Raw genomic sequence first — 139,847 nt, forward strand, 5'->3', positions numbered from 1 at the left:
CGAAAATCATGTTCTATTAACATTTTAGTTGCCAACATGTTTTAAAGTGAACTAGCATCATGACGCGGCACTGATCAGTGTACAAACGGGAACAGAGCTGTAAATAGTCCGTGTGATCCATGCGGTGCAGGTAATGAGGGAGTGTTTACTGTTGCAGGCAAAAACAAGGATGTTACTTTATTGCTTTGTCATGAGCCATCCGGTGCTGCAGACACGAAGCGAGCACCGTCCAACAAAACGCAGCACAAGTACTACATCTGCCGCCCCAACCTCCCCCCATTCAGCTGCAGCAGAAACTTCACTCTTTAGCTTGAAAATGTGGAAACTTGTGGACAGGTCAGGCCTTTAGTAAGTGCAAATCCCTTTATAGCTTCTACAAAAATCAATTATTGGTCTGTTGGTGCTGTGGAGTCCCCACAGTTTCCAAAAGCAGCAGGGAGGAAACTGAGTTAATGAGCCAACATGGCTGACAAAAGGGTGGGAAGTGAATGTAACTTTGCAACAGTCAAGCAAGCAAACACCTTTGTAACCCAGCGGGATAACATTACAGTCAACACAGCCTCCGCTGACCCCCAGCTGACCCTAACCCTGTGAGTACAACGGACAAGTCTGTGCACACAAATTGTTTTTTAATATCTGAATCATGATTATTTACAGTGTTCAGATGACTGATTCTATATTAAAACACCAGAGACACAGGTCGAGTAGGTGCCACACTTTCACCCAGAAAAGGGCTCAGATTAGCGCTGCTCCACTTCCATTTCAATAAGCACATGCAGACACAAACAATCAAGCAACGAGTTTGCTGCACGCTCAGTTTATCCACAACAGCCACAGTCCGCACCATCAGGGAGAGCAAAGAGACATCCCTTCCACTCCACCGTCCTCATCCATCCCAATCCCCAACGCAAACTGCAGCGTTACGGTATTTGATTAAAGTTTAACGAAACGCTTTTAATTACGCTCTTGCATTGTAATCACAGCAAGTGTTGTCGGAGACGGCTTGAGGGAAATCAGAAGAAGAGAAAGCTATTATTAAAAACCCACAGATGAAGCCCCTGCACAGAGCTCGAACAGCCCAAAGGGCTTCCTCAACCACTTTAGGTCTTGATCAGCAGTTTAGCAAGGAAGGGGGCGGGGTGCTTTGTTTCACATTCAGCAGAAATGTGAGTGAGCTTTTGGGATGTTTGAATTTTAAAATGGCAGCTTATTGCAGTCACTTTAAGCGTATCGGTGTCGAGGAGAGTGCTGACACAGCTCCCGGGAGACGGAGGGCTGGGGAGGTTTAATCATCTTCCCACACACACGGCGGTGGCCACACGCGAGACCAGGAGTCGGGCAGAGTGGAAGCAGCGCAGCGACAGCACCTGGTCACCATGGTATTATACTTTAACTTGCTTTGCAACTCTCAAGTGAAACTCAACTAGAAACACAATCACTGTTTCAGTGCTGACTTTCTGAAGATATAAAAGCTGCCGGGTCCCATTCAAAAGAGCAAGGGTGATATCTCACCCGTGGACACAGGCAACTTATCTCAGTCAGCGTAACTCCGGATTATTCATAGCTTTGTGTAAAAGTTACAACCTGAAACAGTGATCACAAGTACGTGAATCTCAGTGGAAGTGAAAGAAAGGTAAATAGAGCAGGTATGAAAAGCAGGATTCCACCATCATTACGCTGTAAGTTCACGAGCGCTTCACCTGCAGGTTCAGTTTGAAAACTTCTCTCCTCAAAACTGTATTTCAAGTTTCATCCATGACTAAAATTGTATGTCCTGGGCACAGACTCTGACAATTTCATGAATAATTCAGAAGGAAAGTGATTTGTCGTATATCACAAGGGGCTTGCAGAAGGGTAGAAAAGATGGGAAGATAAGATGAGGAATTTTGGATGGATAGATGGATGGTGCGACTAGCTTCTTTAAAAAAACAAGAATTAATCATGAAAACATGAGGGGATGAGCGCTCCTCATTCGGCGTGAAAAAATCAAAACTTATAACCTTTGTTCTTGTGTGATCGTTTTGCAACCCTACCCTTGACATGCGTCAACTTCAGAGTGTTGAAAAGCCACAAACACACATGGTGTGACACCTGCAAAGACCCCTTAAATATAGACTTTAAAGCTTTAAAAATGATATGAAATAATACATTACAATCATCTTACTGTATATGCGGCATGATGAAGTGAATGTGCGATTTCTAAAAGAACGGTGGAATTTCAAGTAGACCCAATCTCAATGCATCTCAGATGCAGACGACACTAAAATATAAACCAAATCCAAATTGTGCTTCATCCAGAATCATGGAAAACAAATCAAAAATAGCATGTTTTGTTTCATTTACCCCCTTTCCCATGATGCAGCAGCAGCAAGGCAATGGGACCAGTTCCCCCCTGCAGTCATCATAAAGAAAAGCCGAAGCGATGAATGATTTAGACACACTATACACAACCACGAGCCACATTAAAAATGTAGAGGAAGAGCGTAAACTTGCTCTCAAAAACACCCTGTAATGGGATAAATGTATTTACACATGAGTGTGAAGGGCTGTCTGGAGATTAAACTTTCTGCAACATTGTAAAGAAAAAAAAAATGCATTAGGTCAAGTATGTGTCTCCGAATCAAATAATTCAGATCTTAAACTGATCATAGAATGTTTTATGCGGTCTGACCCGAAATCAACCATTAACTTCCATAACGTCAAGTCTTCTCAACCGGTTATTTATGAATCACAGCTGAACAGAAATGTCATCCTTTATCAGCACAAACCACTTCAAAAGATCCGTTCTGCTTTGTTCTTTTATGAGTGCATAAGAATAGATGAAAAGTGACACTGCGCTGACCTTTTGGTGCTGAACATCTTCTCAGTGTCTTCTTTTTCCTCTCGCGAAGAAGCCTTGGGAGGTCGAGGTTTGACGGCGGCTTTTCAAACCTGCAGGAAGCGCACAACACACACACAAACGCACAAAGACAGGGGCAGGGGACACAAGAAGAAAATGGTGAGGATTTCAGCATCACAGCAAGTTGTCTGAACGCTTCGACCGCGCTGACCTCGACAGTCTCGGTGAGCCGGCTCCAGCTGAGGGATTCAGACTGACTGGCAGGAGCTCGGCCCGACCCCCCCCCCCGACACCACAAACACGCCGCCCCGAGTCCAATGGCAGTTTTAATCATTATTTCACTGTCCCTGCTTCTCCAGAAAGGAATTAATAAGGGCTGGATCTCAACTCCATCAATGAGGAATAATTAAAATGTAATTTAGGGGAGGGGGAGTGATGGAGCTGCTTGTGCAGGCAAACATGTCACATTCAGACCATTAAGTAGCAGATTCTCTAAATGATTAAATCTCCAAACGTGGCGTCCGTCTTTCATCTCTGCTGCACCTACCGCATGGTATAATGGCTCGGGAGTTGGCCCCTGTTCTTTTATGTAAAGGTTATCAGGCACCGCGGAGGAGGAGCCGAGGTAAAAGAAGATGGTTCAATAAGAAGGTTCAATAATTAATGCAGAGGTCTGCACAGGCCTCACTTCTCACCCTCTCCAGTCTCTAATGAGATGAGTGGAGGGCCGGAGGGACGGGACGGGGGGGAGGGAGGGAGGGAAAAGTACGGAGAACGGCTTGATTAAAGCACCTGCCTCAACCTTATCTGCCATCACCCCCCCTCTCTCCCACCAGTGAGACACACCAGTAGGAATGGGCGATATTGTACTGTTCACGATATACTGTGAAAAAAAATTCTCCACGGTAAGAATTTGTCATCTCGCGGTAAAAACAATAAATTCCCGTTGATGATGTTTTTGTGTAAAGCTGATTTATGGTTCTGTGTTAAATCCACACACAACGTACGTGGATACGTGGAAGGAAGGAAGGAAGGAAGGAAGGAAGGAAGGAAGGAAGGAAGGAAGGAAGGAAGGAAGGAAGGAAGGAAGGAAGGAAGGAAGGAAGGAAGGAAGGAAGGAAGGAAGGAAGGAAGGGAGAGAAGAGGAAGGGAAGAAGGAAGGAAGGGAAAAAGGAAGGAAGGAAATGAGCCTGAAAGAAAGAAAGAAAGAAAGAAAGAAAGAAAGAAAGAAAGAAAGAAAGAAAGAAAGAAAGAAAGAAAGAAAGAAAGAAAGAAAGAAAGAAAGAAAGAAAGAAAGAAAGAAAGAAAGAAAGAAAGAAAGAAAGAAAGAAAGAAAGATAAATTCCCTTTGATGACGTTTTTGTGTAACAAACATGGCGGATCTGAGAGCGAGATAGATTTATAGTTACAAAGGTGGAGTTGAATTGGTATTTTTTTTATCGTCATTTTTATCGTTATCAGGATAAATGCCAGAAATTATCGTGATACATTTTTTAGTCCATACCGCCCATCCCTACACACCAGCATGCATGCACAACATCTCGTTAATAAACACCCATGAAGAGGATTTCCTCACCGCTGCACACTGACAGGGACCACAGGGAAGCCCCAAGTGAATAAATAAATAAAAAAAGGATGCAAAGGTTAAAATAGTGAGACACCAGGAGCAGATACCTCCAAGAATACACGCAGTTCTGCAAGCAGCTGAACACGCACCTGTCAAAGTACTGGCTTCCACAACACACGGGAGATAACCGACGCCCAGAGCAGATGCACAACACAGATTAGTCTTACTCATCATACTCATGGCGTTTTGCAGGCTGAGCTTGGAAGCAGCAACATGCCAGACTCCGGGCAGGTAATATTAATTGCTCCGAGTGAGCAGCACTTCCAGGAGTTACAGGAGTGAGGCATCTCGCAGGTGAAAGCTGAAACATTTGAAATGTAAAAGGTCCACTCGACTACCGTACGGTGTTCGCTGAATAAGAGAACATTTGCGTCATGGTTACGCTGAAGACGAGCTGTGGACCAGGGCTGGGGATCCATTCAAATGTCAAGAATCGATTCGATTCCGATTCTTAAGAGTCAGAATCGATTATCAAGATTTGGTTCAATCCGATTTGATTCGATTCCGATTTGGGTTAGTGTTATTAAAAATGTTTTTTCAGCTGTTGCATGAATGATATGACTGTGTAGTTATGCAACATATTAATACTGGTATTATATTGAGATTCAACAGCAAGTATTGCAGCTAATGATGCTGTAAGGACCAATCAGCTCCCAGAATGCTGATATACAGTGGGGAGAACAAGTATATGATACACTGCCGATTTTGCAGGTTTTCCCACTTGAAAAGCATGTAGAAGCAGAGGTGGCAAATCCGGCTTCAGAAAGTAAAAGTCCTGCCATGTATTTGTTCTGTCCATTCACTCAACCAGCTGATTCTAATCAGCACAGCTCTTCAGCCAGGTAGATGAGCTAATTAGTGAACTCACCTGGTTTTAGTGAATGGACAGAACAAATATATGGCAGGACTTTTACTTTCTGAAGCCGGATTTGCCACCTCTGTGTAGAAGTCTGTAATTTTTATCATAGGTACTCTTCAACTGTGAGTGATGGAATCTAAAAAAAAAATCCAGAAAATCACATTGTATGATTTTTAAGTAATTAATTTGCATTTTATTGCATGACATGAGTATTTGATACATCAGAAAAACAGAATTTAATATTTGGTACAGAAACCTTTGTTTGCAATTACAGAGATCAGACGTTTCCTGTAGTTCTTGACCAGGTTTGCACACACTGCAGCAGGGATTTTGGCCCACTCCTCCATACAGATCTTCTCCAGATCCTTCAGGTTTCGGGGCTGTCGCTGGGCAATACGGACTTTCAGCTCCCTCCAAAGATTTTCTATTGGGTTCAGGTCTGGAGACTGGCCAGGCCACTCCAGGACCTTGAAATGCTTCTTACGGAGCCACTCCTTAGTTGCCCTGGCTGTGTGTTTCGGGTCGTTGTCATGCTGGAAGACCCAGCCACGACCCATCTTCAATGCTCTTACTGAGGGAAGGAGGTTGTTGGCCAAGATCTCACGATACATGGCCCCATCCATCCTCCCCTCAATACGGTGCAGTCGTCCTGTCCCCTTTGCAGAAAAGCATCCCCAAAGAATGATGTTTCCACCTCCGTGCTTCACGGTTGGGATGGTGTTCTTGGGGTTGTACTCATCCTTCTTCTTCCTCCAAACACGACGAATGGAGTTTAGACCAAAAAGCTCTATTTTAGTCTCATCAGACCACATGACCTTCTCCCATTCCTCCTCTGGATCCTCCAGATGGTCATTGGCAAACTTCAGACGGGCCTGGACATGCACTGGCTTGAGCAGGGGGACCTTGCGTGCGCTGCAGGATTTTAATCCATGACGGCGTAGTGTGTTACTAATGCTTTTCTTTGAGACTGTGGTCCCAGCTCTCTTCAGGTCATTGACCAGGTCCTGCCGTGTAGTTCTGGGCTGATCCCTCACCTTCCTCATGATCATTGATGCCGCACCAGGTGAGATTTTGCATGGAGCCCCAGACCGAGGGAGATTGACCGTCATCTTGAACTTCTTCCATTTTCTAATAATTGCACCAACAGTTGTTGCCTTCTCACCAAGCTGCTTGCCTATTGTCCTGTAGCCCATCCCAGCCTTGTGCAGGTCTACAATTTTATCCCTGATGTCCTTACACAGCTCTCTGGTCTTGGCCATTGTGGAGAGGTTGGAGTTTGTTTGATTGAGTGGACAGGTGTCTTTTATACAGGTAACGAGTTCAAACAGGTGCAGTTAATACAGGTAATGAGTGGAGAACAGGAGGGCTTCTTAAAGAAGAACTAACAGGTCTGTGAGAGCCGGAAGTCTTACTGGTTGACAGGTGATCAAATACTTATGTCATGCAATAAAATGCTAATTAATTACTTAAAAATCATACAATGTGATTTTCTGGATTTTATTTTTAGATTCTGTCACTCACAGTTGAAGAGTACCTATGATAAAAAATTACTTCTACATGCTTTTCAAGTGGGAAAACCTGCAAAATCGGCAGTGTATCAAATACTTGTTCTCCCCACTGTGTATATATATATATATATATATACATATATAAATTAAAAATAAATCACTGTCAAGCATAAAGGAGTGAAACACACTGGACCACTAATTGACTAATTGGTTGTCGTGACAAAACACCTTATTTTTCACCACCACTTTTTTCCTACATTCTGTATTAGAATTTGAAGTGTAACTTATCTAACATCTACCCAAGAGGGAACAGCATCGTTTATTCCGTTTTCAGAGCCAGGAAGTAGCTCTGAGAGTTGGTTTTCCCTGTGCCTCCTTGAGACTTTTTCATAGTACTGTCACAGATCTCAGAGATTATGCTTTGTTTTATTGACCTAACAGAAAAGTGATTAATAGCATGACTAACATTTGCGTACAGCCGCCTGTGGTGCTTCTATAAACGTTAGGAGGGGTTCATGTTAGGGATGAACGATTTTAGCAAAACATCTAATTGCCATTTTTCCGGCAGATATTGCAAATTTAAATTTGATTCATGATTTTCTTCAAAACAAGCTTCAGTGCAATATTCACAATGTGAACAGTGACATTTACAAACAAGACACGATTTACTAACCCCTAACCCATACCATCAAAACATTAAAAGCTATTACTCTAATGGACAGATGAATGAAAACTACAGGTAAGCTTCCAAATGCAATTATCAACAAGAAACATGTCTGTTCTTTAAAGTCAGTTATTACAACTGAGGAAGTAAAAGAGCCATCTTTGACTGTCTTAACTTAAAAAAAATATAGTGCAACAAAATCCTTAATTCAGTGAAGTTAAGGGGAGGGAATCACGTATCTTCTGTCCAGCGTGTGGAGCAGGTTTTTAAATCTTCGTCTTTGGTGACGTGTTAACAGGCACCGTGTCCTTGGCAGTGTGGTGTGTTACAGTGTAGTGTGTTACAGTGTAGTGTGTTACGGCAGTCGTTATCTGCCAGTGTCTTCGGCTGCTCTTGTCATACGGAGTTACAGACACAAAGATGTCGTAAGTGTAGTTCGTTTGCTACAAGGGGCATGAGAATCAGTTGTACTAGACTTTTAGCTGGACTTTTTCCTCATGCAAATGCCTGTGGTTGGTTTTTCAAGTGCCGGTATAAGTTGGTTGTGTTTCCGCTGGATGTTGCAACTTTTGTGAGACAGGTTTTGCAAAGTACCTATGCCTGGTGCACGTCTGCAGCCTCAAACACAAAATACTCCCAAATGACTGCCGTGCCGTTTTTGCTGGGGGATTAAATCCCCTCCCAGCGTTTCTGGTTCCTCTGAAGCCATTTCAAAATACACTAACGTTACAAAGCAGGAGAAGCGGCTTGATACCAATTGGTTAGAATGACCAGTCCACGAGCAGCATGCCACCTCTGATCGGTGAGCTTGGCAGGATGGGAGGGAGACGGCATGTATGTGTAAAATAGTTGATGCGACAGATCCTGGATTGGTCAGGAGCGCTACAAAAAACTGCAGCTTTGGCGATCACATGATCACGTCTGAAATCGCAATTCAGATGACAAAATGATAAATCGTTCAGCCCTAGTTCATAGTGTTGCTTCTCGTTATGATAACTGTACATCTCCCTTATCAAATCCAAAATACTCAAAGTAAGTTGTTTATGAAGAGATGGGTGAGAAATTCTGTCACTCAGGAGAGGTTTCAATTCAGTGTGAGGACAGAATACCCAAAGATAGAAAGATGGAAATGTACAACATGCAAGGCAAAAATAAGCCCTGGAGAAAAAACAACCAAAATGTTTAAGGTAACAAACTTAATCCAACACTTGTAATTCAAGTGAACCTGCACAACGTCTTCATACTAACAAAGGCTAACAAATACAGCCAGTTATTGGTCATCTTCCACCAGGGGCATAGCAGCAAAACATAAAAAACATAAAATGACAAAGATGACCAAAAACCAATAAGGAGCTGTAATCTGGAAAAAAAAAGAAATATATTTTGATTTCCTTAAAGCAAGAATTTAACCAAATGCTTCTGTCTTGAGCACTTTATTTTATTCATATATTTATTGGGAAGGCTTGTATAATATTATAACTAATCATACATATCATAACTTGCTGCAGTTTTTGGAGAAATTGCAAAAAAGATTATGGGAAGTACCTATATAACAGATGGTCAAGCAAAAATGTTTTGTTGTAGTATAGTTCTCACAAAGAAAAGAGACAATTTAAATAACAAAAGCAGAATCAGCAGGTCATACTTTTAAAAACACCAGTCGTGGTCTTTTTCTGCTGATAGTATTAACCACATAACAAAACTTCACAAAGTTCAACTTCTAACATGACACAAAGAGCAAGAATAGTGTATATTTCTAATATTCTGTATATTCATAGTAATCAGTCCCCAATCATCATCTTCAGCTTAGAGGAAATTTCTTCTGACACACATTTTCAGTCAGACTTTAACATGACTCGTCACCCCACTACGTTACAGATCAATTTAGGTGATCAGAATATCCGCTGGAAACCATGAACCACGAATATCATGGCATCAGCTCGGGTAGCAACGCCAAAAGGAGGAAACAAACCAGATGCAGCACATAGTGTTTATTCTGAGCTGAGAGGAAAAAATAAAAAAAAAGGAGCAATTTGGAGGGACGGCACTTTAAAGATTAGCAGACACACGGGTGGATGCATCATCACCTAAATGTTTCACATCATTAAAGTAGCAGTGGGACATAAACTAGATGAGAAATTCGCAGCAATAATAGGTGACGCGAACATACACAGAGAAAGTCAATAAACGGAAAAGGCTTCATTTCATTAAAGCAAATCATTTACCCAGGCTCAGAGAAAATTAGGAGAGCAGGGAGTCGAACGATATCATTTCTGAGGCAAACAGCCTCCCATCACATTGCTGCCAAAATGTGACTCATCTTCTATTCGTCACAGTGTTCAAGGACTTTGAAATGAACCGCAACAACAAACCCTGCACTCCCCTCGTAAGAATAAGCCTTCAAGCTTTTACGGCTGTATACTGGAACACAAACAGGACATTACTGAGACTGAGGCCGGCCTCGGCTGTCAGTGAGCTTAACTTTGTACAAATCAACTTTACACACTGCCAACTGCATCTAGATTAAATCTGACTGGACTACAGACCAAAGTAATGCCTTATTCATTCATTAATACTTTGCAGTTGTAAACATACACAAGCAAACTCGTAGCAACCTGAAATCGCTAGTTATGTTAATTTGAGGAATTTATCAAAACCAGTTCAGAAGTCTGCTTTGTGGTATAGTGAGTTTTTATTCAGTAGCCGGCGGTGAGCACATCTACACAGACCAAAGTCTGGTTGAAATGCTGACCCAGAGTGGCTCGACGACAAGACTTTTATACCGTAAATTCAAGGCGCAAAAGGCAGGGAATACACAAGCCAAGTGACAGACGAAAAGTAATTTACAGTTGGATGTGATCTGTGGCCAAATGTCCCCACCGGGCATTTGGTATGACTGTCACTATGTTCCAAATCACCCCATGGGGTGCTCTAGTGTTCCAAGTCTGTTTGAGGCAAATTCCAACTTGTCGTCTTCTGCAGGGAGGTAGGAAGCTGATATTCAGGTCGACCACGGTGCTGTTACAATGCCTCATCAGTTACTACCAATTTATCTTCCTGACCGCCACCATAGACATGCCTTTCCCAATAACACGTGTAAACCTTGTCTGCTCCCATTCCTACGCCAAAGGAATCTTGTTTGAGGATGTTTCTCCTGCCGAGCTTCATTAAGCCAGCCTTGTGTTTCAGTTTAATTGTCTCTGGTCGTGCAGAGCGTTCTGACAAACACCATCAGCATCCAAGCATGTAATGATGGAGGCGAATCCCTGGAAGTGACAGAGAGACAGCAGGTGTCATCGCTGCTCGGTCTGCTCTCCTGCTCTGGGATGCTGATAGTGAACACAACAATGAGACGGGTTGTTGTGTAAAGCCAAATGCAGGCGGATCCTAGCGTAAGGCTGACAGAGCCCTTTCACAGGGAACCAGGGTGAGCTAACATGAACAGGACGCAGAGCTCTGACAACAGGGACAACGGTAAACACATCAGGCCGTGCGCTGTGCAAAAAACGGTGTCGCATCCAAATCCCCAAAATCCAAAGCTGCCAGGAGGCACAGTCCTGGCATCCAATCAAAAATGCCGTACTTGAGCATTATTTGTCTAATTCCACCTTAAAGGGGACATATTATGGCATATAATACCTATTTTAAACAGGCCTTGAATGTCTTAAAAACAAGCTTTTGATTGTTTTTGCTAAATAAATTAGAAATTCAGCCTATAAACCATGTGTTTATCTTCCCATTCTCTAACTTCATTATCTATGCGGGATTCTGAGTGGGCGTGGCTATGATAATGAGGTGCTGTGCTGATTGGCTGCCTGAATGATGCGATACACCGCTACGGAAAAATGGCGGAAGCTCCGGCTGGCGGAGTTACTAACTGCATGTGATGCGACAAAATCAATTCCATTGCTTTATTTTCTATTGGACTGTCCTAACTGGCCGCAGCGACGCGGGCGCCCTGCTTCTATTTTCTTCCTGTCGCTCGCGTTGAAAGCCGGTTGAAAGCGCTGTAGGAAACGGTCATGGATGAAGAACGGCTGATCCAGTTAGTTGAAATGAGAAGTTATCTCTATGATACCTCCTTATTTCACTACAAAAACCTCAATAAAGTGGCAGCTGCTGGAGGGAGATGGACAGAGAGCATCTGATGTCACGCAGTGCGACGCGATAGTCGGACGCTCGCATGCAGTAAGACACAGTGTTTAGTTGTGGGCGTGGATTGCATTTTGGTTACGTAACGACGGGAGCAGAATCTTATTGGCTCGTAGATCCACATCACACTGGACGGATCATCCAGGCGGCTGTACAGACACTGCAGAATTTGGTTGCTTTCCTCCTTCTCTGAGTTGGCAGGCTGAGGGGAGACCACTTTATATATGTTAAAGCAAGAAAAAACCTGTTTTTCATAATAGGTCCCCTTTAATAACCAATATTTAACATGCTAACTGAGCCCTGTAGAGTCTTTTGTGTAGCTCTTGGGTTTTTACAACTTCCTGGAGCACTGGGGTGATGGACTGGGACATTTACTCCTGAGAAGCTCTGCCACTGCCTGGAACTGTCCACACAGCAAGTAGAGCTGGACACTAGTGATGCACAGAAATGAAAATTTGTGGCCGAAACCGAAACCGAAAATAATAATAAACACTTGGCCGAATACTGAACAATACCGAACATGGTTCTTCAGCAGTTTTTCATTTATTTTGTTTATTTTTTCACCATTGCATAAATCAAATACATTTGATTTAGGCATGCTTTTCAAAGAAAAAAATCTTTTACAAAATTACAAGGTAGAAAATATTTATTGAACATAAAAAAATGAATTTTTTTTAATTTCCCAGCATTATGTTGTTTTGGTTCCACCTCCTGGTGAATGTTAGGTAAAATTCTTATGGGGTTAGTTTTTGGTTGGCCAATGATTTATTACGGGAGCGGCCAGTCTATTAGGTCAAATTCTTATGGGGTTAGTTTTTGGTTGGCCAACGATTTATGTAGTGCGCAACGTTACGGGACGGAGCAGCCAAGTATGTCTCAAATCACATTCAACTCATAACTGGGACGTGTATTACTGTACTCTTTTCATCATTTCCACCACAGGTGGAAAACCTAAAACAAGGGAACGTGTATTGTTGTTCAGTCGAAGGTATATAAGGACACATTCAACGGAAACCCCTGTCAAAAGTGAGATGGGCGAGTACTTGCTGGGCTAAAATTTCAATCCAGGCCGGTTAAAGTAGAGATTAAAGTCTAGTATCTATCAGGACCCAGCTTGCTGCAGTAATATGACTCATCTTCCCTTCTGTCTCCCAAACCTGTAACTCAGTTATCGCTCTGTCTGCACCCCTCCATTGTTTATCTTTCACCTCCTCCGATGCTTCACCCCTCCTTTCCATTTAATTCATGACCCTGGCTTTGTCTGGTGGAGCTCACAGACCCTGATTGCAGCCCGTTTCCTGAACTAATGGGGGTCACATTATCCTGGCAGAAAAACATGATGCCATTATGGAAATGCTCAGTCAATTACTGTGCAAGGAATAAACACCGTCCCTGTCATTTCTGATGCTCAAAATTGCGTTGGGATAATGGCGGTGACGCGTGGTTTTCTTCCAGGGGGCATCTGATCTGCATCTCCTCCAGGAACACAGCAGTGTGCACGAATTAATTTGAGTCGCTCCTCAAATAGCACGCATGAAAGCGTTGCTCCGGCAAATGAAAAAGCTTGATTTAAAATGTTGACTGCCGCCGAGTGAAGAGGGATAATGGACTCCTCATGTTTGATCTCAGGACCCAACATCTAACGGCCTCAGTGGCCACTCACGTGACAATAAGTTCAACAGTTCCATGCTCAACCTCTGTCTTTTAGCAGCAAGATCGGTTTCAAAAAGATGAAATTAAATAAATAAATGTTAAAGTGAGTGAATATTACATGACATTTCCAGGAAGTCCTTACAACTAACAAAGTTCCAATTACTTCTTTCCCTCCAACTGCAGACTTAATAGAGCCAAAGAGGTCAGCTACTTCTTTCATAAAAATGCAGGCTGTGGGTGATATTTAAGTCAAAATCTATGCGTATGAGACTGACGCGGCAGTAGGGTTAGAGAGGACATTAATTTGTATTTAAAATTACCATTTTACCATGAAACCATCTTAGTTCAGCTGTGAAATGTATTTATTAAGAAAAAAAAGTTTGGAGTGAGAATTCATTTGAAAATATGGGCATGATGTTCTAAACTGAGAAAAGATAATGGCTTTGAATATACAATTTAATCTGCCATATTTGAACCTATAAATAAATATCACAAACTGAGGGGGTGGGGGGGTTGAAATGAGGAGGCAATGTGAAGAACATATGAGTAATTTGGATAAAGCTGGCAGAGACAGCCTCGGCCAGGGTTCAACCCCTGGGACTTTAGGGTATGGATGAAGAAAAGTAAGAAGAAAAAAAATAAAGCTAAGAATGCCTTTTGTATTAACTGTTTTAATCCATTTTTTATATTGACAGGCAAGTTAAACTCGTCAGCTACTGACCTAAAAGGATTTTTGTTTCTAGGAATATGTATTTACTCAAATTTTAATCATGGGTTGTTGTTTTTTTCAAAATGTGTTCATTTATGCCAATCAACAGAGTGTAATGTGATGTAAAGGTGTATCCTCATCCTGCACATCGACCTGTGGACATGACATGTTAAAAAAAAGAACGATAGGAAGCAAAACTTGTTCTGTAACTGAGGCGGAGCTGCAGACAACGGTATTGAATCTGTAAGTGGACAGACGTGTACCTGGGACCACGAAAGCAGGGACAAATGCTCCACAGGAGTCGAAAGTAAACGGTAAAATAGTGACAGCAATAGACCATTTAATGCACCAATTCTGATATTGACAAGCAATATTTATGTGTACCCTTTATTTACACAAGTTCTTCACATGGTCAGAGGCAGGGGCAGATTTTGTTTGCTAGTTCTGAAAACTTTGGATCTATTAGCAGTAAAAGAAACTCGAAACACATACATTTCACTCTGCAGAAAGTTTGCGCTCAAGAGGGATCTGCTCACGTTTCATGAATGAGTTCCAGTCCGTCTTGTGCTTCAGGCAGCAACGGCACTTGTCCACAGGGGAGCGACTATAAAATTAAAAATCAGTGTCGTTTCTGGCTAAAAACTTTTAAGGGATTATTTGGGAATTTCTAACAACATTTGCTTTGTTGGCCCAAATAATTTCTCGTTTTCTTTTAAAAGGAGCATGAGGCAGGATTGAGGCAGGATTTATGAAAAAAATTCATATACGTTTTAAGTTTTCTAGTAATAATGTCAGATGAAGCGTTCCAAACCCAAAAGAATGAGCCCTCTAGTGTATCTCTCCGTTGCCTTGAACAGGCTGTGTGCTGCAAAATGTGGTGCAATTGTGGGGCTGAATTTCCCGCGCTGGGCTGCAGATGTGACGTCACATGACGCTGCATGCACGTTCTCCCCGTTCTCCCGTGCCGGCTTCGCTGTTGGCTGCAGTACCCCCAACGGCCATCATGGTGAAGGGTGGCGCTAATGAGTCTCATTTCTTAAAAGGAGCCTCATGCTCCTTTAAATGTTATCTAAAGTTTTATCTAGTTTACTGCTATTTCTTTCCCATTACAGTGGACCCCAGTGGACCCTATTCTTGAATTGGAATCATAATTCAAAAAGCTCCTTTGGAAAAGTTTGTGAGGAAATTTTAAAATAATGGAACATTTCACTTTTTTTCCTTCTTCTTTGTCTCTTTTTTATTAGATTTAATAAAAGCAACAAGTTTCAAAAACTAAATTTTTGTTTCCCTCACCTATAACTGAGCTCCCCTGGGATAAGCCAACGAGCCACTAATGAACTGGCCTTTCTAAAAATAAATGCATCATGAGCAAAGTAATCAAGAAGCACTAATGAGGATCCAGTAATGGAGGAGAGGCAGGATACAACCTGGACAGACTGTCACTAGCGCTGGACTGAACATTCTACCATCTACACATTCATTTGTTGTTAGCTAGACATCCAGCTTTTACTTTTAGTATCCAAATAATCCCTTTTCCATAAAACCAAACTGCAAAATCCATTCGTCAGCATGTAAGCCGGATTGTAAGACTTTAAGCAAAGACAGGGCAAAGACAGTCCACCAGACAAGCAGCTGAAATCTGTCTGATCCTGGTGCCGCAAAGAGCAGAAAAAATAAAAACCTGATCCTGAAATTCCATCTACAATTTCATAAATAGTCCACTGGACTGGACTGTGATGGTACAAGTGGCAATAGTTGATCTAGCCAACATGGCCGTAGTTGCCGTGATGAAGCTGTCTTGTGTAGAGTAAACACTCAGTAGGGCTGCACATGACACACACTTGACACTTGTTGGTCTAAGAAGGAAAATATACAGAGTAACAGCACGCTTCTCCAGCGCTCCGCGGTCACGGTCCGCCAGGAGAGAAGTGGTGTTTTCTAGTCTGTAGCGTTCGATCACAGGCTTTTATAACTGCTTGGCTGCTCACTTGTACAGAAAAAACACAGATCAAGCTACCATGCATCTTTCTAGACCTTGGGGCGTAAGGTTTCCTGTTGTCCATCTTTGATGGAGCACGGAGGCTCACCATGGCAACAACGGTGGACTAAACAAAGTGAAAACCTCAGCTCTCCAGCAGAGATGCTTGTGGCAAGGTTTGCACGCTAGGACGTTGTCAGTTTGAGTTAAAGCCATGCACACAGTTGGGTTGGGGACTGCTCTCTGCTGACTCACTTCACCATCCAATAGTGGCCTGAGAGAGAAAAATGCCCCGTGGAGCATCAGTCAAAAATGACCTCTTCCCCTTGCTGTGATTCAATTAGCTTCCAAGCAGTTTCCAAAAGTGAAACCAAAGGCAATATTTTCTAAACTTAACTGAATGGGCCAAACTAGGTTTTAGTTTTGCTGACGGTATGGCCTCCTTCCCATAAAGTTGCACGCTGCTGGCTTCCTGATGCATGGCATCCGACTGTCTCTTTGTCTCTCCATTCACAAGGGGAGCGATGAACTCGTAACGCAGCTTTAATTTAGCCTGACAGCTATGTGGATGAGAAGTTTTGCCACTAAATCATCATTTGGAGATTTATCAGAAAAGGTCAACGGGGTGGGGGGGTTAGCGGATGGCAGAGCAGGAGACTCACTGCTTTCAAACCAGTGGGAGGGAAACAGATTTAATCACTATACGAAACTTTCAGACAGTGACTCCGCCCTCCTTACGATATACTCGCTGATCCGGGTCACATGGGTGACCAACTGGTAGCAGAGGAATGAGGAGGTAGGTTCACTGCTCTGCTCAAGGGAAAGGGACACATAAGGGGGGGGGGGGTCAATGGGCTGTGTTCGTGTGGCTTAGCCTAGCAAATCCTCTAATCCTCCAGCCACTCCTGCGGCGCTGTTTATGTGACGGAACCCAAGCCCACGCCACTGCCATGTAAGCCACATCCTGCGCCGTTGGTCCGCGCTCATCATTTACCTGTTCTTTTGGGAGGACTGCTGAGGATGTTTATCCCTCTCACGTCTCTTTTGAGATTATTGTGATTAGACGGTGGGATAACAGCGGGGGAGCCTGACAAAAGCCATGAAATTCACAAACAGAGGCGAGAAAATAAAGTCAGCCCCCAGGGCATTAATACCCAAACGACGAAGGGCTCGGAGGAGGCGGATTTACACCCGCCAGTCTGCATGCTTCATCACTGTCCTTTCTAGACACCAACTAAACTCATAGCTAGAACTGTATCTAAATGTAAACAGTTGTCATTTCCAGCAAACTGCACTTCACAGGAAGCATTATCCACCTCCAGATTCTGTCGACCGTCTGGTAAACAGTGCTTTAGACCACGATAGATCTATAACGCAAGAATTAATCTCTTGAAAGCTTTAATATTAAGTTTCACAGAGAAAGTACACAAGAGAAAGAGACAAATGAGTCGGCAATTTACTAAATTGCCTTGTTGTGTATTTAAGAGTCTCCCCTGCATCACTGCGAAGGCCACACCAGACGTTTATTGTTTAAAAAGAAAAACAAACTGTATTTTTAAGAATTCAATTCAATTCAATTTTATTTATATAGCGTCTAATACAACAGAGTTGTCTCTAGACGCTTTCCAGAGACCCATACCCAGAACATGACCCCCGAGCAGTTATTACATAAACAATGGCAGGTAAAAACTCCCATAGGAACCGCAATGTACCCAATGAAAGACATAACCGAATGTGCATTCGTCTACAACAAAATTTGAATCAACTGCCAAAAAAAAGTCCACTAGTAGTCAAATGCACTTATACATTTATGATGCACATATGATGACTTCTGCTTAAACTGTGGGCAATGGGATTTTTTATTGGATATCTTAAAGAACAAAGAACTTATTCAATGCAATACCAGGCAAAATAAGCCATGTAGACCATTATCTCACACCACTGGTGAAAGGTGCAACAGTTACAGTAGCTGATAAACCGAATGAATCCCTGTTAAACATAATGCAGGCTGACACTATTTTGACATTGGTAATCTTTGAAATGCTTTTCTGAACATTAATCAATATGAATATTTGTAGTTCCGTTGTCTATTGATTGTTCTGATTATGATTAGTGAGTTAAACACGAAGGAATCACCACCCAACAACAGACCTTAGTCGATTGTGCTTTGTATTTTTTTCCTCCATGTTATGGCTTAAACCACAAGACTCAACATTTATCAAGACAATAACTTATTCAGGGCCAAAAACTGTTTATTCCAGCAGTTTTCTACACATAAGAATTAATAATAAAACTTCTTTCTACATACTTGAGATCAATATATCCTGCTCCCAACTCTTAAGCTGTCATCATAGAACATAACTTAGAGGCACTGGAAATATGCAAAAACCCTTATTAACTTGTTGGAACTACTCACTTCACCATCTTCCATAAACCACGCATGTTCATATGTTAAAATGTTTTTAGCTTTTCTGTCGTAAACCATATGAAAAGATTATTTAAGGAGAAATGAAACGATCCCAGTGAACGTTAATGGAGTGCTTAACAGTGTCAGCAGTTCAGCCTGGGATTGGAGGGTAAGGAAACTTCAGTCCCCGTCAATACATTTACCACCAGTTTCTTTTTCCCCCCCCCTTCAGATTATCACTCTCATGTGACCCCAGTCAGCCCCAAATTCTTATATTTGTCATAGTAACAACTTCAATGGTGCGACTTCAGTTGGCGGTTTGAGCATGGATTAGCACCAGCCACTTCCAGACAGATTTACGGCCATTGCTACTGCTCCCCTCAGAATATTTGATGTAAGAGCTCTTAAAGAACAACGGAGAACAATACATACAGTCACACTGACCGACAACGTGGCACTATTCAGGGATAAACGGCAATACAGCAAACAGGAGGACCCATTAAAAATGACTGGTAATCTCTCATTGAATTGCAGCTCTTGGAAAAAGACTGAATCCCGGTGGAATCAATTATTTCTGGATAAAGCCCACCAGAATCTTACACCTTTACCTCCACAATGCTCCATTAACAAACAGCAGCGGCTTAAATTATCTTTCACAAAGTGCGGACGGTTTCAGGAAACAGTCTGTCTGGCAACAAGTCAGATGTGCAGCTAGTAAATCAATGCTCGTATTCCTCAGAGTAGCGCGGAGCCTCTTACCCATGTGTGCATTAATGAGCTGGCTGAGATAGGGAAGGTAGTTGCAGCTGCTGTGAGACCACATGGTCCGATAAATATCAAGGCTCCCTCATTACTACCTCAGCTTGTCAGGGAAAGAAAAAAAAAAAGAAAAATAGAATGGAAATCTTGGTTTTATACGTGAAATGCATTTCAGGTCTTATTTTATAAACTAATTGAATTTGTTCATTTTTAAGCAGCATGTTTGAAATTATTTCTGCAAACTGAATATAGTTCGGTTTCATCAACATGAATGTCTATGAAGTATAGTAATCAATTTGCAATAGCAGGCAGTTACTTATGATGGCAGGGCGAGGGATTAATCAAAGCCAGCAGGACCATGTGTAATTTGATCAGGAGACTCATCACTTAAGGTGTGTGTGTGTGTGTGTGTGTGTGTGTGTGTGTGTGTGTGTGTGTGTGTGTGTGTGTGTGTGTGTGTGTGTGTGTGTGTGTCACCACCCTCCATTACAGCAGTGACATATCTTGCTGTCTCACACAGAGTAAGTTATTAATAAGTGAGTTTTCAGTTCATAGTGCTGAAAAAACTGGCTGAAAAAAAAAAAAATTGTGCATTAACCAGTTTTGCAAGTTTTTTTTTTTTTTTTTTTTAATATCTACTACAACTAACTTTAAACTCACGAAACATGTTGGGCAGATTGGAAGATGACATTCAGAGTTCAACCCCATGTTAAACTGTTATGCAAGGCCCCGTGACCTCTGAACCCCCATTGCACTGTTAAACACACCTGCACCTTAACCTGCACGTGAAGCTCAGCTTGATCTCAACTGCTGCTTCCTCTAAAACAAATAAATAAAAACTACATATCAAGTGACCGACCACTCGATGTCTCTTCCACAAGCTGTAGCTTGCAGTGATAAACTTCCTTTTGTTTATCTTTCCACACATGTCGGAGATGGAAACAGAGCAACCAGTACATTTTGTGCTAATAAATGTTAATCAAGCTACTTTTTCTGAAATTTCAGCAGACTAATTGGTGGAGAAGAAGTGGTAGTCAGAAATATACAGAAGGAAACAATGCTGCCAAGTGGACCAATTACATTGTTGAGGTCAACACTGATGTGACGCGTAGCTACATTCCTGCGGAGGTGTACATCAGGGTACGGCACAGGGCCCCCTGCTATGTCATAACCATAAAACTTTTATACAGAGTGAGCAGCTTTTTTAACACAAGCAGATACCATCCTACTGTACGCACCCATTTTGTTCACATTTAACCCTGTTTGCAGTCAAACTTGCATAGGCAGTGAAATAAAATGAATCAACCGTTTACTGTGAATTAGCTGAATCTACAAATCACATTCAACGGGAGCCAAGCTGTGAGTAACTAAATTAGTCATACACCTCCTAACAGTGCAAATGGCCCCATATTGTTCGGTAAAATGGTCAAAAATGTTATATTTAACATAAGACAAGCTTTAAAAAAATGTAATGGATAAATCTTTCATTTGTGGGCTTTGAATTTAGCATCTTCCTTGACTAATCCCCTGATGCACATCAGATCAGCAACCTTTTTTTTTTTAAAACATCCATGGTTTAAAGTATTTCTTGACTAATTGGGCAATGCAGGCAACGAACCACCCACTCTGTCTGGTCGAGAAAGATCAACACCCTATGCCAACCTGTTTTTGTTGGAGGGTTCTTTGTGTATTTACAGGGAGTCGTTCCTCTCCACCATCACCTCATCCTGATATAGTACATGGGATCGTACCAAAGTGAAGTTAACTGGGATATAACTACACTGAACTTGTTTACTTTTTGTGTAAAATCCTTTGAGGAGACGTTTGTTGTGAACTAGTACTATATTTAAAACTTCTCCATTTCCATTTTTATTTATTATAAATATCTCATAGCTATCATTTTTGTCCATCGTTCCTGTAGTTTCTTGTGCTGGCCCCCCTTTTTTCTCTTTTGTGCATTTTTGCAGGCCGGAGCTTCGGGAGCTGCATTCTGGCCTGTGTTTCCCGCCCCCCCCCCCCCATCCCCGGTCATCCTGTTGCTGCTTCCACCTGCCTATGTGGATGTCTGCTGTGTGCTGCTGACGTCCTACCCCCCCCTCTGGTCATCCTGTTGCTGCTTCCACCTGCCTGCGTGGATGTCTTCTGAGCTGCTGACGTCCCCTACTCCCCCAGTCTGGCCTTCGGCAGGAGGGTCCCCCCTTATGAGCCTGGTCCTGCTCAAGGTTTCTACCCCCTTATGATCCAGGTCCTGGTCCAGGTTTCTTCCCTCCTAAAGGAGAGTTTTCCTTGCCACTGTTTGGCTTAAGGTTTTTCTCCCACTATGGGAGTTTTTACCTGCCATTGTTTATGTAATAATTACTCGGGGGTTTATGTTTATGTTTATGTTCATGTTCTGGATCTCTGGAAAGCGTCTAGAGACAACATCTGTTGTATTAGACGCTATATAAATAAAATTGAATTGAATTGAAAATTAAAACAACTGAACTGAACATATGTTGTATTTTTCCCCCCAACAGCTTAGGGATGATAATGATTCAAGGAGAAGAGTCTTTTCACTTCCAGGTGGATTCATGAAAGCAGAATTAGAGGGAAGGGGAAAAAAATTGCAAAAGCATGGCACCTGAAAGTGTTTGTAATGACAATCGTTTTCACGACTACTTCCTTAGCTCCCTCTGCTTCGAGTCAACCTCTAACACCCCAGTGTCCTTGAGCAAACCACACGAGGGTGTGGACTGTAATCTGTGTCAGCTCTGAACAAACTGACCGCTGGCCTGGGACTGGGATCCTCTATTAGGATGTACAACAAGTAATTAAAAGAAGCTTTGACAATATACAGGCTTCCCCCCAGCAGACCCGGGGGGCAGCTCATGCTGCACCTTATGGGACTATACCTTATTGCATTTTGCGATGCTGTAATAGGCTTAGCAGTGTGTGTGTGTGTGTGGGGGGGGGGAGGTTTTGGCCTCACTCAGATGACTCACTTTATTAAGTCTGCCTTCCTCAGAGCTGTCTAGTTGCTGAGGAGTGAACTTTCCACACTGCTGCATAAGCACAGGCTTCTAACAAAAGCTCCTGTGGGGTTAAACGTGGTTTAAAAGATTCATTTAAAATAGTTAATATTAATAAGAGCTGTTTCTTTGTATATGCCAACTATACAGATCCGTAAGGCCCCTGCAGCCCCTGAGGAGATCACACATCTTCAAGGTTTATTTTAGTATAGAGTATTTGAAGAAAAAAAAAATCATGCATCTACATTTTAGCCATTTAAATTTAAAAACCTCACTGTGAAAAACTAACTTGATATGCACCAGCTGTGTTGTGAACTGAAAGGGAATTTCTTTATATGTGCAAGTCTATGAAATCACAATTTCTGCTTAAAAATGAATTCAGTGAATAAGAAATAAGAGAGCTTTCTGTCATCAACTTTCTCTTAAATGGTCCTAATATGCCAATACAATGGCACAGCTTCAGGACAATGTATGTCAGCAAGGTAGGTTTATTTTATTTCATTTCATAATATTGAATCAATCAATCTCCATTGATTAATTCAATTTATTCATTCTATTTATCCATATCATTTTTTGGGGGGGTATCTTAACTTGAATTAAGCTCAGATCTTATTGGAGGGCACCAGACTAGGGCACTGCTTATTCCCTGCTCCTGCCCTGAATGAGCGTGACCCGCCGGGATGATTCCACCTGCTCCTCCGTCACAACCATCAGCATCTCCGGCAACTATTTATAACTGTCCGGTCTCCGTCCCGCAGCCGCACGGAGACGCAACTGCTTCCGAGCATTAAAGCTTAATGAGGAAACGACTTATCCGGCCATGCTGACATGAACCGGATGAACCGTAACGGGGACAACAAACACTGCGTTACTTACAGCCCTCTCAGGGGGTCACAACGCGGCGAGGAGTCCCGGTGGAGGAGTCAGTCCCGGCTGGAAGAGAAGAGTCCCGGTGAGGGGTCTAGCTGGAGGAGTCAGTCCCGGCTCTGGCCGCTGGAGTCCCGGCTGTCCGCTGGTTCAGGTGCAGCGGTCTGACTCTGTACACACATCCACACACGCGGAGTCACTTGATCCTCTCCCCATAGAAACTACCATGAGTGAGCCGGAGCGGAGGGGAGGAGCGGACCGTACCAAGCAGCCGTCCCGGCGTTGTGCCGTATTCAGCACCCCTGCCGTGAAAAGCACCCCCTGTCTTCTAATAGGTTAGTGTAAGTTGTTCACATCAACTCTTCTTTTGGGATATGTGTATACAAACTCATTAATTGAGAGCATTTACAGATTTATTGTCATAAAACTAACATGTTGAAACACTCAACAACATCACACGAAACAAAAACATTTTTTAAATTGAGTCTTGCTAGAAAAAACATAAATAAAATAAATATATCAATAATAAAGTAAATATTCAAACAATAATATAGAAAATAACCAATAACATAAATAGAAGGAAATAATAAATAATAAGAAGAAAATAATAAATAATAATAAGAAAATAATAAATACTTTCAAAACCAGAAGGGTTTTGATACCTGCATATCTATCACAAAATGCAAAAAAAAAAAAATATTAAAAAAAAAAAAATGACAGAATGCACCCTTTGAACAGACAAACAAATCAACAGATCTGGGTGAAAACACAATCTCCTTGGCAGAGGTAACAAGGGACGAGGGGGTGCTTTTCACGGCAGGGGTGCTGAATACGGCACAACACCGGCAGGCCGGAGGGGGAGGAGGTGGGGGGGTGTGTCCTCCTGTCCTCCTGTCCTCCCAGGATGCTGCAGGGATGGGACTGAATCAGCCTGAGGAGAGGCCAGAGAGTACCAAGTGTGGAAACTGTATCAAAGGGCTGGATGAAGCTTGTGATGATTTGATTGAATGTGGTGTAAATGCATTCACTGCTGGAGATCCCATTGTCTCCTTCCGAGACACTGTAGGGACAGGAACCATACGTTAGGATTTTATGAAATTGTTAAGTATGAGGGTTTTTTTCTATAAGATTGTACACTGAGTTCTAGCTGAGTTCTTCTTTAGGTGAGGACAGTGAAGAGTGAAGATTGATGGTCCCCCTCCTGTTTTTCTCTGGGTTTTGGTTATCGTAGATCTTTGCTGGGTTGGCATGTCAGATTAGAGATAGACAACAGAAGATATATGGCTGAAAGTGTGACATGTTTAAGTTTCTTTCCCTGCAGTCGGCCTCCCAGATAAGGTTCAACATCGGCTCCTATAACGTACAAAACACCTCCCTTTTTCAGTATACAGTAAATAGGACTGGATTGATGACCACAGTGCGCATTTCTCTCCTACCTCCTTTGAGAAAAGTGGACCTCCGGCTGGAAAACATGCATGATACAGTATAATAAAAGCTTGTATTAACATTTGATTCTGTTCCCTGGTTTTCTTATGGTGCACCAGACAAACAAACACGAGGATTCTTTCACATACCTGTCAAGTGTTGGATTTAAAAATATGAGAAATTTTCCGCCGCTGTCCCACCAACCCAACCGAGGTCCAGTATCTTACATTTTAAGACAGGTTTACAAGAAATCTAAAATAACTACCTGTCAAACATTTCTAAACTACAATTATGTGCTCAGAATCTGATAGGCCGACGTTTGTTGACACTGAAATGCTGTGGACATTCCTATGTTTGTAATTCCTGTAATAGAGCCTCAATGAAAACACAAAGGGGAATTAAAGCACATTTATCTGTTTTAAAGATTTTATTATTTTAAATTATTTTAAATAGTTTGATATACACATTGATTGTCTTCAAGTGAAACATTTACATTTTATTTGTCATATTCACTCATGTGGCTCTGTGCTGCTGATGGACATCGGCCGTTCCCTTGTCAGAGACACTAACATCGTAGTTACACATCTTACAGAACACGTAACTGTAACATCCTGCTCCTCTTTAGGAAAGTATATTTAATATCCCATTTTTAGAGATATTTATACAAAGTTTTCTCTTTTTGGGCAGAAATGCCTTCACTCTCATTACATCCATCCATCTCTGATTTGTTGTTCCGAGTTTGCTGCCGATGTCGCCGCTAACCTAGCGAGAACACACCTGCTGTAGCCTGGGTGGCAGTTCTCGCGAGGCTAGTAACAATTCAGTTAGGAGAGGCGCGAATGAATGCTTTTTAAAAATTATATATAATAAAACAGGAAATTTAGGGGAAAATACTAATACGGGAGGATGGCGGGAAAGAGGGGTAAAATACGGTAGTTTTCCGGCCAAAACTGGAGACTTGGTATGCCCAGGATGCGCTGCAGGGATGGGACTGAATCCCCCTGAGCGGAGGCCAGAGAGTACTGGATGTGGAACCTGTACCAATTTAATGATTTCTTTGTTGATGTGGGCCCTAATCTAGCAAAGCAAATGCAAAATGTACATATTACAGATGAAAAACTTGGCATTGACAAGAATCCAAATTCCATGTATCTTGGACCAGTGTGTGAGAGTGATGTACTAGACGTTGTTAGAAAATGCAAGAGATAATTTTTATTGGTTTATGGAAAGGGTTTGATACCATCGATCATAATTTACTTTTGCAGTGTGATTGTTTTTTTTTTTTTTTTTTTTTTATATATTTTTATCCCCATTTTATCACCCAGTGCTCCTACCTAAGTAACAGTCCTGGGCATTGCTCCCTCTACCAACCCCGGGAGGGCCCTGCACTGAGCTCAGGTCTTCTCCTTAACCTGAGGAGTGAGCAGCAGCTTCTTTTCACCAGACAGGGTGGGGCTTCTCCGGCCGGACGTAGCGCGTGGAAGGATCACGTTATTCTGGCCGGATCCTCCCCACCCCATCTGTCCCCGGCTGGCCAGAGGGGGCATGTATAGCCCAGGACTGCTGCATGTTTTTGTGAGGGTAGGTCACGTTAGCTACCCAAGGGAGCAGTGTGATTGTTATGGGATCAGAGGAGTTGTTAATAGCTGGTTAAAAGCTACCTAAATAATAGACTTCAATATGTAGAAATTAATAGTATCACAACAGGAAACTTTGACATGGGCAATTCCCCAAGGCTCTGTTCTGGGGTCAAGTTATTCATTCTTTATTTAAATGACATTTGGAAATCACTGATTTAATTATATAAATATTGTTGAAATGTAAAAAATGTTTGAGTTGTCATGATAATCAGGTTGGGCCTCTATAAGCAAGTTGCTTCAGCCCAATCCTTTTATGGTTGCAATCGAAACAATTATAATATGTATTATTTCAGAATGTGAATAACCAAAATAAACTTAATCCATTCAAATGTTCACACTGTAAATGGAAAATTATAGTTGTTTCAATTCAAAATGTTTATTGAACCTTTAATCAAAATTAAAGATTTCTTTAAGCATTTCTTTTTGGTATTTGTTTGCTTTAGAAATTTGTGGCTAAGCACATCAATGTTTATATAAACAGCAATATTTCCAGAAATGCTTTGATTATGTGAAAGGGGCAGAAGTTTCCCAAACCCATGCTTGAAATATGATGCATTCAGCTTGAGTTAAGGTGCCATTGGGTAAAGGAAATCCAATAACATAACACAAGAAACAACAAGGATTCCTAAATTAAAACAAATTAAGTGAAAGTGGAGCATCCTTAAGGACATAATTCCACCCTTGTAGCTGCTACTTGTTGTAATATCTTTACAATGAAGTTATATCATGTTAGAGAAATATGACTACAACTAAATAATTTCCCTAAATTCAAATGTTTTACATTTTATAATTAAATAACAGTTTTCTTGAAAAAGAAAAGATAAAAGATTATTTGTCCTGAACAGGTTTTGGAATTAAACAAAAGAGCAAAAGTAGAATTCCCAAAAGCCAAACAGATTCAGAGACAATATGAACATGCAGGTAGCAGGAACTACAGCAGGGAAGCACAACAAATGGACAAACAGGGGAAGGGCATTTTCAGAAACCACATAATACTGCATACTGATTTTGCCAAAATGTAGTATATAATGTGCAGCGTACAAAAAGTTGTACAATCTGTAATAGTATGTTGTTGGTTTGTTACTTCTGGTATGTAACCTACAAGTCTTCCTTCCCAGTATGCTGAAAAACTGTAGACCACATAGTAGGTGGCCATTTCCAAAGCTTCATACTACAGTGCTAAAATGGACAGATTTGTTTAATGACGGTACAACATGTGCATGTAAACCATTGGGCAGTTGTCAGAATGTGAAAAAAAAACGTGATGCTGTGTTGCTTTTGAGAACATTTTGCCTTTCACACTGTATCCCTGATGCCGAAGGCCGTGACAGTGGTCACGTGACCAGCTTCCAGTTATGTTGTCACATAATCACTTTTTACAAGTCAATAATTGGTAGACTTAAAAGGAGGAGAGTTCCGGGTTTTTGCTGTTACAGAACCGGATCGGTACTTATCAGTACTTAAATATTTATGACAAAATAGCAAAGCGGTAAAAGCAGAGGCCTCGAACTCTCTTGTCTTTGCTTCTGTCTGCAGCACTTTGAGCAATATTGCTTTGGTGCATGAGTTAGCCGAGTGGTGTAAAGAGGAGGCTTGATCCAACTCTTCACCTGCTGCTGGATTTTATTTTGGCCACTATTTTTGTTTTGATATTTTTATTAGGGGGTAAGGCACAGTTGAACAGGAATAAACAAAAAAAAGATATACAGTCTACCTCCTTTTTTTTTTTTTGGGGATTAAGAACAGAACAAAAAATCCACACAAAACAATGACAAATACATGGAAATTATTATATTCTTATATATAAGTAATATTTAAGTATTTAAGCTAAACAGTATGAATTAAAAAAATAGATGAGTAAAAAGGGGGGAAAAAAAACAAAAAAAAAAACCCAAAAACAAAAGAAAAGTAAATAAAAAGATAAATAAAAAGGAGGAAGGAAGAGAGGGAGGGGGGGGGATCCGTCAATCAGGAGGCAGGGACTGGAGAGAGTGGAAGAATGTAAGAAAGGGAAGCCACTTATTATAAAATTTGTTGCAACTACCCTTCAGTGAATATTTAATCTTTTCCAGCTTCAGAAAAAACCTGGTGTCGTTGAGCCACTGGGTACTAGAAGGAGCCTTAGTCGACTTCCAGTGGAGAAGAAGGTGGCGTCTTGCCAGTAAGGAAGTAAAAGCCAAAATGTCTATTTGGTTTGAAGTAAACCGGCCATGGTCCTCTGGGAGCCCGAATATGGCAACATGGGGGGAGACTTTTATATTCACCGAGAGTATTTTTGACATGGTGTCAAAATAATTCGACCAAAAGCGAGAAAGTAGTGGGCAAGAGTAAAACATATGGGTTAAATTGCAGGACGAGGCATGACATTTGTCGCATTCGTCAGTGACACTGGGATAGATCTGTGAGAGTCGAGCTTTAGAAAAGTGGACTCTAAACAGTACTTTAAACTGTATAAGTGTAAGACGAGCGCAGGATGAACTTGTGTAAATTTTTTTAAGAGCAGCGTCCCACCAGTCATCCTCCAAATTTAGATCCAGTTCATCTTCCCAGACAGCCCTAACTTTAATAACTGGAGAGAGATCGAAAGACAGAAGGTCATCGTAAACCTTAGAGATCAGTGATTTTTTAAGTGGATCATGGTTTAAAAGCACCTCCCACTGTAGAGTCGGCGGAGAGGATGGAAAAACTGGAAACAAAGCTTTAGCGCAGTGTCTAATCTGAAAGTATCGAAAGAGATGAGAAGGCGGGAGATTAAATTCACCTGAGAGATCTGCAAAGCTGCGAAAGATACCATCCTTGTAAAGATCTCCAAAACTTTTCAGGCCCTTATTATGCCATATGAGAAAGGTTGAATCTGTAAGCGGAGGTCGAAATAAATGATTGTTCAGTAATGGAGCTAAAGTAGATGCTGACTTAAATTTGAAGTGTTTCCTAAATTGATACCAAATTTTAAGTGTGGAGTGAACCACTTGATTATTTGTAAAGACAGAGAGGTTGGATGGAATAGATGAGGTAAGTAGAGCAGGTAAAGAGGATGAAATGCATGACTGTGCCTCCAATTTACACCATGGCATATTCACCGATTTGAACCAAAATGAAATTTTTTGAATATGTGCTGCCCAATAATACAGTTGGAAATTGGGAAGTGCCAGTCCGCCATTGAATTTACATCTCTGAAGTGTGGATTTGCGGATTCTAGGAGCCTTCCCACACCATAAGAAGTCAGAAATAGTTTGATCAATTATTTTAAAAAAGTGTTTTGGTAAGAAAAGTGGAAGACAATGGAACAGAAATAGAAATTTGGGCAAAATATTCATTTTAACTGCGTTAATTCTTCCAATTAATGAAAGAGGTAAGCTTTTCCATCTATGGAGGTCAGATTTAATTGTAGACATTAAAGGTGAGAGATTAGCAGAAAAAAGAGAGCTTAACGTTCTGGTTACGTTGATCCCAAGATACCTAAAGCCGGAAGGACTAATCTTAAAAGGGATATCTGACTGTACGAGCTGTGTTGCTGAGTCATTAATGGGATAGCATTCACTTTTAGATACGTTCACTTTATAGCCTGAGAAAGACCCGAATCTCTGGAAAGCAGATAAAATTGAAGGAATGGAGAGGACAGGATCCGAGACATATAACAGTAAGTCATCAGCGTAAAGTGACAGCTTATATTCTGTTCCCAATCGGGAGATCCCAGTAAAAGTGGGGGAGGACCTCAGAAAGATTGACAGGGGCTCTATAGCTAGTGCGAATAATAGGGGAGAGAGGGGACACCCCTGTCTGGTGCCACGGGCTAGAGTAAAAAAAATTGGACTGAATGCCATTAGTGGAAACGCTTGCTTGTGGAGACGTGTAAAGGAGACGAATCAAAGAAATGAACCCATTCCCCAGCCCAAACTTCTTCAGTACAGTAAATAAATAGTCCCATTCAATCCTATCAAATGCCTTTTCAGCATCGACCGAGATTACGACTTCAGGTGTTGTGGTGACAGTTTTAGAGTGAATAATATTTAAAAGTGTCCGCACATTAAAGAATAACTGTCGCCCCTTAACAAATCCTGTCTGTTCATTTGAGACAATAGTTGGCACAATGTTCTCCAAGCGATAAGCCAAGGCTTTAGCAAGGATCTTAGCATCTACATTTATTAACGAAAGAGGTCTGTATGAACCGCAGAGAGTTGGATCCTTATCTTTTTTTAAGAGGAGACTTATGGAGGCTTGCCTTAAAGTGGGAGGGAGAGTGCCATGTTCCAGTGATTCCTTATAAACAGCATGCAATAAAGGGGACAATTTATCCTGAAATTTCTTAAAAAATTCCACTGGAAATCCATCAGGGCCAGGAGCTTTGTTATTTTGCATACTTCTCACAGCGAGATTAATTTCTTCTACCGTTAATGGCGAGTCAAGATTTTTAGCAGCATCGGAGCCTATAACAGGAAAGTTGAGGCTATCTAAGAATGAATTCAATTCAGTGGAGCCAGATGGAGATTCAGACGTATATAAAGAGGAATAAAATGAGTGAAAGACAGAATTAATGGCGGTGGGATCCTGATGCAATGAGCCTGATGAATCTTTTATCTGAAGGATCATACGTGAGGCTGCCTGGCGACGTAACTGATGAGCCATGAGCCGACTTGCCTTGTCTCCATGTTCATAATATACGGAGCGTGATCGTAAGAGAAGTCGCTCTGCGTCATTAGTGGTAAGGAGATCAAATTCAGTCTGTAAATCGACACGTTGCTTAAGAAAACTGGGAGAGGGGCAAGTAGCAAGTTGTTGGTCCAATTTTGTGATCTTAATAGAGAGTTCTTGTAATTTGGCTTTCCGGGACTTATTCAAGTGAGCAGAGAAGGAGATAATTTGTCCCCGCAAATATGCTTTTAATGATTCCCACAGCAGTGAAGATGAAATTGGTTCCATATCATTTTGATTTATAGAGATGTAATCATCAATTTTAGTTGTAATAAAATTGGTGAACTTATCATCTGAGAGAAGTAATGTATTGAACCTCCAAGATGTTGAGTAGCGTGGCTGTGAAGAGAACTGAATATCCAAAGAAAGAGGAGCGTGGTCGGAGATCACAATAGGATGATAATCAACAGACAGTACTTTGGGAATTAGTTTAGCATCAATAAAATAATAATCAATCCGAGAGAAAGATTGATGCATCTGAGAAAAGAAGGAATATTTTTTGGTACAAGGGTTATAAAATCTCCAAGGATCGGTGCAACCGTTCTTGGACACAAAATCTGAAAGAGACCTCGACATTGAAGAAGGAGTCAGATTTCGTGGGCTGGAGCGGTCTAGTTTGGGGTCAATTACGCAGTTCATATCCCCGCCAATTATAAGAAGACTGTCGTTCAATGAGGGGAGACATTCAAAAAGCTTGTTCATAAAGTGTGGGTTGTCAAAATTGGGGGCATATATATTAACTAATAATATGGGAATATGAAATAGCGTACCCGCCACAATTAAGTATCTGCCGTTTTTGTCTGAAATCACCTTAGATGCTGAAAACTGCATTGACTTACCAATTAATATAGCAACCCCCCTGGCCTTAGAGTTGAAATCAGAGTGAAACACCTCAGAAACCCAGGGACATTTAAGTCTGACCTGGTCTTTGGTGCGCATGTGGGTTTCCTGAAGGAACACTAAGTCAGCTTTAAGACGTCTCAGGTGAGCAAATATTCTCGATCTCTTAATTGGACTCCCCATGCCTTTAATATTCCAGCTCAACAACCTCACAGAAGTACCAGTATTAGTGGCCATATGTTAAATTCCTAAAGATAGAGATGTACCGAATGCGGATCCCCAAGGAAGGAAAGGAAAGAAAGGGATGGAGGGAGGAAAGAAAGAAAGAAAGAGAAAGAAAGAAAGAGGAAAGAAGAAGAAGAGAAAAAAAAAAAAAAAAAAAAAGGGGAGAAAAAAAAAAAAAATAAATAAATAAATAAAAAAAAGGGGGAAAATTGAAAACAACAACAAACTTAACCTACTGAACCCCCCACCCCCCACCCCCCAATTGCACTTACAACGACCCCATCCCCAAACGATGGAGAACCCAGTGCAAACTCCAGAAGGAGTCAGATCCCTGAAAAGAACACTTACGGCTTTAAGCATAACTAACAAGATAATAACTAACAAGCTTCGTGTTGAGCTCCTGCAAGCCCAGCAACATTAACAGAGAGGTACAACCAATCACGACCAAGTTAAACTGAAAACCACATACCGTGTATATATGGGAGAGAGAGAAAAAGAAAAAAAAAAAAAAAAAAACGACACTGATGAACTGAAAAAAGTTCAACTAGACTTTGAGCGACGTGATTCAAGCGCTGGCCTCCTCTGCCGACCTGAACTCCCTTTCTGCGCCGTTGTGAGTGATGCGGAGGCGGGCGGGGTACAGCAGACCGTAGCGGATCCCCGGGATCTCGCGGAGCCGGCGGCGGACGTCATTAAAGGCGGCTCGGGCACGGGCCGTCTTCTGGGTGTGGTCGGGAAAGACAGAAAAAGTCAACTCTCCACACGTAATCCGTTGCTGAGCCCTGGCTCGGCGCAATATATCCACACAGTCTGTATGATAGTGCAGACGGGCGATGATGGGACGAGGGCGCTCTCCGGGCTTCGGCTTCGGCTGGAGGGTGCGGTGCGCCCGGTCCAGGAGAGGCTCCTTCTCCAGGCTGAAAGCCTCCTTGAGCAGAGAGGGAATATCCGTAACAGCAGAAGAGGTGGAAAAATCTTCAGGAATTCCCACGATCCGTATGTTATTGCGCCGGGATCTCGCCTCCAGATCCTCGCATTTACCATCCAGCCTCATCAGTTCAGCTGACAGATGCTCCACTTTAGCCTGTAAGGTTGTGATGTCATTGGTGCAGGATGAAAGAGATGTTTCCATTTCAACCACGGTGTTCTTCAGAGCGCGCACATCAGACTGGATGTTTGTAATGCTTTTTGATAATTCCGACTTCACCGCTTGCAGCTCAGTCTTGATGCTCGACAGGTTTTCATTTAAAGCAGACTGAAGCTCCGCTTTAAAAACAGCCGCCATCTCAACGCGGAGTGATGCGAGCAGCTCGGCCTTAAAGTCGTGTGAAGGAGCGGCCCCGGCGGCCTCGGCCAGGCTGGACGGGGGGTCACCACGAGGCGGGGATGCTGCGTGCGGAGAGGGCCGCGGCGGTGGTGCGGATGGTTTGAGTTTTGGGGGCATTTTGGTCGGCAAAAATACGGGGCCAAAGTAGAATAATGAAGGTCGGGAAAAATAAACCGAAGGAAGATGAAAAAGCTGTACCAAAAATAGATATTTTTAAAGGTTGTTGCAGGAGCTCAAAAAAACACGTCCTAGTCCATTAGTCGCTACACCGGAAGTCCTCTTGGCCACTATTGTCAAGTTTTGCAAGTTGTGGATTGTGAAAGTTGGTTAACAAAAAAAACAAACATTAAAAAGAACTCAATTTCAAAAGGTTTAAAATAACCTAAGGAAACATATCAAACAACAGCACAAGGCCTTTAACTATGGGCTGTAGTAGGCTACTTAGCACCCTTTCCAGGCCCAACTGTACCCCTGAGAGCAAACTCCTCCAGACTTTAGGAGCTCACTCAACCAAATTATTAAATGGTCAGGTCGGCTGATTGGGGAAACACAGCTGGGCCTGGAGTCGCTGTACGCTAAACAGTTGCAGCGGCTCGCCAGCTCCATTCTCAATGATGCCTTCCATCCCTTGGCGAGTGAGTTCCAGCTACTGCCATCAGGACGCAGGTCTAAAGTCCCCAGAACTAGGACCACACGCTACAGAAACAGCTTTGTCCCTGCTGCTGTCTCTCTTTTAAACAAATCTTAACAATTTTTATTTATTACTGAGGTCTATCCTGCTTTTAACTTATTTATTTCTATTTATTAGAAAACCTGACCTTGGTTTTTACTTTTTTATTCATTCATTGTTCTTTGCCTTGTGGGCAACATCTACTTTTATCCTGTCAGTGAGCATTGTGAGTACCTGCCATGTCTGTCAGTGGTTGACATTTCCCCCAGTTTGTGTTTCTGTTTTGCCCTGCCTGTCTTCCATCTGCCCTGATTGTTCACACCTGTGTCTTGTTACCCCCTTGTGTATATCTGGTCTCGTCTTTCCCTTGCTCCTTGTGGTTCCGTCCTGTTTCCTTCCTCCATGTGTCATGCCAAGTTTTCAGGTTTTGCGCTAGTGTTTTAAGTTAATCCTGCTCTGCAGCGTTTTTGGTTCTTGCCTTTTTTTTTTTAAATAAACCCTTTTTGCTGAACTCCTGCCTCTCGCTCTCCTGCATCTGGGTCCTCATCCAACCACCCCGTGACAATGTCTGTCTTGTGCTGTTGCAAACCTGTTCATTGTTTTTACTGTTTTTGTCCTGCGTAAAATTAAGGACAGTAGAGATTGTGTGTGAGATGCCTTTTACTGCAAAACAAATCTACCTACGGGTATTAATAAAGTTAACTTGAACTTTATACTGCAAGCGCCAATGCAAGAACCAATGTTAATTCCCATTCAAACAATCAACACATAGTGGCTTTACATCCAATGTGTACACATAGAATCCTTTAAAACATCATAACATTAAGATATTCAAATTCCATATAAGCATAGAACATCTTAAAAACATTTTCTACCACCATAGTTGAACACTGTATGTAACTTACACATGGTACATCCTATCGTACATCCTGGCTTACCTCAAAGATCAAGCAGCTGCATTCAGGAGTAAGGAATGACGAGTCAAACGAGAACACCAACATTTCAAGAAATAAACTATACTGAGTCTTTGTTACTGGTCCATATTACCAATACTATTATATACTACTATACTATATGTTTATGTTTATGTTTATGTTCATGTTCTGGGTCTCTGGAAAGCGTCTAGAGACAACATCTGTTGTATTAGACGCTATACAAATAAAATTGAATTGAATTGAATTGAATTGAATACTAGTCATGTACAACACATAGGAAGCTGAATGGCTCAGCAACTGCTCTTTTACTTACAGTTGTATTTATACAAGTTTCTGCAGTAGTTTAAGACAATAAGCACAACAAAAGAAAAATGACAATTCCATAAGCTGGCCTGATGGAAAGATAAGATGCACCGTACGTAAATTCCTGTGTGTCCAAACTGTGTGTCACATACCTTACAGAAGGCTCGGGCTACCCCATGGTAGTTTGGTAGATGATTTGTAGAGACTCATGACAACTTTGCAGTGAAATGAAGGAATTCCCTGTACAAACAGTCCTTTTAAATCCACTTCTTGTACATACAGTATATCTGTTGAGACTATATTCACACTATCACTTAAGTGTTTGTGCTCTCTTCCTCCTCAGCAAGGCATTTGTAAACTTTGCAGAAGTTAGTTTTGCATTGTCCTGTTGAAATAACACATGGACGCATTAGCTGCTAACAGTTCTCTGCATTAACTCTGCAATCACAGAACTGTAAATTACATTTGCAAAAGCCACTGATACATGCAGATACCATTCCCGACTTCTGGACTTGTTCATGATTACAGGCTGGTTGTTTTCTTCTTTAGTCCATAACTCAGGGATAAGGATTGGTCTGACCATGATACACACCATGCACCATGTCATGCTCCATCCCTGATGCCTCTGAGGTCAGAGATGTCAATGCCACCTAAGATGATTTCCATAAAAGTCTTCTTTTTAACACAGTAAATCAATATTACAAAACATTTGTTGACATCACACTATGTGTGCTTATTTATATTTGTACCACCTTATTTGCACCAAAACGCCCCCAACTCCAGCTGTTTTGGAACGTCTTGCAGGCCTAAAATACATATAATGATGTATATGAAGTGAAATTGAAATGAAGTTAAGAAGAATATAAGAATAAGAAGAAAGTGTTTTATCATCTAACTTTTTTTTCTTTTTTCATTTGGCATTGCAGTTAAATAGTAGACACTAATGACGGATTGTTCAACAGGTTAGTGAGCTTCATAAAACTTAAATATATTGCAACAGAAACTCACACATACTGTATCTCACAATAATATATGCAGATACGTCTGTGGAGTAAATAAGGGCGCAAATTAGGGATGGGCGGTATGGACTAAAAAATGTATCACGATAATTTCTGGCATTTATCCCGATAACGATAAAAATGACGATTAAAAAAAATACCAATTCAACTCCACCTTTGTAACTATAAATCTATCTCGCTCTCAGATCCGCCATGTTTGTTACACAAAGACGTCATCAACAGGAATTTTTCTTTCTTTCTTTCTTTCTTTCTTTCTTTCTTTCTTTCTTTCTTTCTTTCTTTCTTTCTTTCTTTCTTTCTTTCTTTCTTTCTTTCTTTCTTTCTTTCTTTCTTTCTTTCTTTCTTTCTTTCTTTCTTTCTTTCTTTCAGGCAGGCAGGCTCATTTCCTTCCTTCTTCCCTTCCTCTTAGATAGATAGATAGATAGATAGATAGATAGATAGATAGATAGATAGATAGATAGATAGATAGATAGATAGATAGATAGATAGATAGATAGATAGATAGATAGATAGATAGATAGATAGATAGATAGATAGATAGATAGATAGATAGATAGATAGATGTACTTCATTAATCCTGAATTAATCTTTTCTCCCTTCCTTCCTCCTTTCCTTGTTTTCTTTCTCCTTCCTTCCTCCTTTCCTTGTTTTCTCCTTCCTTCCGGCCTGCCTTCCTTCCTTCCTTCCTTCCTTCCTTCTTTCCTTCCTTCCTTCTTTCCTTCCTTCCTTCCGGCCTTCCTTCCGGCTTGCCTTCCTTCCTTCCTTCCTTCCTTCCTTCCTTCCTTCCTTCCTTCCTTCCTTCCTTCCTTCCTTCCTTCCTTCCTTCCTTCCTTCCTTCCTTCCTTCCTTCCTTCCTTCCTTCCTTCCTTCCTTCCTTCCTTCCTTCCTTCCCGTACGTTGTGCATGGATTTAACGAGTTTCTGTTCTGTTGTTGTGTTTGGGCTTAATAAAGCAAAGCTCATGTTGGGAGAATGATCGCCAGAGCCAGAGACACACCGAGACCTCTCTACGGTTCAACTGACGACACCCAGACTTTGTGGCCACTGAGTTGGAGACTGCATTTCTCAAGTATAAATGAAGACTTGTTACTGTATTGATTTATGGTGCACTTGAGCAGCGAGGGGTTACAATCGATGAGCACCGCATGGAGTCTGAAGACTAATGCCTGTGAGGCCTACTCTCCTGAACACCCCACAGCTCACTCATAAATAAAAGAAGGAGACAGCATTTCCTCACAAGCAACTCATCCTGTTTTTTTTGTTTTTTTTTCAAAGGCAGGCCTCTGTATACCAGTTCACTCTTAATTATGCACAGAACACACAATAGTCTTTAAACATATTAGCGATTTGGGACACAGTTGGGCCCTATTTGTTCACGGGGAAGTGAAATCAATTCATGAGGAATTAGTTAAGGGGCCCTTTATTGCAGTAATAATGTTTAGTCTGCCTCGCTCTGTGTGTGTGTTTTCTAATGACCATCATTAAACTGTAAACAGTTTTGAACAAATGATTTGTATTGAGACTTATTGAAAGGACCAAGTATGAATTTCAAATCTGAGTGAGTCTCAGTTAAATTTAATGAAAAACATTGTTTCAATTATTAAATAGAACTCAATGGAACAGTTCAAATAAAGGGTTGATGACACTTAATGTTTTTTTATCCTTCTGGTTGCATTTATTTGCAGCTCAGATGGACTGAAGAAGATAGTACATGAGTTGAGATTTCTTTGTATGATGGATGGATGGATGGATGGATGGATGGATGGATGATGGATGGATGGATGGATGGATGGATGGATGGATGGATGGATGGATGGATGGATGGATGGATGGATGATGGATGATGGATGATGGATGGATGGATGGATGGATGGATGGATGGATGGACGGAGAGATTGAATTCAGGCTTCATGGATGAATTATCAGTTATAACTACATTTTTCAGATCATATCAACTGATCCAATCAGTAAGTTGCATTAGTTGTAGAATTGAAATAACTGACATCTGAAAGCCTGTCCGGACCAGCTGTGTGGGATTCTGCAGAAGCTCTTCACCCTCAGCCTGAGCCAGGAGACGTTCCATGCTGTGGAAGACATATCTCCCTTGTTCCAGTTCAAAAGAAGATCTGATCTGATCCATCTTCTCCTAATGATTTGTAGCCCTAACATGCCACGTCATGAAAATCCGGGAGACTGGCCCACCTGAATAAGCAACATAAGAATAAGCAAACAATCAACTTCCAGGGCCCTCTACAGTTTGCTTATCATTGTGCTGTTGGAGATGAAGACACCACTTGCTTCAGCAAACCCACAGTCATCTGGACAAGGCAGGCGCCCCTGTGATGATCATGTTCTTTGAGTTCTCCAGTGCATTTAACACCATCCAGCCTGGATTACTAACTAAGAAACTCCAGAAGACACAGGTGGATTCCTCCAAAATCCCCTGGATTACTGACTACCAGACAAACAGACCACAGTTTATGAGACTGAATGGTTGTGTGTCTGACCAGGTGTTGAGCAGCACAGGAGCACCCCAGGGGACTGTACTCTCCCCACTCCTCTTCATGCTGTACACCTCAGACTTCCAGTACAAGTAGGAGTCCTGTCATCTGAAATACCCAGATGACTCTGCAGTTGTGGGGTTTATTAGTGATTACAGAGGCTTTGTAGCATTGTGTGGGAACCTCACTGCTTGAGGAAGCTTAAAGGGAAAGTTCGGTTTTTTACAACCTGGACCTTATTTCTGGCATTTTTTATGGTTGTATACTCACCCAGAGGTGTTTGGTGTCATTTGGAGTCCTTCGGAAGATATTAGGAGTTTTTTGCGAGCCTCTTCTCCATATAACGGTAGTGAACAGGGCACAGCGGGACACAGACGATGCAGCGTCTAAATAACACATGATTGCCGCGAAACTCTTCATTTCTTTTATGAATCACTAGATCTGCTTCCAGGACCTGTTGTCTTCATCCGGGGCTGTGTAACAAATAAATCAGTTTGTAAACAAGACCTCTGAACTCATGACGTCATCTCTGTGCGCGCACTCTGTCCTCCGTTCAGTGAGCTCTTCAGCCGTATACTCTGACTCAAAACGGTAAGGACGTCCATCATATTCAAAGTCGTCGTCCACAACCTCAGAATTTGACAAATATTCAGACATCTTTCAAATAACTAACAGTAAACTAACAGTAGCGTGAGGTTTCTGTACACAGAGCTGTGTCTGCGATGCGCACACAGAGATGACGTCATGAGTTCAGAGGTCTTGTTTACAAACTGATTTATTTGTTACACACACAGCCCCGGATGAAGACAACAGGTCCTGGAAGCAGATCTAGTGATTCATAAAATAAATGAAGAGTTTCGCGGCAATCATGTGTTATTTAGACGCTGCATCGTCTGTGTCCCGCGGTGCCCCATTCACTACCGTTATATGGAGAAGCGGCTCGCAAAAAAAACCTAATATCTTCCGAAGGACTCCAAATGACACCAAACACCTCTGGGTGAGTATACAACCATAAAAAATGCCAGAAATAAGGTCCAGGTTGTAAAAAAACGAACTTTCCCTTTAAGGGGCTTCAGCGTTTGCAGCAAGATGTTGAATATCTTCTATAAGTCGGCTGTGGAGAGTCCAATCACACCTGCAGTCATCTGTGGGGAGCAGCATCCGAGCCAGTGACTTAAAGAAACTGAACAAACTGATAAACAAGCCTGGCTCTGTTCTGGAGCCTCTGGAGTTGGTTGTTCGAAGGAGGATACGTTATAAAATGAAGAAGATCATGGACAATCCTGAGCATCCTCTTCACAAGGGATTCAGCAACAGAGCATCTTCTTCAGATCCACCGCAACACAGACCGCTCCAGGAAATCCTTCCTGCCCACAGCAACAAACCTCTACTATGACTCTTGGAGAGACTTAAATGACTACAGCAACATCAAATTTCCCTTCTTTAATAAAGTCAATTTGAATTTGAGTTAAAATGACTTATCTATTCGAGTATATTCCAGGAAGTGCTTCACTATTACTCATTTCTGCATGGCAGGAATGTATTTTTAAAAACCCAGCATGACTAAAAGACTCCAGTCTAACTTCTCAAGGGCGTGTTTTGTGGAAACGCTTTCATGAAGTTTTTGACATAAGAGTCATTTTAGAGTTTCCCAAAGCAAAAGTTAAAATGAGTTATTGGTGGGGCGTTTTAAAATATATATTATATATAAATATAATATATATATATAACAGACAACACAAACATACAAAGATTTGGCTCATAGACATTTGGATTCAAATTCAATTTGCACAGAGAGTTCAGCTCAGGAGTCACATCTGATACAAATGGGCAAGAAATGAAAAAGTAATTGAGATACAATAACATGAATCGAGTGTGTATTATTATGCATTTATATTAAATTAAGATTAAATTAAGACCATATCAAACAAAAGGTACATAGAGATAATAATAAAACAAATAAATGCTCATGTCAGGCTAAGGATTCAGAACAATTATACAAACCCTGTTGTAAGAATAGTGGAAATGTTCAGAAAGGGTTTATGGAAAGCATCAACTTTATTTTGTCTTTTACTTGTCAGGTATTCTGGTATTATTCCGTGCCACTGCACCTTAGATGGAAGCTCATCCGTGATCAAATTCAACAGAATACTCTTTCTGGCACAAAAGGCAAGTATTTGGTATATCTGTATTTTAAATTTGTCAGTATCAGATATACCAAGCAGCAGCTACAAAGCAGCTATAAAGGATTTTTAAAGGAGCTTGAGGCCGGATTGAGGCAGAATTTATGAAAAAAATCTGTATACATTTTAAGTTTTCTAGTAATAATGTCAGATGAAGCGTTCCAAACCCAAAAGAATGAGCCCTCTAGTGTATCTCTTCGTTGCCTTGAACAGGCTGTGTGCTGCAAAATGTGCTGCAATCCGGGCCCAAATTTCCCGCGCTGGGCTACTGTATCTCACAATAATATATGCAGATACGTCTGTGGAGTAAATAAGGGCGCAAATGTCACAATGTTAAAGGAGCTTGAGGACGGATTGTGGCAGGATTTATGAAAAAAATCCGTATACATTTTAAGTTTTCTAGTAATAATGTCAGATGAAACGTTCCAAACCCAAAAGAATGAGCCCTCTAGTGTATCTCTCCTTTGCCTTGAACAGGCTGTGTGCTGCAAAATGTGCTGCAATTTGGTCCCAAATTTCCCGCGCTGGGCTGCGGATGTGACGTCACATGACGCTGCATGCACGTTCTCCCCGTTCTCCCGTGCCGGCTTCGCTGTTGGCTGCAGTACCCCCAACGGCCGTCGTGGTGAAGGGTGGCGCTAGAGAGTCTCATTTCTTAAAAGGAGCGTCAAGCTCCTTTAATTAATTAAATATTTTAAATTTACAAAACTGCTGTGCTTTTCTACAATACCATAAACCATTATGTAAGACTACCAGTTTCTATATAACACTTGTGACACGGTGGAGATGAATTAGGATTAGATTTATGAGGTAGAAAGGGAGATATATTGACCCTGCGAAGGCTCTGAAGTTGCTCAGCTCTCATTCTATCGCAGACGGAGCTTTGGCTCTTTTCCAAGCATCGTTCCAGTCATCATCTGTTATTTTGACATTGAGGTCATGTTTCCATAATCCTTTCAGAGAAGAGGTGTTTGAGGTTTTATACACCTGAAAATATGATATAATGAGCCAATACGACTTCCTGATATTCGCAGAAAGAGCTGTCTCCATAAATACTGAAGGAGTGTGGTATTTCTTGTGACAAAACATCCTACTTGTAAATATCGAAATAGATCTTGTTTTACAATACTCTTCAACTGGTTGAAAGACATGACGGTGGAACCTTCCAGTAGTTCGTGTAAAGTGGAAAGCCTTTTTTTAAGCTCAAACCCGGACGTTCCTGTCCACTACCCCGGGAGGAAAGTCAGCGTTGTCACAAATGTGAGAACACAGGTGACTCAAGATCTGCCTTCTGGCTCTCTGATGGCACGCTGGGCTTTAGCTGTGGATTCTGTAATGACGTTAATACAAACAGACTTTAAATATGCATTTTTTTGAAATAAACAAAAGATTACTCAAAGGTTATTTGGACAGCTGAACTTTCTATATCCAACCCGAGAGATGTGGGTTTATTCTCCAACCAATCAGCTAGAATATGGAAATGAGCACTCAGCTGGAATTCTCTAATGTCAGGACGGTCCAGACCTCCCTCTGAGGACGGGAGGCAAAGTGTGGCATCATTGGTGTCATTAATGACCCCCCCCTCCGACCGCCTCAGTGTCTGCTGTCTACATCTGTTAATGGGTCAATGACGTGACGCCTATATTTTCTGAAAAACAGATTTTTTTTTCAATTCAAAAAAGGTTCAAATGGATAAAAAAAAAAACCAGATATATGAACTAACTGGACTCATTTGAATTTTACAAAAATACTAGTATTTTTGGGATTTTGTTGTTGTTTTAAGCGTCAAAATGTCATGTGGTGCGACCATCCGACCATGACTCTTGTTTTGAAAACTTTTTTGAAATCACTCTAAATGTTTTTAAATCAATCTTCTGCCCTATCTGGCATGATTTCCTAAATGTATTGTAGTGTGTAAGATTGCAACACATTTGTATTTATATTTCCATCATAATATACAAACAAAGTTTGACTGATGTCCATTTTATGAAATATCATGTGACGCGACCATTAAAAAAACAACCATTTTTGTATAGTACTGAAAACTTGTAAAAAAAGATGTCAAGATGTTAAGGAAATTAATTTATTTTAATATGAATCATGGTTGCACCACATGACCTTTTTTAAGGCTAGTGCCAATTCATCTTGACAAAAAAACTCAATTTCAAATTTTTATATGAATTTATGTGTACACAACATTCTTAATGTTTGAACTAATGCAATAGATATTCTTTTTTTTATTATTTTAAAATTGACCTGTTGAAAATCCTTATTCGTCATTGACCCTAATATATGGCGCTTTTCCACTAGTACCTACTCAGCTCGACTCGCCTCCACTCGGTTTGGTTCTTTTCCACTAGGGGTCTAACGTGCCGAGTACATACTTTTCTGTATCTACTGTACTCTGCCGAGGTTCTAAGGGGCTGAGTCAGCTGTATCTGACATCATCACACTACAGGCCACCGATTGGTCGGGGGGTTGGAGTCAGACGAAAATCAGCGAAAGAGCGACTCTGACGGCTTCTTGTTCATTTTATCCGACAGGCAATGGCAACACAAACGTCTGTTTGGTGATCCAACTCTGAGGTGCAGATGTTCATAAACCTGGCGACTGAGGAAAGAATTAAAAAGGGGATCTAGACGGGCGATAAGGAACGACCAGATCCACCAGGAGCTCTGTCTCTTCATAGCTGCTCGCGGATCCAGCTGATTTTTCATTAGCGCCGAGACAAACAAGCAAAAAAAAGCGTTGCCACTTGAAGCTTCTCTCACTCTCATTTTTTAGCTTGATATGGAACACAATTCACAGACCCAGCAGCACATCTATCATCTCCTCCAGGTTCTACATCTTTAGTGTTGTTGTCTTCTTCATTTAGATACACAATCAAATACGTCACAGCAGCTTCACTCCAACCTCCTACTTCTGCTCCAGGTGCTGAATTGTTATAGAAAAGAAACTTAGCCGAGTTGAATCGAGCCGAGCTGAGATGAGTAGAGCCGAGTAGGAACTAGTGAAAAAGCGCCAATAGTCGTCCCTGTATTGTACCAGTAATTCATTGTGTCTATGTTTCTCCTTTCTCTGTTCTTCATTCTCTCTGTCTGTTTTCTCTTTTCCTGCTCTGCCCAGCTGGTCTTCAGCAGGAGGTCCCCCCCTTATTATGATCCAGGTCCTGGTCCAGGTTTCTTCCCTCCTAAAGGAGAGTTCTTACCTGCCACTGTTTATACTATGTTTATGTAATAATTGCTCGGGGGTTTATGTTCTGGGTCTCTGGAAAGATCCTATAGACAACTTCTGTTGTAATAGACGCTATGTAAATAAAATGAATTGAATTGAATGAATGAATGTGAGACATGGTGTCTTGTTTTCTCTAGTTTAATCTTTTTTTCTTTCCATTAAAGCCTGCACTTGACCCACATATTTTTATAAACACATACAGCCAACAGTACTAGTGTAAAGATGACACCAATGGTACCATTGGTACCAATTTGTTCCAATTATATGAAAGCTTTGATCTCATTTTGAGGACTTTCACCATAACAGCTCCAACTCACCCTGGACTTAGTCCTGGGCATCACGGTGTTAGGTAGGAACATTACAGTCCCCCCATCACTTGTTCCTGCCCCGCTGAGCAAGAAGCTGTTTGAACCTACAAGGCCAACGGGGCCAAAAATAATGGGGTGGGAAAAAAAGACAATTTTCCAGAAACTTTAAAGTTCCTATGTGAGGTTGAAGTGGAGAATTTGAAAATATTTTAATTTGTGGAAGCATTTAAATAGAAGTGTCATTTTGAACATACACTGGAAACGTCCTTGGAAAGTTTACTAGAGTGTCAATTTATTTTTTCTTTCTTTCTTTTTGGTTTAGGGCCTTAAAGGAGCCGTCTGTAAGAAATGTCCAAAACTGGTACTGCAGTCACTTTCCAAATATTGTTGAGCGGCGTGTACCCTCCCCCTCCTCCCCCCGACCAGAGGTTGCCAGGTAGGCTGCAGAATGCAGCAGGAACGTAGGCTGCCATGGCTGCGATAATTAGAGCCGAGCTGGCAACCCGGATGCCGAAACAATACTGACTTGGTGATTGGGAGATAGGTGGAGGGTGGAGCTTCAGAAACAATACTGACTTGGTGATTGGGAGATAGGTGGAGGGTGGAGCTTCAGAAACAATACTGACTTGGTGATTGGGAGATAGGTGGAGGGTGGAGCTTCAGAAACAATACTGACTTGGTGATTGGGAGATAGGTGGAGGGTGGAGCTTCAGAAACAATACTGACTTGGTGATTGGGAGATAGGTGGAGGGTGGAGCTTCAGAAACAATACTGACTTGGTGATTGGGAGATAGGTGGAGGGTGGAGCTTCAGAAACAATACTGACTTGGTGATTGGGAGATAGGTGGAGGGTGGAGCTTCAGAAACAATACTGACTTGGTGATTGGGAGATAGGTGGAGGGTGGAGCTTCAGAAACAATACTGACTTGGTGATTGGGAGATAGGTGGAGGGTGGAGCTTCAGAAACAATACTGACTTGGTGATTGGGAGATAGGTGGAGGGTGGAGCTTCAGAAACAATACTGACTTGGTGATTGGGAGATAGGTGGAGGGTGGAGCTTCAGAAACAATACTGACTTGGTGATTGGGAGATAGGTGGAGGGTGGAGCTTCAGAAACAATACTGACTTGGTGATTGGGAGATAGGTGGAGGGTGGAGCTTCAGAAACAATACTGACTTGGTGATTGGGAGATAGGTGGAGGGTGGAGCTTCAGAAACAATACTGACTTGGTGATTGGGAGATAAGTGGAGGGTGGAGCTTCAGAAACAATACTGACTTGGTGATTGGGAGATAGGTGGAGGGTGGAGCTTCAGGCCAAAACAAAAAATGACAACATAAACATCAGTTGAGGACTGCAACTCCTCTTTTTAAACTGGAATATCCTGGCTTGAGTGCTGTTGTCAGTGACATAAGTATTTGAAATGAACATGATTTTTAAATGTCTGTTGACATATCGGGGTCATTTTATGATTCGTTTTATTATTGCTCTTACATACAGCTCCTTTAAAGAGGACTGGCCAGCACCACTTCAACGAGCCGCTGCACAACACAACTGTTTTCCTCGCTGAGCTGGTTCAGTGAAACACCATCCCATCATTCGCTCAGCCGGATTTCATAAAATAAAACATGCCACCAGATATCAACGCTGCTGCTGGCTTTGGTGACACAATGAGCCCAATAAAAAGTCACCCAGTTCACTTGCTCTGTGTGTGATGAAACAGAGAAGACAGATAGGAGTTTTTAGTCTTTTTTATCCCCGTCAAACTGTCTCAATTTGATTTCTACTGGAAAAGTGATTTCTGTTTTTTTTTTCTCGTACGTTTTTATCACACGATCAAGCAGAAGGCAGCGATAGCGCGGCCTTTAAGTGAGCTGCAACCGAGGAAAAACGAGAGAGGAGGCGCTCGTGAAATGTCAAAACAATAGATTATCATTTGCACTTGGTATTTTCTGTGCTGCTTTTAGTGGCTGTCGCCTCGTTCATGTGTTAGTTTGGAGCGGTGCCATGTAACGGAGGCTGAAAAGCATCGCCTGAGCCTCTGCTGAATGTCAGAGTCGGGGTGAAGAAGAAGCCGCCAGACATCACAAAAAAGGCAGAGACTGTGTCAAGGTGACCTGGCTCTGTCCCCCGAACACTGGCACGGCCAGAGCCGTTTCAGGGCAGATGTTCTTTGGAACAACATCCAGTTAGAACAGCAAAATACAGAGAAGAACAAACTGTAAATAACACTTTGTTCTTGCTTTAAAGGACACACATTATGCTAATCCCAAACAAACACAGCTCGGAGGTTCATTCATTTGCAACCAGCATCACGAGAGCCATGAATATTATGGATATCTCCCCAGTAGTTTAGGGATTAGAGTGGCAGCAAAGATGATTTTAATGATACATTTGATTATGTTGAAGCCACAGGACAGTAAACTCAAATTAACAGCAGTTTGTAATTTAAAATCCTAGAAATGAACATTGTTGGGGGATTTTCATTGTGAACATTTCAAGGTGAAAGAGCAAGAAAGCAATCACGTGTAGTCATTATCAGGTTATATCTGGTAGAATCAGAGTTCAATCACTGCAGGACTCTGTGGGTTAGTGTGTAAAGCCCAGAAAAACCTGCTCCTGTCATCCCTGAGAGAAATTACAAATACCATCCTTTACTCCGTGCAGCTGGTCCAGTCTGGAGTTTAGCTCCACACATGCTGGGTTTTCTTTTTCTTCTGCTTCTGTGTTTAAATCTTTGATGGAAGAAATTGATTTTCAGATGAGGCCTGCAGAAAAAAGTCCAATGTTTTGAATGGCCAGACAGAAGAAAAAGGGACCAGGCAACTGTTGCACAAGCTGTAGAGACGTTGTGGTAGAGAAGCAACAGCTGTGATTAGACCATCATTCTCTCAGTCCTCATTAGGCAGAGCCAGGACAGAAGCAAGAGGCTGGGAAGGGCCTGCGTCATTAGCTTCAATCAACCCGAGATACCTTGAATAAATGAATAAAAAATACAAAAAAAACAGGATGCACACACGTACAGAGACATGCAGCCTGAATCTGAATCAACACCTGACATTCATCATTTCGCTCCCATTATAGATGCTCTCTGCAGTGAATTCCCTACAAGGCTCCAGTCATGCCTCAACAATGTCCACTGTGGAGATTTAGCTTTGTCTGTGCAGTCTGGTTTTATTCTCTCCAATGTGGAGCAGGAATATGTGATTCAGAATGTTGAATGTGAACCAAAATAATACCTCATAGCCACCTTTTGCATAAACATCTCCACCACTCTTGCCAAAACCATTAAACTCAAGATGTCCTGTTTGTTGCCGTGTCTGAAGCGTGCAAGGTAATTACACAGATGACGCACGGCCAAACTGCAGGCCCAGTTCTCAGTAAGTCCCTTATAGTTATCTCTGTGAGTGATGTGTCATCAGTATGATGTTCACAGTTCTTTTGGGGATTCAAATCTGCTGTCTTTTTTTTATTGTTACACATATACGACTGCATTATAACATCAATATGTACAATTTCCTTGCAGTAACAGCAAATGTTGTGCATACCATTGGTAAGTTATTTATACTTGAAAGGGGCTTGATTAGCAGCTTGAAGGAATCCTGGATCACATATCCAGTTTCTGATTGAGATCATATTTTTCTTTATATGAAGAAAGATTTTTTCTAGTTTTACATATGTTTACTTATTAACTTCCAGTTTATTGAATTAGAATCTGTTTTTATTTCATAACATAGACATGCTACAGATAGCAAAAAATCCTAATCCTCCTGTCTTTAATGGCATGTTTGAAATATCAGGTAGTAAAATGAAGATGACACTGTGGGATCCAGTGACCCCTGCAGGCAAGGGGTTGTACTGCAGAAAGAAAGCAAGAAAGCAAGAAAGAAAAAAAGAAAGAAAGAGAGAAAGAATGAAAAAAGAAAGATAGAAATAAATAAATAAATAAAGAAAGAAAGGATAGTGAAGGGCACATTTGTTGTGTGAGCTCAACGTTGTCATTGTAGCCGGTCCAGGCTCAAGTCCCAGCCTGTGGCTCTTTGCTGCAGGATAACCTCTCTCTTTGTGTGCTTTACTGTCACTCAGTCTCCACTTCCAACACTGTCAAATAAAGGCCACTAATGACTTGGATAGCTTTAACAAAAGAAAGCTGAGAAGCAAAAAGCACTAATACCTCTGGGGAAATAATAGTAATTCTACCATCTGATCGTTGGAGCTGAAATTGACATTCATCTGATTAGGCATGATTTTTCCTATCTACTGTTGTTGAATAGAATTGTTCAATTTTGGTGAGCTTCTAGCAGTTAATGTTGCCTTTCTATCATCTTAAACCAGTCCAGCCCGTTCTCCTCTGACCTCTGACATCCACGAGGCATTTTTGTCCAGAGAAAACTGTCGCTCACTGACTATTTTCTCTTTTTCAGACAATTCTCTGAAAACCCTTAGAGGGTTGTGTATGAAAATACCAGTAGCTCAGCAGTTTCTGAAATACTCAGAGCAGCCTGTCCGGCACCAACAACCATATATCCCATTCAAATTCACTTAAATCCATTAAGTGTCCTTTCTGAGGCTCAGTTAAGACAAACTGTCTGACCATTTCTTTTCTCTTTAAAAAACACTACTCTGTATGGATACAAAACGGAAATGGACACATGAACTGACAGCCAATGACCAAAGTGCCTTGCTCAGCTGAACCACTTTTTCTTTTTTTTTCTTTTATGCTTTTCTTTTGGAGTTCTGTGAAATGAATACATTGTAAAAACAGAACATTAGAAGGGGTAGGACTAGAAAAGTTTTTTGAAACTTCATCCTACACCCTTTCAAACAGGAAATATTTATTTACATATAGATTTGTCTTTTTAATTTGCTTTGTTTTGCTTATGGTTTTCTTTGTTTTTTTTCGGTATATACATTTTATGTATTCTGATTATTTTGTTTTTGTTTTAACCTGTTTGAATAAATAAATAAATAAAAAAAAAATCTATCTATCTATCTATCTATCTATCTATCTATCTATCTATCTATCTATCTATCTATCTATCTATCTATCTATCTATCTATCTATCTATCTATCTATCTATCTATCTATCTATCTATCATCTGCGCCTATTTCGCAACGCGAACTCGACAAAGATTGTCCCTCGTCGGCTCCTATCCTTTTACCGGAAGTGATGATACCGCTCCAATATTGATTTTTCATTCATCTGTTTCTCTGCGCTTATTAGGTTGTAATTATTATTTGTTTATAGCCGTTCGTGCATGTGTTTAAGTGCATGATTTCAGGATGCGGAGGAGACCTGAAGCTCAGCCAGCAAACAATGAACCCGCAAAGAGAAAGGTGGAGTATCGTCAGCGGTAGCAGCTGTTCATTCAGACCAGTTAAAAACTAAAACTGATGTTTATTTAACAGTGGTCATGTCGAGGGCAGTTATAAGTGGGGCTGAAATAGTCTCTTATATGGTTTTATACGCTGTTAAGGTTTTAGCACGTCACTTTCCTGGTCTTTTATCCAGTCAGCAGCCGAAATGCATTTGAAAACTCTTCAAAATCAGTTCCTCTCCTGTGTTTTTTCTTAAACTTTCAGTTATGTATTTCTTCAGTAAAATGAAATGATAACAATTCCAAGCAAGCTGTCCCTAATCCGGGGGACTAAGATGAATCCTGTCCCCCATAAATGTTTAAACAAGCCCTAATTAATTTGACCGCGGTTGAATTGGTTTGATATTGGATATTATGAATTCAACACCCATAAAACTTGTGATACATAACACTGATCTTGGTCAAACCACTTGTGATGTGTTCATGGTCATCTAGACTATATATCACAAAACAGTAATTATTAAAAAATCATATTATGGGCTGATTTAATGAGGTTTAATGAAAACAATCGGTGTTATGTAAGTTTTATGGGTGTTGAATTCATTAAACCTCATTAAATCAGCCCATAATATGATTTTATAATAATTACTCTCTTGTGATATATAGTCTAGATGACCATGAACACATCACAAGTGGTTTGACCATAATCAGTGCTATGTATCACAAGTTTTATGGGTGTTGAATGTCGAATATCCAATATCAAACCAATTCAACGCGGTTGTTATGCCCCCAGTCTAGGGGTGCCTAGGACACAACATGAAAAGGCCCCATCTTCCCCAAGTCCCAAGTAGCCACAAACAAGATTTGGTTTCACTTTAAAAAGGAAGTGATTTATTAACAAAAGTAGATCAACTTGAAAAGTAAACTGAGACTGAGCTACTAGGCTTCAGGGTGGACAAAGGCCAAAACAACAAACAAAAGGGTCCTGTCTTAGGAGTAGGTAACTGACCTGTCAAACAAAAGAAAACAAATGACACAAGGCTTACCTCCCTAACTAAAATAAACAGGAGAAAACGAAGTTAACAGAATTGGCAGCCCACCCTTACTTTACTCAAAAGTCAATATCTTCCAAAACCTATACAAAGTTAGAAGTACAAGGTGTGGCCGGTTGGGAGAGGAGGAGGATGAGTCTGCAACCTGCTTGCAGCCCACATGGTGGCTGCCATCTTGGCTCCTTTTATATCAGGTGGTTGTCGTTTCAGCCAATCACCATCCAGGGCATGGAACCTTCCCACCAATGACCGCACGGCTGTGGAACACACCTATCTGCATAGTAAATTAATACAAGAAAATCAAAGGGCACACACACACCCACACAAGACAGACTACAAAAATATGACCACAGTCATAACAGCGGTATTAATTTTAAGCTTTTTTTTTTCTTCCCACAATGTATTGCTTTGGATCATTCATTTTAGCCAAACGCAGACAAACATACAAAAGAAAAAGAAAACGATCAATAAAACAAACAAACAAAAAGCAGTTCTTAAATATTACAAACATATTTGATAGAGGCCTCATGATGTGAGTTAAAATACAACAAAAACACCCGAGTGTGTATTTTGTTCTATATAATTTCAAATGTCTGGCAAACATGTGTTATAACTTTGCATTTTCTTTTCTACATGAATCAGGAGCCAGAAGAAAGGCTGGCCCGCCCAGCTGAAGCCAAAAGCAGAGTAACTTACAGATCTGTGCTCATAAACATTGGAAAATGTTTACTAGCAATCGTCATCATCCCTCCGTTCCTCAACTACGCATCGCTTCAGAGAGAAAGACAGATGCTTTTGCCCAAAGGTTCTGTTATTTCATAGAAGTTATTGCTCCTGTTTGTTTAATAAGCTTTAATCAGCAAAAAATGCTTTACTGTCGGTCTGCAGCTCTAAAAGCTTCTTGAAACCAAATTTTTTAGTTTTTTCGTCATTTTACATCTAGATGGCCAAATTGTTGATGTCGGTTTGGGTCAGACGATGCATCTCTTATGTAAAGGACGTGGAAAACCAGTCGGTAATGGACATATTTAATTTTCTGCTTCCGTTTGTGCGTGACTGAGCTCTAACCAGCGTGTTTTCCTTCAGTCATTCTGGATGCACCGACTGGAATGTCCTCAGACATCTGGCTTCATGTCCAAGACAGCGTTTCCTCCGTCACAAAGGTGATTAATTGACATGTTTGTTGTGCATGGAGTGAAAACATGCAGCACATCTCAGATGAACTGGATACACTGAAGCAGAGATTGATGGTGGGCGGCGAACCCCTGCGACTGTGGCCTTGCTGCTCGCTGTCTGTGTCACGCAGGGATAGTCCTTGCAGCAGACAGCTTTGCCACCTTCCCTCTGCGCCACAGGGACTCAAACTCAGCAGAGAGCCCAGGCTGACAGCTTGTCCCATGTTATTTGTCTAAAACTGTGACTCAAATTGGGTCACAGGCTTGTTGGGAAGGGCCTGGATGGATCAGAACAGCTACATTGCAAAAGGAGCAGCAACAATAACAACAAACAAGCAAACATTATGTTACTGGCCACTGTATCTGTATCATTTTTCTGCCTCAAAGCGCTTTTTTAAGCGCTTTTACTGGATATGGAGGATGCAGATTTGAATTCTGAACCTTTCATGTTGACGAAGAGCGTGTAGTTGCTTAAAAAAGAAATGCCTGTTCTTTCTGCATCTGTCATGCTTTTCAGGTTTGCAGCTTTGACAGAGTGGGACTTGGCTTCAGCAAGCGAGTGATGCAGAATGAGACCACAGGGACGGAGAAAGTCTGGGGGATGTCCACAACTGGAAGGTGGGTGTTGTACTTCAGCTGTCTGTCAGGGGATCAATAACCTTTCTATCAGCCAGGCAACCAACTGCACACACGTCTACTGCATCAGATTTGGTCCCTTTTTGGCATGATTTGGTTTTGAACAAGTGAGTGGCGTCTTTTTGTATTAGGCACCAATTTTGTAACATTTAATTGTATCCAGTTAAATCTGGTTCCTGATTATTGGGGGCTGGAGGAAGCTGGGATCCACATTTAATCTTCCAACAGTTACATTGTTGTGGATCACTGTTACACGAGGAGGAATTTGTCAGGTTCTAACGTTGACAGAGATGCAGAAACACAAAATCAGCCTGAACATCAGTAGAGGCTGCTGACTGCGAAAGGAGTCTTCAACATCACAACTAAACTTAATGTTAAATCTTATGAAAATCTTTAGCTTATGCATGATTTTCATTTATCATCTGCTTTCAATCTTGGCCATCTTGTACTTTTGGTCTTTCTTCTTCAGCTGAGACTGAAGCCCACTAATGAACAGAGGTAGAAAATGGTTTAAACTGCATGTTGCAGTTTAGATGTCTGGTTCCTTCATGTGACAGTCGAACGAAGAAAAGTAGCCCGGAAAACGTTGAACTGCTCACTACAATGACTTTTTGGTTTCTGGACTGCTGTTGATACTCAAGATTATTTATATTATAAACTAAGTAAACGTGAGGTGTTGTGGTGGTGGAAGCTCACCAGTGCAGCTCAGAGATGGACATGAAAGAATATAAAACACAATCCTTCCACATCTGGATTCGGGTTGCGACTTCCCTGTCACTGCATTCCCGGGCCAGCTGACAGGTGTAGTCGTTCCAGCCTATCCTGGGTCTTCCTGAGGTTCTTCTCCTGGTTGGATGTGTCCAAAACACCGTGGAGCATCCTCCCCCGATTCCTGTACCACTGAGAACCACAGTCTAGGATTCGGAAGTGCTGATTCTCATCCTTGCCACTTCAAACTTGGCTGCAAACCGCAAAGCTGAAGCTCACAATCAGGCCAACAGGACCACGTCATCCGCAAAAGGCAGAGGTGCAATCCTGAGACCGCCGAACAGGACTCCCTCTGCTGCTTGGCTTCGGCTAGAAATCCTTCCCATAAAAGTTATGAAGTGCATCGTAATGAAGGACCTTGAAAAGGGCCAGCTCTGTCTCTCTGGAACTAATGCACCTTCCTACCTGCGGTGCGGGCCAAGCTGAACCTGTTTTTTGGACACAGTTCCTTTTACCCAAATGGAAAAAGCCTTAGTTGGATGCAGAAAGCTTTTTCAAGCGGTAACACCAACGAATGTTATGTAGAGTTACTTTGTCTTTTGATTATATTAGTGCGATTGTAAATGGAAAATATGTCATCTTTGTTAAAAGATAATAGAAATACACCCTCTTTATCTTTATCCCTGTCTTTTTTTTGCACGCAGACTTTTTGACCAGAGAAGCTCCACCTGCTGTATGTTTTTCAGTGTAAAATCAAATCTCACAGAAAACCAAGAACTCTTTTAGAAGCCAAAACCAAAGAATATGACTGTCAATGTTCACGTGTCAACTGATAATCAAAACTGAAACTGATTTAATGTTCTGCCTAGCGACATAACAGCATATCTTTGTTGCTAGTTGTTATTTTGTTTCATTTATTTGATGCTCTAAAACACAATGGTTGTTCCAAGGATGGGTGCTGCAAGGCTGGAGCTGGATCAGCTGTCATTAGTGGCATCGAGTTATTGTTAATAAGTCCTCTATGTTCAAGCCTCTGGCACTATTGAATACCAATAATTATGATATAATATACAGTACAAGTTTAGTCAGCAAGACAAAACTAATCCCTGCAGAAACAGATGCAGAAATTATGAGTCAAATATTGAACAGTGAGTACATTAAAGAACATGTCTGACTTGTCTGTTTAGTGGCCCGGACTAATTAGAGAGTCCAATTATTATCCTAGTATTATTAATAATAATAATAATAATATTAATATATTAAGATTCCGAGCAGGAGATCTCAAGATTTTGTTTCATAAAGTCAACAACAATAGTTTTACTTCTGACTTTTCTGCTGAAAAACAAGGCAAAGCAAGGCAAGTTTATTTGTATAGCACAATTCAACATAAGGTCATTCAAAGTGCTTTACATCAACATTAAAAGAAGCAAGACACAATTACGTAAACAGTATATAATAAATAAAATGATAAGAAAAGAAGTAAAAAAATAAAAAGCACAAGTTGTTAAAAAGTAAGGGCAGTAGAGTACAGCAGGTAAGTATTTAATTTAAGAGTACACTTCAGTAAACAGTAATGTTTTTAGTCCTGATTTAAAGGATCTACAGTTGGAGCAGACCTCAGGTTTACAGGAAGTTTGTTCCACCGGTGAGGAGCAGAATAACTGAACGCTGCCTCACCTTGCTTGGTTCTGGTTCTGGAACCACAACAAACCAGATCCAGATGAACCTCAGGGGTCTGGGAGCTTCATAGGAACTAACAGATCCACCATGTATTTTGGTCCAAGACCATTCAGGTCTTTGTAGACCAGCAGCAAGATTTTAAACTCTATCCTTTATCCCCAAGGAAAGTTCAGGTGAAGTCTGTTGGCTGTTGAAGGAGAGGCTGGTGACATGGCATGTTTTAGTCTGTCCTACAGGAACAATACCAAACGCGATATTAAAGTTGGCATGGATGCTGAACACATCCCAGAGCCGCCCTGTTCCCCTCCCGCCTGCGGACTGAGCTCCAATCTTCCCGTCTCCGACATCGGAAGGCATCCGACATGCCTTAAATCTGCCTAAAGGATGAGCGGGTCGCTGACAGTCAGCTGTCTCGCTGCCCTGGCACCTGGCCCGGAAAGAGATTGCTCTCTCCGATTGCTCTCCGGCTTGAGATGAGAGCAATCAATTTCCCAGAATTCAATATGTGCAGTAGTTTGACGACTGCCTAAGCTTAACCCCGGGAGTCTTGTGAAAGCTCCTCATGCCTGGGTGACACCTTAGGTTTGATGTATTAGCACAACAAAGCCAGAAGATGCTCCCCCTGATGATGTCTGCTGTTTAGCGTTGGAGACCTTCCAGCAGAGCTTTTTGTTTAGTCACCGTTTGGCTTTTGGGAGGCTTTTTCATTTTGCTTTTATTACGGGAAAAGTGACTCAAAAACTGAGACACACCCTCAACCTTACATCAATACTTTTACCTTCTTTGTAGTTATGTTGTTTTCTTATCAGGCCCCGTTTACACGGAGCAAAAACGGAGGTGTTTTCATGTGTTTTGGCCGTTCGTTTACACGAAAACGGAGCTCAAAGTCACCAAAAACGATCATTTCTGAAAACTCCGGCCAAAGTGGAGATTTTCAAAAACTCCGTTTTCACGTTTGCGTCTAAACAGAGGAAAACGGAGATTTAGGCTTCAGAACGTCACATTATGCAACAGAAACGTCACCAGCATCATTTGTGCGACCTGTGTTTACAATTAGTTTGGCCACCGTCAATATTTTCTTGTATTTTACCTGTTTTATATTCTAAAGTCAAACTTAAAAGTAACTCCACTTCTCTGTAACTCCAAACGAAAGACTCTCGTTCCGTCTTGGAAGTAAAGCCTGAATTATGGTCCCGCGTTAAATCGACTCAGAGCTTACGGCGTAGGGTACGCGGCAATGCGCGCCGTACGGTGTGCGTCGCCGCGTACCCTACGCCGTAAGCTCTGCGTTGGTGTAACGCGGAACCATAAATCAGCCTTAACTGGAAGTTACACGTGTCATTTGTTGATGTTTTTTCCAGGATTCTGATTGGCTGGCATGACGTTAACAGCGTATTCATGCAGGTCCGTGTAAACAAAGAGATTTTGAAAACGATCTCGTGTAAACGATGGAATTTTTCAAAACGTAGAGGGGGAAATATCCGTTTTTGTAAATACCTGGCTATGTGTAAACGGGGCCTTAAACAGTTACTAACACCTTCCACCTCTTTAGTCTTTTTTGTCTTTAAATTTCAATGATAACTCTTCAGGAGTTTCCTAGTGAATATAATGAAGGCATTAACGAGCAGATTAAACATCTTACGGTACCTTGGGTCTTGCAGGATGGTGGACGACCTGCACCGACTCCTGCAGGCTGCAGGCCTCGCCGCGCCCTTCATCCTCGTGGGCTCCGAGCTCGGCGCCCTCAACAGCAGGTTCTACGGCCACATTCACGACGTGTGAGTACGGGGAGGGAGATGGCAAATCCAGGGTTTGAGAGGAAGAGTACAGCTTGTTCCACACAATAGATGTTAATAATGTCCTCTCTGGCTGCCGTGGATCATCTTAGAGGCTTGAGGAATATGCGAGGGTGGATAGAATAAAGCCTCGCCTGGTAGATCAGACTCACATCTAGAAAGATGTACCTGAAAAGCAAATTCAAATTCGCTCATGATAAGATTATTTTTTATTATTTAAATTTCTTCCAGTAAATGGGAAGGGTGTAATTCATTTACATTGTGGAAATATATAAAAAAAACAAATAGTAACTGGTACTTTAAAACCCCAAATTAGAAAAGGTTTAAAAGTTTAGACATTAGGGTTTACTCATGAGAAATGATAATAAAAAAACAAAGTGATTCTTAAACGTTGACTATGTCTAATCCCATATGTCTTTATTTTTTGTCAGCTCATTTTTAATTTTCTCATAATTTATTTTGTTTAAACACATCTCTTTATGCGATTCAGGCCTGCGTCACATTTCAAAAGGACGTTTTTATGGGAACAGTTTAGTTCTAGTAAGAATGTCAAAGTAAAAAACGATATAATCTCAAATAGCTTAATTCCAAATTTCCTCCAGAACCACATGAGACTGATGAATGGACGAAATGACTATTTCACATTATTTAAAGGTATAAAGGTTGATGAACTTGCTGTTGAGTCATTATTTTGTTAAACAAAGGCCTGATGAAGAAGGCTTTATGCCTGAAGGAACCATATCCTTAGACCTACTGCACTTGTTTCAGCTGTCAGATAAAAACATGACGTATGCAGGGTTCATGATGTGTGCAGAGTAATAAATGGTGCAACGTTTAGGAGCTGTTGAGGGTTTGGAATTGGTAAGGCTGGACAGTCATCCACCCAACGTCTGCCAGGACCCCGGCACCCTTCACTGTTAGCAGCATTTATGGCTTTTCTGAAACTGATAAACTATTCACACTGGACTAAAAATAACCTCTGGACCCGATGGAGCTAATATTTAGATGACTGCACGTCACATTTTGACAAGTGAAAGAACAAACAGAAAATGACGTATCGGTCTGTGAGTATAAGTTGCCATGGTTACAGTAAACTTAACTGGAGATTTGATCGTGGGAGGCTGTCAGACGCGTTGAGCTTGATGAAAGATAAAAGTCTCTTTCTGTGTGATGCAGCCACACATGTCATCATCTCATCGTCATCTGCTGATATGGGCTTCTTGTTTTAACGTTGATTAACTTCTTCATGATCATCCCCTAAGTATCAGATCATTACGATATATGTGGTGGATATAGGATTAAGTCGTAATATGGTATCTCACTTTGTGCCTCATCTGCCATAATTACGCCAGAGGCAGAAAAGCTGATTGATTGATTGTCCCCTCTGGGGAAAATCAGTTGTCAAACAGCTCATGACATTTAAAAAGAGGAAGACAAACAGAAAAAAAAAACAAAAAAAGTACATGTGCATGTGTTAATGTCCAGTAGGGGTGTAACACGAAATTTTGCGATACAAAAACGTCACAATACGTGTTGTGGAGGTGACAAACTGTATCGCGATATTTGGTTATTAATATTAATCTATTGTGTTGACTAGTAACGCGCAGTGTATTGGTGCAGACCGCGCCTCGACCCGCGGACCAAAATCTTCCTCCGCTCAGAAGAAACTAGTACCGTTTTGGTCCCGATCACGGGACTCTGGTGGGGTTTTGAGCTCTGAACTTTTACTTATGTAAGGCTGGTGTAGAGTTAAGCCTTACCTTATTAAATTAAACCTTTTTCTGGTCGTGAGTAGGATAAACACGGGGACAACTTCTGCTGAGTTCGAGTGTACTTTAATGTCCCTCAACAGTGTAGGATTTTAGAACATCAACACAGCACCTAGTGCCGTACTGTGGCGTATCACTCCGCCCAATCTAAAACAGACTAATCACTACAGATAAACAGACTAGTGTCATTATAGTCCCTGATTTACATCAGAATATAAAGAATATATTTATAAAATAATGAACCCTGAATTACCAAAATAACCTTCTTAACCAAAATAAATCTCCTCTTACACTTATAAGGTGAGCATGAATCAATATTTTTTATGATGTAAAATTGTATGTATTCATTTACTTTTATTTATTTATTTAATTTTAGTTGTTAAATATCTGGAAAAGAAAAAAGTCAAATCATACATGAGAGAAACTATTCAGTTTGTGGCAAAATATTTTTACTTGTATGAGACTGAAGATGCATAATGCAAACCTGACATTTAGTTTTAGTTTAGTTTGTGGAAAATGGTTGGCCTGGCTTTCTCTTTAAAACTTAAAGCAGCACAACGTAACTTTCAGCTTTTCTGAGTTTGGCGGCATCTTTTAGACAAAAGCGGTAGTGTTTTACCAGAAAGAACACTACGTTTCCCATGAGCACCAGCGCGTACTGCCGGAAATCTCCTGTCCCCTCGCTGCATTTGTTTTGAGAGAAGACGGGACGCTTTTCTGTTTCACCAAGTGAACAGACGGAACGCAAAAAAAATATGTTAAACTGCTGGAAAGAAACTGGAATTTACCGGGATACCTTAAACAAGGAAGCCAGGGAGCGGTATATGGAGAAAATAATGATTATTAACGGTCTGGATCCATATGAAATCCCTTCTAAAGAATGGAGCTCCTCGTCGGAGCTGCACTCTTTAGAAGGATTTACTGCCGCAGTTCTGCAGAACCACCGTCTCCAGTTGAGCATGGGTGTGTCTTTCTTTTTTTTTTTAAGTTTCTTTATTAGCAGATATCTAAGATTTTGGCTTGTGGTGAAAATAATATGACACCAGGGTTGCGTGTAAATGTTTGAGTCAAGTTAAATAAGAGAGTAAAGAAAAGATGGTGAAAAAGATGAATGATTGGACCAGATTTATTACTCAAAGAATGTGAAGCTAACTGGTATTAAAATCCTGACATATCTTATGCAGGACTGGTGCTTTGAGTTTCACTCCCGCGACAGTGTAACAGTGTCCCTTCCCATCACCAAACATAACTCACCCGCTCGGAGACGACCTGCTGATTTAACGTGACAGCTTGTCTGCACCGGGCCTGAAGGATCTGCTGATTTATTTTGCATGCCGGTGCTGTCGTTAAGGGAGGAGGTGGTTGATGTTGACGGCGTCTTTACAATTAGAAATATTGCTTCTAAGTTCGGTGCATGTGTGGAAACACGGGACAAATCTACAGAACAGCAGCGAGTATGACGACGACCATCTCCCAGTGATTATCTGATCTGGGAGGGGGGTGGACGAGGGGAGTCACCCAGGGTTACATCATCATGTCTGTGCTTCCTTTTTGTCCACAGGCAAGTGTCAGATCTGGTGCTGATCGATCCCATCCCAGAGGATGTTTTTGAAGATGACCAGTGGAAAGAGTACTGGTGAGTATTATTGGAGGCTTTGGGAATGAATGAATGAATGGTTATTTATTAATGTGTCATATAGGGATGGGCGATATTTTACCGTTCAAGGAAGGAAGGAAGGAAGGAAGGAAGGAAGGAAGGAAGGAAGGAAGGAAGGAAGGAAGGAAGGAAGGAAGGAAGGAAGGAAGGAAGGAAGGAAGGAAGGAAGGAAGGAAGGAAGGAAGGAAGGAAGGAAGGAAGGAAGGAAGGAAGGAAGGAAGGAAGGAAGGAAGGAAGGAAGGAAGGAAGGAAGGAAGGAAGGAAGGAAGGAAGGAAGGAAGGAAGGAAGGAAGGAAGGAAGGAAGGAAGGAAGGAAGGAAGGAAGGAAGGAAGGAAGGAAGGAAGGAAGGAAGGAAGGAAGGAAGGAAGGAAGGAAGGAAGGAAGGAAGGAAGGAAGGAAGGAAGGAAGGAAGGAAGGAAGGAAGGAAGGAAGGAAGGAAGGAAGGAAGGAAGGAAGGAAGGAAGGAAGGAAGGAAGGAAGGAAGGAAGGAAGGAAGGAAGGAAGGAAGGAAGGAAGGAAGGAAGGAAGGAAGGAAGGAAGGAAGGAAGGAAGGAAGGAAGGAAGGAAAAAAAAAAAAAAAATTAATTCCCGTTGATGACGTTTTTGTGTAACAAACATGGCGGATCTGAGAGCAAGATAGATTTATAGTTAAAAAGGTGGAGTTGAATTGGTATTTTTTTATCGTTATCAGGATAAATGCCAGAAATTATCGTGATACATTTTTTAGTCCATACCGCCCATCCCTATTGTCATACACCTCTAAGGTGCCCAGCCTATAAGGGCTTACAAGACACAGATACACTACGCCAGCACAAAATTACACAAAATTATAAATTCCACTTTTACATTACAGATCAAATTACAGATCCTTTCTCAGTTTCCATATAATTTATCCTTTCTCTGTTTCCAGGCTCTCTTTATAAAGGTAGCTATAGAGAAAACCTCCTCTGAAAAACCATTCCAACTTCATCCTCAGTCCAAAACAACTCAGGTTTACAATCTTGCATTTTCTGAAATAAAAGCTTCCTGGCTTCATCATATAATGGACAATAAAACAAAAAATGAAGTTCATCCTCAACAACATTTAAATCCCAAACACTACATAATCTTTCCTCTTCAGGAACAGAGTTATCTCTGTTTCTATGGCCAGAGGGAGAATCCCAGTTCGCAATTGAGCACATAATGATCTTTTGGATCTATCCAGAGGTAAAGTCGCATAAGGTTCAGGACAATAAATATTCTCAATCAACCGGTAAGTTCTAAGTTTCGGTTTATGCCAGATGTCATTGGCCCATTTTTCTTTATACTCAAAGAATAACATATGCTTCACATACTGAATATTACAGTTGTTATGACTTTGGGAGTCATAACGACTGGAGAAAAGGGTTTTAGGAAATGAGGGAGCTTGAGAGAGACAAAGGAAAAGTATGTAGAGGGCAACGACTCTGGAGGGGTGTTGAAAAGCAGAATGTGAAAGAAGAGCAGCACAAATAAGAGTCAGGACGATGAGCAGCTCTGAATGGTGGAGAAGTGCAGATAAAAATAGAAGAAGAAAAGGCAGGAAATGCATGTAGAAGAAGAGGACGGTAGCATGTTCCACATCCCGCCCTGATTGGCTCAAACGGTGAGTAGATTTGATTAGCGTGGCTGGGCGGGGCTCATTAGCATGATTAATGGGGGGCCAGGGAAACTCATTAGTGGACTGAAGTCTGCTGGCATGAAACAGATGAGGGGAGAGCGAGGGTGCGGTGCCGGTCGACACTGAGGGACAAGAACATCTCTATCACCTCCAGGTGATACCGATATGAAGGGTCTGTCATTGTCGCAGCATTAATTACCATTTCATCAGTGGATGGCTTGTTATTGTGGAGAGAGCAGAGGAGGCCTGTTGATGGAGGTGACAGTTACGCAGTACAACAGTATTTTACAGTTTTATAACGAGTACAGCATGTCATGCGTTATCATTAAACAGTAGTACACCAATGAAGAGATTTTGATTAGACTGCATTTTAAAGCCTTTAGAAGAGCTGTATCATACTGAATTGGCTGATTCATTGGGATGAGCTCGCCGGTGCCTCTGCCAGGCGTCGTCGTGTCTTGAGAGCAGCCTTATTTCCTCATGGCTTTGATCCAGCCAGGTCCTGGAACCTTTACGCAGAGATCTGAGACGATGGGGTCACACAGTTGTTGCAAATTTGTCTGCATGATGCCAAAATCGTACCATTATGCAGCATCAACTGAAACCACTGATAGACGGCAGTGAAATGGCGAATGGCCGCAGACTCGTTGCAGAGTCGGGGCAGAGCAGGGCGCACATGCGCGCATGGGTCTCCAACTCCGGTCCTGGAGAGCACCTATCCAGCATGTTTTACATCTTTCCCTGCTTCAGCACACCATGATGAAGGAGCTGTGTCAGCAACAGAACTGTCCGGACCTTGATGACAAGTTAATGACGACCATTGATTAGAATCAGGTGTGTTCATGCAGGGAGACACCTGAAACATGCTGGATAGGTGCTTTCCAGGACCAGGGTTGGAGAACCCTGGCGTACATATTTGTTGCAAGTTGCTTAACGACCGAAATAAAGTTTCATAACCGTATATTGATAAATGATTCAATTGATCCTGATATGAGGCATGGAAATGCTATATTTTATTTTAAATTAACATTTTATTGTTAAAAGAGCAAAAGAATATCACATTCGACGCGCAAACTCAGCGGCGTGCGCCCTGATGCACGCCGCCGACCTCGGCGGCAGACCCTGCGCCCTTGCGCAGAGGCAGCACATACACAATGAATGGGAAAGCCGGCGGCGGCTGCCGCTGTGCGCCCTCTATGGGAAATGGCTTCATTCTGACCCAACGATGCAAATGTTGACTTTCAAACCAAGATTCATCAGACCAAGCAGCATCTTCTGCTCCAGCGTTGGTGAGCCCATAGAAAGTATAGCAGCTTCTTAGTTCGGCTGTGCTCCCATCTGCTTCCTGGTTCAAACCATTGCACATTCACAGATGGCCTTCTGCATTGCTTCTTTGTAACGAGTGGTTACGAGAGCTACTGGCAGCCGCGCCGTCACCCGGACCAGCAGGACACGTTTACCCAGAAAACTGGACATGTTCTCTCTTTTCTCCGGTTATTATTCTGAAAACCCCAGAGATGTTTTTTGCACAAAAATTGCACAAAAGATTTCAGCGATTTCTGAAACTCAGATCAGTCCATCTAACGCCAGGTACCAAGTTTCCTCTACTCGGTTTGATCTGCAGCAGGTCGTCCAGACCGTTTCCACATGCTTGAATGGCCAGCTGCATGTTTTGACCAGCAGTAGTCAAACATTAAATGGCGAGAGTTCTCTTCAAGCAGCTGCAAGATTCTGTTACTGAGGTTTAAAGTACAGAGGAGATGACACAAGTTAAGTGTGCTGAATTGTGTCTCTTCCCCTGCAGGCCTGCAGCGTTAGTCACACAAAGCACTCAAACCAGAAGAGCGCCGCAGCTCTATTACCTCTTTTCACGTTACTCATTTTTATGAGATGCGTGTGGTTTTGTGCATGTTGTGCGACAGGATCGCCGAAACGATCAGGGACGAAAACACTTCTGTATTTTGTCATGATCCCGAGCCTCGCTCCGCTACTGGCAGTACGAGTGTCATCTCCGCTGATGGATGTGAGCACGAAGGACAGACAATGACATCCATTTCTGTACTACTACTTGAAGAGCAGATGTTTAATGAGCTGGCTGAGGAAGAGAGCTGGAAATAAAAGGATGGAACCACCCCAGCTTCCAAAAAAGCGAACATTACCTAGGGATCTTAAATTGTTTGAGATAAGAAAGTGTTCAGGGTAGATATTTAAGAAGCAGAGTTTAGGATGCAAGGGAACCTCTTTACCAATCACCTGACCTATTACAGTCAACACAACCTTCCACAAAGATAATTCTCGAGGACACTCCTGCATACGATGACATAAAGAACCTTGCTGGTCCGTGCAGTTAATGCATGTGTCAGGAACATTAGGGTTGATGTGATGTAACCAAACCGGAGTGATGTATTGTCTAGTTAGCCATTTGTATTGTGATCATTTGGAGTTGTGTTGGCAGATTGAGTATGAACCGAAGTGCAAGCCTCCCTCCACACTTCCATTCTCTCTAAAACAGAGAGAGGCGTCCTCGATCATACAGTTGGTTTATAGTACGGTAATGTCTTCTAATGAAGACAAAAAAGGTAGATCAAGATTATTTTGCTGCCTGTACAGAGATCAGACACCTTAGCTGCCACCTGGGTTGACCAGAGCTCGTATCCAGGTCTGCTCTACCTGCGCGACAATTGCTGTTACCAGGTGAAAACTGGGATCGTTGCTGTTCTTCCTTCAGGTGATCTAGTGCTTTTTGCCAGATCAACATTGGATTTTTCAGAAAAGGCTTTTTTGTTTGTTTAATAAGCTTTTTCCTATCTGATGAGTACATACGCATCCCCCCGTCATATACAGATACAACAGGAGACATTATTACTAGTATTATTATTATTATTATGGCTTTTGTTGTTATTATTATATAATTTTCTGTTTTTATGGAAGCCTTTCTCAGTGGAATAGCGGCATAGAGAACAGCTACTTGGAATTAAGGACAACTATATTTTATTCCTTATTCCTCTTGGCAGCGTTTCCAGGGTTCCCTACATTTGACTCTCCAGCGCTCTGGTATACTGAGAAATTCATTCATTGTTTCTGGGCTCGCTGCTCAGGGCTGTTTGAGCAAAATTAAAGAATAATAAAGTATTCTATAAGTTAAACATAATGAGCCATCGAGGGCTTCTTGACATTGGTTGAAATGAGAGCTGTCACGGGACATCAATCTTTCCTGTATCAACAGCCTGACACCATTACTCTTTTATAATGACTATTTTACTTCATGCAATAATTCAGTCTCCTTGCTAAACCCTTCATTGAGGGACTAATAAAGTGTTATTGAGTTTAATTGAAAACTTGATAACGTATTTATCCATAAGCCACTGTTTCAGACGCCTTCTGGTTTGTTCAAACTGAGCATTTCCAAACTCCTCCCAACAAACCAGACTTCTGATTATGGTCTCATGGACTTAAACATTTAACAATACACCTATTGGATCTGGGATGTAACTCTTGGGCTGTTTATTTTTTAAGATTTAGCTTCTGTGAGCTGTGCATGATCTGACCTTTCCTGGGAAGTTTGACATTTAGCTCATCCACCTTTATTCCTCTGGGAATGATCTGAGCATCTACTGAGTTTTTTTATGCTCTGCATCTGAATTTTGGTTTACTTATAGTTAGTTAATAATTAATGACAGTGTCACTATGGGTTGTTGTTAGTCTATTGTCTCATTAACCTGATTTTAAGAGGAGATAAGGAGCCAAAAATGTTTTTTTTTTCCCTTTTTAGTGACATCCTGATATGTGACAAGAGGCTTTCCATTTATTAATCCATAAATTTAAGTATAAAACACCTGGAAACTATTGCATTTACAGATGTTTAAGTGCAACAAACATGTGTTATCTCAAGCGTGCATGAGCTTCGTGACAGCAAATCTTCCCAGAATCCACTAGGAAGCGAGCCAGCTTCCAATTTGAAAACCTGCGCTTCCAATTTCTTCCGAGTTCTTTAAGCAGTAATCCCCGATAATTGAACTCCAAGTGTCAGTGCTTACTCCCTCTACCTTCCTCCAAATTATTCTTCACAGAGTATCATATTTTGTAAAAGGTTTTAGAGCCAGGAAGAGGGTAGTAATACGTGCCCGGATAGCGCAGGAAACAATCTAGTCCGAAAGTTTTCAACACATGATGAAGGACATGTCCGGGAGGATGTTGTGTCGTCAGACCAATATTAGCTCCCAGCTTATATAAGCACGAGTCAAGCCAGATAAGAAATGGATCCTTGAAAATGGCCTAATTTGTACGTGACTCAAAGTAGAGCAGTGCCATTTGTCAGGGGTACGTGTCCAATTATCCTCCGATTAACGGGCGTTCATTAAAGCAAGCACATGACAGTGCAGCTGCAATCCACTTCCTCTGGAGAAGCAGCGAAGAAATGAAATAAACCAAAGACGTCTGTTTAGTCAGGAAAACAACTTGATGACCCCCTCCATTTCCAGAGATGAAGAAGCAGAAATGGAAGACGGTTTAAAATACGGAGATGAAGGTTTTGCTGCGCTGCAACGTTTGGCATCAAAGCATCTCAGTACTTTCAGCCTGCTTTTCTGCCCTATTTTCCACTTTTTTTTTTTGTTTTGCACAGTTGCACGTGGGTGTGTATTTCTCCCTCTTAAGTGATGCGTTTATGGGCTGTCAAAAGTCCTGCACCGTTTGCTCCGTTAGTAATGCAGAAGGGAGCAAAGCTGAGCGGCACCTGAGCAGGACTGTATCAGCTTTGCTGGGGGACCGGAGGATTTCCACATCAAAGGCCAGCTCATTAACAGAGGCTCACTCCAAAAATTAGCTCTGCTACATCCGACTAAATGAATCACCGGCATCTCCCGGGACCTTGTGTGTCTGCCTGCCTGTGTGTAGGTGTTTGCTCGGGCCCTCTTGTTGGAAAAGGTCATCCTCACTTGTTTTTCTCTTTTTAATTTTTCTACTGTGTGTTAGTTTCTACCAGCATAGATAAAGCTGCTGATGAGAAGCACCAGCTTATGTTTTGATCTGAGTTACTGGCAGTTTGTGTTTCAGCCAAATCACCAGCGGACGCTGCGGATCTCTCTCAATCTTTCTCAATCTGTATCTAAAAACTCACTTTTCCAGTATAGTAGTTCTTTTACAGGTACTTCACCACTGTGTCCTATCACTGTGACTTTACATGTATAAAAACTATATGGACAGGTGGAATAAGGCGTTCAAAACGGCAGAGGTGTAACCATAGACTGTTTAAGAAGAACTGGACTAATCCACTGTGATGTCACCTGGAGGGTTTCTGAAGAGTGACCTTGAAGTAGGGCTGCTGCTCACACATGATTACCTTTAAATAGGGCTGGGAGATATGGACCAAAAGTCATATCTCGATATTTTCTAGCTGAATGGCGATACTCGATATATATCGATATTTTTTCTGTGCCATAATTGGGGTTTCCCCCAAAGCATTATAGCATAGCATCTCTGTTAGCTTCATTTTTTTCTGAGGCAAACCCTTAAAAAACAGTCAGTTTTAATACAAAGCCTCGTGCCAAATGTCTCACAGGTTCCTTTATTAACAGAGGTCTGCACAATATCAAAATGTATAAAACAAATGAAATAAAAATAAACTGCCTGCATATATAGAATAAAAATGCTTCTTGAATAAAATAAAACAAATATCCCTTTCCTGCATAACAATTAAATTAAAATACACTGTGCAATTAATACAATGTAGACAGTAACAGGCAGACTTTTCCACTGAGGTTGACATTTGTGCAAATCTCAAATAAAACATTCAAGTCAATTTGTCACAAAACAAACTATATCAAAATCCTAAAAAAAAAAAAAAAAAAAAAAATTTAAACCGATATAAACGATATTGTCTCGTACCATATCGCGTTTGAAAATATATCGATATATATTAAAATCTCGATATATCGCCCAGCCCTACCTTTAAATTTTTTCAATTCAATTTTATGTATATAGCGTCTATTACAACAGAAGTTTCTTCTCTAGGATCTTTCCAGAGACCCAGAACATGACCCTCGAGCAATTATTACATTAACATAACATAAACAGTGGCAGGTAAAAACTCCCCTAGTGGGAAACGATTATTCTGGCGATTTATTTTTCAGATTTAGTCAACTATTTATCGGCAAATGTCATGATTAATTTCTCAACTTTTTCTTTTCTCACCATCATTTCTTAAACCATCTCCGTTTCCAAGCCGTCTTTCTCAGCCAGGCGGGACATAGTCAAGATCAGTATATTATGTGTGCAATTAAGGCCACGGCAACTCGACTTGCTCTTCCATCAGAAATGTTTAGCGAAACAACTCAACAGTCTAAAAGACAGTTGCACATCAAACGTCATTTCTTCGTTGTAAGTGGGCTGTCTTCAACGGGGTGAAGCACTGCCGATGTTTAGTCTGGTTTTAGCTGTTCCTATCGACACTTTTTCCTTGTACCGGCCGGTTGTAATGGTGACAAATTTCTCTTCCTGGGAGCTTCAGTTGTCCTTCCTTTCTCTGTTTACCTATCCTAAAATGTTATGTAGGACCTACATGACAATGAGCTCAAGTACGCCCACAAACCGTGCAACTTGTTCATGTCATCGCGTTGTACTGAGGTCGCTATGTTGCTCACCACCGCTGCAGAAGCTGGTGTTACAAGACTGGATGAAGCAGAGCTGGGGATTTAGCACACGAACGCCGTACAAATCTCAGCAGACAAATACTTAGTCATCATTTTCGTGACATGACTGCACTTATTCCTTCTCACTCTCTTGCTGTTTCTAGGTTATTTTAGGCTATTTTAACCTACATTCTTAAATATTGCTCCTTTTTAAAGGTGTGCTTGTTTTGTTTTTTTGTCCAAAAAATCATTTTGACCTTTCGGATGGTATTTATATGGAGGGGTGCTACGTATGTTGACGAAAGCAAGACATTGCATTCAGACTTCAAGAAACTGTACCACTTATAAGTATTATTCTATTTATGCTTCTTCTTCAGAAACTGTGGTAGTTTTTGAAAAGTTACTTCAGATTTGCAACATGCATTAATAATAAGTAATTCATCATTTTTAATTGATCTCATATGCAAGCACTGTCTACTTGACAGGAACCCAGATTTTAAACTCTGAAATTGGCTTGTTTATTATTCAAGATTCTGGTTGGATCTTTAATCGTGCTTCATGCAGTAATAACATGTACATTTCTTATTAGAAGTAAAAGTAGTGGTAGTGGCAATAAAAGTTGTGTGCAGTGCATCAATTAAAACGGTTTGCTTTCTTACTTTCTAATTTACATCTTGACTTTTTGTTACTATGCAGACTTTTTACATGAATAGAAAAAGTTTCTAAAAAAAAACATGTATGTGTATATGTATATTTTATATATGTATATATATGTATATATATATATATATACCGGTATGTATGTATGTATGTATGTGTGTATATATATATATATATATATATATATATATATATATATATATATATTAGTATAAATGCACTTTCCTTACAAATATATGCATACAGGCTTTCCAAAGATATGAGATTTATTGCCAAGAAGCATTGTTACAAAGTATACAGTGAAGTGATGAAAATTACAAGCCTCTCTCATCGTTTTAAGTGGGAGAACTTGCACAATTGGTGGCTGACTAAATACTTTTTTGCCCCACTGAATCTAAAAAGACAATATGAACATAAAATATGATGTGATAATTAGACTGAAACTGTGACTTCAGATGCCTCAACTCGTGAAGAGTTTGGTTAGCGTACAGTAGTTTTATCTCAGGTACCAAGAAGTGAAGTCAGGTTTTTCCGGTCAGTTTTGAGGATTCTACTTCTTACGTCTTTCTCTGTGTGCTTGTACCTGCTGGACATCTAACGGCTGCGTATAACATCTGGAGATGAACTGCCACAGCAGTACTGCAACAGAACTGCTGTGTGGACACTTCTGCTAAATCTACACTTGTTTTTCACAGTTTTTCACCTGTATTTTGGGCGTCCATAGTGATATATGCTTAAAAACTTGATTAAAACCTTTAACGTTAGTTTCATGATGATGGTGATAACCACCCGGCTCAATGGGGGCTGTACAGTATATGAACATTTACACAAATCCCATCAGAGATTATTTTACCACCAATGATTTTGGTCACAATTCTCTTATGTTTAAAAGAAAGTATTAAGTTGTGGACTTTTTCATCCTTGTGTACGTGCATGGAGTGTGTGTCCACCGCGGGTTTATGCTCGCTCAGGGAGCAGAAACCGTGAGGGATGCTCTTGTCTAATGGGATGGTCTTTACCATTGATCGATCTCTGATTGATTGGAAAACTGTCTGCTTAAGGTACCACGAGTGTGTTGGATGCAGCTCAATCCTCAGAGGAGCGGCCGGATGATTATATCTGGCCTCTGCATGGCCCATATTTTAACTGTTATATTTGACTCCTGTAAACTTGAAAAACTAAAACACAAGACTTGTGTTCTAGCTCTGATTTTAGGTACTAACTGCGGTACTTACAAAACATTAATGACTGTTATGTGTGAAAATAACTTCAATTAGGTGTTAAATTTACATTTTATTTTCACATCTATAAATAAAATCTAATTTGCAGAAGATTTGGAAAGTTTTTTTCTTTTTTGTATAACGATGTAAAGCTGTTATATGTTCATACATTTGGACTTTTTTTAGCAGATCATCATGATGTTTAGAAAATGTACAGAAATCTAGACTTTGCCATCAAGCAGGAGACATCCTGCAGTTTTGTACACAACCACAACCTGTACAGTGTTTCTGTCCTCTGAGCTCTGAGAGGAGCTGCACGTCTGCAGGGTTCATATATGGATCCCTCCGTGCAGAATCCAGTTTCACTTTACATTTGATGGGTTCATGCTGCGTTTTGGTTGCAGCAGCTGCCGGGGGTTGATGGACGGTGGTTTTGTAATGTACACCCGAGCCCATGTGACCTTATCGATCACAGAGGATGCTGGTTTCTTCTTGGACAGTTATGCAGCACTTATATTCCAGACTGAATGTTTTAACAGTCTTGTCCACTGTAAGATTTGCTTCTTTGCATTTTTTTGCATTGAGACTTTTTTTTCTTTTTTTTTTCCCCTGAACAATAGTAACGTCTCCATTACGTCTAGATTTGCGCAACACCCAAATATTGTAAAAGAATATCTATAATTGAAAAACCTTTTTACGCTTCCAGGAGGGGGTTGCAATAATCCAGTTTATGGCAAAAAGTGTCATGCAGACGCTTTTTGTGCATCTCCACGTCTCTGGCAGCACTGGATGTTACGTAGCCGGTCAATCTAAAGTCATCAAAATCTAGTTTCCAGCTGTTTTTGGCCTCATTAATATGATGTAGTCGTTCTATAAGTGCTTAGAAATGACTGCATTACATAAGGGCTTAACCTCCGAATAATTATTTCAACGATCATCCGCTGCATCCGTCCTCCGTTTTCTCAACATCTGTAGAGGCAAGTGCATTCATTTTTCAAAGATTTAAGATGTTTTTGTCCGTCCCGAGTTTCGCTTTTGCTTTGCAAAAGTGTAATGGAAATGCGGCTAGTGGCTCTCTAAAGGAGTTTGGCAGGACCAATTAACCACCAATTAATTTGAACATAAGAAACATCTTCCAGATTGGTGTCACATGTATTAACTTTTCTCTTTCGTTGCCTGCTTCCTAACTTTCTTTTTTGAGTTTGTTACCATCAGCTGATCCTAGTTAGGGCCCGAGCACTGAAAGTGCGAGGACCCTATTGTATCTGTGATGTTTATTATTATTATTAGGGCCCGAGCACTGAAAGTGCGAGGACCCTATTGTATCTGTGATGTTTATTATTATTATTATTATTATTAGGGCCCGAGCACTGAAAGTGCGAGGACCCTATTGTATCTGTGATGTTTATTATTATTATTATTATTATTCTCGCCGTAAATAAATTGCCTTTTTGGAGGCCTTAACATGCTGGAAAACTCACCAAATTTTGCACACGCTTCCAGAGTCGCGTAAAATTACGTATTTTATGGGCGACAGGCATGGGTCCACAAGAATGGGCTCTATAGCGCCACCTATTTTATGTTTTTTGACGAGCCCCACAATATGGTTTGACTTACAGCAATGACCTTTATGTGAGTATTATATTAGACAAAGAGCTACAAAAAAGTCTCTTGGACCCATGCTCTAAGTTACACAGGAAGTCCGGCATTTTGAACAGAAAATGTCATTTTTCATGAATTCTGATCATTTCTAGGCCTCGTACTTTAACGAACTCCTCCTAGAGATTTTATCGAATTGGCTCACAACTTGGTTTGTACAATCTAGACACATGGCCGACGCTAAATTGCGAAGCTTTTAAGTTTCTGCCAGAGGGCGTGACCGTAGTGATCCGGCGAAGTTTGAGGTCATTTTTAAGCTTCGCCATCAAACATCAATTGGCTGTAATTCAGCAATACATGATTTGATGTGGTCGAAAACGTATGTGCATGATTGTAGGTTGAGCCTGAACCCATCTATGGTGGAATATTCAGGATCGGTTGTAGCGCCACCTGTTGGCACCAGGAATTGTCATGTCTTGTAGTATGCATCTGTGCTCCAAGCGAGATCAGTTTATTGATCTCAAAGTTGGTCAGATAATAGGTAAGGCATTGACGATGACTGACAGAGAAAACTGTAAGTTCTTATCAAAGGGCGTCACTCTCAGAGGTTGTCAAATTTCGGTGTCTCGCCATGAACATAAAAGTTGTTGTAACTTAAACATAATTGATCAGAATCAACCCAAAATCAATACATGTAATCAGGCTTCCATTCTGAACAAGTGGATATGACAATCTTGGATGAACTCCATAGCGCCACCTTTTGGTCAGGTATACATTTTTCATCAAATTATGTGCTATAATGGCTGTTTCCTTCATCCAATCTTTAATCCAATCGATACATATGATTGTCAGTAGGTCCCTTGTTGACCGGGTCGCGTATCGTGGCCGTAATTTGAAAGGAATTGGCATTTTTATGTCACTCTGTATTTCTGGAAAAATATTAATTAAAAATCAAAGATTTTGTGTAAGGAAAATTAAATGGCAGTTTCAGATAGCTTACAACAGGACTAAAAAATCATACACTGGAACATATTATTTTCGGAGAACTTCGTCACTCTAAAAATTAAAAACATTAACTAATAACGTAAAAAGCTATGGCTTTGCCATAAAATGGCAAAATTAACATCCGACTTCGCAAATATATTGTTTACTGTAATGTGAAAATATTGTGTGAATTTCAATAAAGTCCTTCAAATACGTGATTTTAAATGAATATTTATGTCGAATGAATCATTGCCACCCTGTCTCAGACTGTCACACACGTGAACGCGCAAAATGCAGCTCTGAGTTGGGGAAGAGAAAGGGGAGGGGGCGCGCTCCTGCGCGACTCGCGCAGGAGGACGGGGGGCGGGGCGCTTATGCGCGCGCACCTCCCTGTGCATCAGTGTTGAGACGCAGTTTTGCGGCAACTAATACTCTAACCAGGCCCGGACTGGCCATAGGGAGAACCGGGAGTATTCCCGATGCGCCGGTCTAGTATGCCGCCTGCGTCTCTCTCTCTTTTTTTCTTTTTTTTTTTTTTTTTTACACAGGCGGCTGGTGCGCCGCAGCGCCGGCTATTTGACTTTTTTTTCTAAGTTAGAGAGTCAGGCCAGGCGAATCAGAGGCCACTCAGGCCAGTAGCTTGTGAGTTGGGCAAGATAGTTGGTTTGTTTCAAATTAACACCCGTCCCAACAGTATCACCGAACAGACAGCGCGCCGTCGCCGCGTGTGCGTGTGCGTGTGCGCGAGTGGACCGGGAGACGAGTCCAGAGGCAAATAATGCACACCCAGCCGGGTAAAAAAGAAAAAGAGGAAAGGCGGCACCGAGAGGGAGAGAGAAAAAAAAGGCGCTGGAGGAAGACACGGCCAAATGTCAGCAAAGATGCGTCCGCATGTAAGTTGCAGTTCACTTTCAGGCTACACAGTGTAAATATGTAGCCTATAAGCCCTGGCCTTTAAATGAAAATAAGGATTGAGATTTTAAAATTATTGATTTATAAGACACTTTATTATAATCAGTACTGGAGTTGAGGGGGGATGAGGGGGGGGTGGCATCCCCCCCTGAAATAAAAACGGTCCAAATCATCCCCCCAGTAAAACTGCCGACATGCAGCTCGCTTTTTTTTATTTCTCTACCGACACAGAGACCACTTAAATAAAACCACACTGATTTTGAGTCAAACCCGTCTTTTTAAATTCAATTTTTATACAGAAAATAATTACAGTGCATGTATTACACCTTATTTCACAGCAGCTTTGCAATTGTATTATATTATTATCGGCTTTCAGCCGAGATCTGGTCGGGACCGCGCAGCGCCGCGGAGGAGGTGCATTCAGGGACCGGTCGGAATTCTAAATTTGACCGATTATCCTCCTGGTGCGTTCAGGGACAACTGGAATTTACTGTATTTGGCGAGAATTGCTTCATTTGCTTAAACATTATTTAAAGGTGACCTATTATGGCATTTAATGTATATTTTAAACAGGCATTGAATGTCTTAAAAAAAAGCTTTTGAATGTTTTTTCTACATAAATGAGAAATTCAGCCTCTGGGCCATGTCTTTATTTTTACCGTTTCTAACCTTCTCTATGAGGGATTCTGAGGGGAGGGGGGGCTATGTTAATGAGGCTCTGTGCTGATTGGCTGCCTGAATGACGTGTAGCAGGGGAGCTGTAAGCCTGAATCACAGTTGTGGGTCAATGATGTATAAGGCCTTTGAGTTATTTATCTCAAAATGAATAGATTTCCTTAACAAAATTTATATTTTGATAAGTATCAGTAATTAAATTAACTTTTCAAGAAAGATAGACTCATATGTCTTTTCATTTTTGAAAACCATTTTGAAATACATTTTATCTATAATGGAAGTGTCACCCTCATAAAGCCATTTATGCATACTATACCAATGATTTATATTTATTTTAGATTTATATTATACCAAAACTGATAGACATTAAATTTTGAATTTGGTACAAAATTGCCATTCGTTGGTTACCCCACATGACGGGTGGTCGGCCCAAATGATGAGAAACAGCAGACAGTTAAGATTTGAGACAAATTTAAAGACAAATATTAAAGAATCAGCATAACTATGTCATTGTATGTTCCTATGTTTTTCATAATAGGTCCCCTTTAAAGAGGGATAACCTTCATTTATAGTTAGAAGGAGAACCATGAACATTTTCAATATGTTTTGCAAGACGTGGAACCACATTTATAAAGAAATCATTGAATTTATTAGCAATTTGTGTATGATCTGTTATCTTATGCACCATCCTGAAATGTAGACTGGGCTGGAATAGATGATTTTTTTTCTTGTTGAGTGATTCTTTCAATATTATCCATAGATCATTTATTTATTTCTAATAAGGTGGTTGTATTTATTCCTATAATTTTTGTATGTAGCACAATTTAAAGGACTAGGACTTTGTAAATGCCTTTTATAAAGCTTGTTCTTCTTTAAAGCGTATTTCCTAAGTTCTATAGTAAACCATGGTTTGTTAAGGTTTGTTATCTTCCTTTATCGGTACACACCTGTATCATAGCACAACTTAAAGAAAAGTCTCCTGGTGCCATGGCCGAAACCCAACAGGAAGTTGGCCAGTTTGAATTAATCATGTAATTTTGGCGCAATTTATGCCATTCCTTCAGCCGCTTCTTCGCCCGAACCGTAACGTGCACCCAGGTGTGTTATACATCAAAATGTGCGTCTCCATCCTGCAATAACGTGCATAACTTTTCTCAGTCAAAAGCGTTACCGTGGCGATGATAGACGCCAAAAAGCGCACCCCCACTTCATCTGATTGGTCCATACAGATAAAACTTCGTGCCTCAAGTCCCACAATACGCTTTGACGTACATGAACAAAAATCGGTACACACCTGTATCATGTCGCAACTTAAAGAAAAGCCAGGCCTGTCGATACATTTGATATTTCATGGTTTGCATTAATGGGCGTGGCCTAACGGCTCAACAGCGCCCACTAGAATACTTTTCTCTGCCATAACTTTTGAAAGGTTTGACATAAAGAGTCGTGGGTGGTGTCATGGGACTCGGTATTGAGTCCTTGACCATAATTGGCGAAAATTAGCCCCGCCCCTTCTTCTGATTGGTTGTCCCGATTTTCTGCTATAACTTTTGAATGGTTTGACATAGGAAGTCGTGGGTGGTGTCATTTCTGATATGCTTATGGGGGGCGGTGGCCGTGAGTGCGAGGGCCCGTTCATCGCTGCTTGCAGCTTTAATTATTAGGGCCCGAGCACTTGCAGTGCGAAGGCCCTATTGTATTTGCAGGAATTTTTATTATTATTATTATTATTATTTTTCTTCTGACAAAGTGATGGCCTTTTTGCCCCCCTTAACATGCCCAAAAAGTCACCAAATTTTGCACCCAAGTCTGGCCTGGCGAAAAATTTGATATTTAATGGTTTGCATTAATGGTCGTGGCAAAATGGCTCAACAGCGCCCCCTTGAAAACTTTGTGCCTCAAGCCCCACGATACGGTTTGACGTACATGCACGAAAATCGGTACACACCTGTATCATGGGACAACTTAAAGAAAAGTCTCCTGCCGTCATGCCCGAAACCGAACAGGAAGTCGGCCATTTTGAATTAATCGTGTCACTTTGGCGCAATTTATGCCATTCCTTCGGCAGTTAATTCAGCCCGAACCGTAACGTGCACCCAGGTGTATTATACATCAAAATGTGCGTCTCCCTCCTGCGACCACACGCATTACTTTTCTCTTTCAAAAGCGTTACTGTGGCGACGCTAGACGCCAAAAAGCGCGCCCACCCTTCATCTGGTTGGTTCAGACAGAAAAAACTTTGCGCCTCAAGCCCCATAATACGGTTTCACGTACATGAACGAAAATTGGTACACTCCTGTATCATGTCGCAACTAAAAGAAAAGTCTCTTGGAGCCATGGCCGAAACCGAACAGGAAGTCGGCCATTTTGAACATTCTGAATTAATTGCGTAATTTTGGAGCAATATATGCCATTCTTCGAGAGTTAATTCAGCCCGAACCGTATCGTGAACCCAGATGTGTTATACATCAAAATGTGTGTCTCCATCCTGCGACTACACGCATTACTTTTCTCTTTCGAAAGTGTTACCGTGGCGACGCTAGACGCCAACAAGCGCACCCCCCCTTCATCTGATTGGTCCATATTTGATAGTTCCCCAAAAGGCACCAAATTTGGCATGCAAGCCAGGCCTGGTGATAAATTTGATATTTCATGGTTTGCATTAATGGGCGTGGCAAAATGGCTCAACAGCGCCCCCCGGAAAACTTTGTGCCTCAAGCCCCACAATACGGTTTGACGTACATGCACGAAAATCGCTACACACCTGTATCATGGCACAACTTAAAGAAAAGTCTCTTGGAGCCATGGCCAAAACCGAACAGGATGTCAGCCATTTTGAATAAATTGTGTCATTTTGGCGAAATTTATGCCATTCCTTCGAGAGTTAATTCAGCCCGAACCGTATCGTGCACCCAGGTGTGTTATACATCATAATGTGCGTCTACATCCTGCGACACCACGCATTACTTTTCTCTTTCAAAAGTGTTACGGTGGCGACGCTAGACGCCAAAAGGCGCGCCCCCCCTTCATGTGATTGGTCCATATTTGATAGTTCTCCAAAAGTCACCAAATTTTGCATGCAAGCCAGGCCTGGTGATAAATTTTATATTTCATGGTTTGCATTAATGGGCGTGGCCTAACGGCTCAACAGCGCCACCTTGAATACTTTTCTCTGCCATAACTTTTGAATGGTTTGACATAGAGAGTCGTGGGTGGTGTCATCAGATTCTGTATGGAGTCCTTGACCTTCATTGGCCTGAATTAGCCCCGCCCCTTCTTCTGATTGGTTGTCCCTTTTTTCTGCTATAAACTTTGAATGGTTTGACATAGAGAGTCGTGGGTGGTGTCAAGGGACTCTGCAATGAGTCCTTGAGCTTCTTTGGCCTGAATTAGCCCCGCCCCTTCTTCTGATTGGTTGTCCCTTTTTTATAATAAAATCGCCACGAGCCGCCAGTCGCTCTCGCGCTGACTCCCGCTTCCTGATTCAAACGTCTGCCGGCCCCGCCCCCCGACCAATCGGTGGCGAGTAGGGTGATGACGGCCCCGCCTCCCGACCAATCAGTGGCGCGGAGGGTGATGACGGCCCCGCCCCCCGACCAATCGGTGGCGAGTAGGGTGATGACGGCCCCGCCCCCCGACCAATCAGTGGCAAGTAGGGTGATGACGGCCCCGCCCCCCGACCAATCAGCTCCCTGTAATGTGGTGACGTCAGAAATATTCCCAGCTCAGCCCGGTTACAACCTTGGCAGAATGGTTACAGAAAAAGTAATAATTAAAATAGTAGGGTTTTACTAATATTTATAACTTACAAATATTTAAAAAAATTAGAAAAAACAGCTCCAGACTTACATTACTAAATATCGATATGTTGGTCTCTCCTAAGTCAGTAGGTCAAATAGAAATGAGAAGCTGAGTCTTAGCTCAGCCAGAGCGTTCCCGTCTTTGGAGTCAGAGATCAGAGTTCGATTCCCGCAGTATCCAGACTTTTTTGTCAGCAATTTTTTTTTTTTCTACATCAATATGTGCGTCCCTGTCCTGCAACGACGCACATTACTTTTCTCATTTAAAAGCGTTACCGCGGCAACGCTAGACACCAAAAAGTGCGCCCACCCTTCATCTGATTGGTTCAGAGGGAAAAAACTTTGAGCCTCAAGCCCCATAATACGGTTTGACGTACATGAACGAAAATCGGTACACACCTGTATCATGTCGCAACTTAAAGAAAAGTCTCTTGGCGCCATGGCCGAAATTGAACAGGAAGTCGGCCATTTTGAATTAATTGTGTAATTTTGGCGCAATTAATGCCATTCCTTTGGCAATTAATACGGCCCGAACCGTAACGTGCATCCAGGTGACTTATACCTCAAAATGTGCGTCTCCATCTTGCGACTACGCGCATTACTTTTCTCTTTCAAAAGTGTTACCGTGGCGATGCTAGACGCCAAAAAGCGTGCCCCCTTAATCTGATTGGTCCATATTTGATAGTTCTCCAAAAGTCACCAAATTTTGCATGCAAGCCAGGCCTGGTGATAAATTTGATATTTCATGGTTTGCATTAATGGGCGTGGCCTAACGGCTCAACAGCACCCCCCGGAAAACTTTTCTCTGCCATAACTTTTGAATGGTTTGACATAAAGAGTCATGGGTGGTGTCATGGGACTCGGTATTGAGTCCTTGACCATAATTGGTGAAAATTAGCCCCGCCCCTTCTTTTGATTGGTTGTCCCTATTTCCTGCTATAACTTTTGAATGGTTTGACATGGAGAGTCGTGGGTGGTGTCATCAGACTCTGTATGGAGTCCTTGACCTTCATTGGCCTGAATTAGCCCCGCCCCTTCTTGTGATTGGTTGTCCCTTTTTTCTGCTATAACTTTTGAATGGTTTGACATAGGAAGTCGTGGGTGGTGTCGTTTCTGATATGCTTATGGGGGGCGGCGGCCGTGAGTGCGAGGGCCCGTTCATCGCTGCTTGCAGCTTTAATTATTATTATTATTCTCGCCGTAAATAAATTGCCTTTTTGGAGGCCTTAAAATGCTCCAAAACTCACCAAATTTTGCACACGCTTCCAGAGTCGCGTAAAATTACGTATTTTATGGGCGACAGGCATGGGTCAAAAAGGATTAGGCTCTATAGCGCCACCTATTTTATGTTTTTGACGAGCCCCACAATATGGTTTGACTTACAGCAATGACCTTTATGTGAGTATTATATTAGACAAAGAGCTACAAAAAAGTCTTTTGGACCCATGGTCTAAGTTACACAGGAAGTCCGGCATTTTGAACAGAAAATGTCATTTTTTATGAATTCTGATCATTTCTAGGCCTCGTACTTTAACGAACTCCTCCTAGAGATTTTATCAGATTGGCTCACAACTTGGTTTGTACAATCTAGACACATGGCCGACGCTAAATTGCGAAGCTTTTAAGTTTCTACCAGAGGGCGTGATCGTAGTGATCCGCCGAAGTTTGAGGTCATTTTTAAGCCTCGCCATCAAACATCAGTTGGCTGTAATTCAGCAATACATGATTTGATGTGGTTGAAAACGTATGTGCATGATTGTAGACTGAGCCTGAAGACATCTATGGTGGAATATTCAGGATCGGTTGTAGCGCCACCTGTTGGCACCAGGAATTGTCATGTCTTCTAGTATGCATCTGTGCTCCAAGCGAGATCAGTTGATTGATTTCAAAGTTGGTCAGATAATAGGTAAGACATTGACGATGACTGACAGAGAAAACTGTACGTTTTTATCGAAGGGCGTGGCCGTTAGAGGTTGTCAAATTTCGGTGTCTCGCCATGAACATAAAAGTTGTTGTAACTTAAACATAATTGGTCAGAATTAACCCAAAATCAATTCATGTAATCAGGCTTCCATTCTGAACAAGTGGATATGACAATCTTGGATTGGAGTTTGCGCGCGCAGCTCCCGCGGGGGGAGGGGCTGATTTTCAGCGCGGCCGCCATCTTGGTCGAGGCGCCGCATTGACTGCCTGAGAACGTCGGGCGTGGCCGCCATCTTGGATCGGTATCGCTTTAACTCTAGAGCGTTCACTTCTATTGTGGAAGGAGGTGTCTGCATAAGTAAAATAACTATAACTCACTTGATTTTCAACCGATTTTCACGCGGTTTGCTTTGTTACAAACGGCAGATATGTAGCTATGATACAGGATGCTTGATGTACGTTAAATATGCAAGCTTTCATGCTAAAATACGTTCTGCAGGTAGTCACACTTCAGGTATACACACACACACACACACACACACACACACACATATATATATATATATATATATATATATATATATATATATATATATATATATATAGAGAGAGAGAGAGCTCACTTTAACATTGTGTTTAATGGTGCCTGTACTGCGAAACAACCTTAACTTGCTCAATTCTCAACAGATTTTCAAACAGTTTGGTTTGTTATGAACATCAGAGATGTAGTTATGACACTGCATACTTATAATTATAAACATTGAAAAACGTACTTTTATATGAAAATAACCAGAAACAGATAGCTATGACATGGTATTTATATTAAATCAATATTTCTATAGTATTCTTAGTAACATTTATATTTACATTATAACATATATACATATATATATTATTAACATATATATATATTACATTATAACATGTACTTATATGACATTATAACATGTTTATATATTATTACATTATGTTGTATTTATATCATGACATTATAACATCTGTGTATATATATATACATGTTATATGGTGACCTACTATGAAAAACACGTTTTTTCTTGTTTTAACATATATAAAGTGGTCTCCCCTCAGCCTGCCAACACAGAAAAGATGATACCCCATGAAAATCTGCAAGGTCTGCTCGCCCCCACCCCGTTTCTATAATACATCCATGCCCCACCCTTACAGAGTCCCCCAGTGTCATGTGGTTTCTGTGAGCCGTTTGGATTTGTGCATTTTCTTTACGTCACCAAAATGCAAACCACGCCCTCGGTCTCCTCCGCTGCTGAAACCACGCCCACCACCAGCTCAGCCGCTCGAGCTCCGCCATTGTTCAGCAGCGCTGGCTGTTTGAAGAACGAGGGAGAGTAGAAATGAGGTTTTGCATCGACATTAACCCTTATAAAAGGATCAGATCCCACAGCACGGACCCGACAACTGACAGGAGTCAGCGGTAAGTTCTGGTTTTTTTATGTTATTTGTTTGATCTTTGCATGGGCTAAGTGTTTAGCTTAGCTCCGGAGCCCCGGCGACGCGTACGGAGCTGCGGGGGCTGCTCACGTACCGGACCGTCGAGGAGCCCCGGGCTCGGAACTCCGAACCCGGAGATCCGAACCCGTAGGCTCCGGGGGGCCGGAGCCGGCTCCCCCGGAGCCTACGGCGTAGGGTACGCGTCGATTTAACGCAGAACCGTGGACACGCTTTGCTACGGAGCGACGCTTTGTCTCCTCCCCTCCTACACGTCATTCAAGCAGCCAATCAGCGCAGAGCCTCATTATCATAGCCCCCACCGCCCTGAAAATGAGCCACAGATTAGATTACCGGTAGATTGTTTTTAAGACATTCAAGGCCTGTTTAAAATATACATTAAATGCCATAATATGTCTCCTTTAAGCCTGAATTACAGTTCTGGGTCAATGATGTATAAGGCCTATTTCTTAAAATACTTAAAATAAAGATATATTTGGCCATTTTCCAAACATTTGGAATGTAGTGTGCATATATGTGAAAACTTAAAACAAAGGTATTTTAGTGTTTTTAAACCTACATTAATAGGGCAACGACCTTAAAAAAGTCAGTTGGGCCGACCCTTATTTATCTCAAAATTAATAGATTTCCTTAACAAAATTTATATTTTAATAAGTATCAGTAATTAAATTAACTGTTCAAGAAAGATAGACTCATGTGTCCTTTCATTTTCGAAAACCATTTTTAAATACATTTTATCTATAATGGAAGTGTCACCCTCATAAAGCCATTATTTATATATATATATAAATAATGGCTTTATGAGGGTGACACTTTTTTTTTTTTTTTCTCTACAATTCATAAAACTGATTTAAAATGTGTACAAGTAGTATCCACTTATGCATACTATACCAATGATTTATATTTGAACCAAAACTCCACATGACAGGTGGTTGCCCCAAATGATGAGAAACAGCAGACAGTTAAGATTTGAGACAAATTTAAAGACATTTTATTAAAGAATCAGCATAACTATGTCGTTGTATGTTCCTATGTTTTTCATAATAGGTCACCTTTAAAGAGGGATAACCTTCATTTATAGTTAGAAGGAGAACCATGAACATTTTTAAGATGTTTTGCAAGACGTGGACCCACATTTATAAAGAAATCATTGAATTTATTAGCAATTTGTGTATGCTCTGTTATCTTATGCGCCATCCTGAAATGTAGACTGGGCTGGAATAGATGATTTTTTTTTTCTTGTTGAGTAATTCTTTCAATATTTTCCATAGATCATTTATTTATTTCTAATAAGGTCATCAAATCAAATCAAATCAAACTTTATTTTTAAAGCACCTTTCATACAAAAAACATGTAACACAAAGTGCTTTTCATAAAACATAAACATAAAATGTATTAGTGCCCCCCCCCCCCTCCCCCTCCCCCTCCCCGCACACACACAGATAGACACACGCAGACACATGGTGCAGACATGGCTAGGCACAGAGGATCCAGGTGAGGAAACGGTAACAGGGAGCCGTCCACGCCAGGAGGTCTCATAGCCCGCAGCTAGAAGGGGGGGGGGGGGGGCCCACAGAGACCATCCCGGCCCGGACGGATAGAGAAGTCCACACCACAGCGGTGAAGCCGTGGTGCAGAACTCCACCACCATCCAGGCCAGAACCATCCCCAGGACGACCCCCTGCAGGCCAGAGTCACTCCCAGCATGGAGGCTCCCCATGAGGAAACACTGGAGCTAAAAGCTACAAGAAAACAGGATAAAATACACTAATAGAGTTTAAAAAGTATAACATAACGTAAAATCCTAAAAGTATGTCTAAAAAGCAAGACATTAAAAACTAAAGGACTAAGACAGTAAAATGTATAAAATAGACCATAAATAACGACTAAAATATTTAGATAAAACATTAAGATAAAACAATGAGAATAAATTATGATAATAAAAAAGGATAAACTAACTATAAAACAGAGTAGTAAGATCCAATAAAAATAAGGGTGAGCATAAAAAATGTAAAAGAGTTAAATGAGTCAGTTAAAAGCCTGATTAAAGAGATGAGTCTTGAGCCTCTTTTTAAAAACATCAACAGTCTCTGCGGCCCTGAGGTTCTCCGGGAGGCTGTTCCACAATCGGGGACCATAAAAACTGAATGCCGCCTCCCCGTGTGTCCTAGTTCTAACTTTTGGTATGGTTAAAAGGCCAGCACCGGAGGACCTCAGGGTCCGTGAGGGTTGATAGGGTAAAAGTAGTGCAGACAAATAAGAAGGCCCAAGACCATTAAGACACTTAAAAACTAGTAAAAGAACCTTAAAATCAACCCTGAAGCGCACAGGGAGCCAATGCAGCGATTTTAAAACAGGTGTAATGTGCTCCCGCCCTCTGGTCCTCGTCAGCACGCGTGCGGCTGAGTTCTGTAGTAATTGTAGATTGTACATGTTCTTTTTGGGAAGACCAGAGAGCAGGGCGTTACAATAATCTAAACGACATGAGATAAAAGCATGCATTAGCACCTCCGTGCTGGCCTGAGAGAGAAACGGGCGGACTCTGGCTATGTTCTTAAGATGGTAAAAACCGATCTTTGTTATGTTTTTAATATGTGGAATAAAAGTGAGCTCAGAGTCAAAAATCACGCCCAGATTTTTAACTGATTTTGAGGGTTTAAAATCCTGTAACTTTGGTAAAAGTTTCTCTCTCTGGCCTTCAGGACCGATGAGTAAAATCTCTGTTTTGCCCTGGTTGAGCTGTAGGAAGTTTGCTGCCATCCATGACTTGATGTCTAAAATACAGTTAAAAAGGGCATCAATTGGCCCTGTGTCATCAGGAGACACGGCGATGTACAGTTGCGTATCGTCAGCATAGCTGTGGAAGCTGATGCCGTGTCTCCTGATGACGTCCCCAAGGGGCAGCATGTACAGATTAAAAAGAGTTGGACCTAAAATTGACCCTTGGGGAACCCCACACCTTATCTTATAGATTCCTGAGGAACATGTATCCATACTTACGAAGAAACTACGATCAGTGAGGTAGGACGTGAACCATTTAAGAACAGTACCAGAGAGGCCGACCAGGTGCTTCAGTCTGTTTAATAAAATGTGATGGTCTACTGTATCGAAGGCGGCGGTTAGATCCAGCAGAACCAAGACTGTGAGTTTTTGGTTATCTAAATTGCACCTGATGTCATTTAAAATCTTTAAAAGTGCTGTCTCTGTACTGTGGTTCATCCTAAAACCGGACTGATGAGCCTCTAAAATGTGTGTTGAGTTTAAAAATTCATTCACTTGATTAAAAACAAGTTTTTCTAAAATTTTACTTAAAAACGGTAAGTTGGATACAGGCCGGTAGTTATTTAAAACATTGGGGTCCAACCCACTCTTCTTCAGAAGGGGCTTCACCACCGCCGTTTTAAAGGCGGTGGGGAAGACACCCGTCTGAAGAGAACAGTTGACCAAATACAAAAGCTGTTCCTCAAAGAATCCATAGAGTGTTTTAAAAAACGGTGTGGGAATGGGGTCTAAAAGGCAGGTTGTGGGCTTTACCTTGGAGAAAACTCTACAAAGTGTCCCCGCATCAACCAAGGCAAAACTCTCCAGTGTTTCCTCAGGTAAAAGCACTGATCCAGGTGTGTTAAGAGTTAAAATCTGTTGAGATAAAAGACTGGATCTAATGTCATCAATTTTACCCCTGAAGTGGTCTGCAAAATCCTCACAGTAATGGTCTGTTGCTGTTTTATGGGATCTGTCAGGGTTTCCATTTGTTAAAAAATCTATTGTGGAGAATAAGAATTTGGAATTGTTTTTGTTATTTAAAATTAAGTTTTTGAAATGTGAAGTTCTTGCTTTTTTAATAGTATTATTGTAGTTTTTAAGGAGTTGGCATAAAATTTCATAGTGTATGGTTAATTTTGATTTCCTCCATCTCCTTTCAGCACTCCTGCAGTTTCTTTTTAGTTTCTTTATTTCCTCAGTTCTCCATGGGGGTGTAGGTTTTCTGCTAATTCTTTTGGTTAAAATCGGAGCCACTGAGTCCAGCGTTGTTTTGAGTATTTTGTTAAAATTGTCAACGATAAAATCACAGGGTGCTGGTAAAATCTCTGCAGGAGTGTTCTGTAAAATCTGGATAAAATTTGCAGCCACTTCAGGAGTTAGGTTACGTTTCCTCACCGTTCTCACCGGGGCCTCCCGCTGGTTAAAACTGGTGATGTTAAAAAACACGCAGAAATGGTCAGACACAGCCAGGTCCACAACAGAGCACGCACCCAGGGACAGGCCGTAGGTTATGACCAGGTCCAGGGTGCGCCCTCTGCTGTGGGTCGGCTGTGTGACATGTTGCTTAAAATCTAGACAGTTTAAAAGGTTTAAAAATTCTCTAGATACTGGGTCTGAGATGTTGTCTAAGTGCAGATTAAAATCACCAGTTATTAAGATCCTGTTGTAGGAGGTGTGAATAATTGATAAAAGTTCAGAGAATTGGCTGATAAAACAGGTGGAATACTGGGGGGGTCTGTAGACTGTTATGCAAAGAATTGGGGGGTTGCTAAAAACAAAAGCATGATATTCAAATGATGAGTAGCTGTTAAAAGGAACTGCATTGGATGACATAGTGATTTTTGTTATTGATGCAGTTCCGCCCCCTCTCCTGTCCCCCCTGGTAGAAAATAGAAAGTTAAAATCTGGTGGGGAGGCCTCAGTGAGAACAACAGGTGCATCTGTGCCAAGCCATGTCTCTGTAAGGAGAATGGTGGTTGTATTTATTCCTATAATTTTTGTATGTAGCACAATTTAAAGGACTAGGACTTTGAAAATGCCTTTTATAAAGCTTGTTTTTCTTTAAAGCAGATTTCCTAAGTTCTATAGTAAACTATGGTTTGTTAAGGTTTTCAGAGCTTCCTTTATCTTTAGAAATAAGATAAAGGTTGTGTTTAGACTTGTACTGTGTGGCACGAAGCTTTCATCCAACCAGTGTGCTGTTAAACTTAAAAGTAAAAACGTTTTACTACCTGCTCTCGAGACACTGAGCCAGGCCTGGCAAAAAATGTGATATTTAATGGTTTGCATTAATGGGCGTGGCCTAATGGCTCAACAGCGCCCCCTAGAGAACTTTGTGCCTCAAATCCCACAAAACGATTTGACATACATGCACGAAAATCGGTGCAAACCTGTATCATGTCGCAACCATATTTGACAGTTCTTACTTTCTGCCATACCTTTTGAATGGTTTAATATAAAGAGTCGTGGGGGGTGTAATCGGACTCGAGTCCTTGAACATAGTTGGTGCAAATTAGCCCCGCCTCTTTTTCTGATTGGTCAATATTTGATAGTCCCTATTCTCTGCCGTGACTTTTTAACGGGTTATGATGAAGACATGTGGGTGGTGTCATCGGATTCGGTTTTGAGTACTTGACCTTCATCGGCCTGAATTAGCCCCGCCCCTTCTTCTGATTGGTTGTCCCTTTTTTCTGCTATAACTTTTGAATGGTTTGACATAGGAAGTTGTAGGTGGTCTCGTTTCTGATATGCTTATGAGGGCGGTGGCCGTGTGTGCGAGGGCCCGTTCATCGCTGCTTGCAGCTTTAATTATTATTATTATTATTATTATTCTCGCCATAAATAAATTGCCTTTTTGGAGGCCTTAAAATGCTCAAAAACTCACCAAATTTTGCACACGCTTCCAGAGTCGCGTAAAATTACGTATTTTATGGGCGACAGGCATGGGTCAAAAAGGATTCGGCTCTATAGCGCCACCTATTTTATGTTTTTGACGAGCCCCACAATATGGTTTGACTTACAGCAATGACCTTTATGTGTCTATTATATCAGACAAAGCCCTACAAAAAAGTCTCTTGGACCCATGCTCTAAGTTACACAGGAAGTCCGGCATTTTGAACATAAAATGTCATTTTTTATGAATTCTGATCATTTCTAGGCCTCGTACTTTAACGAACTCCTCCTAGAGATTTTATCAGATTGGCTCACAACTTGGTTTGTACAATCTAGACACATGGCCGACGCTAAATTGCGAAGCTTTTACGTTTTTAGCAGAGGGCTTGACCGTAGTGATCCGGCGAAGTTTGGGGTCATTTTTAAGGCTCGCCATGAAACACCAATTGGCTGTAATTCAGCAATACATGATTTGATGTGGTTGAAAACGTATGTGCATGATTGTAGGCTGAGCCTGAAGACATCTATGGTGGAATATTCAGGATCGGTTGTAGCGCCACCTGTTGGCACCAGGAATTGTCATGTCTTCTAGTATGCATCTGTGCTCAAAGGGAGATGAGCGGATGGATCTCAAAGTTGGTCAGATAATAGGTAAGACATTGACGATGGCTGACAGAGAAAACTGTAAGTTTTTCTCAAAGGGCGTCGCTGTTAGAGGTTGTCAAATTTCGGTGTCTCGCCATGAACATAAAAGTTGTTTTAACTTTCAAATACTTGGTCCAAATTGACCCAAAATCAATACATTTAATCAGGCTTCCATTCTGATATCCATTCTATATTTGGGACAGTTTGTCACCGACTTTATTCAAAATATGAACTCATTTTGAAATAAATCTTTACTTTGTCATGCAATGTCGAATTAACTTCTAACTTCGTAAAAATATTGTTGAAAATAATATGATTTGAGCATTGTATGTGCAAGAGGCGATTTATAATGAATGTTTTGAGTTGGATTAGAAGCATGAAGCTGTCTGCGGGCCGCGTGCGCGCAGACCGCGGGAACGCGCAGCCGCAGCTCCTGGAAGCTGCCGGGGGCGGGGCGGGGGAGGGGGGTTGTTGCAACTTGCAGCAACATGTGGAGTCACGCCGTCACGTCACGTAAGTTGTATTGTGGTTTTTTAATGCGTGTTGCAATTATTTTATTTTATTATATTATTATATTATTATTGAGTTTCCATCCGCGATCCCGATCAGGAGCGCGCGGCCACGCGCAGAGCCGAGAGCCAGTTTCTGCCCATTTCTGCAGCTTTGCCAAAATATGCTACCTAAAGGTTTTCCACCTTTGTAGAGCCACAACTTTACTGTGTTTTACTCCCTAAACCACTTCCTTTCACCCCCAAGTGGTCCTTGTCTCTTGCCAGGCCGTCATTGTAAATAAGAATGTTCTTAATGACCTGCCTGGTTAAATAAAGGCGAATGACTGAATGAATATCAAATAAAGCCATAGAATTGTTGTTTTTTTTCTCTTTATCGTATAATGTTCACAAAGTGTAATGCATTCATGTCATGGGTCGTGTATTTTGAAGGATCAAATAATCAACATCCCATTATCCATTTTACATCGTGCAAGAAATGATGCAAACTTTGAAAATCGACTGTGCGCATGCGCAGAACCCAAACGTAGCATTTTTTCGGCAGGGAGCAGAAATTGGCAAAACACCGGCTGGGACGGACCTGATGCTCTGATGCGACAGGTCTCTGCTCACACTGACTGTACGTTCATACGCGGACGTAATATGGGGGGGGGACATGTATCCTGCACTTTTTCAAAAGGCAGTTTTGGTCCCCTGCAGTTTTTACCGTCCAAAAACAATGTTACGCTATATTAAATGGAGACAGGTCAGCACTAGGACCAAGCGGAAAACGGCCGCTCAAGCTGAAGCCTGTTGTTTGGTCTGCCTGGGTCACGTCAGCTAGACGGATTTTAAGAATAAGAATAAGAATTACTTTATTAATCCCCAAAGGCAAATTCCTTTGTATGGCAGCTCATCTACTGTACCATTTGCAGAAGAGAAGCTCTTCTGAATATCTCTTGGATGAGTTGATTATGTTGAAATGTTAATAGATAACCCTTCTGTGGTCTTTTGGTCAAATTGACCCATATTCACTTTTCTTTTATATCAAAAATATGATTTTCATCCATATAACTGCCTCTGTTACACTCATTTCAAATAAAATTGATGATCACTACCAGAGCTGGTAGAGTAGCCAAAAATTGTACTCAAGTAAAAGTACTGTTACTTCAGAATAATATGACTCAAGTAGAAGTAAAAAGTAGTCATCCAAATAATTACTTGAGTAAAAGTAAAAAAAGTACTTGGTGAAAAAACTACTCAAGTACTGAGTAACTGTTGAGTAACGTCTGATTTATTTTTTTAACACACCCATTCAAAAAGACAAAAGTACAAAATAATCACCTTCAGGCAAATTAAAATCAATAAAATAATAAAATAAATTAAAATTAATAAAAAAATGAAAAATAGCTTAAATTAAAATAAGCGTAAAGTAAATTCAAGAACTTTAATAAATAATAAAATAACACAATAAAAAAATAAATTAAGCACCAGTAGCACAAAATTTCAAGCCTTTGTACTTTTCTTTTTCAACCAGGCAGAACTAGAACAAACATGAAATATGAAACTCTGTGTGTGTTTGAGTCTGTGTAAATGTGATAAAACATGCAAAAACAAACCTTTTTCCCAAAGAATCACTCAGTGATGTCATGAGATTGACGCGTACACGGATAAAAGTGATAAAAGAAAAGTAACAGCTCAACGTAGCCTAATGTAGCGGAGTAAGAGGAACAGTTTGTCCTTCACAAATCTACTCAAGTAAAAGTAAAAAGTACAGTTATCCAAAACTACTCCTAAAAGTACAAAATTTCCCAAAACTTACTCAAGTAAATGTAACGGAGTAAATGTAACTCGTTACTACCCACCTCTGATCACTACTTGCATTGAATTATGGATATTTTATTCAATTTCTCCTCTCCTGTGATATTCAATTTGACCCACCAACCACTGGCTGGTGCTGGGTGGTGGTCCAAACATTTTAAATGATTTCATTTCATTTTCACATATACCCGTCTGTGATAATCCATCAATTTATATGCCTCTGAGTTTAACTATAGTCAAAAAAATTCAGAATTTCGGCTTATCTTTATCCATCTCAAAAATGAGCTATGATTTTATGTAAATGAGGTCTATTGACCATTCATTCCAAAAATAAGTGTAAAATTGGTGGTAATGAGTTGGAGTGAAGTTGACTAACAAGGTGAAACACAGAATTGGGTGATAATTAAAGCTACATGCTTTACAACCAGTAAAACCACAAAGGGAACAGTAAACTTAAAAGTAACAATAGAAAACTAGAAGAACTACTAGAAAACACAGTGAACTGAAAGAGTTTGAGTTTTCTTTTTTTTTTTTTTTTACCTTGTCTGCACACATATTAATGATTGAAACAAGAGGAAAATTGGTTCAAAACAAGCCGGCAATGGCACAGTGTCTGCCCGGCTTTAAACAGAACCGCAGCCAGTACTCGAGTTGTAAAAAAAAATCAGGGGGGATGGTGGATTTTATCATATGGGGACAGATAATTTGTTCTGATTACAAATATTATAATATATTACAAATAATAGCAGTGACCAAAACACCTGCAGAAATACTGCAGGAATGACATAGCAGCAGTTAAATGCAGCCTTCTGTAAGCTTTAAATATCCACTGGGCTTACATCAAATACATCAAAACACAACAATAAAAAACAGTTTTCTGAACTTATCAATATGCATCTGTCTTTCACAGGATAAGTAAAATGGATCACTGCAAAAACTCAAAATCTTAACAAAAATATTTGTCTTATTTCTAGTGAAAATGTCTCATTTTAGTAAAAAAAACCTCATTACACTTAAAACAAGACTCATAACTGGAAAAAAAAACACCATTTTCATCTGTTTCACCTGTTCACCTGTTTTCACTTAAAATAAGTAGAAAAATCTGCCAGTGGAACAAGATTTTTTTTGCTTGTAATGAGAAGATGAATCTTGTTTAATTTTATTTTTTTTTTACATTTATCGTATTTTTAATATTCTCTTTTTGGGGGGGACTGGAAGGAGGGGCGTTGGCCATGAGTGCGAGGGCCCGTTCATCGCTGCTTGCAGCTTTAATTTTGTTTATATTTTCTCAACACAGTATCATCAAAGACTCTGAAAATCTGTTCCGCGTTTTCTTAAAGGTGCAAATGAATGAACAAATATAATTTATAAATGATAGAAAAATACATTTGAAAAGAGATTGCACATGATATAGACAGGACTGTCTCAGAAAATTAGAATATTGTGATAAAGTCCTTTATTTTCTGTAATGCAAAAATGTCATACATTCTGGATTGATTACAAATCAACTGAAATATTGCAAGCCTTTTATTATTTTAATATTGCTGATCATGGCTTACAGCTTAAGAAAACTCAAATATCCGATCTCAAAAAACTAGAATATTCTGGGAATCTTAATCTTAAACTTTAAGCCATAATCAGCAATATTAAAATAATAAAAGGCTTGCAATATTTCAGTTGATTTGTAATGAATCCAGAATGTATGACATTTTTGTTTTTTTAATTGCATAACAGAAAATAAAGAACTTTATCACAATTTTCTAATTTTCTGAGACAGTCCTGTAGAGTGAAAAATCCTTGTCTAAAAAGAAGACACGGTAACAGAACACCTTTTATCCTAATGTGGGCTTGACGGATGCATGGAGGACTAAATCCTCCTAAATAAGCAGAACATGTGTTTAGGGTGGGCCTTAAATAGCTTTTCAAGAGCAGTCCACACATGGCTGTGGAAATGTTTTGGTGTTTCGTTGCTTTCTGGGGGTTTTGGTAGTGTGCTGTCTTTAGCATCACAACAAAAAGTGCTTAAAGATGATGTGAGAGTATCCATGTGAACGCTGAGGCTGAGGTGGCCTTTCAACAGGAAACTCATCTTTGACACTAGAAACTCAGTGGGTGGGCCGTTTCCAGCAAAATGGTTTCAGATCCAGTTCGTAACTTATTCTGAGTGAAGTGAAGAAGTGTTTCAACAAGGAGGTGAGCTGGAACCATCCAGAAGAACAACTTTTCAGCTTAAAGTTGGTCCTCAGTGTTTGTTCTCCTGGACCAGCCCAACAGCAGAACCGGGTTCAAGTTGGTTGAAAAGGGTAAAAGCAACGAAGCAAGACGTTACGTTTGTATGAAAGGATTAACCTCCAAATCCAAGTACTTGGTGAGTGAAATGATGAGACATGCTTGTAGTGTCAACGAGGATTGAATGTTTTCTCCTTCTGAACTGTTGAGAACATCATCAGCTTGTGACCTGATTCTCCTGGAGTGTGTGGATGTGTGTGACGGCGAGGAGTGTGAGTGTGGCCCCGGCAGCAGCCTGTGTCTGGTCTGAAAAGGAGACTTTTACCCCCACTCATCCGTCCACATGCTCATCAGAGCCGCGTTGTGGGTGGTGAAGTTTTCTTCCAGCTGAGGCAGTTGGCCAAGTTAAACCCATTCTAGCAGTTGAAACAGTAATCCATGCATTTGTCAGCGGTTGGCTGGTTTTCTGTAGGCCACTCTGTGGACGATAGCGGCTCGTCTGCTGCTCTTCTGCTGCTCTTCTGCTGCTCTTCTGCTGCTCTTCTGCTGCTCTTCTGCTGCTCTTCTGCTGCTCGTCTGCATGCGGTGCAGACGCAGCTGCTTGCCTTTTAACTGGCTCACATGAACAAGATCCCATTTCGCCACATTTTGGCTTCCTAGCACTGGCGCCACCCCATCTCTGAGCTGCTGCATCCTGAGTGCTCCGAGGACGCTGGGCTTTTGCGGCTGTCGCATCAAAAATGTGGGACGAGCTGCCCTTGCTGGTTGAACGGGCCCCTCCCCGTCTAAACCCATGTCTGCTCCACGGAAGGTGTTGACTTTTAGCTGTTTCATGTTATTTTGTTGAATCTTTTTAAAATTCCTTTTTAACTGATTTTATTTAAATTAGTTTTTACGTTTGTTAATATATATTTTTATATATTAACGTATATGTGTATCCCGCTATCTTTGACCTGCACTGCATGCAGCAGTGTTTCTCAGCTGGAGCCTGCTCTGTACCGCAGGTTGGTTTGTTAGTTAGTTAGTTTCAATTTAATGTCCTTTCAGAAATTCTTTTTTCATCTGTAGCAGTCAGAATACATGGTCAAAAACAAAAAAAAGAGAACAATATACAAGACAATTCGACATAGAACGATGAAGTGCAGTATAGTACAACACTATACAATAACATAACTTAACACAATGAATAGAATCTTTGATCCTAAAGTGCTTCACACCAAACCTAGTGGATTATGAAATGAATAATGCATCTTTAATTTATTTAGCAGCGCTATACTAGAGGGTATAACAGATGTTTGGGCCGGGAGGTCCGCAGAGGCGGTACCCTGTACCTCCATCATGGTGACAGCAGATATTCTGCATTGAGGGGATGAGATTCATCACTGCAGATTATCCTCCCTTTCCCAGTCACATGGGATTCACAGAGCCGGGACAAACTGACTTGTTGTTGGCCTACAATCATGCTAGACATGTTGACAATCTTACTGAGTTTTTTCTTATTACCTATTGACAGTGAAAAGAACCAAGCAATAAAACAAAAAGTGAGAATACTCTCTATGAATTACCGGTAAATAAGAATCATAATGTGACGTTCCACTCTGAACTGTCGGAGCTTCCGCAGGAAGTTTAGTCGCTGCAAACCTTTTTTATAGATGATATCTGTATTAGAGTCCCATGACAGTTTCCTGTTAATCACTGTTCCTACATATTTGTATTCATTTACAACTTAAATTGGATCACCATTGATAACTGTCTGCTGATATGTCCCTGCTTTTGTTCTAAAATCCCCCAAAAATTATTTTGTCTTCTTGATGTTTAACTGAAGAAAACCAACCTTGCACCAGTTTACGAACTCATCCACACATTTACAATACTTTGTTTCATCGTTATTCGTGATCAAATCAACTATCACAGTATCATCGGCAAATTTAAAGGTGGCGTATGACCGTCGCTCTGACTGACGGCTGCTCACACGTGCACACCTCTGACATCAGGTTTTAATTTATAAGCCAGACAAGGGTTAAGACGAGGAGCAAGACAAAGCTTGTGGCTCATCATGTTTTCTCTTCTTTATTCTGAATCTCACATTATTTAGACATTAATTTGAGTTATTCTCTGTGTAATGCATTCATTGACGCTATATAACCTCTGCAGTTTCCCAGTCTCAACCTGCCTGGTGATCAGTAGTTTCCAGTGATGACAGGTCCACCCCCAAACTCAGCCCATTTGCTTCATCGCAAGCTTGAATCCAATAACTCAGTGGAGCACAACTTTAAACCCTCACAGGGATCCCTGGATGAGAGTGGCACCAATCACACGGCTGTGAGCTGATGGATGGATGGATGGATGGATGGATGGGGAGGGGAAAAAGGGAAAGAGAAGAGGAAGTTGGGGGCAGCTGAATCTAGAAAGCCTGCTCTAGTAATGCATCATTGATTAGTTTAAACTTAAACAGTCCAGTAAACAAAGGAAACAATTTATAATCCCATGCGTGGAAAATTGTTTAGTATTTTTTGTTATAATATACCGCAATTTTTAAATAGATCTAGGTTGTATTTCATGTAATGTTATGTGATAATCTCGTTACTTAATATACTATATTATTACTATAACAGTGAGAGATTCACAGCGTTCTCAGTCCTCTCCTGACTCAGCCATCCATCCCATCCTTCTCTCCCACTTCCACACACTCCCAGGTGAGGCAGGAATGCCAATTAATGGTAATTGGAGCCGCTGTAAGCGCAGCTATTTCTGCTGTGCTCCGCTAATGAAGCAGGCTGCTAAACTCGGCGTATTTACCCCGGCGTTTACTCCATCCCTCTGATGCAGGGAGGAGGCTGAGGCTGCAGGGATGCTGGGCGATGTCTGCGTGGGGCAACAGGGACACCCTGTGGACATTACATGTAATTACACGTTTAGTTTGGAAACGCTGCTTCATCTGGATGAAAACGCTGTTACATTTCTTCAACTACATGAAGTTTAAACGTCTGACTGTTATTTATGTGGAAATTGAAACGATTCAGGACAATTTGCATATAAATATCCTTTCAATATTCCAAAACTTAAAAAAAAGGGGGAACATATGAAAAATGTAATTATTGGAATAAATATACATTTTTGATTTTTCTGTTTTGCCTGCAAAACGTTTTTATATTTTATGAGATTTAAGCCCAATTTGCCTTAGTTTAAAACTCAGATTTTAACTATAGAATAGACAAACAGCTTTAGATGTGACATATTCAGAAAATAGCATAAGTATAACCGATTGTATCAACAAACAGCACAGTAGTATTTTGTCTGATTTAGACTTGTTACACCATAACGCCTCTTTTTAATATGAAACATCATCAATATTAATATCAAACATAGAAACTGACTGGTAAAAGTTATTCAAAAAGGGCTTCTTCTGTTTTCCAAAGCATGTTCATAATAAACGGTTTGAATGTTAATTGAATAATATGATAAAGGTGAAAAGAACAAAAATCCTTGTATGGGCCTAAAGCGCTGGTGTTTACTGGTTAGTTCAGTCTGTTTTAACTAGTGTTGCATTAAAATGATGAGCTTTTTAGGGCCCGAGCACTGACAGTGCGAAGGCCCTATTGTATCTGTAGGAATTTTTTTCCTTCTTCCGATGAAAGGAAGGCCTTTTCCCCCCTCTAAACGTGCCACAAAAGTCACCAAATTTTGCACGCAAGCAGGCCTGGCGAAAAATTTGATATTTAATGGTTTGCATTAATGGGCGTGGCCTAATGGCTCAACAGCGCCCCCTAGAAAACTTCGTACCTCACGCATTACTTTTCTCAGTCAAAAGCGTTACCGTGGTGACGATAGACACCCAAAAGCGCGCCCCCCTTCTTCTGATTGGTCCATATTTGATAGTTCCTACTTTCTGCCATAACTTATGAATGGTTTGACATAAAGACTCGTGGGTGGTGTCATCAGACTCGGTTTTGTGTCCTTGAACAAAATTGGTGCAAATAAGCCCCCCCCCCTTCATCTGATTGGTCGATATCTGATAGTTCCTATTTTCTGCCATACCTTTTGAATGGTTTGATATAGAGAGTCATGGGTGGTGTCATCCACTAAATGTCCAGGCCTGAAGAATCTACATGCAAGTCATACAAGCTTCCACTGCAGCAATCATGAACGTGCACAAGGGTGGAGGGCCCGTTCATCGCTGCTTGCAGCTTTAATTTGTAGTTGTAACTTTGCATTCTTATCATTTTACACTCAACAGGGAAAGACTTTGCATGTTGGGAACATTTCTGGGATCCTGTGGTGGAGCTGGCCTGACGTGTGCATGAAAGGATTGCATTTTATATTGAAAACATGGTAGCTACTTAGCGCAGTTTGTGCTTTGTGATATTGTGAGAAGGATGGCATCAAAATAATGTGAAGGGTGAACTGGACCAATGCTAGTTTTCTTATAATTAAAAACGGGATTCAAAATAGGACCCAAAACCCAAACTGAGATAACGCCGTCAATGTTTCTTTTTTTTTTCTTTAAGAGGAAAAGCTCTACGATATCCAAACCTCATTGTATAAATCTTGTTATGACATATGACATTGAGATACATCCATGTTCATCATCTAAAACTCTAATTCTCGCAGCTGGTTGGACTTACACGTGTGCAACAATCTCCTCAAAGCTTTAAAGTAAACAATACAAGGCGTGTAATCTTCTTGTCCGACGTTTGAAGGTAAAAATACAGTTAGTTGTTCTGCTACAAACAGGACGGGTTAATGCTCTGGTACCCAGGTTCCACTGTTGATGAACTGGACCAGCTCAGCAGTCAGAAAACTGACTCATAGTCATCTGTTGTAGCCACAGTTCACTACAAACCAGAGATGTTTTATGACCTTGTCTTTTTCAAATATTGACACATCCTCCTGAGATCTTAACGAAAAGCTTGTGACATGTTTGGGTCAAAATACCAGAGTGATGCAGAGCCTCGGCTCCCTTTTCAATCATGCCTCCAACTCGGCTCCTAGCAACCGATTTTAGGGGCGGAGCCATCCCCGTTACCTGTGGTGTAGCGGTGTAAGGATAAGGATGGAGAAGCTGGATTCATTTGTTGTCGTCTGAGTTCGTGATGTCACAGCACCCACATAGTCTGAACTGGAACCCCAAAAACCAAGCGATTTTGTGTTATGTCAGAGTTTGTATGTTGAAAATAAACCAAACAAGTCCTCTCTGGCACAATTATTTTACTGTTCATGATTAAATGAAGGTCTAACCATCAAGAAAGTCACTTCATCTGGGAAATTATAAGCATGATTGTTAGATAATTCTGCTTAAATTGAACTTTTATCCCACTCAGCAATGATTTAACTCCTTTCCTAAACAATGAGACCACATATACCTGTTTTTAAACATATCCTCGTGTTCAGTACTCGAGTTGTAAAATAAAATCAGGGGGGATGGTGGATTTTATCATATGGGGACAGATAATTTGTGCTCATTACAAATAATATAATATATTACAAATAATAGCACTGACCAAAACACCTGCAGGAATGACATAGCAGCAGTTAAATGCAGCCTTCTGTAAGCTTTAAATATCCACTGGGCTTACATCAAATACATCAAAACACAACAATAAAAAACACTTTTCTGAACTTATCAATATGACTCTGTCCTTCACAGTAAAATGGTTCACTGCAAAAACTCAAAATAAGAATATTTGTCCTATTTCTAGTTAATATGTCTCATTTTAGTAAAAAATCTTATTACACTTAAAACAAGACTCATCACTGGAAAAAACAACAATTTTCACCTGTTTCAAGTAGATTTTCTCTTGAAATAAGTAGAAAAATCTGCCAGGGGAACAATATTTTTTTTACTTGTAATAAGAAGATAAATCTTGTCCCACTGGCAGATTTTTCTACTTATTTCAAGTGAAAATTTACTTGAAACAGGTGAAAATTGTCAAATAAGTTATTTTTATGGTGTTATTTTTCTGGTGATGACTCTAAATGTTGAAATAGCAGTAAAACCACATTCATTGATGAAATGACATAAGGGATGGAAAGGGGGGATGATTTTGACCGTTTTTATTTCAGGGGGGATGCCACCCCCCCTCATCCCCCCTCAACTCGAGTACTGCTTGTGTTCCTGTCATGTTCTCCTGCGGCCACTTTTATTAAGAACGGTTCCTTCAGCGCGACAGTGGGTTGAGCCTCGTGTAATAGTCGCTGTTTAAATGTTCTGTGTTCATTGTAATAGTTGGCAGAAGCTTGTGTAATAGTTCGTGTTTGGCGTGTGAGCAGGCTCTCAGGTAACAGAGGCCCTGCATAGGGAATGAGATGGTAATGAGGAGGAGGAGGAGGAGCGGGGGGGGGGCCTTATCGCTGCGGGGCCAAATTCCGACAGTGAATTGCGTAGTTGTAACAAAAGTAACAGAGCGTCCATTCAGCCTGCACTAATCCAGATGGGAAAGTCAAACAGCAGAAAGTCCATGGCACAAACTCATTTCATCACTTTATTAATTTAGATATTGCCTCCTCGCTCCTGTGGGGAGAAAAAAAAAAGAGCCCCTCTGAAATGACCAACGTTGGTGAGGCGTTTTGCTCTACATGGTTCCCCCACTTCGTCTCCTCCCGTTATCTGTTTAATTCATCCCACCAATCTTGGCTGTCTTTACCCACTAAATTTCCCTTTGACACGCATGCCTTGCTTCGCTTAATCCTCACTCGGGGGCAGAATTAAAAATGGAAAAAGAGGAGGGAATAGGACAGGTGGCTGGAGAATCCTTGAAATAATGTTCAATGCCAGACCTGGGAATGATTTGACAAGATTTGAACTGGAGGGCTGATAGTGATGGGACCCCACCCCCCCCCACACACACACAAACCTTTTTCTTTTTGGGTGGGAGGACGGTGACAGGTGTGAAATGTGCAGAGACTGAGAAGTCTCTCAAGAGCCGGGTCAAAGAGTCGGCTCTAAATTGTGGTGCCACACTGACTTCAAGGGAAAACTGTTGCGGGGGAGATGAAAATGTCAAAACGTCACTCTCCAGAGGTCGGCTGTGAAAAGTTTTCCGTCTAGTGAAGGCTGCGATTCCTAACAGTCCACTTGTTTGCCCCCCCCCCCCCCCCCCTTCTCTGCCTGGATCTATTATTGACCTGAAGGGACTGTTTCTTCTCCCATGAATAAGGCAGATACGTTATCTCACTACGCTGCTCGTGGCAGCCGAACACCCATTCTGCACAATTTGTATCGGCCGTATCGCGCCAATCTGCTGCTGACATGTTTTGTCGGAGCAGAGCGACAGTTGTTTGGGCAGCGGCTCGTCGTATCAACCGCAGGTGAACTGGGTTATTTCACACTTGAAAAGTGCATTTTTATCGGGATGGTTTTGATAGGAGCGCTGTAATTTCAGCCAGGAAGTGCTGAAGCCTGCCTGTCGGGAAATACAGTTTAGCGCGGCAAACGCTGCTGGGATTCACTTCTACTGGAAGGAGTTGCAGTCGCAGTAACGGAGCATTGGACGACAAAAGAAATCAATCACAATATTGATAACTGATCACTTGATTAAAATACTTAAGCGACAGCATTCTTTGAGCTTCATAATGATGACATGCATTCATCCTAACATTTCTTTTGACAAACATGAAACAAATTTAAATTTAAGATAAACCACATAAGCTGTAGGCTTATTAGTTGTAGGTTGGATGTTTTAGACTGGTAGACTGGTTAGACTGCGGTAGACTGGTTCTGGGTTGATCTTTTTCTTTTTTTTTTTTTTCAACAAAAGCAAAGGGACTGAACTATTTTTACTCTTCTAAAAAAAATATTGCTCCACAACATTGATGTGATCTGAGGAAACTTTTTTGATAGATTATGTGCAGATTTTGAAAAATGTGGGTAATTTCTTGGCATTTAATAATAATAATAAATTGTATTTATAGAGCGCATTTTCACCTGAAGAACAAGTCTCAAAGCGCTTACAATAAAGATTAGAAAAAAAAAGAAAAATAGAAAATAAAAAGAAAAGAGAAATAAAAAAAAATAAATAAAATTAAATTAAAAAAGCTAAATTAGCAAAGGACATTCTAAAAGACCAGGACATCAGGGATAGGCTTTCTTAAAAAATAACGTTTTTAAGTTTCTTTTAAAACAGTCTGTTGTCTGGGGGGTCCTCAGGTGGTCAGGCAGGGCATTCCAGAGCCTTGGGGCAACTGCCTGGAATGACCGATCTCCCATTTAAATTAGTTCGAAAATTATTTTTAAACATTTGTCACAAGAACATGAAATGTATTGATATATAATTGATGCTGTTACATGCACGTTTGTGCTGATAGTCATTTTATATCCAAGACCACATATCCCTAAGATCTCTGCAGAAACCAGGTCTGGGTTGATCTTTCCAACCGTGTGGATTTGCTGGGTGTCATTGTTTGATCTGAAGATCTCAGCTGCAGACATTTTTTACTGTTTTCTGTCTCTTCACAAACAGAAATGTAATTTTTAATTGTAATGCTGCTTTAATGGGGCATTAACTTATAGGTTTGGAAAGTGTGTAGGTGACAGATGTGTTAGAGATGGGTTTTTAGTGCTGGCCCTGATCAGACGGCGGCGGGGGCGAGCCTCTCCCGGAGCACGGGCCACAGATCTGTGGTGTGCCGGCTGCATGTTGGAGCGGGCTGCGCGCCATGACGATGGCGGCAGCAGGCGTGCGGCACTATTGATTGGGCTCCACAGGCTGAGACCAGCCAATTCAGAGCACCAGTGAGCCGAGACCGATTGGGCCTCCTGAGTTACAAAATCCCACAGCTCTTCTTCTTTCCCTCATCTGCCAGAAAAAAAAACAAGGAAAAATGTTTTATTCGTTTCACAGGCAAATGTTTTTGTGAAGAAAGTTTGGGATTTTGAGTATGAGAAGACGTAGGAAAGGGAACATGCGATGTCACTACTGCAGCGTGTTTTTGCCTAAGAACAAGTGAGAACTATTTTAGATATATTATTTAAATGTCTAATGGAGAATATTGGTAAAATATTAAATAACTAGTGTGGGGTTGACATTTTCCATATTCGCCGTCTCTCTGTGATGAATTTTAACATATTTTGCTGCATTGTTTTGACTGTCTTCATGGCTGCTTCTGTTACAGCAGCCTGCAGTTAATTTCCATAAAAATCTCTGATAAACAAAATGCAAACCAACCTAGTGACTAGATCTGTAAACCTCGACAAGATAAACTTTCAGAAAGGTATAAAAAAATATTGAACAATTTGCAGAATTGACCATTTTCCGGATGTCATTGTTATTTTGTGCCGTTTGGGGCAGGTATGGCGAGCTGCTGTCGTCCCTGCAGGCCAGGCAGTTTTCAGCAGCTACGGGCCTGAGCCGCATCCTCATCATCCTGGGGGTGATCCAACCCACAATAAAGGGAGAAAATGTATCTGAAGAGGTTGTCCAGCGCCAGGTGAGTCAGGTGATCACTACTGAATGTTTGTGTCCCTCCAAAATAAAAGATAAGAAAGACAAAGCTGAGGGATTTTTCCCTTTACAGTGTCATTCTTAAAGTGGCAGTTCAGGTCAAGGATGAGTATAATCTGTCGTGGTGGAAAAATAAACAATATCACTGATTAAATGTATATACGGCAGGAATGCAAGGCTTTTGCTTTGCTCTGCTGATCAAGCGCTTCCTGTAACATAATTAAAACGTATAGAGGAAGAAAGTAAGAAGTAGCAGAGGCTCTGAGTGACTTTCCATCTTCCAGAGCTGCCACAGGATGGTGCTAGTGCAAGAATAATCACGTCTCAGCAGAGATGCAAGCGGGTGACGCTTGCAGGAGCGTCCGTCTTCATATCATCAGAGACGGTGAATCTGACGCCTCCTTTTAGGAGAAATGGAAATGGAGCTGACAAGATGCAGCAGATGCATCATGTCGTAAAGCCTGGCCTTTTGACAGGTCGCGTCGTTGGTGAGGAAACGGCTGTTAATTTAAGCCACAAGCTTCTTTTTTTTTTTAATGCTGTGTGATGCAGATGAGCCCTTTCTCACAGGGGAGGGGTTTCTCATTCTGCCTCACATTCAGGCCCGCGTTCGGATCTGCCGTGAATCACACACCAAGTCCTGTAGTCATTGTTCATTTCCTCCTGAACACGTCCAAGGAGGACCAGTAGTGTTGGGCTGTGTCATCTCTATACCTCGGTTTAACAGAGAAACAGAGGGAGCATAGTGGGGCAGAAGCACTTAAATGAACACAAGAGGACTAATTTTGCCTTCATTCCTTCCTGTTTTATTTATTTTTCTTCTTTTTAACAGTAAACAATTCACCCTTTAATGGTGCAAGCGAATGCACTGTGACATTTTTCGAAACGGCACCCTGTTTCTGCAGCTATCGGTGCGACGCACCGACGTCTGCTCGGGCACGAGCGCGAACACTTCGTTAAGACGCCTTGTTCTCTGCTGCCAGCCACCCACGATTTGATGGCAGCAGTGATGAGGGACCTATTTCAGCTTTTCAAGTATTACAGTGTTGCCAAGGAGATAAGGACATCATTGTGCTTGAATTCTCCAAGGACGGAGAAAAGGTTTTGTCGACAGGCTAGTGAAGGTTATAATGTACACACATACACACACACGCGGAGCTCAATAGAGCATGCAGTCCATTTCTCAAGGGCATGTTCTGTAACCGCTGCTTAATTGAACAGTAGCAGAATTGTTTGCCACAATTCGAATGGCACCAAAGCTATCTGGCCCCATCACATGTGGACGATGGATACAGTTAAAGGAGACGTTTCCTCGGTTCGAGAATTCAAGTCTGTTCTGTCACGCCGTGACTCTCCGAGCCCTCGGCCGCCACGATGCAGGGTGAGATTTCAGATGTGATATCAGTGTTTCTGCTCTGGTACAAGAGCCTGGCACTGCTCACCGGGGGGGGGGGGACTTGTAGAAACACTTGCACAAATGTGAGATTGAGATTGAGTGAAGGAGTTAAGCTAATGATGGACCCCTTTGCACACAACCCTCCAGAATCTGGAGTGATTGCACATAAACCGTGGTAAATGTCCGGCTGCATGTGAAATGGACCCGGAGTTTACAGAGCTGCATGTGGAGCGGCGACGGGCAAAGGGGTGGCGTGCTGTGATGCTGGAAGGAGAGAGATGATTTACACGTCTGCGAATCGACCAGTTAAATAAAAGTGTTATTAGGCCTGTTAGCCCGTGGCTAAAGGAGGAGTCGCTCCTGATTGGTCCTGATCGCAGGCTGGGTTTCGAAAACACACAATGGACACTAGAATATGTGCAGAATAAACCTGATCCATTCGTCTGGTGCTGAGGCATCTGAGAACAGTTTTTTTTGGGGGGGGTTTGCATTATGGGATGCAATACGTAGTAGGGATACAGCTGCATACGGGACGTTTTTCTACGGTAGTACTCTATCCAGATATTAATATTTGACAAAATCATTACTCACTGTAGGATTCAGTATGTAGTCTTCAGTGTCGTAAGAAGTTAAGGGTTGAAAAAACACAAGATTCACGTTGTTTTTACAGGGTAGATGGATTGATTAGATTGATTAAAAACAGAATTGACTATCTCATAATTAGGGCCCGAGCACTGACAGTGCGAAGGCCCTATTGTATCTGCATTTTAGGGCCGGGCGATTTTGGACAAAAATAAAATCCCGATTTTTTTCTCTGAAAACCCGATTTTCGATTTCGATTTCGATTTTTTTGGTAAAACTGCAAAAGACAATGGAATAAATTGTTTAAAATATTTTATCTTTATTTTTTAAAGAAAAATAGCAAACAAATTTCCCTATTGGGAATGAAGTGCAATTGAAAGATACTGTAAATCCTCCTTGAGTTTAGTAAAGTGACAACATTTACAATTTTCTTGACCAAACAAAGATGACTAGACGAGCTCTGTCTGTAATGCAGCCAGCTGCAAAAAGGGAAAATCGATTTTCCGATTTTCCTTTTTTAACATCGATTTTGATTAATAAATCCGATTTAGATTTAAAATCGATTAATCGCACAGCCCTACTGCATTTGTATCTGTATTTTCTTTTTTCTCGTTTTTATTTTTCTGACGAAATGAGGGGCCTTTTTTCCCCCCTAAACGTGCCTCAAAAGTCACCAAATTTTGCACTAAGCCAGGCCTGGCGAAAAATGTGATATTTCATGGTTTGCATTAATGGGCGTGGTCTAATGGCTCAACAGCGCCCCCTAGAAAACTTTGTGCCTCAAGCCCCACAATACGGTTTGACGTACATGCACGAAAATCGGTCCACACCTGTATCATGTCGCAACTTAAAGAAAAGTCTCTTGGCGCCATCGCCGAAACCCAACAGGAAGTCGTCCATTTTCAATTAATCGTGTAATTTTGGCGCAATTTATGCCATTTCTTCAGCCGTTAATGCGGCCCGAACCGTAACGTGCACTCAGGTGTGTTACACATCAAAATGTGCATCTCCATCCTGCGACGATGGGCATTACTTTATCAGTCAAAAGCGTTACCATGGCGACGATAGACGCCAAAAAGCGCGTCCCCCCTTCATCTGATTGGTCGATATCTGATAGTCCCTATTTTCTGCCATAACTTGAATGGTTTGATATATAGAGTCGTGGGTGGTGTCATCCGCTAAATGTCCAGGCCTGAAGAATCTACATACAAGTCATACAAGCTTCCACTGCAGCCTGAACGTGCACAAGGGTGCGAGGGCCCGTTCATCGCTGCTTGCAGCTTTCATTCACATTTCACGTTTGAAATCAAAGGGTTAAAATGGTTAAAGGAGACAGTTGGCCGAGCTGAGAAGCTCGTGTCTCTCGGCCTTCCTGGGTCGTGTCTCGGCGGGAGCCAAGTTTAAATCTAGTCCCAAAGCCGGCCACGGTCCGGGTCCATATCTGTCTCTGCGATGCTATCAGGGGGAGATGGTGAGTGAGGGGTCGAGAGGAGCTGAGACGGTGAGAGGAAGCAGAATCCAGGGAAAGAGCAGCAGATGTCTATCGCAGCGAGCTACACTGAAATGGAGCTAGAAACAAACACGCCTCGTTGTCGCCCGCAAGCAGTGTCATAACAACGTTTTTGATTACGTTCAAATGTTAAAAAGAGTCGCTTTAACCAAATCTTGGGACGTTACAAAGAGTTTGATGTGCGAGGTAGATTTGATCAAGTATTGAATGTATCTTATAATCTACCTTCCTGTCAGTCATTATCTCTGGACGAAGCTTTTCCTGGTTGAGGTTCTGTTTGGTTGATATTACAGATAAATATAAATTAACATAGTTTAAACTATGTTAATTAACATGGCGTTGAGGCCCATGTGAGGTAAGGAGGTCTAACTATGTCACAGTTTCGTTAGTGTGTGCAGTTTAACCTGGAGGTTAAAAAGTTTTCACCATCAGATGTCTCTATTCCTGTGAGTTTGCTTAACCCTTTACGTGGCTTGTTACCATGGTTACCATCACTTCAGTATACACACATATGATGATATAATTAAATTATTTACAAATGTAAAATACATTTGAAAAGTCTTGCGATATTTTCCGATAGCCGTCCACTGCGTTAGTATTTTTTTTAACCACCAGGAGACTTTTTCTATACTTTTACTAATATTTATCCTCATTTAGGCCGATGAAGTCAGAAAATCTGCGAAATACAAAAAGAACAATTCATTTCATGTTGGTTTACTCATTCAGAAGCAGAAATCATAAAATTATGGTGCATCACGGCCTTAAAGGGAACGGCCTTTGGAGGTGAACTTGAGCTCCTGCCTGCAGTTTGCAGACAGTTTACCGGTGAATCAGCCGAGCCTGAGCTTGTTGTATCACTGTCGTGCTGAACTTGAGGCCCAGCTGGAACTGTTGCATTGTGGTTAGCATTTGTTACAGCACAGTTAGGTTATGTATAAACTAACCAATTACCCCAATTTAAGTTAACGATTTAAGTTTATATTGTTTGATTGGTTCATGTAAACGTTTTTGCTTGGCTTTTCTCATAAAAGCTCTTCTAACCTGATGTAGTTTAAGTTTATTTTCCTCTCCTCTCCGATAGAAGTACCTCCTCAGCAACCCCGCCCATCAAAGCGGCGCCGTGGACGAGCTGTACTTCATGAATGAGAGTGCGGCTCAAGTAAGGTATGGCAAACATATGTGGAAGTATTTGCTCTTTGCATGTCGATTTCAAAGCAAACATCCAAATAATCGCCAACACCGGTGTTCTGTTTCTTTTGTTTTTCAAGGGATATCACAAGGTTTAAACCTCTCTCCAGCGAGGTATCAGTGAGCGTGCTCACCGGGGACTCGTTTGACGAGCAAATACCAGAAGACCTAAACAAAGTGAGGACGTTTTTGTTGTTTCTGCACAACTTCCCGCCGCAACATTAAGCCCCGGTAAACCGACTGAACAATGCTCCAGTAACGCCGTAAATCATATTCCCCCCTCTGCACCAGATGGTAGCTCAACTTCAAAAGAGGTTTCTGAAGGAGTCCTACCCATCAGCCAGTCACATTCACATAAAAGGAGCGGACCGGCGAATGATCTACAAGAAGCCATCTGCCATCAGCCAGCACCTGAGGAGGCTCGTCAACCAGCGACAAGCCAGGCAGCAGAGCGAGTGACCCGCGGCCAAAACCCACGTCCGTTTACACCACAGAAACGCTTAAACACGTTGTAAATGTTCGCTAAAATATTCTCCTTTTTTTTTTTTCTTTACCTCTCTCTGCAGCAATTTGTAGAGATTGTCTCCATGTCTGCTCGGATCCACCAAGAACTCAATTTCAGAGCGCATTTTTGCACAGCTCTGCTTTTTAATTAAACATAACTGGGGGATATACGGCGTGATGAAATATTTTCTTTGATTTATCTCAGGTTTACAGTTGTTATTTCAGGCTCTTCACCTGATTGGCCAGTGCCAAAATGTAATACTTTATTACTTATAAACTAAAAGGCCACAAACACACACGTCATTGCTAAACTCAACGCTTTTATTTCACTTGGTTCTGTTTTATTATTCCACCATGTTGGCGGACATTCAGTTTCCTCTTGCTCAATAACTTCATTTCCTTTCAGCGCAACCCGATACGGACCCGGATTTGGACTTTTGTAAAACTGCAACCAAATGAGTGAACTTGTTCTTTAAAAAAAACAAAAACAATTAAATACAATTTTTAAAAAATCTCATATTTTCAGATCTATTTTTTAACAACGCTGTGCTTATTCTCTAAAGAGCCAGGAGCTATAATAATGTTTATTTTCCAGATGTGTGGAGTAAGAAAAAAAGACCAACGACCATTGGCTAATCCTGAGGATTTAAGTTTAATTATGACACCACATCAAAATAAAAATTTCCAACAGATCTGGAATTTAATTCCATCCATATACATGCATAGCAACAACGTTTTAAGAAACATTTTCTCCCATAATAAGGACATTGGAATGATCATTTTACATCAGCATCCCCCACTGACCTCCCACCCAGCTTGTTCGTCAGCAATAAACTTAATTCTTGTACAGCTTCTTTTTTTTTTTTCCCGATGGGGTTACAAATAATTATATGCACAGTCCCCATTTCATAATACTGCTTTCAGTAACGTTTTCCCCCATTTACAAAGTATTGCATTGAGAGCAAATTTCAAAAAGGGAGACCAAAGTGTATCATCAAACAGAAATACGAGTACTATACAAGAATGTTGTCATCCTCATGAAAACATCCACATCTGATGAAGAAAAGAGACGGGGACAAACAGCCACATATGTATGCAAAGCCATGAATGTATGCCAAAACGTGAGATGCAGGGTTTTGCCCGGTAATCACCCCCAAATGGTGATTTGTAAGGCTGGCATTAGTAGCAATCTGCAAGAGACATTTTGAGCATATACAGAAACTGGTACAGCAAATAAGAATACACAAGTGCCTCAGTCGCTATTTTTGTGTCTAAAATGCATCTCGTTTTTGTGTTGTCTATTGTTTTATTGAGCCTACATTACAGTGTAAACAATATGTGTGCTACACAAGAATGACTATACAATAACATTACAAACAACTCTGATATAAATTTCATTTTGAATTTAAATTAAGATCACTACTCCTATTAATACTGATTGTAAAATAAATTAATGTGGATGTGGCACCAATATTATTCTTGATTTGTTTTTCTTTTCTTTTCATTTTTTTCTTTTTTTAAACCAATGGTTTTGCATTTTTAAGTCTTAAAACGACGAAAAAAGAAGACGTTTCTCTTGATTGTCCACAAGCAGCGTGTAGCACTGCATGATGCACTATTCCAGACACGACAGTGTACCAAAACAAAGAGGAAAAAAAGGAGTCAAAGTCAGGAGGAAAGATGTAGGGAGGAGGAGGAGGAGGAGGAGGAGGGCGTGTCTTATTCTTATTTTACATGCTCTGCTGCATGTGATGAACAGTAAAACTTCTTATGGGTTATAAAGTTTGATAGGTTGTTGAACTGGATGTCGCAGAGGCGGCAGTATTTGCCACTCCCGGAGCCGTTGACGCCCTTGTTGGCGGCGGGCGCCGCCTCCTCGCCCGGGGACTTGGAGGGCGGCGACATGTTCTCGTTGGAGTCGGCCTGGGCGTCGGCGGCCCACGTGGGCGAGGGGTTGGAGGGCTGGGTGTCCGGCTGGGGCTGGGTGTCCGGCGGCGGCGGCGGCGCCGCGGCGCCCGAGCGCTCCTCGGGTTTGTGCCCCCCGTTGACGATGACCATGCCCCGGTTCTTGGGCATGTGGGGCAGGGCCTCCTTGCCGGGGTGGGGGCAGCCGTTGGCGGCCGGCTGCGGGGGCTGCTCCCTGGCCGTCCCCGTGTCCCCTCCTCCCCCGTTCACCCCCTGCTCCGGCTCCCCGGCCTCTCCCTGCATCACCGCTCCCCCAGCCACATAATCAACCGGCTTTGTCCCAAAGTACGGGGATATTTGCTCGGGACCCTTGACCTTCTTTATTGCTCCGGGATAAAGGCAGTGGGGCAGAAACATGTTCTTGTTCTCGTCTTTTGCCGGGATGAGCTGGGGCTCATTAAAAGACTTGAGTCCCGCCGCCGGCCCCAGGTGAGGGGGGAACATGCCTCCATTCTGCACCAGCGCCTTCCCGTTTCCGTTTTTCTCACATTTGCCAGGACTCTTATCGAAGCCGTCATCGGGGCTGGTAATCCCTTCGCTCTTCACATCCGGGAACATGCTAGACTCCTCGTTGTGTTTCTGCTGCGGTTGTTGCGGTTGTTGAGCGTTGGCGCCCGCAGCAGCAGCCGCCGCCGCAGCCGCCGCCGCAGCTGCAGCGGCGGCTGCCGTCGCGGGGCAAAAGTTCTGTTTGTGCGCCAGGTAGTTCTCCACCTTGTTGAAACTTATCTTGCACACTGCACATTCGTGATAGTCCAAAAGTCTTTTGGGGGAGCTGCACGTCTTGTCGGGGATGGGCGAACACTTTTTGCTGAGATCGATGGGGGCGTCCAGCTCCTGCTGCTCGTTGCATTTGGGGGGCAGGATGGGTTTGGTGACGGTCAGAGAGGCCTCCAGGTGTTTGGGTACCATGCCCGGGAAGATGTCGCAGCGCGGGTGAAAGCGGTCGGCGAGGCTCTCCACGGCCTCCTGGGACGTGCAGGGATTCATGGGGGGAACCCCGAGGAACCCGGGCTGAGAGATGGGAGGCCTCTGGTGGTCCTGGTCGGGGAGACACATCTCGTACATCTTCCTGCGCTTGCGGGTCCTCATGGTTCTCTGCATGGAGGGCACCTTGTTGGCGGACATGCGCTTCATGGGGGGGTCGTGGCGGGTGGCGCAGTAGTACTGCTTGTGCACCATGAAGGTCTCGTGGCGGCTGAAGGTGATGTTGCAGGCTTCACACGTCGTCTTGTTGGGATCATTGTCGCTCTCCACCAAACCCGTCGTGGGGCTTTTCCCCTCCATTTGCTTCCCGTTGAGCCGATCCTCGGCGCCGGTCGGGGTGGACACTTTCTTCACCTGCGCCGCTAGATCCTTATCGGGCCCTTTAGCCCCGGCGTTGAGCATGTCCAACACGTTGGAGTTCAGGCATGCCGACTGCATGAGGTGGCCGTCCGCCTCCGTCGGGTGGCAGCCGGCCAACATGTTCACGGAGCTGTGACCGCTGTTGGGGCTCACCGCCTCCGAGACCTTATCCGACAGGGCCGAGAAGTCGGGGGACTTCGTCATGTGTTGCCAGCGACTGTTACAGTAGTGCTTTTTGTGCACCAGATAGTTATCCAGGTTGCTGAAGGTGATATTGCATTCAAAACACGTGGCCCCCTTGGGCATGAGTGGACTGTAGATGACGGGCGGGTAGCTGTTTCCTCCGTGGCGTAGTCTCCGGTGCACCAGCTCTGACATTTTAGCGAGGATCTCCGAAGCCTGCGGGACTACTGAAATGTCCTGGGAGAAAGCAAACTGAGACAAGAAGGGGCCCATGGGAAACGTAGGCATGTTATGCTGCACGGGGGAGGAGGCCAGCCGAGGGCTGGAGGGCTCGGATTTGATCCTAGTGTAAGAAAAACTGGCTTTGCTGCCCGGGTGGGCCTCTCCCTTCTGAGCAGACAGCATGGGCTTCTTCTCAGCCTTGTCAGCGTCTCCGTCTGTGCCGGTCTCCTTGCTGAGGGCCCCTTTGGGACTCCCCAGCAGAGCCTCCTTCCTGTTGGCCAGCTCGGCGCGGGCCTGCTGCTGCTGCTGCTGCTGCTGGAGGCTTTCCTCCGGCCCCCTGGGGGAATGCTCGGTGCCGTCGCCCTCCCTGTGAAGTTTGCTGCCGTGCCCGTGTAAGTCCTGATGCTGTAAGAGTTCCCTGTGGCTCTGGAAGCTGATATGGCAGTGATTGCATCTGAAGGCCGCCTGTGACAGGTGAGACATGATGTGATGCTGGAATGTAATAAGAGAATCTGCCGTGTAGTTACAGATTGTGCATTTCAAGCTGGTGCCAGGAGGGAGGCTCTCTTCCATTTTGACACCTGTGAGACAGATAAAAAGGAGATGTGTTCAGAATCTCGCCTCCCACTTCTCCTCTCGAGTTAACTGCAGAAACGATCAAACGCTCATGCATTATGCCAAGCTTATTCCCATGCACAAAATGTCTTTTTGCTCAAGGATAAACTGTCAACTCCGCTTGCTGACAGCAGGATATGTATATTTCACAGAAGAAATCAGTCTTTTTTTTTCTCCAATGTGTGTAAAAACTTGCCCTTGTGTCATGTTTTTCTAAAGCATTTTGCATTTAAAATTTAAAATAAACCATCTGCAAAAGTCATCGTATCAAAACAATGACATATGTTATGCTAAAAAACAGAAAACTTCTTCTCCACTCACCACTGTGCGTGGTACTTAAGTGCATCTCCAGGGCCCGGGCTCCGGTGAAGCTCTTGCTGCACTGGGGGAAGGGGCAGGTGCTGGGGGTCTGGTGGGCCCCGCCGTCGCTGTCCTCCACCACCGTCTCCGGCTCCCGCTGCCGCCCGCTGCAGTAGTACATGAGGTGGGCCTGCAGGTTCCTCTCGCTCCGAAACCAGATTCCACATGCCTTGCAGGGGAAAATGTCCTCTAGAGAGACACAGGAAAAGGACAAGTGGGGCAGTGCTTCCATAATTACGCATAAAGATAAAAAGCTCGCACATATGGGCAACAAACGCACACGGTCTCCTTCTACACCTTTCAGGTTCCCACTCTTGGAGACCGCCATGAAAAGCTTTTGCACCAAATCGCCGCGCTAGCACCGGGTTGGTGGCCTCTTCTCAAGGGCAAACACGAACCCGCTTGGAGAAACCTCCCTGCTCAGCTGAGCCCAGATAGCCTTCGCCGAGTAAACAAACACGCTGTTTGCATGAGGTGTGTATTTCACAATTAACACGTTAGTTGGAGCCTCTGTGTGTTTATGTGAACCCAAAACTTGAAGGTCGATGGCTCTTATCTCCAGCGCAAAGACTCATCTGGGTTAATCTAGGCTTGTTGGGCGTGCAGGTGACGGGAAGCGGCTGTAGACGCGTGCTGGTGTGAGACGGTAAAGGAGAAAACGGTATAAAACGGTGAAAGCGTTCCAGCTGTGCCTGCTAGGCTCACCACCCGTCCCTTGAAATACGGAATTGTTACGTAACTGGGAATTAAAAGTTGTGTTCCGTATTGAACCAATATATATTATGCTCTTATTTATTGATATTTTTAATTTTTTTTGCACTGTTTCTTTTCTTTCAACCTACTGTATATACTGCTCATATTTTGTAATTATATATATATATATATATATATATTTTTTTTTTGTGTACTGCTGCCAACAAAATAAGTTTCCCCACTGAGGGAGAAAATAAAGGATATCTTATCTTATATCATTATATAATATACAGGTGAAGGTCGGAAAATTTGAATATATTGCAAAACTTCATTCGTAGTAAATTCAACTAAAGGTGAAACAAATATATTATTTCCCACTAAATTCAAGGTGCGGTATTTCAAACCTTTATTTGTCATAATTTTGGTTATTATGGCTCACAGTTTATGAAAACCCCAAATAAAAAATCTAAAAAAAAAATTCTAAAAGAATATTTTATGAAATCAATAAGCAATTCAATCATCAAAATTATAACAAATAAAGGTTTAACATATCATGATTTGCATGTAATGGGACTATGTAATGTATTAGTTTCACCCTTTGTTGAATTATTGAATTATTGAGTGCAAAGGAAGCAATCAAAATAAGAGGAATAAATAAGTATGAAAAACACAGTATAAAAACATAAAAGCACCAAACTGTGACTTAAACATCACTCCCACATCATTCAAAAAAATACACCTGTTCTGTTATGTTATGTATAAATTAACTAAATTAACTTTTATACCATATTCTAATTTTCTGACCTTCACCTGTAGGCTATATTCTACATCTTGGCAGATGTGGACGTATGGTTGGCTGTCTGTACAGTCATGCAAGTTCAATGCTATTAAAGCACTTTAAGCTTTAAATCAAAGCATTTTGTTTTTTCATATAAAATAAATACATTTCTATGCAGTTTAGAAGTTTTGGGGATGTCCCTTTATTTTGGCGCCTGCGCTGCTGAAATCGGGGCGTCCCTTATTTGTATTTGTGAGTGGACACTCACTGTTGACGATGGCGGTGGGCAGGATGGAGGCCATGGCGGCCTGCTGGGGCAGCAGCTGGATGCTGTCCAGCAGCCGGGCCGGGTACATGCCCTCGCTCAGGGACATCTGGTTGACGGCCTGCAGGCGCGAGTCGAAGTCCACGGCGAACGCCACCAGCTCCTCGCCCTCCATCATGTTCTTGGTGGTGGTGCACCACAGCTGGCCACCTGCAGGAAACACAGAGCCAGGAGAAGTTCGTGAAATTGGTGTTACATGTCAGGGTTTGTGCGGGCGAGGAAATGGATATTTGGGAGGATTTGGTAGCAGCCACATCTTCTCAAAGACAGAACTTCAGCGGCATGTTTATACAAGATGACGGGTTGGACATTCAGTGTTTTTCTGAAGTCTAAACCGCACAGTGTCACCATAGAGTACAAAAAAGATGCTTCAGGGTCATTTTCAGTAGGCGTAGCTGGAATGGCTAACTATCAAAACATCATCAAGACATCAGGAAATTGAAAAAAAAAGACAAAATAGTAATTTTACAATGATAAATGAATGAATGAAATATGCACATTTACAGGACTGTCTCAGAAAATTAGAATATTGTGATAAAGTTCTTTATTTTCTGTAATGCAATTAAAAAAACAAAAATGTCATACATTCTGGATTCATTATAAATCAACTGAGATATTGCAAGTCTTTTATTATTTTAATATTGCTGATTATGGCTTACAGTTTAAGATTAAGATTCCCAGAATATTCTAATTTTTTGAGATAGGATATTTGAGTTTTCTTAAACTGTAAGCCATGATAAGCAATATTAAAATAATAAAAGACTTGCAATATTTCAGTTGATTTGTAATGAATCCAGAATGTATGACATTTTTGCATTACAGAAAATAAAGCACTTTATCACAATATTCTAATTTTCTGAGACAGTCCTGTATATTTCATTGTCCAAAATCGTTTGTCAACACTTCTGTTGAAAGGTTTTACTCTTATACTGTTATTTATGTTGCGTCAATGTCAACCCACTTCAAAGTCAAGTGTGTACATCTCCTAGTTTTAAACACTGGGAATGCTTTTAATTCTTTTAGAGGCATCTGTAATCTCAAGATCTAAGACCTAAAACTGTGGTAAATAAATCCCTCCCAAAGTAAAGCCTTTCTTTCTAGTGTCAGTCAGATGTCAGTATCTGTTGCCTGGTGTCTACTGTGGTCCAGGCCCAGAGGCAAAGTCTTCCTCAGCGGGTAAACTGTTGCCTGCAGGGCTGTTGTCAGCTTCCACGGCGAGACAGGTCCTCCACATTATTAGATTGTTGTGTTTTGGGATTAAGCATTCCTCTGAAATCTTCTGAACATATTCATTAAGTCAGAGAAAGAGGGAGGGGCGGGGGGAGGGAGGGTGGGGGGTAAAAGGGAGAGAGTGAAGGTTTTAGCTTAGATAATATTTATCTCAACACATGACAGGCTTTTCAGCTGCACTTCATTTTCCATTGAAGAGATTAAAGTTTTTAATATGACTATTTACAGAAATCTGGCTGGGGAGATAACAACAAACTATGATACGCTCCCGCTAAATGGCAGAATTAGGACATTGTTTCTGAGGAAGGCTGGACAATTAATTAAAGCACGCTGTTAGCTTTCAAAGATGTGCAAACATACCGACGGAGAGTCGGGCTGAGAGGCGACATGTGATTTGTGGCCTGGCTGATGTGGAATAAAGAGAGTCCTGAGGAGAGGTGTGAATGCACGTGTGTGTGTGTGTGTGTATGTGTGTGTGTGTGAAGGGGGCACGCTGTTGGAAAGACCCCACACATGTGCAACGATTACTCATGTTTGCACAAACCTGCAGATCACCGGGTGTAAAGCTGCCCCGTAGACGTGATGAAGTGAGGCTCCAACAGTCGTCTGTTTGATGGGAAGTGGTTGGTTGGTACACTTTCTTTAACCCTTTGTTTTGTTTGTGAGTAAAAACATGATAAAGACTGATCGTATTGAGTCTTTGCATCAGCCAAATACAACCTCCAACAAGCAGCCACTAATGTTTCTGTTGGTTGTTTTTTCATTGTGTCGTAGCTTATTCAACGAAGACGCCATCATGGCTGGTTACTCGTATCATGATGTCAAAGTCGTCGACATGAGAATTATTTGGTTGCCATACAGGACTGTCTCAGAAAACTAGAATATTGTGATTTTCTGTAATGCAATTAAAAAAACAAAAATGTCATACATTCTGGATTCATTACAAATCAACTGAAATATCGCAAGCCTTTTATTATTTTAATATTTCTGATCATGGTTTACAGTTTAAGAAAACTCAAATATCCTATCTCAAAAAATTAGAATATTCTGGGAATCTTAATCTTAAACTGTAAACCATAATCAGCAATATTAAAATAATAAAAGGCTTGCAATATTTCAGTTGATTTGTAATGAATCCAGAATGTATGACATTTTTGTTTTTTTAATTGCATTACAGAAAATAAAGAACTTTATCACAATATTCTAATTTTCTGAGACAGTCCTGTAGACACCAAGACTTCCCTTTTACTTACATCACCGAGTGGTATCAGAGAAGCGCTAGCTTTCTGCAAGCATGTTGTTATTTAGCCGATCCCACGTGTCAAGTGACCTCCGTGTTCAAATGTTCAACTTTACAGCAGAAATAAGCACATTTACAGCCTGGAGAAAAGGCCTTGTTTGATGTAACGTCCATGACAACTCTGAGGGGGGAGATTTTATTTTTGTACCGCATCAAGGGAATTTAAATAAATCTATTTATTTCTTGTATGAAGTGTAGCCTTTTGATTGACAGTCGGCTCAGCCAATAGGAAACCAATATCCCGTCCTCATCTCTAATCGCCATGCTACCTACGGGTCATGTGACCGATGCCTCGTACGTTGTCGTTACAGTCTATGGTCTTGAGCCGTTTCCTTTCCACGCTAGTCCGTAACTGATCAAGCTCACTGCATATTTTTGTTACTGTCGTATTTGGAGAGAATCCCAGTAAATGTGAAAATATCTGAGGGAACACTCGAGCTAAGCATTCTCAGTGCGCTTTGCACATTGAAATCACAGCATCTCCGTTTAGTACGGCTCTCAGATAATAAATACTGTGAGAACTGTGATATTTGTGATGAATGTTCTCATAAAGTCAGACTCTCATACTGGTCCATACCTGGGGTTGTGGCTCTAAAACAACCTGGACCTCCTCACGTGTTGATGGGAGGTGTTTCTGTGCGTTAGAACCAAACAAGTCCACTCTGGTCTCATCTGTTAATCCAACATGATCCCAGATGTTTTGTGGTTTGTTAAACTTTTTTTTGTGAACCTCGGTTGCTTTTCCATGTCTTTTTTGAGACAGAGCCTTTCCTCGGCGGCCCTTCCAAACAAACTGCACCGTTCTAAGGTGAAGCTCAGTGAGGCCTGCAGGCTGAGATGTCACTGAGGATTTGTTTTTTTGTATTTTTCTGAGCGTTGCATGGTCTGACCTCGGGGTTAATCTGCTGGGATGACCACTCCTGGTGAGGTGGACCACTGTCTATATATATATATATATATATATATATATATATATATATATATATATATATATATATATATATATATATATATATATATATATATATATATATATATATTTATATTTATAACCCTAAGTGTGCAGCACTGTTTGCTTGTCGAAGACCCCTGATTACATCTTTCCTTCTCTCTAACGCACACCTGAATGCCGGACCAGCAAACAGCCAAAACATCTACTTTTAATGATTGATAATTATTACCTCTTGGCTGCAACCCACCCTCTTAAATCCTATGGAAGCAATAAGGGGGTACTTAGTATTTCCCACATAAAAAAAATAAAATAAAAGTAAAATAAATAACTGTGAAAAAAAGGTTGTATTTGATTATTGGTGATTATTGTTTAATACAGACACATAAGTAAAATAAATAAGTCAATTAAAAACAACCACAGGTACTTAACTAGGGTGTATTTTCTTTGCACTTAAATAGATTGTGTCTTCATGCAAGTAACATTTAGAAATCAGTGTTTTGTTTCTAAAAATGTATTGTTTTTAATAATTATTTTAGTTAAAAGGAAATCTGATTCCACACCTGCCTCCTGATTAAAGTCCTTCCTGTGTGCATGTGAGGCACCGAACACCACAGCAGTAACAAACCTGTTGAAGGACTGGGACGGCATTATAATACTCTATTTTTCACAGTCCCATTCTTGTGCATGCCTCCCCCCCCCGTGTGTGTGTGTGTGTGTGTGTGTGTGTGTGTGTGTGTGTGTGTGTGTGTGTGTGTGTGTGTGTGTGTGTGTGTGTGTGTGTGTGTGTGTGTGTGTGTGTGTGTGTGTGTGTGTGTGTGTGTGTGCGTGCGTGCGTGCGTGCGTGTGTGTGTGTGTGTGTGTGTGTGTGTGTGTCTGCACGAGTGCATGCACGTCAGCGCCACTTTAAAGAGCAGCTTCTATCTGTCGGCCAATCTGCTGTGACGAGGCGCTCACTTCAGGCCCGCTCCACTTCATCGTTTTGATTCTGTCATACCCCACACTGCCTGGAGAGACCCTTTGAATTTTTATCTCCTAATTAAAATAACAAAACTCCTCTTCACTGTCTGCTGAAGTTGCCATCAAGGTAGATACGAACTGCCGCTGACAATGGCGAAGGAATATATCGCAGTCACAGCCACAAAAGTTTTTCTCCTCTCTAAGGATCTCTCGCTGCAGTTCCCATGCACTCGGCTCTCAAAGAGAATTAAGAACAAGGTCACGACGCTCAGATACCAATCGGTGTCCTTTGGATCAATCCGAATCAAAGATACTGTACGCTTTCTTCTGCTGACGTAAAACAAATCAGGCGGGGTCTGATGGAAATGTTTGACTGTATGTTAATAGAGGAATAGGAAGCTGAATTGCAGCCCTGCAGCCTGGAGTGCTGCAGATCCATCTGTTGTTATGTGTGAATGCTGGAAGTGAGTTTTTAGGACTGCTTGTCCCAGTTTTACTGAGCTTTGCAAACCACTGAGGCAGCATTCTGCTTGTCACACAGCCCCTCACTCATCCAAAACAGGATAGCACGCTGCAGTCGCCCAGTCTGTGCAACTGCTGTTTACACTTCACTTACAAACAAATCACTCTGGAAATCATTGATCAGGTTTATGGGCGCGCGTCTGACAGCTACCTTTCACTAGATTCTGGCTCTGACGTGCGTCAGGATCCTCTGTGGAGCTTTATTTGAACTGTACAGTAGGGATGGCCGGTATGGACTAAAAATTGTATCACGATAATTTCTGGCATTTATCCCGATAACGATAAAAATGACGATAAAAAAAATACCAATTCAACTCCACCTTTTTAACTATAAATCTATCACCAAATTCAGTCTTTGGAGCCCCCAAAACACTGCTCTAAAAGAATACTAAATGCTACTAAACTACACCAATTAAATTGAATTGATAAAAACCAATTAAATGAGTTACACCTGTACTGCAAAACTGTAACGACTCAGATCCGCCATGTTTGTTACACAAACACGTATCAACGGGAATTTATCCTTCTTTCTTTCTTTCTTTCTTTCTTTCTTTCTTTCTTTCTTTCTTTCTTTCTTTCTTTCTTTCTTTCTTTCTTTCTTTCTTTCTTTCTTTCTTTCTTTCTTTCTTTCTTTCTTTCTTTCTTTCTGGCTCATATCTTTCCTTCCTTCCTTCCTTCCTTCCTTCCTTCCTTCCTTCCTTCCTTCCTTCCTTCCTTCCTTCCTTCCTTCCTTCCTTCCTTCCTTCCTTCCTTCCTTCCTTCCTTCCTTCCTTCCTTCCTTCCTTCCTTCCTTCACGTATGTTGTGCGTGGATTTAACACAGAACCATAAATCAGCTTTACACAAAAACGTCATCAACGGGAATTTATTGTTTTTACCGCGAGATGACAAATTCTTACCGTGAGGAATTTTTTTGACGGTATATCGTGAACGGTAAAATATCACCCATTCCTACTGTACAGTCACACTTGTGGACCTAAAAACATGCAAACCCAGAGATGAGGATACAAAGTGGTCTGCAGAAACGTTGCACATGTGGAAGACGTGAGGCGATGACGCTCCTGCACGGAGGCGCCAGCTGGGCAGGCCAGAATAAATACACCACACAGGAAAGATTTGTCATGGCTATTTGCCTCTGACAGCTTTTTTTTTTTTTTTTTTTTCTGAGGTGATTTAAATCACAGGATCACAGGTGAGCCAGCGCCGACAAAGGCGTGACGGGCCTGACTGAGAACGAGGGAGGGGAGGCTTGTGGGGGTACAGGGGTCAAGAGTTAGAGGGAACGGCCAGAAGCGTTAAGTTGTTGAAACTGGGGGAAAGGCTGAGAAAAGTGCAGCTTGTGATTTGCACTTGTTTGCCTGCTAACTGTCTGCAGCGTGAGCTGCCTTTGTGCAGTGGCCAATGCAGTTGGAATGAAGGCTATTGTCTAAATCCTCCTGCAGAGCACCTGATAAAAGAATAAAGAACTATGACATATTCTAAAAACAATGGAGGAATTAAGAGGAGACAATAGGCCAGCTGCCTCATTAAAACAATCAAAAACGGCATCCTGTACGTAGTCCAGATAATTAAAAACCATTGCTTCCTACTGTCTCTCAATAGCATATCCACCGGCTCACTGAGGCCCTGAGACTGTGGCTCTGCTGGCTAAATGCCCTCTTCCCTCTCTTCCCTTTGATTAATGCTTTATTTGAACATGCAGTTGAAGATGAACATATAAAGGAATCCATGAAACAAAATTATAATGCAAACGCTGTCCCCTCCATAAGTACTCATAACCTAATCAAACGTCTCAGGATGAATCGCGGGGACCGGGGGCGTGCGTCTCCTCCCCTTTGCCTAAAGCCCCGAGAGATTTCAAAGTGCAGGCATCACAGGGCATTTTTTAATTTTCTCACTTTAAATGACTTTATAAGAAAACGGATGTGTACAGTATCTGTGTTTGTATGGATGGGGGGGGGGTGGGGGGGGCTGAGAGAATAGCGTGTGAGATACTTGAGCAGTTTTTTTTCCCTTCTTTTTTTTCTCTTCTTCTTTTTTCTCCCTGCAAACCGCTACCGCCACCATATCTTAATGAAGCTGCAAACAAATCTCTCATGCCTCGTGCAAAAAGCTGAGAGACAACAAAGCAGCAGAAATAACAGAAGGGCCCGGATAATTAAACTGGCCTGAAGACAGGTATTCAAATGTTGGTGTGTAAACAGCACAACTCTTTAATAGTTTAGCTGTAAAATGCGTAGTTAAGCACATCAGCACTTGCCTCTCCCATCTGTCCAAACACATTACCGTTGCAGAGGCCATTACGGCTCTGGAGTACGCTAGCACTGCACTGCAGCCACATATTATGGGCTTGAATGGGGCTTCCGGGAGCGCTAACGGTGGCCCACCGGCATTATCTGGCCGCATCTGGGGGTCATGGATTATAAAGCACCGCCGTGTCGTTAGTTACACTCACATGGAAATGCTTATGATCCTCTTTTTTTCTTTTTTTTGGGGGGTTTTGTTTTTACATTTTAAAAGGGCAAAAGTTTCAAACGATGGTGCTCAAATGCCACGTTGCTAAGCCCCGATACTGACGCGGAGGCTTCCTCTCTTCCTCGGCTCTGCACTTACTGCTGGTCTTAATTGTGAATTGAGGCCAGTGGTGCCTGAAGCCACAGCGAGGGTTGTAATTAAAGACCTCTAGTGTTCTTGTCTTCAAATCAGCTACCAGCTCCTCCTGGTCAAATGGGAACAAGCTGCTCGCACCTTCGAATATCAAGTAGCTGCATGCTGTGAACAGCCACCTCCTTTACTGGAACAAAGCGCCGTTGCAGGAGCAGGTCATCGTGACAATCATCAACCTCCCATTTATGAAAATATTGATCCCAAAAGGGGGAAGGATCGTATGTGTATCTGAACCTGGCAGATCCTGCTGCTGCTGATGGGCCAGGAACAAACAGGACATCAAACCCGGCTCATGACCACAGCTAAATATATCTGGATTGTTTCTGGAAAGTCAGAGTTGAAAACATAAGCATGACTCTTTGCTAAACCCTGAGCTGCAGCAGGAAAGGAAGAAAGGAAGAAAGAAGATGCTGCGTTGGACTTGAGGACTTGATCGTCATTCAAACAGTCAAACAAGCTCACTATTACTGAAGGTATTATGAACTAGATTCTTGTGCTCTGATTCTGACACAGATGGTCTGCCTCCTCCTCTCCTCTCTCCTCATGTTTCCTCTCCGCCACTAGGAGGCACTCTTCTCCTGCTCAAGCCGCGCTGCGTGGCCGTGGAGACTGTGGCGATGCAGGGACTCAGACATGGCAGGGCAGCACAGATGCCAGGCTGCCTGTACATCTTTGCAGGTAGGTGCTTAAGATTTGAGTCTCCAGAGAAATGCAGTCAGATCAAAAGGCAAACCTTCTGGCCTCGTTTTAACTCCCTCCTTACCTGCAAATCATGCCCAATGTTTAATGATCTTTGCTGTATTTCTGATCAGGCATGAATGAAAATATATTTTAAAAAAGACACATTTTTTCAAGTGTTTTTTATATAAAATAACACTACTGTGACAAGCCAGACATCCCTGTATTATTCTGGTAAAATAAAAAATAGTGTTTACATCACAGAGTCTTCACTGGCCTCCTCGTTCTGGACAGTCCAACTCCCTCTTCCCTCCCTCCCTTCCTCCCAGGTTTCTCTCATTTTGCACTAAAGTGTCCGTACCAATTTTAGCATCAAGTGTTTCTGCAGATATAGTGAGTACCGAGAGCTCACGGCCTTGAGCGAATGGCGCGCGGGTCAGAATCCACAAATTAAAAAGACCTCCCAGGGGAGCCTCGCACACGCCGCTCTCTCTACTGTACGCGCTCACGAGCAACAAAGACATGAAAGCAGAAACCCCCCGACCACACGGAACAATGTCACCCAACACGCGCCTCGCCACTGTTTGAACACGTCGCTTTAAACATTTGGGAAGGAAATGATGAAAAGATGTGATTCAGCAAATGTTTTCCCGACAGAAAAGGGAAATGTTCCACTGTGAATTGCAGGCCGGTCTCTGGGGGTCCGTGTAGTTCCTCCAGAACAGGGAGGATGATACCGGCTCACTGGGGGGGTGTTTGCATGCTAATGTTGTTGAGGGAGACGGAAATAGAAATGTGAATTAGCAGCAGTGAATTTTGAACTGAAAGCCAGATTATTTCAATCACAAATGTATTATATTTCAGATTATATTTGGATTTTGTGAAGTTAAATATTATGAATGCATTTATGGGTGATTTTTAAGATGCATCTTCCCTTTTTTTCCCAAATGAAACGGTCTTTTCAGCAAGAATAAACGGCGATAGGGATTAAGTGACAGTGTTTACTGTCACTGTGAGACAAAACGAGGCACATTCCTGCAGTACAAAGCTGCGCTGCCTCATTAGACGCCGCGTACAGCCGGCTCCTCCCCGTCCACGGGAAAGTGGAGGAGACTATTAGAGGAGAGCCCTGACTCTCTCCCGCTCTGCTTTCTTCTGTATGTGTACAGGTTGGTCCCGCCGAGCACTCTATTAGTGCTCCGTCTCTGCGGGCAGTGCAAGGCTGGTCCTGGTTGTGGCCGGCCGACATGTGTTTACCGCGGCCCCCGCTGCGGCGGCCGGCTGGTCGGGGGCCCGTCCTGACCAGGCCCTGCTAATGGGACCGGGAGACCCCTCGTGACAGGACACACCACGGCAAAGCCCTACCCCTCCCTCCGTCTCCAGCTGTGGTCCGTGGCCCGCGTCCCCCCCTACCCCCCGCCTCGCTCCCCTTCCCATCATGCCTGGGTGGGAGCAGGTGAACGGCTCGGAGCCAATAGCAGCGAGCTTTGCTTTTCCTGAGAGAGCGGTGGCGCCGCCACGGCCGCCGCCTCGGCCGCCGCCACGCGCCTCAGTGGCTCCTCCAACATGGCTCCGGCCCCTACGCCACATGGGCCGGCTGGCCGCGCTCTCGGTGTGTGTGGGTGTGTGTGAGTGTGTGTGTGTTTGGTGGGGGTGAGGAGGGGGGTGCGCTGAATGCCAGCCCTAATGCAAAATGTTTGCCGTTTAAAAAATGGGAGGCTCTCTCCTCCTCTGTCTCTCCTCTTTGGAAAGGTCTTTTTTTTTTGCCTTCTGGTGCTGGCAGTTATCTTTTCTCCTCTCCAGAAGGACGGACAGCCAGAAAGATGCACCTGTCATCCATTTTGGAATTCAACATTTATCGATCGGCTCGTGAAGAATGGAAGTGATGAAGTTATTTGTTATCCTTCACCACTATTTACCGATTTGTGCCATAACACTTGACATGTTTTATAAGCTGCTTATTTTGGTTTTCAATGCACAGATGAACACACACACACACACACACACACACACACACACACACACACACACACACACACACACACACACACACACACACACACACACACACACACACACACACACACACACACACACACACACACACCGGTGCACCGTCCCAGCATGCCCTCTGTCTCTGCACTCTTGTAATTCTACATATTGCTTAAAGTATGTGCTAATTAAATTTTCTGTCGGTTTGCAGGAGAAATAAATAATCTGCAGCTAAAAGGCCTAATTGCGTTTGTCACGTCGTGTCCCGGCGCCTGGTGCATCGGGAGCACAGCCGCTGCCCTTCCTCATTGCCATTCTGTCGTCCTGGCAAGCCCCCGCGCTGCCCCAGGTATCACCACGCGGCCATCTGGAGCCGACATCTGTCTCTCTATTGATCACAAGGGTTTAGCACTTGATCAAACAGACTGCGACAGGAAATTGCTCTTTTCCCCACAGAAAAGGCCAATCGCCTGCGTGAGGGTAATAGAGTGGAACTGAGAAGCAGCACCGGCGCGGTGGGTAAGGCTCGCACGACGGTGGCGGCGGCGATGCCACGCCGGCAGGACCAACGCAGTAACCTAAAGTCCTTTAGGATGATATTTTTCCAATAATATCCAGAATTGAAACATACGCAGGAAAAGAAACGCGTCTCGAAAGTAATGCAGGTAACTTTTAACTCAGCTGTCTGTAGTTTCACAAAACAAACGAAAATAAAGAAGTAAATGCAAGTGAATTATATTACACGGTGTGAAGATGCCAGATGGAACTCAATCAATTTATTCCTTCATGGAAGAAAAAAAAGACATAACACCGAGGCTGTCGGCTTTCATGATAATTAACCTGTAACACAGGGAGGGGAATTGTGACTGGGAACTCTTTTAAAACAATGTATGTTTAAGCGAGCACCCAGGTGTATTGTTCCTGGGTGGGGAAGCCCTGACTAGTCTGCAGCTGTGCAGCTCGCTGCGTCCCCAGCGGAGTCCAACGCCGTCGCGGCGGCAGAGCCCGGGGTTACCGCTCCCGCACGCCTGCTACCGCCCGTTAGCTCAGGTCGCGGTCCACATCTAAGATTCGCCTTGTCTCGGCTCAGGCATGCTTTCCAGGCACTCACTGTAACAACATGTTTAGCAAATATGGACAATTTGATACTGAAGGTGACATTTATACCGCATTGTGGAAAATATTTAATTGTTCCTGCAGAGAGCGAGATATGTTTCCCCTTGCCTACAGTGCTGGGATTGTCCTTTGGAATATGATGCAAATTTGGGATGAAGCAACTAATTCCTTCCTTGCACCCCCTGTAAGCACCCCCCCCCCCCCCCCACCCACCCACCTCAATCCTCCGCCAGCCTCCATCCTCCCCAGACACGAGGATTCTGATTAATCGTGTGACCGCCCCTCGTTTTACATTTTACACAATCTCGCGGAGCCACGGATGTGTGAGGTGTTTCGCCACTTTTGGCAAGCTGAAAAGATGTAGCCCAAGGAAGAACAAGTCGAAAGTATGAGAGAAAAAAAAAATATGACCAGGGGACGTGATAAAAAATTATCAGCCAGTGTGTTTTCCTGTTTGGTTTTAATCTACATTTAATTAAATTCTTATCTGCTGTGTGCTTATGGCTGCATTTGAATGGCGGGGCTGCATTCATTATGAATGGTAAAATTGAACTCAGTACATTGTGTGTGGCCCAATAAAGAAACAAGACTCTTATTGGAGAGCATGCACAAGCTCCGACAGACACGCGGAAAAAATAAGTCAATTAAGATCGGTCTTTAAATTACCGCTGTATCAAAACAAGGGGCGGGGGCACGCTCCATAATAGAATCCTGACAGGGGAGAGGGAGCACAGCTGACTGTTTTTAATATACATCCCATTTGATACAGCCAATTGTATTAGCCTGTTTATGGAATGCACACAGTTGATGCACACTAGATTTACTACTGTGTCATGATAGTTCATAACCAAGAGGTGGGGAAAAAAAAAAGTCTATGAATCTAGAGGTCAAAGAAAAAAAAAAACGGCGTCAGCAGTATAATAAGAGTTCCTCGTAAAGATTCTGCTGGTTTATCTGAGTGTTAGAGGCCAACAGCAAAGGTCAACAGCAGAATGTGAAGGCAGTCTGCGGGCCACAGCGGATACTGGAGAGTTAAGTTAACGCGGGAGGAGAAAGGGAGGAGGAAGGAGAGAAGATTTGGCTCTGAAATTGTAGTTCTCTTGACAAAAGATGCGGCTCGTAACAGGCGGGCAGCAGCGCGCCGTCAGCTAAGAACAATATCCTACAGGCAGCACCCGGAAAAATGTCGAAATAGACCCTGAGCTGATGCTACAGAGTTGGACCCCACAAAATCCCTAAATCTTCCCTTTTGCTTATTCCAAGCGGCGCGGGGGGAAGCGGGAAGCTCCCCGCTGCCTGCCCGTGTTTACAGAGCCGTTCGCATGTCTAGGCCGTGCTCATCCGCGGCACTGACACACAGTGTCGACATGATTAGGGGTCTGCCTTTGCATAGGGCCTGCGTGTGCTTGCAGAGGGAGGGGGATCGGCAGATGAATGACTTTGGTGCATGGGAGACGGAGAGGGGATCACAGCAGATAATCGCTCCTGACTGCTGTGCCGCAGCCCTCAGATCTGGTCTTTAAAATAATGTTCGGCGTCAAGTCTCTCCAAAGCTTCTGCGCAGGTTATCTTCCGCATTTTATGTTTGCTGTTTAAATCTTAACAGGACACGAGCAGCAAGGGAGAGCAAATATGTCTGGAGTCGGAGGAAGCCGACTGGAAATGTTATTGCGAGGGGGCGCAGATTAGCTGGAGCAGCGGCTGAGGAGATGAACCTCCTCTCTATTTGAACAGCTTTCCTTCACCGGGAAAAACTTGGACCGTTTGAATTTAACCTTGGGAGTCTGGATTACTGGGAGAAGCACGGAGGATGCAAGGAGCCTGACCTCTTGCTAGAAGTGACATCACCAAGACGAACACCAGTTCTACTTGAGGACATTTAAATACGGAGCGCCACGTGCGAGCGGCAGCCACTGCGAATACAGTGCAACATAAATTCCCATATCATAAATATTGCTATCACACTAACAGAGTCGCCATAAAGAATAGCTGCCCATGTCTGGGACTATAAACCTCTGGCATTACTCATCAGGAATAAACACACATGCACAATTTACTGCGCTAGATCCCCCCTTTGTTTATCTTTTAAATAAGCACACTTTATCACCCCCCTGCATAAGCAAATTGCATGCAATGTTTGTTGTTTTTAACATGTGATACGTTGTCCAGAAGATTCATTTCTCCCTACAAATTCAATTGTCTTCACAATATCCTGCTGCCATAGGCATCAGGCCCCATCACCTGTTCGTTATCGCTGGCCGTCCTGCGTGGAGCTCTTGAAGCCGTGCCATGGCATTGACTCGCAGTTAACAGCAGGTCTCTGAACTTCTCACGGTTGACGGTGGAGGCTGGATAATTACGCTAACAACTAATTAACATCATAAAGAGCCTTTAAATGGATGGACGACACCTGCAACCTTCATTTGCACGCGCTAACATAGGATTACCTGTGTTTTTATTTTGGCAGATAACTTGTGCGTTTCTTTTAAAAGCACTGTTTGGAATATTCATTTTTACTGCGCCTGGCTTCAGATGTCGGGCTGACATTCATTTTGGATTGAACAAAAAAAAAAGGCACAGGGACAAATATGATGATTTCAAAACAGAGACTTGGCAGAGTTATTAAAGCTTTTCATTTTTTTTTTTATGAGTTTGTGAGTATCCATAAAAAAAGGGAAAGAAAGCACCGCCTCTGTTCTGTGCCTGAAATAACACATGCAACGTCTAATTTCTATTTGAATAGGAGATACTTCCAGGCGGCGCCGGCGGACATGGTCGTCCGGATACTGGTCCGAGTAACAAAGCTGAACTAAGCTGCTTTAGACGGCCGAGTCTTGAACGGTGGCAGCCCCAGCCTCGGCTGGCAGGCCCTCTGGACCCCGGCCCCCACTCCGGACCCCGCTCCCTACTCCTGACCCCGCTCCCTACTCCGGACCCCGCTCCCTACTCCGGGTCCCGCTCCCTACTCTGGACCCCGCTCCCTACTTCCTACTCCGGACCCCGCTCCCTACTCCGGACCCTGCTCCCTACTCCGGGTCCCGCTCCCTACTCCGGGTCCCGCTCCCTACTCCGGGTCCCGCTCCCTACTCCGGACACCGGACCCCGCCCCCTACTCCCTACCCCGCTCCCTACTCCCTACCCCGCTCCCTACCCCGGACCCCGCTCCCTACTCCGGACCCCGCTCCCTACTCCGGACCCCGCTCCCTACTCCGGACCCCGCTCCCTACTCCGGACCCCGCTCCCTACTCCGGACCCCGCTCCCTACTCCGGACCCCGCTCCCCACTCCGGACCCCGCTCCCCACTCCGGACCCCGCTCCCCACTCCGGACCCCGCTCCCCACTCCGGACCCCGCTCCCCACTCCGGGTTCCGCTCCCTACTCCGGACCCCGCTCCCCACTCCGGACCCCGCTCCCCACTCCGGACCCCGCTCCCCACTCCGGGTTCCGCTCCCTACTCCGGACCACGCTCCCTACTCCGGACCACGCTCCCCACTCCGGACCCCGCTCCCCACTCCGGACCCCGCTCCCCACTCCGGACCCCGCTCCCCACTCCGGACCCCGCTCCCTACTCCGGACCCCGCTCCCTACTCCGGACCCCGCTCCCTACTCCGGACCCCGCTCCCTACTCCGGACCCCGCTCCCTACTCCGGATCTTGCTCCCTACTCCGGGTCCCGCTCCCTACTCCCTACTCCGGGTCCCGCTCCCTACTCCCTACTCCGGATCCCGCGCCCTACTCCGGACCCCGCTCCCTACTCCGGACCCTGCTCCCTACTCCGGACCCTGCTCCCTACTCCGGACCTCGCTCCCTACTCCGGACCTCGCTCCCTACTCCGGACCCCGCTCCCTACTTCCTACTCTATACCCCGCTCCCTACTCCGGAACCCGCTCCCTACTCCGGACCCCGCTCCCTACTCCGGACCCCACTCCCTACTCCGGGTCCCGCTCCCTACTCCGGACCCCGCTCCCTACTCCGGACCCTGCTCCCTACTCCGGACCCTGCTCCCTACTCCGGACCCTGCTCCCTACTCCGGACCTCGCTCCCTACTCCAGACCTCGCTCCCTACTCCGGACCCCGCTCCCTACTCCCTACTCTATACCCCGCTCCCTACTCCGGACCCCGCTCCCTACTCCGGACCCTGCTCCCTACTCCGGAACCCGCTCCCTACTCCGGACCCCGCTCCCTACTCCGGACCCTGCTCCCTACTCCAGACCCCGCTCCCTACTCCAGGTCCCAGCCCCGGACTCCTCCCGCCGGGGACGACCGCCACGCGGCCCAGTGTCTGTGCAGCGCCTTTGAAGGTCTGAAACTTCAGCAGGACGGCGATGCACTCGCACCTCATTACAGAGCCACATTACAGACGACGGCGGTAATGCGGCTTTAATCTTCTCCAAATCATTATAAATGTCAAGATGGGGCCAGGGACTTCCCAGCCTACTGCAGCAATGGCTTAGCCCGCTATCCCGTCTTTTCCGTATTAGCTACAGCCGGAGTATTACACTCCCTGCCAGATCCCCTGAAACTTTCAACTCTTTTGTTCCAACATTCAATGCACCATTAACATAGCCTTTGAAATTGTGTCTTTCTCCCCCTCCCCGAAAAAGAAAAAGCCCCAAACAGCAAAATATGAAAACAGTTGATACCCCCGCCGTACACCGCCCGAGCCTCCCCCGCCTTTTCCTTAGCCTCTCCTAATGAGACGCAACATCCCTGTCTCTCCACTGAAGGATCCAGACTTTCTGTGTGATAGAGAGACTGCGGCTGTTTATTAATAATGAATTTGGATGTTTGCGCGTGGAATGTTATCAGCGAGCGCACAATCCCACCAATAGTTTGCCCTGATGGGGTAGCTGGGTTCCTCATTAGCAGAACATATTTAATCCAGAAGTTTCTTATCAAATGTCACACCTGCATCTCTAAATGGCATTTTCACATTCATTCGGCTGTATTTGGGAGATGAGGCTCCAAGGTGCTTTGCAGAGATTAAGAAGGAGAGAGAGTGCAAGCTTATTTTATCATTTAGCGGGTCTGGAAGGAATCCAAGGAGTTTTTGTCTTGTTGTTGTAATTAGAAAGCCTTTTAAGTGATAAGACCTGCATAGGAATATGAATATGAAGCGATCAGGCCAGTAGCACCCCCCACACCCCCACCCAAAACCATCCGGCTCATCTCATCTCTGTGTCTCTCATGGTCTCTCTCTCTCTCTTTCTTGGCTCTTTAAATTGTTGAATTCTGGGTTTTTGTTCTGTGTACAGCACGGATTAACTCCGAGGCCTCAGAAGTTTTAATGAAAGTGCACACCTCTTCTTGTTTTTCAATGTGACAATGTTTTTTTTTATTTTCTTTTCCTGTGTGAAGGCAGACATGACATGAGTGCAGTTTTTGTTTTCAGACCTAAACCATAAAGGATGGACTTCAGCTTTCTTGGTCACACGTGACCAAAAACACCCTGCATGACAAAAAGAAAAGAGAGAAAAAAAAAAAACCTTTTTCAAAATGAAGCAGATGCTTCAATAAAATACAAGAAGCTAATGAGTGCAAAAAATAATTTGGCAACGCGGCCATAACGTTCTCTGCAAAAAGGAGAAAGGAAATAAATGCTACAATCCTCCTTTCCAGCTGCACAAAAATGAAGCAGCTCTCTCAGTAGTGGCATTTAGTTCCTCGTGTACCCAGAGAAGCTGCTAACCATCGGCCCAGAGATAAGTGCAAAACTGAGAAGTATTGATCCATTAATAGTGGTTCACGCTTTGACTCTGACACCTTAACCCTGCAGACATAATGTCATAGCCTCTTATCCTTTTCCTCTTAACACAACCTGCCTATCTCCCACAAGCTGTCACCTCTAGTAATACGCTTCTCAAAAGCTCCCCTAAATCACTGAAATCATTGCACTTTTGGACATTATTTATTTTCCCACCTCTTAAAAGTGAAGCCTGATTTACAGTTTGGTAAAAGGTTGTGCTTTTTCTCTTTTTTCCTTCCTTCTGTGCTCCTTTCATGACCCACTGAACCCACGAGCGGTTCCCGATGGGAGGACTCCTGTTTCTGCCTTTGGAGAAGCAGCTACTCTGCGGTTTCTGTTTGGTCTGCGTTCTCCGCGTCGTGTTTACAGGGCTTGACAAACAACAACCAAACGTGGCCCCGTGTAGTCTCGTGTGTCTTTTTAGACGTCGTCATTAGCCAGAAGCGTCACTATTAACTGCAGCTATGCATTCTGGGCCCTGTAGGAAGACGTTTCCTTTACCACTTCTAAATTATGAGTATTTCTTTGTGATAAACAAATACAAATAAAAATACGCTGACGTCTTAGTTCTGAGTCAGTTACTCGGTATTTGTGAACCATAGTGGATAACATGTTAAACATGTGCTGTTTTAGTCAGTACAGGCTCAGTTTTAGAGGCAGAAGGAGGGAAACGTGTGCAGAAACCACAGATTGGAATAAATTAATTCAAACCTATCCGAGTTGTTGCTGCGCTTACGTTTCTTATGTGAAGACTCGCAACAAGCTGGTTTCCCTCAGCCTGGTTTCCTTCCTCATCTTTTCGTTATTTTCTTTTCTGGAAAGCAGATTTTTGGAGGGAAAGGCGGCGTTATGGCGCCAGCGTCACTGTGAGGCGGATTAAACCATGTTGTACAAAACAGCGGGGATGAAATGGGCTTCAGAGAAACTCGACTACAAAAAGGAATGTATTAATTCAAAACATGTATTTAAGATTTAATCAAAGAGATGAAACCTACACACGCATATACATGATATTTTGTGTAATATTTTACACACGTCTCTTTGGGACAGGTATAAGGAAAGCCATTATTGTTATGTGAGTCTTCTTATCTGTTTAAAATAAAGTTTGAATCACTGGAGGATGAGATGGATAATGATTGGGAACTTCAGGAGCCAATATTCCAACAGGAAGCTGTGCGTACGAATCCAAGCGCCTCTCTGTTATTACAGAAACCAGTCAATGAGCAAACTTGTTAGATCGATGCGTCTCTAAAGGCTGCCACGAGAGCGGCTTGGCCAGCGCTGAAGGATGCCAAACGCTGACATTATATGCAAATTGTGTTTATTATCTCGCAGGCAGCACAGATCCTGCCTTGGTTGGGGCTGGTGCAGCCCAAAGCTACTTCCAAGCTAGGTTTATGCACAAGGGTTTCTAATTAGCTCTCTGAGGGCCGCGTTTACAGCGCCACTTTCCACAATAGCCGTTAGGAAGTTGAACACGAACTTGGAGGGCTCCATATGTTGCCCAGGAGGCCTGAGAGACAGACTGATCCTGTGTGTTCACATTAGGAGACACTATGTTCACTCACGAGAGCAGATTTTCATTCTAGATGCCAGACCTATGAATGGTGTTTATATATCCGTAGGCTGCCTTCGGTCAACATTCATCATTCTTAACACGGGGCCTTTTCTTTCTAAGATGCTTTTTTATTTTATTTTTATTTTTCAACTCAGTTAATTAGACATCTGCAAACAATACATGGAAATGTGGTTTCTAAAGCTCTAATCCTGGAGGAGATGCAGCTTTCATCGAGACCAATCAAAAAGAGAAATGGATAAGACATATAATGATAGGCATTCCAATCCTTCGCCACATCGTGAGTAGTTGTAGGCAAGAAATGTCCCATTTTATGCTCCGCCAGCCAAAATATTTTCCAAACCTTGGACTTATGCTATTAGGACCTAAAGCAGAAACATAACTTTAGCTGCTTTAAGTCATTATTGTATTAAATCATACACTGCAAAAAAATACCCTCTAGAAATGAACCTAATATTCAGAATTGTCTCATTTTAAGCAAAATATTTATATATCTGCCAATGGGGTGAGAAAACTTTTCTTTACTCAAATTGTTAAATTTAGCAAAATAGTCTGAAATCGTTTTCAAATTTTCTTGAAACGAGCTATTTTAGAATTTATTTTTTTTGCAGTGTAGAATAACAAAAGAAGATTTTGAAGAAATTATTTTAATAAATTCTGAATCAGTCATTTTATACAATGTTTGCTCATGTTGTTAATCTGGTAAAAAAATAAAATAAAAAGGTACTGCTCATGCAAACCACAAGGGCGGGTCGTCCCGATGTTAAAGGATGTGCAAACAGTGTTTTCACTAAAACACTCCTAAAAAAGTTCATTTTCTTCATTTGAAAAGCCTTAAAAACTGTGTTTGAAGCTGGAAAGTCATCCTGCATGGTCTCGTAGCTCTGCACCGTATGAGGGTCCAGCTACGTCCGTGCAGAGTCAGCGCTCCGTCGTCGGCCTCAGCCCATCTTTCATCTCCATCTCCCGGTACTCCCAGAGTCTATTTCAAGGCTCTGATGATAATTCCTTCAAAAGCTGATTTCAAGTAAAAAAAAAACACAACACATGGTTCTCCCTCCTCCCTCCCTGCCCTTTCTTCTCCAAATTGTCATCTCAGTTTTCCTCCTTTCAAACTCAATCAGCGTGCGTTCTGCTTTTGACCCCAGCGGCATCAAAAAAAAGAAAAAAGGAAGATGTGCCTCATTAACTGAGGCATCACGCTGGCTTTCTCAACTTATTGTCTCTTGCACCTTATCCGTCCCTTCATCTTAAACTTGGAATAAATTAGAGCGATAACGATGGCGCGTGTGCCATTAGTCAAAAATGAAGTGGTTAATTCAGAAAAGGAGGGAAGATAAGGCCCCGGATCTGATGCTGATTCATAAACGGGAAGGCAGGCTGTCGTAAAATGGCAGCTCGAGCGTGCAAATTGGGTGTTGACATCAAGTGGCAGCGCTATTATAAAATTTGCTGGTGCTTTTTTCTCCCCTGTATTTTATGATTATAACCTCTGGAGGAATGGCAGAAGGACACAAAAGTGTGATGCTTGCAGGTGTCTGTCATTTAAACAAATATGCAGGGAGGCGCCGATGCCGCCTGCACCAGCATGACGTATTTGCCTTTAATTCATACATTCGATTGTGACATTTTAAACAGTTTCTCTATTGAGACTGAAGGCATTACCGGCTAAATGACAGTCCTGAGTAAATAGGGAGTGGAAGGGGATGGGGTCTCGATAAGAGAATACAGTGTTTGTTCAAGTTGAGGCTAGTGCTGGCTCAGGATTGTCTTGTTCTCGAGTGCGGCTTGGCCTGTATCCTGTGTTTAGTCATGGCCTTACAGCTTAATACTTCTAATATTTGATAGCATACGTAATTGCTGCCAAAATGAGATTTTCAGAGGACACTCTTTTAGTGAAAACTTGGAAAGGAGAATGAAGAAGATAACCTAATTTACTGCACAGGACAATTATCATGGAAAAAAGCAGCGCGAGTGACACCGCGCAGGCCGAGGTAGCGGCGCTCCTCTCTGAAGAAGAACAAACCGCGAGATTGAAGGTCTCTTGAATCCAGGCTGTTGCTGGGGGTAGGGGAGCTCTTGTAATTTGCAGAGCTGAATCCATGGAGCGGGCATAAGGGAATGAGTTGGAAGGGGAAGAAGACAGGGAACAAACCTGGCAGGCACGTTGAGGCCATGCCAGTCCTGCCTGCGCCACGCGGTGTGGCAGGGGGGGCAGTGCCAGGAAATGTGGCAAGAGGAGGAAAGATCAAACAACAAGGGCTGCAGATCTCAACCAATCTGCTCTGTATTAATGTCAGAGCCAAGGAGCAGCTGAACCAGACGTGATCCACAATGTGTGACAGCGATGTGTGCGACGGCGATGTGTGTGACGGCGATGTGTGTGTGCATGACCATTCCCAGCAAACTGGACACGATTCACGACGGCCAAAACCGACATAGAGAAGAAAACACTTTTTCCAAGAAGCTCAGACGCTCAGGACTTTGCTCTCAGACCTCCTTTGTGTTCCATTTCAGATGCGATCCAGCTGTGAATGAAGCTTTCAAACTTCAGTATTTATGCCTGTGCCTCTCAATGTCAAACACACAGTAGTCCGTGATGGAGTCGGAGAGGGGGGTGGGGGGGCATGCATCAACACACCTCTCAGCTCCAGTGGGCCGCACACCCGGGCCCGCGTCCCGATCCAAAAACTTGTTCTGTATAGCCGCAATAAAGCAAGCAGACGGCAAATGAGCTCGGCGCTGCCATCGCTCCCTCCCAGACAGATGGCAAAATTAGACAATATGCTTTCCAAAATTACGCTGAAATCACATGGCCGCGTGTCTGTCTGCGCGTCGGACTGTCTGTCTGTCCTCCCACCCATCCTGCACGGTGCGCCGCGGCACGGCGAGCACGCTCCGCCTGGGGTGTGGCACCCGGGCAGCCGGCCTCGTTGCTGTTGATTGATATCGGAGCACTGCGATGGGATGTAGGGCCAGCAGGGGCGTCGTGGACTGGGGGTGGGGGGGTTACACGGGCTGGGGGGGGAGCAGGGGAATGAGCCTGTTCTATGACAATGCATGATGAACAGCCTGCTATCCGGACTGCATCTGCAGGAGCTCGTTTAGAGCCCTCGGAGAGATGGGAGGAGAGCAAGTGTGTGAGGAGCAGACTCTGCCACTAGGGCTGGGGATCCATTCAAATGTCAAGAATCGATTCCGATTCTTAAGATTCTGAATCGATTATCACGATTTGATTCGATATTGATTTGGCTTAGTGTTATTTAAAAAGTTTTTTGAAAAAAAAAAAAAAAAAAAAAAAATCACTGGGTTTGTATGTGTATATTTATGTATGTGTACGCATATGTATGCGTATATATATGTATATATATTAAATATAGTAATAATGCACATATATACCCCTTTGGTTTCTACCGTCATGGTATCAATCATTAATATGTGTGCAGACAAGGTAAAAAAAAAATAAAAATAAAAAAATAAAAATAAATAAATAAAATGTTTTTTGAGCTGTTGCCTGAATTGTTCCCTGACTGTAAAATAACTAGTGAAATAATAATTTCACAATAATTATTGTGAAACAACTAAGAAATAAATAACTCAAACAGGCCTTTCAATATCAATTTAAAGTGCAAAAAAAGAAAGAAATTGCAACAGCTTATGCAGTAAACAAATCATTTTAGCTTATCTAATTTATTCTGTCACCACGCACACATATTGCCATGAAGCACCTGGCATTTTTCAGAAGTGTCATGACAAACTGTGTGTCCGACTACTGGGATTACTGGGAAGTTCCCCAGGCGAAAATGTAATGATGAAACAAAAAATAAAAAAAATCGATCTTTAGACATAAGAATCGATTTTTAGGAATTAATATGAGAATCGATTTAGAATCGTAAAAAATCGATTTTTTCAACACAGGCCTATCTGCCACTGCTGAATCTCCCAGCATTCCCTGTGTTTTGGGAGCATCTTATGACAACATTAGCCGCCACGTTTCCTGCTTCTTTTGAAAAGATTCCTGAAGTGGGGGCTGATAACGGCATCCTGAGCTGATAGGGGGAGCCCCGGCTGCTGGGGAAAGGCCTACTGTTTTGGGGAAATCTCTGCAGATGATCTCGTCCGAGGGAAATTATGTTATTCCTCTGCTATATGCAGTGTGAGATAGAATAGCTAAAGTTTGCAGCTTTGACTCCTTCACAGCACTTACAGTACACACTCCTCTCAAAGGTTTACACATGAGTTTAAACATATTAAAGGCTTGTCCCTCAATAAATGCGATGTAGGCAGAAAAGGGTGTTTCTGAGACATAAATAGGAGTATAAACTCTTTAAAGCGTCAAGTGGACCAAGAGCTCAGCTGTGCTCATTAAAGTATCAATCTGAAAGTGAAAACTATCCTCTAATTAACTAAATAAACATAAACGTAGCCATTACTGGGATGATAGCGGCGCTGCAGATGGCAGGATAGTCTGATCCTGGACTCAGACACGAAGACGGTAGCCAGACAAAGTGGGGAAGTATTCAGAAGTTGAACACTAGTTGAAAGACTTGGTGAAGACACTGAAGGTATATATTCAGGGGAATTATCCACAACGACAGGCCGCTCATCGCTCCGCTTTGATTGGCCTCCCGCTCTGTCACTTGGGAGAAACCTCAGACCCCTCGGTGACGGCTCAGTCTCAGACTTTGTGCCCCGACTCCGGCAATTACGCCCAGCTACATGTTCTCTCATATGGGATAAAGATGAAGGAGGAGGAGGAGGAGGAGGGTGGGCGGCGGGACGGGGGGGTTTGCTGTGTGAAAGAAGTCATTTTGGCACCGCGTTCTTCAGTTCCGGTCATGCTCCGTACCAACGCAAATTAAAACCTCCCCGGTAGCCTATGTAAATACGCCGCCTGCTGCGCTGCGCTTTAACGAGCCATGATATGAAAGACATCTAGAAACCAACGGGAAATAACCGGCCACTTAAAGGTAGGGTGCATCTGACAGGTGACAGGTAGAGCCCTGGTTAAGACAGTGTTGGGGTGACGGAGGGGGGTGGGGATCCGTGTTGGGTTTTGCAGGATAATGAAGGCAGAGACCAGCCCTGTCTGGAGCTGTGAGCTGCAAGTAACCATCTTTTTAGCCTCAGGCATTTCAAAGCATTCTGGGTGGTGGGGAAGGGAGGAGAGACGGAGACGCGGGGTGGGGAGAGACTGGGAATGCATGTACCTCGTATTTTTTAAGGGTGAGAAAGTAAAAAGGCACTGACTATGTCTCCAGCCTTGAGACACCAACTTAAAATATTTAAAAAAATGGTAACACTTTATAATAACTACACACTATGAAGCATTAGTTAAGCATTAGTTAAGCATCAGTAAATGCTTAATTGATCATGAATTCATCATCAGTAAAGCATTATTCATACTATACTAAGCATTAATAAACACAGTTATAAACCTTACAACTATACACTATTAACCATTAGTTAAGCATCAGTAAAATGCTTTATTGATCATGAATTCATCATTAGTAAAACAATATTCATACATTACTAAGCATTAATAAACACATTAATAAAAACTCGTTCATTGAGTATGAAAAAGTGTTTATAAAACATGTATTAACACTAACCGTGTACAAATGTACGCATAAATATACATACAAATGGTTCGTATATAATTTACTTAGACATTCTAAATGATCTTATGAACCATTAACAGACATATAATACTTATTTATAAATGGTGAACCTATCATTTACAAAGTATGAGAATCCAGCTATACAAATGATAAATTCATGATCAATTAAGCATCATACTAATGCTTAATAGTGTATAGTTGTTTATAGGTTTATAACGGTGTTTATTAATGCTTAGTACAGTGTGAATAATGCTTTACTAATGGTGAATTCATGATCAGTTAAGCATTTACTGATGCTTAACTGATGCTTAACTAATGCTTAACTAATGCTTAATAGTGTGTAGTTATTATAAAGTGTTACCAAAAAAATAAATAAAAGTTCACAATGTTTCCACCCACAGAGACACAAAGAGAGAGAGAGAGACGCGCGGAGCCCTCAATCCTCCCATAATCTGACTTAAAAAACAACCTTACAAGGATTACCTATCGGCTGATCTGCTTTGTATGCAGAATGTGCCGGTGAAATGGAAATGAGCAACTGTTCAAGATGGCGCTCACCAAAAAAAAAGGGAGCCACATCTGCACGGACCGATTAATCCGAAACATTCAGAGGAATCTCAAGTCATTTGCAATATCACAGAGCCCATAATCAAGATTCACTGCCAGAGCCCGAGAGTGCGGCGCAGAGTCAATGCCCAGTTCAATGAGGGCTGATGGGATGTATAATTTCATGACAGATACATGTATTCACAGGCAAAAAATACAACAACTTACCCCAGAAAGGGGATACACACCCAATTATTGATGGGAGGCAGGAGGCAGGAGCAAATGAAATATTTAAAATGTGTGCTCAGTATTCATCAAATGCTAATTTAGATATTGAACAAAAATAATATGGGCTTTGCTTTTAATATCAGCATAGTCATGCATCCATCTAGAAACATGGATATAAATATGCATCTCTACCTGATCACATCCATGTCCCAGCATCAATTAGGATCGTGTTTATTGAAAAGATTACAGGCTTATTTGTTCTAACAGGTAACGAACTGAGGAGACACATTAGAGACAAACCACTGAGATCCCGGACCCATATTGGGAGGAGACCAGTTTAATGTGTGGCAACTCGCATTTCAAATGTGAAAATGAGGTGAACAGATATGCAGATTTTGAAGGGAAAAAAAAGGGAATCTGTGGCATGAATTGTTGGTTTGAACCTTGCAAAGCCATGCTAAATCCAGCCTTTAAAGCCACACAGCAAGCTATAAAAAGTAGGAGCTGGCTGATAGGCAGGTGAGATGCATTGTTGTTGGGCCATCTGACAGTCGAACTCCTGAGGAAGGGGGAAACAGAGGAACAGGCCAGTGGGGTGCCTTATGAATTTAGACTAAGTTGAGATTCAACATTTTACCAAAACACTCTCCCCCTCTGAAGTGTCAACAAATGCAAACCCAACACAACAAAAAACCGTGCTGGTGGAAACACATTTTTGCCAGTGCTTCTTTGTAATCTGTCATGGGGATTTACATGGGGACACTTTGACAACATGTGCCAGGATTGCTCCTGGTTAATGAAAGCAGGAACACAGCTTTATAGCCGCAGCAATCACTACGTCTGTATTCGTGATAAAACGTGTGCTTTATGAGGGACATCGCTCCGTGTGACCAGACCTCCATGCATGTTCTTGTCTGTATTTGTGCTCTTATGACACATCATCGGTTGCAACCCAAGTCAAGATCTTCATGCAGTCAAAATCTCAGTATTTGTCCCGGATCCGCCCATTTTATCGAGGACACACCCGGTGGCTGCAGAAGGCCCTGACTGCACCCGGCTTAAGGCCACGTTTACACGTATTAACAAAAACGGATATTTCCCCCTCTACGTTTTGAAAAAATATCCTC

At 42.3% G+C, this 139,847-nt stretch overlaps 2 protein-coding genes across 2 annotated transcripts; one reads left to right on the forward strand and one right to left on the reverse strand.

The window, feature by feature from the left end:
- Positions 1 to 49,498: 49,498 nt before the first annotated feature.
- Positions 49,499 to 108,536, forward strand: si:dkey-122a22.2 (uncharacterized). The gene is made up of 11 exons (XM_061716022.1): positions 49,499 to 49,667; positions 51,343 to 51,505; positions 51,644 to 51,715; positions 51,787 to 51,863; positions 52,393 to 52,493; positions 56,561 to 56,677; positions 60,026 to 60,100; positions 101,774 to 101,912; positions 106,496 to 106,578; positions 106,683 to 106,779; positions 106,894 to 108,536. Exons 1-11 carry the CDS (start codon positions 49,614 to 49,616, stop codon positions 107,059 to 107,061), a joined length of 1,146 nt encoding a protein of 381 aa, XP_061572006.1. The 5' UTR covers positions 49,499 to 49,613; the 3' UTR covers positions 107,062 to 108,536.
- On the reverse strand, positions 107,752 to 113,751 carry zfpm2a (zinc finger protein, FOG family member 2a; the record flags this gene model as incomplete). The annotated part of the gene is made up of 3 exons (XM_061716008.1): positions 107,752 to 111,401; positions 111,757 to 111,984; positions 113,535 to 113,751. Coding segments are annotated over 3 exons (3,015 nt in total), but the record flags the coding sequence as incomplete, so codon positions are not given.
- Positions 113,752 to 139,847: the final 26,096 nt, after the last annotated feature.

Source organism: Cololabis saira, chromosome 3, assembly GCF_033807715.1.
Source record: "Cololabis saira isolate AMF1-May2022 chromosome 3, fColSai1.1, whole genome shotgun sequence".
In the NCBI taxonomy this organism is placed as follows: Eukaryota; Metazoa; Chordata; class Actinopteri; order Beloniformes; family Belonidae; genus Cololabis; species Cololabis saira.

Excerpts from the sequence above, each read along its gene's own strand:
- si:dkey-122a22.2 (XM_061716022.1), top strand. The coding sequence starts at position 49,614 with ATGCGGAGGAGACCTGAAGCTCAGCCAGCAAACAATGAACCCGCAAAG. Across the intron at positions 49,668-51,342 it reads ATGAACCCGCAAAGAGAAAG|GAGCCAGAAGAAAGGCTGGC; the intron begins GTGGAGTATCGT and ends TACATGAATCAG. Across the intron at positions 51,506-51,643 it reads ACAGATGCTTTTGCCCAAAG|ATGGCCAAATTGTTGATGTC; the intron begins GTTCTGTTATTT and ends TTTTACATCTAG.